Source organism: Seriola aureovittata, chromosome 14 (assembly GCF_021018895.1).
Source record: "Seriola aureovittata isolate HTS-2021-v1 ecotype China chromosome 14, ASM2101889v1, whole genome shotgun sequence".
NCBI lineage: Eukaryota > Metazoa > Chordata > Actinopteri > Carangiformes > Carangidae > Seriola > Seriola aureovittata.
In genome coordinates this window covers 3,877,847-3,999,784 of record NC_079377.1, presented here as the reverse complement: position 1 = coordinate 3,999,784, position 121,938 = coordinate 3,877,847, and the positions used below count along the sequence as shown (strand labels likewise).

Below are 121,938 nucleotides of genomic sequence, written 5' to 3'. Positions count from 1 at the left end.
TCCTCCCGGCTGTGCACCACTGGCCACCAAAATACCACACAGAAATGAAAGTGAGGTTCAAGGTCAGGAAACAAACTTTGCTGAAAATCTTTGTGCTGCCATGAAAATAAGGCCCAGAATGTTAATTTGGTGAGTTTTCCCACCCATACGCAAATGTAATATATGTAAATATACTGAATTTCTATATATGAAATATACATTTTTATTTAAATGTGCATATATGTAAAAAAAATTACATAGGAAACCTATTAGAAATTGGAACAATTTCATATATTGACATATATATCTAGCCTATACAAATATATACATTAATGTATGTTTGCTTATATGTTAGGCAGATGTTACATAAATATATATCCATCCCGCAGCCTGTCAGTATATGTTGATATTATATAGCCTCCAGTAGGGTCCAAAAGTCTGAGACCACTTTCCCAGAATGTGAAGATACATGTTAAGAAATTAATAAGAAAAACATATATAAATATATTGATCGAACATATATGTTGTTTTAATAAACTTGCATATATGTATGAAATATATAATGTTAACACATTATTTTTACATAGAACACATATGCTCGAGGATATGTGTTCATTGTAAAAATTCATCACATAGATAATTTTAATACACATTATAAACATATATCTTCATATATCCAGAAGATGAATATATGTGATAATAATATATCCCCTCATAGACGACATATATGGCAACATCACTCTTGATATAGCGACATATATATCATATATTACAATTCCATATGGGCGTGAATGATTGCTTTCAGGATGGAGGATGGCAGAGGTTGAAGGTGGAGGTCTGGGTTGCAGCTTTCTGCCAGAATGACAGTAGAGGCTGCTGCTGCAGCTGCAGCCAGCTTGAGGAGGCTTGAGGGGCTGGAAGTGGCTGTATGTGGCTGTATGTGGAGGTTCAACATGTGTCTGTTCACCAGAATCAGTGGTAGCAGTTGGAGGCCAGGGCTGCAGGCAGGAGCTGGAGGAGACTGTGGGAGGAAGTTTGGGCTATAGCTCTCTGCCAGAATATACAGGTGGTGGCAGCAGCAGTGCAGGTTGTTGGACAATGCTGTAGGCGGATGTTCAGGCCGCCTTGTGTGTCCCCCATGAGATTAATCTGGCCATGACTCGGCTCCTTAGAGTCACGTTATACTGCAGACTCACAGGTAGTACAGAATGACTCAGATTGTGGGCAGTAACTTCAGTTAGGTCCTGAATTTCTGAGAGGCTTGTTCACAGATATTCTGTTCTCTTAAATAAACCAATGTGGCTGGAACATGTACTACTGAAAAATACATACAATATAGACACTGGCACTGGTCGTTTCTGTTGGATCAATGCTCCCATTGATTCTTTGTCTACCAGAATATTAATAATTTATCCCTCAGGGGTTTGTGCAACACGAGGAGCAGAGGCTGTTCCTGAGAATCTGTGTAGGAATTTGAGATGCAGTTCCCTCTGACAGCCAGAAGAGGTCGATGCAAATCAAGGTTTATCTAATCTTCCTTGTATATCGCTGTAAACCAGTCCAAAGCAAATACTGTGCAGTCCTCTGGGAGGTGGTGGAGCTGAGAGATGGGAGAAGATGCAGGTGCAGGGCTGGAAGAAAACAGAGAGGCAGTTATGGCAGAGTCCTGCTTCCCCAAGTCAGCCTGCTCAGTTTCAGAGGTCAGAGGTCAGCAGACCTTCAGTAAGCTTCCTGTATATGCACATAACTGTGTGTTTGTGTGTTTGTGTGTGTGTGTGTGTGTGTGTGTGTGTGTGTGTGTGTGTGTGTGTGTGTGTGTGTGTGTGTGTGTGTGTGTGTGTGACTGGTAAGATGAGGAGCTGAGCAAAAAATCATAATCTATGAGCTTATGGACTCTATAGTGAGTCTATATTACATGTTTCTATCCACCTAACAAATACAGCAGTATAAGCCCCACAGTGACAGTGTCCATAGTGCTGAACTTTGAATTAGACAAAGTAGATTATGGTATTTTTTAGATACCAAGCATCTTAGGTAACTGGGTTGTAACTTACTCACTAACTGCCGGCTTGAAGCTTGGTGACGTAGTGACAACTCGCAGGGCCAGCTGGTAAACGGCTGTAGCTGGAGGGCTAATTGTTAACTTGCTAGGCAGCCTTGCTGGGCGTCGCTAGTCAGCACACATCATTTCATTCAATAAAAAGTTACTGAAGAGGGAAAACGTCGACTCGCTGGCTTAGATTAGCTCGGTCACTAAAGCAACAATAAGTTCACTCAAGATATTTGTACCATTGACTCCTGTCTCATAACTGTCTGCAAACTGTTCCTCTGTTGTGACACTGTTTTTACTGAAAAATAAAGGTAAGTACTGTCAAGACGGCTTTCTATTGAACTATATTTGAAACATTCACAAGGATTCATTTTGCTATCACAAGTGGATCACAGCAATTTCTAATGTTGCCATTAAATCCCGGTTGTGTCTAGTATTACCAGTGGTTGGTGTCATCGCCTACAGGAGAAGAAAATAATCACTGCTTCAGATGTAATATTTTGCCCCCTGCAGGACGTTAATTGTACTGCGTCAGTGTTTTCCCTCCTTTAGATGTTGGTTTCTTTGGTGAGAGTTTTTAAATTTTTTTACATTATACCACCTGTTAGCCAAAATAACCATTAAAACCATTAAAATAAAATATCACTGTGCCACTCTAGCATCCAGTGGATATTAATGTCAAAAAATAATTCATACAATTCTGGCTGTAAAACACAAATACTACTTTCAGACAGCAGCCGTGGGTCTAGGACTCATTCATATGAGACAGTTGTTACCCAGCTCCTAACTGTCAGCAAAGACTCCAGTCTGCAGTTTCAATGTAGTGTCTGACATGAGAGTTACACTCACATATACTGAATACTTTTCCAGGTCAAAGTTAAGTTTCAGTTTCACCTCTCTGTCTGTCAATCTGCACCCTCCCTCTCACTTGATTGCTCATGTGTGCCCTTTCTATTTCTCTCTCTCTCTCTCTCTCTCTTTTTCAGTACATCATTAAATGACATTTAAACATTGGTATCTTTCAATTCATTTCCAGTTCACCAAAGCCTGGGAGCGTCCAACCCTGGTCAAGAGGGGGGTCATGATGGAGGGTCGGCTGATGCGGGCTGACCCATTCAGATGTTACAGATGCCAATGTGTCATTTTGAATGGGGAGTAAATGTTGAATGTTAACTTTTGGAGATTGTTGAAAACATTTTCTAAGAATCTGCATTCTAGTCCTTAAGGTGGTGTGTGAAGTTTAACATTCATGGTGTCTGAGAAAACACATTCTAAACGCCTGTCACATGTAAGGAAGGCATTTCCTTCCTCAAAACAGATCATTTATTTATTTCTTCATTTGAAACCTGCATTGTTTACATCCATAGCTTGCAGTGTTCTTCTTCCCTGCCTCTGCAGCCCATTGCTATGTTTCTTTAACATGTCACCACCAACAGTGGACTAGTTTGAAATTTTGGCATGAACCTAGATGGTTCTACCCACATCCTCGTTTCCAAAAATACAAATGGTACATTAAAACATTTCTCCGCAGCCCTCCTAGTGGTCAAAAACTCTACAGGGTACAGGTAAAGGGGCTATTTGTAAGTTTTCTCTGCCGCTGAATGTGATTTCTTTCCAGGAACAGGCGGTGGTGATTGTCACGTGACAAGAGCTTCGGCCATCGTTGCATCTACAAAACAAGAGGTTATAATACGTCCTCTGAGCAGCGCTGCATGTTCAGGGCAGATTGGAGGCTTCAGTGAGTTGCTATCAGAAAGTGACGTTATGGGCCGGTTAGCATGCTAACTTCAGGAGAAGAAAAGCGATAGAGACAAGAGTTAACATTGGCGATGCTTTTCAACTCTGGAGACAGCTGTTGGTGAGTAAAGGAATAAAGTTTGCTGAACGCACAACGTTTCCTCTTTACTGGTAAGTAAACAGCTGTTAATGCTAATGTTGACTATGTAGCAATATTAAAACTTACAAATAACTCCTTTAACACTAATCACTGAGCTTTTTCATAGTTCATCAAACCAGAGAGCCATCACCAGCAACTGTTTCCTTTTGACCATTGAGGTAAGGGCCCTCGTGTTTCTTCCATTAGCCAGGAGGACAGAGGACAAACATTAAAGGGATAGTTCAGGTTTTTTGACGTGGGGTTGTGTGAGGTATTCATGCATAATCGATACATTACCTGCATTAGATCTTGAGCAGCACGCTCCGAGTTAGGAGATACGACCGGGAGCACCCTGCAGACTAGCAGAGCTATGTGTTGCTGTGCACGGGGCCACCGGAAGAAACGTGTTTTAGACACTGACACGCCCACCGAGACATTCCGATATCTGTGCTCCCAGTCGGATCTCCTGGTCAGATCTCCTGACTGGAAGCGCGCTGCCCAGGATCTAATGCAGGTAATGTAGGCTACAGACTATTCGTGACTACCTCACACAACCCCACGTCAAAAAACCTGAACTATCCCTTTAACAGGTGTGTGTGTGTCTGCAGTGTGAACTCTGAAGGAAATAAATGTTTGATTATATGTCATGTTAGGTGATTTAATGGTGATTGAAATAAAGAAGCAATTCACTGTTTCTTTGCCATGTTCATTATGAATCTGATCCCATTTATATTAATAAATATACATTCATATCTGTGTAACATATGAATATAACATGTGGCCTATAAGCTTACCCTCCCACCTGCCTTAAATGGTCAATGGGAATGATTTCCGCTGGAGTCCCTTTAAACCCGCACACACACAGAAACTGTGGAGGGTTGCGTGACTGCTCGCCACTGTGCCTGTTTCCGCACGGGGGCTATTGGCCGCCACCGCGGTGTGGGCGGGACACGACGTTCTGACTCAGCCCTGAGTCACCGCACGACATGTCTGTCACACATAGCCTGCTGCTGCGTTCACGGACCGTGCGAATTTATTAATTTCTTAAACTCGTGTCACATAAATATTCCAACGGGGAGGGAAATAAGTCAAGAGTAACCGACGTCTTACAGCTTGTAAAAATGTGTAGGGACTTACCAGTGGTGACCTATATGCTCATGTTTATATATTATAAGTCTAGGTATAGTTAATTTAACAGGTTTTGGATTGAATTGTTAAAATAAGTTATTAAATGGTAGGCCTACCTAAATTAGGCCTACTAGAGCTAGAACAAGCTCTAACTTTTAATCGTGTTTAACGTCTAAAATCCCTTTTGAGCTGAATTTGTATGTAAGTGTTGGCCGCCTACCTGCCGCCTACGGGCAGTGAAGTAGGTAGTTCATATTTACCATCTGCCTCATGACACGTGAATACAGCACCAGACAGGCTGATCTTACATGACTTCGCATTGGCCGCGATCTGTGACATTGGAGACGCTGGACTGAGCCTGGACCTGGTCCATCAGTTTTTTTGTAAAACAGAAATTTGACATCCCAGCAACAGCGGAGTGAGCTTTCTACCACAACAACATCCCGAAAGCCATTTCTTTCAAATCTATTTGCTACTTTAGCACCGTGCTGGACGGATCTGCCATAGAGGGTGAGTGTCTTAAACTGCGTCTTGAACTCTTGTACGGTGGACTGGTGTCTGGTGTTCTTGGTAGTGATGGTAAATGTTGTTTCTCTGCACCGCTCTCTGTCTGTATACGTGCGATTTAATGCGTCCGCGTGTTGCCTCCTCATTTAAAGCACCTCAAACATTTTCAAAAAGTAGCTCCTGGTGTGGTAAACACAGGATGTGTACGGTCTAATGAATGGACAAGTAGTCTCTCCCATCTACATTAGTCAACGCTTCCACCAGAGGAAAAGCAGAGCGTGGAATTCCCGTTACGCACCATTGCATCGCGCGTGACAACCGCCAAACTACATTGGAAAAAATGTTGTTTTGTGGCTCTTGCTTATTTTTTTAATGCTAATACACAACAGCACAAGACTTGCGATAATATTTTTAATAGGAGTTGAAGCTGTTCTTAAAATCGGCATAGACATGACACACGACATATGATACAATGACAAATTAAAATGTGGTATTGTAATGGTTCATCTTGTATGGAGCCTACATTTGTCTTCTGTTGTAACAGTCGGGCTGCTGTAACGAACACAGTGAGTCAATTCTAAAAGTTAAAATTAGATGAAAATATATTATGTTCGGCACATTTGTATGACTCTAAAGATGTATATCCATTTTATTTTATGTAAGGAATAACTATTTTCACGGAGTCCAGTTTGAAATGAGACCTGAACCTTCAGGAGCAGGGTGAACTGGCTATGGTGTTCTCTCTTGTCGCTCCGGGAAAAGCAGTGCGCATTTACCGCTGTTGTTGCTGTTGCGGCTGCCACCATTATATAACCAAGTTGTCTTAAAAGCTCACACACCATCACTGACTGACAGACATATCCTGATCTGCTGCTGCGCTGCTCCAGTGCAGCACAGCATTCCCTACTTGGGCCCGATCTGCGCGCGCGTGCGTGTGTGTGTGTGTGTGTGTGTGTGTGTGTGTCTGTGTGTGTCTGTGTGTGTGTGTGCGTGTGTGTGTGTGTGTGTATGTATGTGTGTGTGTATGTATGTATGTGTGTATGTGTGGTGTCATCAAGTTCAAACTGAAGGGATTGTAAGATAATTATTATTATTACATGGATAATTATTTAATGTATCTTTATTATTATCTCCTCCAAGGAGGTTATGTAGTTTTCACCTGTGTTTGTTTATTTGTCAGCAAGGTAAAGCAAAAGGTAATGAACCGGTTTGCACTGAACTTCATAGAGAGAAAGGTCATGGGTCAGGGATGAACACATTACATTTTGGGGCAGATCCAGATCATTTATGAATTAGATTTTTTTTCTCTGAAGTCTGGTGTATGTTGTTTGACATTGGCCTTGGTGGAAGTTCTCTGAGTGCCCTTCTTAGTATTGTTATTAGTAGTTGTAGGAGTATGCTCACGTGAAGTCTACACACTCATGTTTGCATGTGCATCTGTTGTAATGTTGCTACAATGTTTCTGTAGGGGTTGTTGTCATATTTTATAATGTATATATGTATATTTTTATATTTATATTTTTATCACTCAGCAATCATATAACATTCTTATAGAGGTTCACCCTGTGTTACTGCTGTGTACTCACACAGTGGTTGAAAGTAACTAAGTACTTTTACTCTATTACTGAATTTAAGTAGCTTTAGGTACTTTAACTGAATATTTCCTTTTAATGCTATTATGTGTCTATACTCCACTAAATTTTGGAGGGAAATTTGTGATGTTTATCTCCACTTCATGTGTTTGACAGCTACTTTATAATTACTAATTATCTTTCAGAAAAAACCTTTGAATTAAGTTTTTTTTTTCCACCGTACCAGCTATTTACAAAGTGTAGTTATAAAAGGCTGGACATTCCCCAGACCTCTGACCTAATGGAAAATTTATACACAGAATTTATATTAATGAGTTATTTTGTGATTGATTAACCCATCCATTTTTCAGCTTATCCGGTCTGTTTGTGTTTAATGATTAATTAATTACATTACTAGGAATCATTGTTATACAGGAGGAGCCATGGCTCTGGTTGTGGAGCAGGTTGTCAGCTGATCTCTGGCTTGGCTGTTTGATCTGCGCGGATGCACAAGCCGGTGCAGTTGTAGTGTCAGTCCCAAGCCTGGATAAATGGGAGAGTTGTGTTAAGAAGGGCATTGGTGAATACTGCAGAAACCTTATATCCAATATTCATCCAATAATCCATTCTTTGTTTCTTTCCCTACCAAACTGAAAATACCTAAACTATGAATTAGTCAGAATAAGCCCCACATACACCGGTAAGATGCATCAGTATTCATTAATAATGTCACATACAATAATATATCAGTGGCTTACAGGAGACATTTTCTGCATAACAACTACTTTTACTTTCGATACACTCAGTAACTACAGCTGATAATACGTCTGTACTTTTACTTTAGCATTTTGAATGCATTGCCTTGTAATGGAGTATTTTTACATCGTTATACTGACACTTTTACTCAAGTGTCTGAATCCTTCCTCCACCACTGCACTCCTGAAGACTTTATTGGTCACATTCTCTTTTCTGATTGTAGTACTAAGGGACTTTACTCTTCAGGTATATTTTCACAACACCAATCTAAAATACATGTGTACTCTCTGTATGGGTACTGCATCAGTCAGTCATTGTGACTGGCCTATGTAGGCCTGGCTTGGCCTGGCCTGAATGAATTGGCTGCCATCAAATAGCCATGGGTGCTGCCGGAACTTTGTCAACTAGATTACACAAGCAACCAGGCTTCTAATTTAGCAGCTAATCCAGATTAAGGTGCCGTGGTTCGTCTGTGTTCCCAGCCTGGGGCTCAGACGCTGCGGCCCGTCTGGCAGACGGAATCAGCAGCCGTCCAGCATCCACTGTCTCTGTCTGAACACCGAGATGATACATTCAGGACCCTAAAATAAGGCCAGGTCCCTACAATACATCTCTTTTTTGCTAGTAGAAATTTCCAAACCCATGCTGTGAGGAGAATAAAACTGGATAGAGGAAACTATCACCTGCCTGTCCTCCTCCAGAGAACGTTGTTCATAATGCTGCCTTGATGATTTTTTATGATTTACTGATAGAAATGTGTGATTTGTGGTTTGCCTTTGCTCTCACTTATGATGATACAAAGTCAAGGATCAAATCTGGACTCACTTTGGTCTGTAACTGGTGAACTGTTACACACCCACACTGAACTGATTCCCACAGAAAAGCCACAAGACGGAGCAGGTGGTGCTCCAAGGGAAGGACACGTGAGTTTGTTCTCACCTGAAACTGAATTTCAGACACTTCAGATCTCAAATAAACCAATCCACAACTGACTGCAGGTCCAAATCTGAATGAAACACCTTAATAAGCATATATATATATATATATATATATATATATATATGTATACACACTGTATTCTTATATATATATATATATATATATATACACACTGTATTCTTGATACAAATACAATTTTATGTTGTCCCCTGTGATGAAAATGTATGTATGATATAGAGAATATAAAAGTTTACCTACTTCACAATAGCGCTTTGTGTAAGGCAAGGGACAGGTGCTGTATTTCTCTCGGAGTTTGAAACCACTAACTGGTGGTTGGGGGTTCGTTTTTTCTGACCTTCTCCTTTTAATGCATTTGGCATTCAATATGGAGAATGTGACAGAGAGACTGAAAGAGAGAGAGAGTGAGAGGGAGCGCTCTGTGAACTATAAATAGACAGTGGGAGAGTGGTTGTGATGATAGCATCACCACACAATAATCCCTCAGCAGGACTGGCGTTACTCCACTGCACTACACCAGCCTTAACAGTGAACAGGTATCCCCTCTACTTTCCCCTATAATCAGGGTTATCTGGCGAACCTGAGCCTCTGACCCTGCTCAGTTTCTCTGTGTGTAGATGTTGCATTAAGCTTGTTAATGTGGACCTGTGGGCAGAGAGGCATGTTTCACTCTGGCCAAAATAGTCTAAGTTCAGAATAATCCTTTTAATTTTGCAGTGTGCAGGGGCTAACTAGTCAGTCAGACTGCAGGCGGAGGTGCCGATTATGCTCCTGCAATACTGTAGGCTTTGACTGCCATTTGTTGAATGTCATGCTGGACCCTCACTGTGGCTCCCGTCAGCTATCAGTCACCAACCAAATATCGGCTATCATCAGCTTCAGCCCCAGGTATTGCAACCAGGAAATTAGTTAGCATTTTACTACTTCTGAGACTACAGAGGTTGTCGGGGACGATAAACATCATCATGTTGAACATGAAAACACGAACTTCTCACCAGTCCACCTTTACAGCCTTGTTGTGATTATATTTTCAAACTATTACTAACTCTGTAAGAAGAAAAGCTTTTGTAGAAAAGGTCAGAGCTAAATCAAACTCAAGTTAAGGTTCAGTGGTGGTGACATTAAAGTCATGTGACCGTGGTATAGTTGGTTTATAGCCTAACATTAGGTTTTTCCTCTGGTGATTTTATTTAGGCTTCAAACATCATAAAGTGGTGTTCATTAGTGAAGATTATCCTGCTGAACTAAATGTGTCAGTTTTATAACTTTTGTTGGTCACAGAGTTTATTATCTGCAATAATCCAGAAACCAGTGTTAAAATCTCACTGGATTTTTGTTGAGGGAACCGGGGTGACTCTAATATCTGCGTTGGCCTACAAAAATACATAATCCCTGTAGCACTGTATTGCTTTTTGACTGTTCGCTAAGCCCGGCCTCCTTTAGTTACCGATGCTATGCCTGTGTAGCTGCCCATTTTCAGCTCTGCATATGCTGCTAACAATGATAACTGGCAAATACTGAGCGTTTTGGTGGCAGATGTACCATCTGAAATGCCTAGTAACTGTGGAAACAATTGGTCCTTGATAATAGATGGAGGTAGACTGTACCTGGAACTTTTGGTTCAGTCAGTTCCTGTGGCCCATTGTTGTCTGCGGTTCCACCTCGGCCTAAAGTCCCGGGAAGATTATACAAGATTGTTATTATACATTACATTATTCACAGCACTTTGAGGACATACCATGAACGAAAATGCGGGACAAATTGTGTCCTGTAGTCATTCAATACAGGATGCAGCTCTTTATTTTCAAATACGGGACGATCCCGTATTATACATGATGGGTGGCACCCCTAGCCACTCTGGTTGTTGTGATCATTTATTTTTTGTAGTCCTGTTTCCGTTTTTTGACCTTCTCCTGGACCTGTTTTGCGCTGTGGAAAATGTTGAGCTCGCTCTCTGTGGACTTTTAAACATTGCGTGTGAAATATAATGCAGCGAGTACTCGACCAGTCAGAAATGTTCAGCACTGCAGACCACACCCCCCAATGTTCCTGAACCTTTGGAAAGGACTACCAGAGACGGTAGAGAAATCGAGATGCTTCATTTCCGATTATTTCCTGTATCTGTGTCACGTGGGTTTCTCCACCTCCCTGCCACTTTAGGAGACCGGAAGCAGGTCTGAGCGTATTCATTCCAATGGGCGGAGTAAACGAGATCACAGATCATGACAGATTCTTTCGTTCCATAGTCACAGAAATACGTTTCATGCCAGTTGCCTTGGCCTGAGGGAGGGGTTGAGGGACAATGCCCACTTAGGAGACTGGAACTGTGTCCCATTTCATACCATTGCCTGTAATGCGGTATCTTCTGTATAGAGGATCTTTGGTACTACCCCCCAACCAGGGACTTTTTTGGGGGTTGATCAACCCCGGAACTAAATGTAGACCTTGGTTCCTGTGGTTGAAACGCGGCTTTTCATTTCTAACCAGTGAACATAGACTGTGAACAAACAGATTTTATAAAGCTGTAGCTAGCTAGCTAATGAAGGTAAAATTAGCTCCACGTATTAGTTAAAGACCCTGTCTCTGGCTAAGTTTTTATTGTTTTAGGCCAACTCATTTTAAAACAAGAATGTTGTAAAAGGGTCTAAAGAAACGCTTGATGGCTACATACATGATATCGTGCTAAAATCATGAGGCTAAAGCTAACAGGTCCTTAAAGCTAACAGGTCCATTGTTCTTACATTGCAGTGTAGCACCAGTTAGGGCTAATATTGTAAGTATAATGAGGACAATTTTAAGATCATGTGGTTGTTTAGTTTATTTGTTCATATTATATCACTTAATACAATCTTGTGTAACATGGCTGAGTACGACAGAGCTGCTAATGTTTGCTTGAACTCTGATGGCATCCCGGAAACTCCAGTGGGAACATACTACACAATGGATGTATAAGTTGTTAACTGAGCATTATTAAACATAGGCTGTAAGCTTATTACACAGAGTGGTTAATATTGCTATAGTTAATGATTACTGCTTGACCTTGGAAGTAACAACCAGTTGATATTGTAGGAAGTTAGCAAGTAAGTTTGACATGCTAACAGCTTACATACACACTGTTGAAACCGTTCCTTATATTTTTGCCCTTATGTTTTTGGCTTTGCACAAGGCTATAACTAAACTAAAATGAACTAAAATGAACTAAAATAAAAAGAAAAGACACTTTCAGGGTGGTATTTCTTAGTATATAGAAAAAGCTTGTAATTTTTAGTTGTTTAGTTGGAACATGAGAGGCAACTTGATCAAATTCCCAGTGTAGCAAGCCTTTATTTTGACGTGAGGGTTTATTATGACACTGAAATGTACATAAGGAGCATTTGCATCTTATCAGCAATGTTTAATGGGATTGGAAGTGCAAAGACAAGACATACAGATTTTGTATTTCCCATCAATCCAGCATCATAATAGTATTTGTATGTGTGAGTATGTGTGTGTGTGTGTGTGGCAGCTCTACATTCTCAGTGCCTTTACTTTAAGCAGAGTGTTCACCATCGCTCCACCCCTTCAGGCACTGACCTCTTTTTCATTATTCACACAAGCAGCACCTTTTCTTGCTTCTTTCCTTCTCTGTCTCTCTCACATTATGATTTTGTTTTTGTGTGACATTGTCACACTTCATGAAATGCTTCATGTGTGCATGGATGTACTCTGTACAATCTGTACAATATGACCATTAGGCTATGTCTTTGATAAATGCTTCACTACATGATTGCATGAATGCTATCTTTCCTATTTCTTGGGATCTTGTAACTGGCAGCAATTAATAATAATTACTGATAATGAATCATAATATTCTAATTTAATGTTAAACAAAATATGCTGTACTTTGGCACAATAGTTCAATCTAGGCATGGAAGTTCATACTTGACCTTGAAAGATAATCCTTTGACAAAGATATTCCAACTCAAGGTCCATTTACTAGTTTTTCCTACAGCTTTCAGGCACATGGAATTCATCAGATGATGTTCTCACAGTTGTGAGATGGATCTGTTGACATGCACATAAAAACCCAACACAGACTAGAAAGTGGACCTTGAGTTGTTTTATAGAATTGTTTTTATATATTTATTATTATTATTATTATTATTATTATTATTATTATTGTAAAACACTTGAAACAATGTTGATTATAGCTCATATGTCATATTGTCAGTTTTAATTGTTCATTTATATATTTTTTACTTTAAATAGGTGCTTTAGAGAAAATGCTGTTGAAATGCATCAGAAACAACATTTTAGCTCTTAGGACCGACCTCATGATATGAGCATGAATCATTACATACATTCATTATACATTCTGTTTTCTGCTGTACCTACAGTATTTTTTATGATGTGCGTCACAATGCACTTAGTATCTAATGACTGAGGAAGTATTGTGATGTGTTCAGAGATCCAGAGGAGACAAGACTAAACAAGTGGAGGCACATACATGGAGACACACACACACACACACACACACACACACACACGTACACATACAAAAGGCACAGGAGCACGTATGGAGAGGGGGATCGGATGTCAGAAAAGCAGCGTTTGCAAAGCAGGCCTCTTAACAGGAGCCAAAAGAACAAAGTATTAATAATGGATAAGGCTGCATTTAAAGAGAGGATAGATAGATAGATAGATAGATAGATAGATAGATAGATAGAGAGATAGATAGATAGATAGATAGATAGATTGAGTTTGCTGCCTTGTCATACTTCCTACTGACAACTGAGCTTTCTCCATGGCAACTGAGCAAACCTGTTGTGCTGAGGAAGATGATGAAATGCGGTTGAAAGTTCTGGAAAAAGCCAGTGGACCATGAGTTTTTGTCAAACTACTGTTTCTAACGTCAACGCTGAGCTCGACGACACAGTCAGAGTGAAATAGCAGTCGAGCCAAATTAATGATTATTCTGCCTTATTCAGGTTTTATGAATCTCCTTAAACTCTGAAAATGAGCGTCCATGTTTTTATTATCTTACATTTGAACACAGTCTAAATGAGCTGTTAAGGTGGGCAATTTTGCAACGCCTGTTGGGAAAATGACATCCTCTGAACACCGTACATAAACTAAACCACTGACACTTGTACTTCTGTCTTTGTGAGGACAGTCAGTCACATGATGCATTTCCTAACCTCAAAACCTTACAACTAAATGTCTAACCCTAACCTAAACCTAATTCTAAGCCTGACCGTGAAACCAAGTCTTAACCAAGTCCAAACTCGAAGTTCTGAGTGCTGGCCAAAACGTCCTCACAGCAATGGTTTCAAGCCAAAAGTTGTCCTCACAACCATGGCAACACACACACACACACACACACACACACACACACACACACACAGATGTTGAGTTGCTGAGATCTTATCGTGTTACCTCCCTCAGCTCCGTGACTCATTGCTCCACTACCTGTATAGTAGTCCATGTTACATCATGTACTCTGTTGGAATACCCCCTCCCACACACTTTTCCTCCCACTCCGTGACTGTGACTGTGACTGTGACAGTGAGACTCTGCTGCTTAGTGCCCAACATGCAGCCTTGCATATTGAGAGAGCAGCTCAACATTAAACATTTAAAAACATACACACAAATACCAGTGTGTTTCTTGCACCCAACAACATGTGTGAGTTCAGGAACTGGATTATTTTCATGTTTCATGTTCAGATCTGATGAACATTTGGAATGTTGCATGTTATTGAATTGGATAAAATTTGGCTCCCAGTTTAAAAGAAAAGCTCTTAGTTGTCAGATGTTATCTAGGAACACTGTGTTTGACAAGTGGCTCCTGAATTCTGATGTTAGCAAGTTTAGTCAAGCGTCCATAATGATATATTCATTATTATTATTATTATTATTCAAGTGCCGAGATTCAAAACTAGTCACTTTTGATCACATCTCTTGAATGCATGTCTCACTAATTCAAAGCACGTTGAGTGTGAAGAAATCAATAAGTAATTATCATAAACAGCAGTGTCAGGTTTATACCATCAATCTGATCAGTTTATCTTATTTCAAAGAACAAAAATGGAGCCGTTCAGTCCCACAGATCAAACTCACTGTAGCCTGTAGGGTCACCACATCTCGAATGCATTGTCATATCACTGCTGATCCAGGAGGTTGGCTGAAAGGAGTATGTCACTCATTAAGACTACAGGTCCACGGCTACAGTAGCAGCTCTGTGAGTGTGTATTTACTCAGTGGTTTGAGCTAAATGCTGATGTCAGCGTGCTAACATGCTTACAGTGACAATGTTACTGTTGATATGTTCAAATTAAACTTTTGACCTGATGATGGTGCTAAATAAAATGTGGAGATCACCCAAATTATATCTCCCTCACTTTCCAAAATCCCATTTGATGTGTCACTTTACTGTCAAGCTGCTTTTAATGATCCCCTTGACAGAATCTATGATAAAAATGTTGGTATATGCAGGTATAAATGATGGATGGATGGACATTCATCTTAGTCATCTGCAGTTTTTACCATACGGCTAAATAAGCAGTTCCCTGTGCCCTGTGGACTTTTTGACCTTGGATTTCACCTCTCAGGTTAAATTCAGGCTCCATATGCAGCCTGAGAGCAAGAGCCGCAGCAACAAATATTGTATATATGTAATAATACCGCTGCATGCTTAATTTGACTTTTGATTTACAGTAAATAGTCCCCTTAAAAGATGCTGAAATTGCACAAGATGGAGACAACATTATCCCCCAATGAACCAATTTAAGTTATTATTATTAGAAATACAGTAATTTGCATTATTTTTGTTGGACTACCAGTGTTTTGGGAAGCATGATAACCTAGATTGATATTAACATACAGGTATATGGATACAGGAAATAATATTTATGTAGTTTCTGTCTTTCTTTTCTTCCCACCCATTCTAAAATCTAGGCCCTCAGTAGCTGCACAGAACCAGGTGACAAAACAAAATCAACACAAAAAGTTTTTCATCTGTTCTTGAGTATTTGTATGAGTCAGTAACTGAACTTTTTAAACAACGTCATATCTTCTGAGTCAGGCTATAAGTTCATCTTGGTGTCTTCCCATCACCTCTTGCTCTGTGGTACAAAACTTTTCCCCCTTCAGAACATTCTGTTGTTCATTCAGTCCCTATTTGCACAAATTATTATGTGTGCACTGAAAGTGTTCAGTGAGGTATTGAAAGTGTGTTCCTTGCTTGAATAGCAGATGCTGAAAGTGTACATTAATATGGTGTATGTGCTGTATATAAACGGTGTGTTCAAAGTCTATGTTCAGGACACTCTGTACGACCACTAGCTTGTACAGCACTGAGTACAGTGCCGTGTGCTGTCACTCATACAGAATTGCATTTGGCACTGACACTGAAAAATCCAGCCATGGCAAATGCTGAATGAGTGAGGGACTGTTAACAGGCCAGCCCTGATATTGGGATATTTGGCTTGCAGTCACTGTATGATTATGACCTAATGATTATATACTTTGTTGTACAGTGCTGTGTCAGCTTGGCGGCCATTCAAGTGGCTGATATCTGTGTCAGTGGTGCAGAGTAGCATTTGAGGAGATTACTGTTTTGGTCTCCGACTGAACGATAATATGTGTAGCACCATAATTTGGGCTTGGTGTGGAAGTGTGTACCCGGCCATGCATGCACATATGGTACACAGCTGAAACAGGTGGATTTCTGCTCTGGCAGGAAAGTGGTTTGGTTCTGCTGTACTGCTCCCCCGTGAGGACAAAGACAGACTGTGCATTACACTAGTTCCCAACCTGGGGGTTGTCATCCCCACAGGAAAGAGAATTGACACAGAACTGTATTTTATCACATCTGTGTGTTTTCTGGTGAAATATTGGTGCATTCATCTCTTCAGGCCTCGAAATTCATTGATATTATATAAACTTAAAGGAGCTAATCACACTTTGTTTGAGGGGGGGTCAAACGTAAGTATTGCTTAGTTATGAAAGGTTATGAACCATAATACCACACAGTTAAGAACTGTAGTTCTGCACTTAAATTCTATGTGTCTAGTTGATCTGAATCCTTATTGATAAGTCCTGGAGGAGAAAAGTTTATACAATATATTAATCAGCATTTTCAGATTGGGCTTGGACGCTGCAAATAAATGAAACATTAACAATCCATATGATAAAATGTGTGCGTACATGTGTGTGTGTGTGTGTGTTGTGTGTGTGTGTGTGTGTGTGTCTAGATGGCTGAGGCCAGTGCTTATGACTCTTGGCCGGCTCGTGCTATGGCAGATTTTTCTGTTAAATAATTAACCACAATTACAGCCTCGTGGTTGTCTGCCTCCGCCAACCAGTCAAGTTGCAGTTTACATCCATGTCTGTCCAGACTAATATAATAGATTGTAGTGAAGAAGGAATTTAAGAGGTATTACGTGTATTTTGCCACGATTAGCAGCTGAATTCTTGGGTTATGGCCAAAAAATGTGTTTTGGGAGGTCACAGTGACCTTGACCTTTGACCTGTGAACATCAGAATCCAATTGCTTCAGTCCAAGTGAACATTTGTGCCAAATTAGAAGAAATTCCCTCAAGATGTTACTGAGATATCACGTTCATGAGAATGGGCCAGACGGACAGACGGACAACCTGAAACCATAATGCCTTTGGCCATGAGGCACACACCCCTCAGCTTTGAGACCGTGTGTGTGTGTGTGTGTGTGTGTGTGTGTGTGTGTGTGTGTGTGTGTGTGTGTGTGTGTGTGTGTGCGTGCGTGCGTGTGTGTGTGTGTGTGTAGTCAGGTGTTTGTGTTTATTCTGGGTTGGATTGTGTTTCTTACTGGGACTGGTGTTGGGCCAATTTGCAGGGCCAACCCGGCTGCCTCTGGGGGGTTTGGTTAAGACTGTAGACCCGACTGCTACGTGCTGGTTTGGATTGGTTACCACTGGTTTAGCTTTCAACTGAACCAAACTGGACCACTCTGGACTGGTTTGAGCTTCGGTGGACTGGGCTGGCTTTGACTGGTCTAGCCTGGACATAGACTGATGCTTGAGCAGTTTGTTTAGAGTGGATCGGACCCGATGAGTCTGGACTGGATTCAGTTCAGATCATTCATTCCCCAATTTTCCATCCTATTTGCTGTGATGTTCCCGCAGCCTGCAGAGGCGGCTCATATTCTCAGGTTTTCCACATTGTGTTGTTTCCAGAAAATCTCACTCCATTTCACTTTATATTTGTTTGTTCGAGTGGTTTGGGAAAGTTTGAAAAAGCTTGGAAGCAAAGCGTTTTTCTTACAGGTTTGGTTTGGCTCACAATCACCGTGCCGAAGGAGAAAGTTAAACTAAATATTTAGTAGTCCGGTTTGTTTTTTCCCCTGCAGTCATTGCCCTGCTTTCCCTCTGATTTTGTAAAGAGGAATTTTATTTTGTTGCACAATAGCTGCTCTATTTCACCCTTTATGCTAAAACTGTGTGGCAAAATCAGTCGCTGGTTCTCTGACATCACAGAAACAAACGAAAGTAGGATACAGAAACAATGAAGTACAGAATCAATAAGAATATAGCAATGTGTATTGATCCGTGTATAATAAAACTGTCTATGTGGTCTGTGCAGGACCTGCTTATTCACATGTGAGTATCACAGAAATTTATGGTACTTATGTTACATTTATTGACTGATGGTTGTTATCTTGTTGTTTGCAGTGAGAGAGATGATGATGATGATGATGATGAAGAAAAAGGTAATAAATGGACCTTTAGCTAACATATCTTCCATCAAACTACTGTTTATGCTAATTAAATATCCAGCTTTCTGAGCTTCATTCTTCCTTCAGTAGTCAAATTTGAATGTCCTTGATCTTTGTCCGGCCATCCACTGACTCCCCCTGTTTGGTGACCTTTGACCTCTTCCCTGCCGAGGCTGTGGCCGGTTTTGGTCTGGCGTTCACAGACAGCTGATGCTGCCTGTTTCCATTCATTCAGTCTCTTGTGCGGGGGTCCTTGCTGTTTCACAGATGTAGTGTTCCCCCACAGCTGTCACATCTGATGTCATACACCTCTCCAGTCTTCCTCTCAGGGGGTGTTGTGTCTTTCGGGGGAACCAGAAGAGATCTCACTGTATTGACTGGTTTGTGGGAGGTGCTGCCTACGACTGATATGACGACTTTAGCTGCATGTTCTGACAGTACAGCCACGTATAGTCCCACTGAGATACTCAGATATGGTTCCTGTTTAGTTAGCAGTGACCATCTTGGTCTTAAGTCGTCAACCACTCATTGTGATCGATCACCGTTGGGTCATGGTTACGTGCAGTACACTGCCTGAGAAATCAAGAATTAATTTCTATACAAATAACAAAAAATAACTTATACTTTCAAATTACAATGAGATGATGTGAATTATGAATCAGGAACATGTATGTTCTTATCCGCTGTGCTTAATATTTGGTTTAATGTGATTTTCCCACATAAAAAGTGAAAAAATCAAAAACTGGGTCTGAAGCTCTTCTACTCTTACTTCCTCATTGAGAAATCTGGATCAGGCCTTGTGCCCCGCCCACCACCTGCTTGCTCCAGGTGGACAGGTGAAAGAGCAGAGAGTATGAAGATGGTTAGAGGAGGAAACATCAGAGAGACTCAGCCTCATGTTTGAGCCTCAGTCAGACCCAGACTCAGAGGAGGAGTCTGAGACCAGAACCAGAGACTAGCAGACGGATCAGAACGGTTAGCGTAGTTAGCATCTTTTATTTGTTTATGTTGGTTGTTAGCTTGTAACTGGAAGTGGCTGACACGGTGTTAGTAGCTGTGCTAATGCTAACTCTCTCGCTCTCTGTACTGACAAGGTTTTAGGTTTATTTAGCCCCGCCCCCTGTCCCCACAAGTTCACGGGATTGCTTCCTTAGGTTTGTGACGTATGAAACCCTGGCTGTCTGAATCTGTTTTTATTAAACTGTCATTGGTTCGCTGCAGGTAAAGGTGGAAACACTCAGTCATGGTGTTGATGATTATTTCACTCATCATATGATTTGTATTATATAAAAACATCATATGGATGTTAACAACCTTGATTTGAAGTGTGCGACTGTAGAGATTTCTGTTTAAGGGGGAAATACTCCGGAAACTTCAGCAACACTTGTAGAGTGCATTTCAGCTTCTATAGGGTGATCCAAACTGGCCCATCCCCCAGATCCACGGGGGGGCTGAAGGCTCCAGATTCACTATGTAGCAATTAGTGTTTGATAAGTTAATTAACAGCACATTTGTTTGTTAATACTTCATGCATCACTAAAGCACATTATCAACTTAAATGAATGGGCCTTAAGGCAACATCTTGTAGAGTGGATCTGAATGAAAAACCTAGTTTTAAGGTTTATTATTTCAGCTTATATGGTGCTTAAATAGCACATGTCAGGAAATAGATCTGTGCTTAATACATACAGAATGCACACAGAGTCAATGGGGGCGCTACATCACCTTTTAGCCCCAGAGCCCCTGACTGTGTTAATCCAGCCCTGGTCATTTAGCAATTGAGCGAGTCTGTGATTTCTGGTTATTTTAACTGAGGTGCTTTTTGCAGAACAATTCAAAGCAGAAGAGGCAGATAGAGGGAAAGTAAACAGTTACAGTAGTCAGGGGATTAACTCCAGGAATGCACCGGCCATCACACACACTGATGATATATAAGAGGGGATCTCAGGGGGGAGCTCAGTTTTAAGTGCACATACGACCGTGCAGGTTTCCTGAGCTGTGATTTGCCACAGGCCACTTGAACTTCAGATAACAATTGAGCTCTGTTTTGCTGCTGTGTTGCATTTTTTGTGTATGTATGTGAATGAGTGTGCGTGAGCAGCACAAACACAAACGGTGTCTTTACTCTCCGCTTTGTGTCGACTTCTCTTTTTTGGACCAACACATGTTTTTCTGTTTTTCCTCCCAAATATGTTTTTGTGTGTGTGTGGAGAGCAGAGTGTGTGGACAAAGGACTGGGTGTCTGCAGAGGGTGCTGGGGAGGGGAGAAGGGATGATGGGTGATGGGTGGGGGACTGGAGGAAGGGATGATGGGTGGGAGTCTGCAGGGGACGGCTGGCTGGCTGTGTTTATGAATGTGAGGTTGGGGGGGCAAAAGGTGGGGGCACGGGTGTGTGTGTGCGTGTGTGCGTGTGTGGGCATTCATCTGCATATGTGTGTGCATGTGTATAAGAACATGCATGTACTCATCTGCTGGTGAACCTGACTGTGTGTGAGTGTGTTTGTGTGTGTGTGTGTGCGCATTGCCTGCCTGTTTGCAGGCTTGTGTGTGTGCGTGTGTGTGTGTGTGTGTGTGTGTGTGTGTGTGTGTGTGTGTGTGTGTGTGTTCTTTTGTTTTGCTCTGGGTTGCTGGGTGATGGGACCAGCTGGGAGGGCTGAAGCCATTCACTTCCCTTCTGCTACCCTGAAGGCAGCCAGCAGGGAGGGAGGAAGGGAGAGAGGGGGTCGAAGGAATGAAAAAAAAGAGGAGAAAAGCGAGGAGGGGTGTGTGGAGGGGGTGGTTTTATCTCTCATGGCAAAGAGATAGAGAGACGGAGCGATCGCAATCAGGCAAAACAGACAGAAACTGACAGTGAAAGCAGAGAGGTGAGGAAGTTTTGAACGCAGCTCAGAGTGAATGAAGGGATTCATGAAGGAAAGTGAAGGGGGGGCTGAGGGAGGGAAAGTGTGTCAGGCTGAATCGTGATAGAGCAGCGGAGCTGACTCAGCCAGTCTGGTCTGGCGTAGGAGGGCAGCAGCAGGGGACCAAGTAATAGATTACTGTGCATGCACTATAATCAGATTACTGTTCTCTATTTGCATATAAAAGGATTATAGCAGTAAATGGATAGAAACTGATAACTGTGCTCTTTAAAACATAAAACAGGATTAGAGTAATCTGATTGCAGTAAAGGATGGTGATGAAAATTATTAATATTATTATAATACAGTAATCTAATTACAACTCAAGTAGAAAACAGTTCTGTTTATGCTAATAGATGTAACCTGCTCACATCAGCAGCTGTGCAATTAAAGTGTAACTCTAGCTCCTCTTCCACAGTCTGTTCAGGGCGGATTGCTGCACCTTCAGCCCGCCTCGTCACTCTGTAGGAAAGGTACAAACATGGATTGTGGGGCTGTGTTGTTCCACCTTTATGCCGGCAGTCGAGGTCGGCACAGAGTCGGATCAGTGTCTGTGTAATAGCCGGCATGGTGGGACAGACGCTGATGCTGCTGGGCCACGCGTTGCACGTCTGATTCCTGAACGCCGGCATGCTGATGGCATGAACGAGGGGTCTTCTTAATGCCAATATAGTGGGATCTCTGTTTGAAACACATAGTAGCCTCAACTGACAATCAGTGAATAATGATAAATGCTAAAAGTATGTTTGGAAGAGTCACAAAGTAAAGCAGACAATTGTCATTATCTGTTAACATCAGCTAACATTAGCTTCTCAGGTTATAGCAACAACAACAAAAATGGTCTTTCACATAAAATCTTTAAGGAATATCCTGGTATTTTTCAATCTGAAGCTTATTCTCATAATTGGGTCATGTTAACTTTGCACTCACCACCTTTATTGTAGAGGTGTGTGACCTATGGTAAAAGACCATACATATCTTTACAAACTAACTTCAATTTTACTTAATACTGAGTTCAACTGGATCCACTGAGAAGAATGTGGTAGTCTGGCCTTGTGTGTATCAAAGAAGACAAAGAATGCATTTTCAAATGTGTCTTTAGTGAGGACATCCTAACACAGACATCTCAGATAAGAGATTGGTGTCTGGTGTGTTATGGTCCAATGTGGTTCAGTTTAATGGACGTGAACTGGTCTATTCTCTTTACTTTTGTCTCAAAGTTCTTCTTTTTCTACGTTGTTCTGACTGAATCCCTGATGAGAAACAGAACAAAGAGCATCAGCAGAGGGAAAAATATCTCTGTGTGGATGGTGTGGCTGAACGGGAGAGAGAGGTTTTAGTAAAATGAAGCTGCTAGGCTGGAAAAAAAAAATGAGAAAAGAAAGATGGATAACCAGCTAAACCATTGTTGCTGGCTGCTAGTCTCTAAAGCTGCTTCCTTGTGCCGTGACTTGTGAGTCGGCCCGGTTTCTCTGGAAGATTAATGACCTTCCTGTTTTCAGCTACAGTGTCTCTCTCCACAGAGTTTTCACTGCAGCTCAGTTCAAGTTGAAGTGCTCTTTAAGAAATGCTGCAGAATCTAGAATCTATTGTTGAAGGCAAAACAGTGCAGGTTTTGTAAAAAGCGATAATAGCGCTGAGGTTTTAAGTATTACTACGACTGTTATTACACTGTCTGCTGCTTTGACTGGCACCTTTACTGCTGAAAATACCACAGCCATCACATTACCTCCAGCATTACTTCCTCCACCTACAACCCTCACGCTCTCTGCCACCATTCAGACTTAATGTAACCTGTGCAAAATTGTAGGAAATGAATTCTCCGTCATCAGCGTGTTGACACCCAGGGGACAGAAGTATCTGTGTTCCCTCTACTGCTGGACTATTGGTGAGTTGTTCCACTGGAATGTGTCACACTCACCATTTTGCTATGGATGGGTACACACACACACACACACACACACACACACACACACACATTAAAGGGTTACAGTAAACCTTTTCACATAGCCCTGAGCCAATAGACATTAAAGCATACAACAGAGTACTGTACTGAGTATGTCTGAGATGGTTATTACAGTGTCTCATAATGTCTCAGCTGATTTACACAACATCACATACTCAGCTTTCAAACTTTTAATTTACTTCAAATCAAATTATTTGCCATCTGATATGATTTAGATGCTTGTTTTTGACAGTTTGTAGTCTGATCAACAACATGCCAGTGAAGTCAGTGAACAACAGACACAGAAGAACAATTCATTTCAGAAGTTATGACACAAGGAAAAAAGAGAAAAGGACACAAATGAAAGAGACACAGCAACAGAGAGAGAGAGAGAGAGAGAAAGAAAGAGAACAACAACTTCTTTCCTGTAAGTCACCTGACACTGGAGGCGTCACACAGCCATGAGTAAACACACCTCCCTCCCTCCCGCTCGCTCTCTCTCTGTGTTTCTGTCTGGGTCACTCGCCCATTTTCTTAGTCAAGGCCCTTTTCTTGCAAGATGAAAAATTTGGTTTGGAGCGCCATAACTATTTTCTATTTATAAACCTATCTTCTCAATTCTTCAGTCTATGCACAGAGGGGTTAAGGAAAATAAGCTTTTTTTTTATACAAATGTTTTTTTAAAAGATAGGGCAGGTGTTATTTTTCATATTATTTCATCAAAACCAAAAATGTGTTGGAGCGTCTCTAAATAGTTTTTGATTTCCCTACTCAGTTTGTGGCACAAGTCCACTGCTTATAATAAGAAATAATACAATAAAGCCAGATTTACCTTTGTAATTAGACCGAATTTGTCTTTGTTTATTCTGTTAAAATGTCCCTTTCCAGCTGCCATAGAGAGTCTGGAGCGAGTTGTGCATGGCACTGTAGAGAACCTGCCTAAAATCTGTTGTTCTGGAGTTGTTCTGCTGTGATCCACCACAGTTCACAGCAGAACATCATGTCCACAAATCTCAGTGTGACAGATCAAACTGCTGCTGATGCTGTTATGAGCAGGTGTCTACATTCACAGCCAGCAACTTCAGCAACTAGTCACGGATATATATATTAAGGAGAATATATCCTGTGTGTGTGTGTATGTGTGTGTGTGGAACTGAGGCAGGAGGCCGAGAAGGGGAATGATGGACGCTAATAAAGAGACGGGTAAAGAGACAAAGAGAGAGAAAAGGAGGAGGGAGAGACAAAGAGAGAGGGAGAGAGAATGGGAAAGAAAACAGATGGGTGTTTTTGGTGTGGAGCTCCCTTCCCCTCCCTCCCTCCCTCCCTCCCTCCATGTTGGGCTGGCGTGCCACACCCATGTCTAATAGTATTATTAATATTCTCTGGTCCTCTTCACACACCCTTCCCAAATCTGCCAGTTTTTCTCTTCTTTTTTAAGTCAAATTTGTTTGTTGTAGTTTTTATGACCACACTGCATAAAATCATTTTAAATTTAGATATTGAGCTGTATAATCAGAGGTGAAATCACACTGCCTGTGCACTTATCTAAGGACTTATAGTTTCCAAATGGGATGCAAGAAAGCTTTTTTTACACACACACTTCAAACTAATCTAGAAGCGGGTTGTCTGTCCACGTGTGGGGTACAATAGAGAAATAATGTGACATTACTTCAACGCCACAAACTATGGCCTCAAAATTGAGTTGAATCAACAGCTACATGACACAGTCTCAACAAAAACGGAATGTTTTCTAAGTTCTAAGTTAAGCGAAGTGAGGTCACACATTGCACAACAGTGATGCAGTAGTGACGATTCCAGGTACCAGGTCCAGTCCACAGCTTCTGTCAAACTGAGTTGAGCTGGTGCCATGAAGTGGAAAAGGGTGAATAGTCTCCAAACAGAAAATAATACTGGATCTTACAACTCCCACAGTGCATGTCAATATCATTTTTCCATGAGATCCTTCATACCTGATTACCTGTGTTTTAAACTCCGTGTCTCCAGTTTGCACCACGAGCTGAAATTTGTCGTCCTGAGGACAAGGTGACATGTTTCACTGTAAGGTGAAGGAATCTCAGCTTGTCACCTCTTAACACAAGTTACAAACATCCATGAGTTGCAAGCAGTTCAAGCAAAAACTAATGTTTCCTCCTCAAACTGTTTGCTATGGATAGCTGTTAGAGGCCTTTTTATCTAGTCTACATAGTATTTCACAATAAAGGCATCATCTTGAGACTTTATTATGAATCACCTGATCAGGAATCACTGCACCAAGAAAATTGTTAAATTTCCCATAAGGCACAAAACTTCTGTTTGTCTTGTCGCAACTGTTTAATATTCTACATATGGAGTTGGTCTTTTTAGAGAACTAGTTGAAGTGCTGGACATTGAGAGTTAAGGGTATTTATGCAAAGTAACAACATTTTGGCTGCTCCGCACTTCTTCCAGAGATCTGCAGGATGTTTTCAGGAAGAAGGTAACAACAAGGCAAAGGCGACATCCCCTCAAGTACATTTTCATTTTACAATGCCAGAAATAATCTCCATCCATACTAACACTCTTGATGGGATGGACCCAATCAGCGAGTGAACGTGGGTGTTTGTGTCATTTTTTCTAAGAGTCTATGTTTTTGCCCATGCAGACTAAAATGCAACCCTGGAGTTTTCAAACTAAAAGAAGTCCAGCAGTGTTTCCTGAAGTCTCCAGAGCAGGTGTAAATGTATTAGTCTACGTCCACACGACTATGTTTTCATTTGAAAACGTGGTTTTTAAATGATCTCTGTCCAGATGCGCATGTTAGCTCCATATCAGACATGATCTCCATCCAGACTATCACACCTGAAAACACATACATATTGAGCAATCACGTACACCAGCCATGTGCGAGTCGGTGTAAACAGGAAGCAGATTTTCTACTCTGCAGTTGATTAGTTGCAAAAAATACTATGAACGAGAGACAGCAAAGACAGCTGCAGTGTTAAAATGCAAATTTTAACTGACCAACAGCTGCTAGCAAAAACAAAAGGTCAGTAACACTGTAATTCATTATCATGTTGTATTCACCACTGGTAGTCGAGGCTGATGAGAGCCAATCAGGGAGCGACTGTGGTTGCCTGCGTCATCGTTTCCAAAGGTCTCTGTTTGCGGCTGTTCAGACTACAACACAACGCTGGAGTTTTCAGTGGTATGTCTGTCTGTTGATGAAGCTGCCACTTCAAACGCACTGGTGGTAACACCAGCCACAGTGTTAGCAACAGTCACAGACGTAGGTGCAACAGTGATGATCACAGCAGCAGCTGGTAATGTAAAAGTTGCAGCAGTAATGTTTGTAGTAGCAGTAGTAGAAGTGTTATAGTAGGTGCCTATAGTAACAGAAGTTATCGTGGTGTTTAGTACTGCATTAGCAGAAATAGTAGTATTAACTGTGATACCAATCAGTTACTACGCTATTTAATGCACAATGCAAACTAGTAGCTGTGTGTTAATAAATCCTTTATATAATCAATAACATGCGGTGACTAGTGTGTAAAGATTCCTTTATTACTGACACAGTGTAATAAAAGACATAATCAATACATTGCTCACGTAAACAAAACTGATGAGTAACACAGACACATGCATATGAATCACTTATTCCAGTTGTGTGTGTGCGTGTGTGTGTGTGCGTGCGTGCGTGTATGTGCGTGCGTGCGTGTGGGTGTGTGTGTGTGTGTCATCCTCACATTGTCATGCTCACGTGTGTGGTGAATTTATAGACCTCAATGATATAAAAATGCACCATGTGTTGTCACGGCTGATATAAACAGAACATGACGGTCAGCAAACTAATTCTGGTGACAGTTGTAAACCTGCGAGTTACCACCCAGAGGTGCAACACAGCGACGGATGGGAGCAACATGTAGCTTCATGTACAAGGCGATGAGTTAGACCAGTGAACTCACCATGAGTCAGGTTCACACTGATGGTGACACACACACACACACACACACACACAACCTGATACTCGCACATAAAGACGTAGACAAAGAGCAGAACATAACTACAATAGAATAAAGGATTTACTGGCTTTTGACTCACTTGTAGCATTACACGTTGTGTTTGTGTTATTGTAGATGCTGTTACATTTTAAAGAGCATGTTGGGGAAACAATCATTTCTCATGTCATTATGATCTGAATGCATAAACTGTTGACCTTTTGCATTGTGCTTTTGTAATTCTGTTTGAGCGAAGGCAATCAAGTCACTGAAATTAAATAAAAACAAATAAATGGACAGAAGCGGAAGAAAAAAGAGAGAAAAAGACAGGGAAGAGAGAGAAAAATAGAGGTAAAGCAAAGGCAAAGGGGGAAAGAAAGATGAGGAACAAGCAGATTTTTACAGAGAGAGCGAAATAAAAGAAGCGCGAGGGAGAAATAAATAAAGATAGATGGAGGGAGGGAGGGATGTTGTGGGTGCAGCTCTCCAGTTGGTGTTGCTATGGCCCTGCCCTCCCTGCTCACTGAGCCATTTCCTGTTTTTGACCTGAAATCTTTATTTAGAGCCATCCCTCCTCACTGCTCGGCATTCATGAGTCAACTCAGAGTCCAGAGAGATGAACACAGGACTATATCAGACCTCCATTCACCACAGAGCCTACACATGCATTCACGCATGCACCGAGCTAACGTGCCTGTTAGCCATCCTCCAGCTGAGCTTTCATTCAGGCCAAACCGTTTGCATGATACTGATGTATTGAGAATCCCTGTTCCTGTCTTTTATTGTTTGACCAGCAGTTTCCATATAAGCTCTACTGTCTCCACTGACTGAGCTTGGGCTGTAACATTGAGTCACACGTCATACTGTCCAGTGATGGGTGTTTTTGTGTCTTGTAACCCTCAGCCAGCTATGACTTAAGTCCTGGTTACACCAGTATTTTAAATGGCAAAATCAATGGAATCACTGCAAAATAAATGTTCTCTTTTCTTTTTCGTTTAATAAACCAGGCCTTTACATGGAGAGCTTCAGTGCACCATGAAGGCCTCATTGCACTTTTCCTCCCTGACAAGAGGAGAAACTGAACGATTCTGTGCTCTGCAAATACTAGACTCCAATAGAAGGAAATATTTGTGACAGCAGGTTGATCAAAGCCTGTCTGGACAAAGTAGGGAGACTTGCATTGTGTCTGTGAGTGTATCAGTGCACAACTGGGTGAGTGTGCAGCAGGGGGCATCGGGGGCACAAACGGTCCAAGATGCCCATTTTCTGCCCCGGGATGCTCCACCGGTGTTTTTGTCTGCACATCGCAGACTCCACTGGGTTTTGTTTGAGTTTACCGGACATCACCCTGCCATCTGTTGTTGGGTAGGACGGGCCGGGCATTACTAACCAGCCAAACGGCACCAGCCCACTGCTCATTCCTGTGACCACCCACTATTCTGATAAATGATTGAAATAAATGATTTCAAGTTTCCAGTGCAAGTCAAAAACAGCCAGCAGATAACTAGTCTTATGGTCCTGTTGAGGGAGAGAGCGAGAGAAAGAGCGATTCAATGTTACAGAACATGCCTGTGTGTGTGTGTGTGTGTGTGTGTGTGTGTGTGTGTGTGTGTGTGTGTGTGTGTGTGTGTGTGTGTGTGTGTGTGTGTGTGTGTGTGTGTGTGTGTGTGGGCGGAGCAAAGTTGACGACGCCACTTCTCAGGGCAGCTGCTCGGTTTCAGCTTCTCCTGCTACGTTCACGTGCTCCTCGTAAAATTACGAGCCACAACAAAATGGATCCTGTCACCACAGTAATTATGACGTTATTACACGAATAACGACCTCTGGAGTGTAATTGATATTTTGAACCAATCAGTTGTCAAAAACGTTTGTTTATCTATGAACTAATTGTAGGTTAAATGTTATTTGGAGGTTTTGTTTTTAAGTATTAGAGAGGAAAACTTTCTGCACAGATGACTGTACCATCTTAAAAGTTTATTAGAGGCTGAGATTTATAATAAAATCCAAAAATAAATAAAAGATTAATTCACCCACAGTAGCCTGCCGCATACATAAAGGTTATGTCAAACAAAAGTTTACTTTTTTTTTAAAAACAATATAAATTCTGCAGTGCATCTGACTCAGGGTTTCCCTGCGTGAATCTTGGTGTAACATACGTCATTATCACTAACTAATATCTAAAATTTAAAATGTTTAGTCAAATGACATGAAGCGCACGTGCAGTTTACCTCGGGAGTAGGTCGTGTCCGGCGGCTCGTGAAGGCAGCAGCGTTCCTGTGAGCGGAGGCAGTTTTCTCCTCCTATCAGCGCCATTGTGTTACAGAGTCTCCGAGAGCTCGGACGACTTGTGTTTCTGTGGCTGACAGGACCGTTTAAATACCCCCCATGTTTCTCTTTCAAACTCCGGCGGACCTGGATGTGGTAAGACCTTAATTTATATCTTTCGGAGAGGAAAGTAAAACACGCCGTGGGGATACGTTACGACGGGGCAGTGTAACCTATTTCTAATGAATAATAGACACGGTGGAGGCTGGTGTTTGAGCGGTGCTGCTGTCGGGTATAGCGGGGTCTGGTTGGAAAAGTTTTCGTATTTAGCGGATAATATCTGTCTATACTGGTCCCTGCTTTACTACCATTGAACATGTATCTGTGTCTGCCGAAAACTCACAGTTCACAGAGCCGAGGCAGTGGCCGCCACTTTCCAGTTTATCACTAGGGAGAAAAGTCTGTCTGTTAAACTTTTTTTAACCAAAATACACTGAGTGCTTTCTCAAAATACACTCAGCTACTGGTACATACCGCTATAATGAATAACTTTAGCTAAATTAATAATTAAGTTATTTCAAGTGTAAAAAGTAAATCCTAAATTACATAAAATGACATAAATTTATAGAAATTTACATTACAATACAATACAATATAATTTGTTGAGAATGTGTTTGAGGCCTTTCTAACGACGTGGTGAAGTTACACATTTGAAGATACGCTTCAACAACAGAACACAAATAATATTTACATGAATGACATTTGCAAGCACACAAACTCTTTATTTATTATTATTATTGTTTATATTATCATTATTATTATTATTATTATTATTGTCTACCTGTGTGAAGTACACCTATTACCTGCTGTGAAGTGGTGAAGTGTGTGTGCAGTGTGAAGTGATTTGGTCTCCAGTGTTTGGGACCGTCTCAGTCGTGTAGCCATTATGGTGAGTGGAGGGGCCTCTGTTTCGTAACATGCACCACAACACAGCAGTCTGCTCTCTCAGTGACCGTACCTCCTCCTCACCCTGTCGCCCCTTGGCTGTGACCCACAACCTGCATGTGGGTCACAGTCAGAGTTTCAGTCTGGACCAGCACCCACAATATAACATAGACCCAGAGCAGACCACAGAGCATAGACACATAGGCAGATGTGAAGCAGAGTTATACAACTGCCTATACTGTAGATGAGCAGATAACCACAGTGGGGAGGGGGAAGCCTGAGTGGGGAACCCCTCAGACTTGAGGTTGGGTCCAGAGTATGCTAAAAAAAAAAAAAAAAAAAAGAAAAAGTTGATTTTAAATTTCATAGATTAATTTACTGGAACGTTTCCAATAAGAGACATGTCAGTGGCTGAATTTTGAGCTTCCACTCTACACTTCACTGCCAAGACAACTTGGAAAAAATAATAGTGGGCAGTCCCTGATTTTGTTTTAGAACCCAGATTCCCCACATGTTCTCTTAGCTTGCAGCTGTTATGTTCAGACTCAATAAATCAACATTCAGCTGGAAGGAAATTTTGGGGGATTTGGAGACACTATAACAATATCATCTTTAACACATATCTGCTTAGGTGTTGATTTGAAAATGGACTGGACATCATGAGAGAGGTGACAGCTGCAGGCTTTCATTGTCAATCTCTAAGGTTTGAACTTACCATCATAGGTCGGTTCTGATGCATCGGCTCCCCAGTGAGGGATGGATGTAGCAGGCTACTATATACTGCATACCTTCAGAGGCTGCATACCTGTAAGTAGCATTAATAATGAAGCTCCCAGTGCAGCAGTATGGCCTCAAGTGCAGTAATAAGGCTTGTACTGCAATGATAAGGATTATACTTAAGTAATAAAGGTGCAGCCTGCAGTAAGAATGATGACACTTGCAGCACTGAAGCCGGTGCCGCTGTAACAAGATGGGCACTGTGGTAATAAGGCCGACACTGCCGTGGTACGATGCATGCTGCAGTAATAAGGCAGATACTGCAGGAATAAGGTGGATACGACTGTACACCCGTATTGACAGTGTGAATTTCTGTAGCTTCTGAGGCTTTGTCACTGGAAGCATCAAGCTGGGTTTTCTCTCCCTGAAGAGGTTCGGTGGAAAAGAGTGGAGCGCTCAGCTGCATGTGGACACGTCTGCTGACCTAAATCTGCTATCTTCTTCTGCCTTTTATTTATAGATTTAAGTGTGTGTGTGTGTGTGTGCGTGTGTGCGTGTATGTGTGTGAGAGAGAGAGAGAGAGAGGGAGTAAGGGCGTTTGTGTGTGACTACACTGATTACCAGAAATTTGAGAAGCACACACACACTTACTTTTTGTGTGTGTGTCATTGTGAGTTACTGCACAATTCTGTAAAAGTGAGACATGATGTTAACTTTTTGTAAAAACAGTTGATTTTCCGTTTTAAGTATCATAACACCTTTAATCTCAAAGAATAAGTCATTTAAGCACATACACCTGTCAGGTGTATCTGAGGTGATTGACTGACAATGTTTAATGAACTGGCTGTTTTGTCCATGGTTGAACACAGCCTCAGTTTCCATTTACATCTGACTAAATAACAGCCCTGTTATAAATCCTAACTTAATGATTATACAACTTATGGTCACTCTGGTTGCTGCAGTTTGAGGTGCTGAATCTCTTAACTCCAGACACTTTAACTTGCTCTTTAAATACTTCTATCAACTCCATTTATCCATTCAGTCACATTAACAAAATAAGGATTGCTGTTAAAAATTAATTGTAATTAATTTATCGTTCAACAAAACTGAGAGAGAAAGTCTTTCAGGCTTCAAGATGGCCTTCAGCAAACCAACCTTTTTGTTTTAAGTGGCTAAGTCCACCCTGGGCCTGGCTGCTCTGACCAATGTCTCTTTATTAATGGGGATATTACATGTTGCGCAGTAGGAACTGTGGGATTTTGTAATCAGGTCTGTCATTATGTAAGGGATCGTAGTGAATTCCCTGTCTGATACTCAACTGACCTTCGTCATGTGAGCGTTTATGATCACTACGAGGGAACACACACACACATACACACACACACACACACACACACACACACACACACACACACACACACACACACACACAGACATTGTTTCCAGCTGCATGATTGGCTTATTTTTTCTCTAGCAACTGTCCTCCCTCATTGTTGTTGTGTCATAAAAAACATTTATCAAACTTTTTTCAGAAATTTCAAAATAAAAGAGTTTTTAGGATAGATTCTACTGTTTGTTTTCAAGTATACTCAGTCCTAGAGTATTTGACAACTTGTGTAATTAACACTAACACCACACACTAACCACAAAAACCATGATATTGCTCATATTCATCATTTTATTATAATATTAAACGTTGAAGCAACTTGAAATCCCAAAACAAATTAATTTACATTTAAATATTGAATCGCCCTTTATTCACCATCACCAGATCTCCTATAAGCATTTACCTTTTAACCCACCCATGATTTGCTTAATTGAAAGCCTATGTCTTGAAGAGTTTAAAGGTGTCACATCCATGTTTCAGACTGTTGAGTCTCACAGATAGCTATTGGGAAAAGACATATATCCTGTATTTTCCCATTTGAAGATATTTGCCTGTTTTATTGCAATCACATGCAAAAGAGCAAGTTGGCCATTATTTGTGGAAACACTGCTGGTGAGGTGTTGAGGATGATTTTTGATGACCATGTCTGGTTGTGGCACTTTGAATACGTGTGTGTTCAACAATGTCGTAAAACCAGAATTAAATTATGAGTAGACAGAGCTGTAGCAGTAGTCACGGCAGTAGCAGCAGTGGTAGAAACAGTAGAAGCAGCTATCGTCATGCTGTAACTGTATCCTAAGTAGTGTGTGGAAGCGTAGCTGCTATTGAGCGTAGTGGATCTGGTCAGGCGAGCACTACAACTCATTTCTTCCTCTGGGTTTTGTCTGGAATGTGTTTACTAGTTCCTCGTTGTGTGTGTGTGTGAGAGAGAGAGAGAGAGACACACACACGAGTGAGTTTGACGGTGTCGTCCTCATGTGCAGGGCTGGATGCGTTACAGAGAGTAGGAACCGTGGAGGCACAGTCATGACTGCGAACTGCAAGTCAGCCACTGTTTGCGAACGCTGAGATTAATACGTGTGGAACGAGGAACACGACAAAGTGTTCCAGTCATCTACCTGCAGCAGTGCAGTGTGTAGCGTATGTCCATACTTTGTGCATCCAGAGAACCTGAAATAGCTCGATGTAGAGGTGAGGGGGAGGGGTGGATGTGCAGCTCAGGCATGGAAACCAGCGTATCCGGTTACAGGATCATAATATCACTGCAGAGTCCATCCTCTAGCACTGCACTATCACACAAGACACGCACACATAAGCACATGCTATACACACACACACACACACACACACAAACACACACACACACACACACACACACACTCACACTCACACACACTCACACTCACACACACTCATACTCACTACAGCCAGCTCCTGGAATAATATTCTCAGCCCACATGTCTGATGTGTGTTTGCAGGCACAGTTGGCACACTAGCACACACTCTCATGCTTGGACACACACCTGACCTCACCTCTAAACATGTGAAAGGTGCATGTTTTTATGTTTTACATAATCATTTTGAGATTTGATTAATACTCCTCAGTCATTCAGACATGATAAAACTCACTCTTTATGTTCTATTTCTCTTTGCCTCATATTATTATTTTATTGTAAGGCCCACCTCCCTGAAGCCATCATCAATTTTTCATGTAGTCTTATGTAAACACACCTTTAGCCACAAGTTGGCCTCGATTTCTGAGGTTAAATATCAGATTTTGACGCAGTTTGATTGTATTATGTCCTTAGCTTGTCCTTTAGCTCTCTCTTAGAGGGACAAGCTGTGTGGGCCTGGTTGTGAAGACATTTCAGAGTAAAATGAATGGAATTTTTTTCAAACTAGGCCAGTGTGCGGTTGTTCCTTGGTTCGTATCAGGACATTTGGTGATATTTTAGGCTGTAGGCAAAAACCAGAGAAGTGTTTATTTTGAGAAATGTTCCTACCTGACGTTCTTCTCTCAGATCAGATCGCTCTGCTGGAAACAACCATTTATCTATTGATTTTGCTTTTTGTTCGTTATCTGTTGCACATTTTTGAACCTGGTTTCTAGGATAAGAAAAAAATGATGAACCTCAGCAAAAGGAGCACATTTCACAAGATGTCTCATTGATTACATATATTGATAAAAGAACAGGTAGATATTGGACTGTCATTTAAGTAAAACCTTGCTCAGATGACATTATCAGTCTCTAATGGAAATCATGCGATTGATATAATTGATTACGCTCTTATTTTGAAATTGGTCACACTGCAGGACTGTTGGAGGTGATAACAGATCCTCTTACTAGTACTAGAAGTACTATTTTTTATTGCACACACTGAATACTCATCATGTTTTGCAACTTTCAGTAGTAGCACTGACCTTCAAACCTGCAGGTTGGTTCATTTCTAGTTATAGAGGTTGCTGCTTTGTCTTGAAGGTCTTAAGAGGTTTTTTCTACATGCACCTCATGGAAAACCTTTTGGAAAAGGTAGTTTTAATACTCTACTTTGCGAGACTATTAACAGTGGCATGTGAAGTCACAATGACCTTGAATGAAGACTGTAGCTCCATTTTGGAGTGCGGTGCTCCTCCGCCGCTGCGCTTTATCTGCTCAGCTATACGCTCATCTATTATTCTTGCTTTGACTTTTTCTTCTTCTGCTGGTGTGTTCATATCGAGATTGTGCTCACAGGGTGTAGGACGGCTCTGGGTCTGTGAACTTTGACAGCCAGTGGAAGGAGGGGGAGGTGTGACATAAAGACCAGAGGGAGGATGAAAAAGAAAGATGGAAAAGAGGTAAAAAAAAAGTGTGAGTGAAGAAGAGAGGAGGTGGAGGAGAAGGAAGGGGAAGAGGAGGATAATGAAGTGGAATGTAAGGGGTGGGGCACCTCTGGTATGTTAGCCCTGTGTGTGTGTGTCTGTGTGTGTGTGTGTATGTGTGTGTGTGTGTGTGTGTGTGAGTCTAAACACCCTGCCATGAGTCAGTGAGTCAGACATGCGCAGCTGCTTCAGCTCTCAATCACACACCCGCAAACTGCTTTGAAACTAACTCTGTTGCTCTCTCTTTGATTCTCTGTGTTTCTGTCTCTCTCTGATTCGCCATTTTCCTCGAAGCAGCTGCAGTGAAATGTAGAATCTCATTCATGATTTAAATTCATGGACACATACATGTTAAAATGTGTTTTTAATCACCATAATAAAAGTTAAGAACGTCTTCATTGCAGTTCTGTATGATTTGACGTTGTGTTCATCTTGTTGCTGACATTTGTTGTTGTGGTGTTTCTGCTCTGCACCTCCCAGAGATCACCTGTCAATCAAACAACGCGGCGAATCCTGACATCTTTTCTTTGGCTGATGAAAAAAAACTGATCGTTAATTCATGAAACTAATATCAGGATATGCTCATTAAGACATGCTTCCTCACACTTTTTTCTCATGTCATCTGGTAGATAGCAAAGACTAACATCACCTGTATTACCTGTATTAACTGCCAAGGGACTTAAACCAAAAGTCTTATTGAAGCGGAAGCATCCATAAACCGGTCGTATTAAAGTGATAATAAGTAGCTTTTCCACATTGAAATGACTAAAAAATTACTAGAACTATGTTATATATGTTATATACTAGAGCTATGTTAATGACATCATGTTGTGGTTGTCTGCCAGAAGCATCAAAATTGACTTTTTATCCATTGTTTTAACCACAGTTTTATGATACACTTTTTAGATCTTGGTCATTTTAACCTAATGAAGGATTTCAGCCATCAGATATCTGAATATTACGTTATGAGAGAAATAAGCTGAGCACATGTTAGCAGCAGCTCAGCTCGTAGCCCCTCCGAGAATTCTTGTGTCTGCCGAACAGTGTTAGAGATTCTTTATTGAGAGACCTCTAGTGGCAGAAAATGACATATTGTGTGTTTAAAGTTTCTGACAGCTTAGGTAATTTTGTGATTTGTTAAATCAAATTGGATTGACTTAACAGGGCAGTTTGCTGCGACTATATTGCTGAGAGGAGGAGGGTTCTGTACTATAACAGTTAATGTTAATTGTTAATATGAAAGTGTAAATGTGCAGCCACTGAACCAACAGACCTGCAGCACGTGCCAGTTTCAAAGTCTTCAGGTAAAAGAAGAGTTGGGTTTGAATCTGTTGCTCAAAAGCAGCTCAGCAGTAGTTGTAGTAGCGGGAGGAGAGAAGGCTGCTCATTGCCCTCCCACCTCTTCCAGACCAATCTCTCACCTACTTCCTCCTTTGACTTCTCCTCCTCCTCTTCATCTTCTTCCTCTTCCTTCCTGCCCCCCAGCAGACTCCCCTCCCTCATCCTCCTCCTCCTCCCTCCTACCCCATCCCATTCTTTGTCATCTCTTTGGGTGAATTCCCAGCTGACTCTGTTTGTCATGGCAACCAACCAGTCGTGGTGACTGGGCCTGCAGCTCACACTTCCTGTGTGTGTGGCTGCGTGTGTGTGTATGAGGAGACGCATGCGCAGTGTGTGTGTGTGTGTGTAGACAGCGACTGGCTGCATGAGCCTGTCAGCCTGGATTAGAGTCAAACACACTGCAGCGATGCCTCTTTTCTTTCTTTCTTTCTTTCTTTCTTTCTTTCCTTCTTTCTTTCTTTCTTTCTTTCTCTGCAGAAACAATAATAGCACCATCAGATATTTTAATTAAAAAGAGAGATCTCTTTAACTACTAGAACATGCATGTTTAGGGAATCTACTGTGGCTGTGTACTGTGGCTCTCTCTCTTTTCTCTCCTACTGTATGTCTCTCACCCCCCACCCTGCCCCACCCCCTCACTATGTAACTCAATGTGCTATTCTAATATGGCAGGAGAAGGGAGGGGTGGAAGGGGGTTGGGCTTTAAATCTGGCCTATGATCCTGTGGTACAGCAGGGAACGCTGCTATTACATAACTTCGTGTGTGTGTCTATGTCTCTGAGTGTGCGTGCATGTGTGTGCTGAGCTACAGTATGTAGTGGTGAGGCTCCCATTGCAGCTGCTCTTGGTTTCACTGTATGTTTTTTTTTTAAATCCCTTGTTGCAGTAAGCTTGTTGCATTTAAGCAGCTTCTTGAATCACCACGGTTAAGCTGTTGGGTTTCAGTCTGAAAACTTCACTGGTGAATGTACAGTGTATCTGAGTGTCAGTGAGGTGAGATCTGACACTGATAATCTCATGTTGAGATTTTATCAACATACAAAAAAACAAATAATCAGGTGTCAGGTATCAAAGACTCACATTTCACCAGTTTAGAAAATTGTATTTAAAACATGTTTAATTATTGAGGATGATTAATATATTAATGTTTAAGTTATCAGGCTCTGATTAAAATTTTCACAAAAAATTTCTCCACTGCCTTCTGGCATTTTTGATCCACCCAGAGGGGTTCCATTTAACACTGATGGCCTAAAGTGGACCGGCCCGAGTGGTTTGCTACCATGACAAACCTCGTGTAAAGTAGTAATTGTCACCAAGTGGGTCAAACGGGACTAAATGATTCATTCTGGATTAGACGGAGGTGATCAGAAGATTTTATACTGTGGATTACATTTAGAAATTAAATTTTAAAAGTTCAATCGCTGTTAACCATTGTAAACTGTTAAACAGCTAGCCTGCTAATTGCAGCGAGTGTGGTGTAGCGGCACATGAACCAGTTCTCCACCTGAGCAGAACAAGACCACCTGTCACCAGCTGCAGTCCAAAATGGTGGAGTTACAGTCTGCTCTCGAGAAAACTCAGAACTGAACTTTCACATCAAAACACTTACATATAGCACCTCGTAAATAAATAACAGCGCTGTCCAAACTCCATATGGTCTAAGCAAAAAGTGTGATTGGTTGTGACACCAAAGAAGACAGCGCTGTTTGAGAAGAATAGTGACGAGCAGACAAACATCTGAAAGAAGCATCAAAGCGGTGGAATAATACGAATCACAACTTCCAGAGCGGAAACAGAATGCAGATGTGACTCAGATTGTGGATTGCTATTCTACCCAAAAATATCATCATGTGATCGTTAGGCCAGATCACTTACCCCTGTTCTGGATGATGGTAGAGCTGAAATGATGAGATCATTAACGATCTATAGGAAATTAATTGGCCAAACGTTTGCAGGATTTGCTGCTTTTTTTTGTCTTATATGATAATCAACTGGAATTCTGGGGTTTTGGACTGTTGGTCGCACCAAACAAACTATTTATGTATGTGACTTTCCGCTCTGGGAAACTGGAAATCTAATCAGTTGACAGTTTTAGACAGAATAAACAGTTTCTTTATTCTCAGCCCGGTGACAAATTAACTCCCGTCTCTCTGGTTTTGTGTTTTCCAGATATATGTTCGGTAAAGGTGCGAAGCGGAAGCTGGACGAGGATGAAGAGGGGCTGGAAGGCAAAACGCTGGAGGCGTCGGTGGCGGGAGGGGGAGTAGGCCTCGGTCCCGAGGGCCTATCCAAGGTATCGTACACCCTGCAGCGCCAGACCATCTTCAACATCTCCCTGATGAAGTTGTACAGCCAGCGGCCACTTGGCGAGCCCAGCCTGGAGCGCCGCGTCCTCATCAACAACATGCTGCGACGCATCCAGGATGAACTCAAGCAGGAGGGTTCCCTGCGGCCGCTGCTCCTGCCACCGTCGCCACCACCCGACGACCCCATGGACGAGGGCTTCCGTGAGGCGCCACCCTCCTTTGGGGTTTTGTCAGCAACAGCGACAGCACAGTTGATGCCGGCGATCGCTCCGCCGCCTTCACCCCACCCAATGGTGCCTCCCAACTGCCAGGCATCCCAGGCCTGCCCCAGCCGTGTGGAGGCCTGCCTCGCCCCTCTGGAAGCCTGCCTCACCCCAGCCTCTTTACTGGAGGAGGACGGTGGAGATTCAACCTTTTGTGCTCCATCCCCACCCACCCCTCCTCTGTCGCCTCCCCCAGCTCAGTCTCCCACATTACCTTCGGCACTTCTGGGCCAGGCGTCCCCCAGGGTCCCTGTGCCTGCCTCGTCCACTGACGGTTTCCCCTCCACTCTGAGTGACATGGAGTTGGGTCCTCCCACAGCCATAACAAGGACAGCAGCAGCTAATACTATGACCGTGACTACCTCCCCAGCTCCCACGCCACTCACCCGGCCCTCCCACTTAGCACCCCTCCTCCCAACACCCTCCTGCCCACCCAGAGACTACAGGACCATGGGTGCTAAACCAGAGGCAGCTGGCGTCTTGCTGGCAGAATCTCGCTGTGCCGAGCTCCGGCCGATGGACACTCTGCCCACACTGCCCCCTGGCGGCTTAGTAGACATTTCCTCCTGTCCTTCCTCCCCTCCTTCCTCTGCCTCACCCTCGGGGTTTCTCTCAGACTTGGCGCTGGACGACGTCCTGTTCGCCGACATCGACACGTCCATGTATGACTTTGACCCCTGTACGACAGCAGGGGCCGTGGGCGTGACAGCGGGCGGTGGCCTCGCCAAATTGTCACCAGTGGTGACAACAGACGACCTCCTCAAATCGCTGGCGTCACCGTACAGTGGCTCCGCCCCCCAGGTTTCAGCCAATCAGCCTTTCAAAATCGATCTGACAGAACTGGACCACATCATGGAGGTGTTGGTGGGTTCGTGACTTGCGGACGCCACCGCCACAAACACACAAACAGTTTAATCCGCAGAACAGACTGGAATGAAAATTTGGGATCGCTTCGGGGGTTTTCTTGGTTGTTGTTTTTATGTTTTTTAAAAAAAACTTTCTTCAGAGGTCGGTAATTGTAAACATCGATGGTGATGTCAATTAGTACTACTATGACAACTACTACTACTACACAACACTGTGCATGCACTGTGCTCGCCTTTCCAAATATGGAATGAAGTAACTGGGAAACAAAGACACAATTAAGTTTGTATTTCTATACTTGTGAGGACCTCCATTGACTCCATTCATTCCCAAACCCTAATTTAAACCTAATCCTAGTTCTAATCTTTAACCTGAACCTAAGCCTTAACCCTGAGGAGTAACTGTACATAGAGAAACAGGAGGACCGGCAAATTGTCCTCATTCTTGAGGATTTTGCAATCATTATATCCTTGTGAGGACTTCTATTTCTCACAGGTAAAGAAATACGAATAAACACATATAAACATGACACACGCGGACACACATGCACACACACACACGCACAGACACACACACACACACACACACACACACACACACACACGCACAGACACAATTCATGGCTTTTAGCAGATGAGTGCCTTTCAAAATGACCACTTATTCAATTCCTGTTTTTTACAGTATTTGTTTTTTTTTCTAGTTCTTTTCACTTTAACAGCCTAGAGAGGTCACTCCTCAATGTTTTTTTAATTTATTGTATTAAAACTATAAGTAAGTAAGGTAATTTCTCATGATCAAATAATAATTATTTAATCTTTATCTTATTAGAGATGCTATGTTTTATTTGTTAAGCAAGCATAAAAAGGTTTTACGAGAAATACGTTATTTTACCAGTGTGCTACATCACATATTAGCTCGGCTATATAATTATGCTTTGGGAATAGCTCTAAAACACATCACCTGTTTGTTCGTTTGTTAAACTTTTTTGGTAGAAAGAGATTGCATCACATCATGTCTATGAATTCAGTTCAGGACTTATGTTTTTTTCCTTCCTCCTCCTCATTGGCCAGCACATATAACTGTGCTGGATGCTATTTTACATGAGCTTGGTCATATGGGCTAGTTATCATGCTTCAATTACAGCAGAATTCAAATGAGCTGCTCCCACAGGAAAGCTAGATGTGTTTACATTGGAAATGAAGCGGCAGCAGTGCCAGCAAGAACTCTTGCCTCCCAGTCAGATGTAGGTGATCTGAAAAGTCTAACCTAAAAAAATGATTTTAGGCTCTAAAGACGTAAAATTTGGACTCAAAACAGAACAGCTATCACAGATTATAGGGGAAGTCATTGTGGCATTAGCGTGACTCCGTAAGATTTGTAAAAATCACATGAAGAAAATGGAATATTTTAGTAGAAATGCCTTATTTCTGCTTGGGTTCATACAGAATTAGCAACATGAGTGACAGACAAATTACAGCACAGCATACAGTATTACACACACACTGTATTTGCAGAGTATGTTTACTTGTGTTTAGAATAGGAGCCCGACATGCCAAATCTCAGAGCTCTGCTCACTTCTGTACATTGTGCAGTACAATTTGAAATTAACCCTTAAAGCTCACAGATGGTAGCAGGAGGGCTAAAATCTGTCTTGCAAATAATTTGAATGTGTATTTCCACTCAAGTAGGAAACCCAAACGTCAGTGTTAACCTGATACTGCAACCATGAAACATCAAAAGACTACCGCCCTCCTGCACAGCCCACTATGCATGATTTTTGATATAAAAAGACTAAATACGATGGCTAAGTCCATCATCTAAGATAAGGGTCTGCATGTTTGTTATCCCAGCTGACCACACTTAAACAGTTAAATAGAATAGAAATTCTCAGTTCATCAGTCAAATGCTGTGTCTACAAGTTGAGCCTTTTTTATGCTATCTACATACAGTATGTCATCTGTTGAAGTTCTTCACACAAATTTCCCTTATCCACTTCACAAATTTGGCTATTAACTGTGATGCTCCACCTCAGAAGGAGTAAGCAAGCATGGAGAAGCCTGTGAAAACTGCTGTATCACAGTCACCTCATCAGACTGCTAATCTTCCTTTAGGATGAACTGATCTCCTGCCACACAACAAACTTTTGCAAGAAATTTTTTTTTGTGTGTCACATATGTAGCCATAATTTCCACAGAGCCCATTCTGAAATGGACCAACACATTGGCACCACGATAATTGTATTTTGATGGTCAGAAAAGGCCTGCAGTGGACACGGGCATTTTGCAATTTACAGACGTAGCATTGTTTCTTTTCAAAGTCAAACTAGCTGCAGAATCACAACATAGCACAGATTTAAGCTTCTTTAAAGTGCAAATACACGGCTTGTTTTTAAGAGTTGATACTGCAAAACGAAAAGTTGTAAAATGCCTTTTGTTGCTGTAAAATTTAGAAAGACAGAAGCAGTGAGTTAGCAAACGTCAGACTCATCACCATGCCTCTTTTAAGGTAGTTAGTTAGTGCAATCAGATTTTAACTAATAGGCTCAAATATTAAAAGACAGATCTACCCTGGGATACCTTTACTGTTGCTTCGCCTTGTCTTTTCCCTTTACGCTAGCTTCAGTGTTGTTGTTGTCTTGAAGTGAAATTGGATTCTTCAATTGTCGAATATCAGTTTCATCATGGTTTGATGTTTAAAGCTGCATTCATTGATTTTTTGCCACTAGGGGGCAATAGAATAAGCTCAAAACATAACATTTGGCATGTTATCACCCTATAAAGCTCTTAGCTAAAAATGCACACTAGTGTTAATTTGTTATTGTGTCTCTGGCCACCTGAGAAATTCAAGTCCCATATTACTTAATCACTTAATTCTCCTTTTTGCTCTGTTTTGGTCTCCAATAACTCCAGAGGGAAACACTCTTCAGCTGGTACAGTAATGTTCCACTCTGTTCACCAGCTTTTAATTCGTTGTTGAGCTGTGAGCCAGAAAACGAGAACGATGTGCTAAGAGAAACTAAAATGGAGAGGAGCTGAAAGTATGATGACAATTATCTGTTAGTTCATCAATACAAACAGCACCTTACACATTATGCATAAAAATGTGGGTCCAGTAATGAAAAATCAAATTTCGATGAGTGCAGCTTTAATGTTCACTTCAGCCTTGTATCTTATCATTATTCATATCATCTACATGTGTCTGGCTATTCACAGCAATATATGAAAAAAGACACCACAATGTGACAGAAATGCAAGGTACCTCACCAGTAGGTGTAGGAAATAATGTAGGGTGGACTTTTCCTTCAGCAGTAGTTAAGTAAAAAAATAACACAAGAAACCCTAAACACCTCTGTGTCTACCAACACAGCCTTTTCCATGGTGTAAAATGGCATGTTAATGATATTTCTAGCAGAGGAACCAGTCTCAGTCATTGTTAATGGAAGAGAATATGTCATCTGCATTATAGTCTTACTCATCTTACTGCGTTAGACAACAGCAGTGAGGCTAGAGTAACTTTAAAACCTGTTCCAATGGAAGACCATTAGTTTCCCAGAATGCATTTGACCTCAGCTAGTATGTAAACAAACTGCATCGTAACAGAATTCAAAAGCAGAGTGTGAGCCGAGCAGATAGCAGCACCAACTAATACTGTTTGTAGACGACTGTGTCTTGTTTCTTTCACTATGTTTGAAATTTGGAGTGCTTGTTTTTTTTTTTTTTTTTGTCAATGAAGTTATTTATTCATATTGTTTTTTCTTCTCTGTGTAAATATATTTATTTTGGATGTGAAATGAACATTTGGATTGTAAATGCGTGTACAGAATGTGTGGTAGGAATGTACTTCAGATAGGAATGTATCTGAGTGTGGAATAATGGGTGGAAGCCATTTTTTATATACATAGGTAGTTATATTATCTTATTTTTTTTTGTTTGTTGCTATGTTATTGATTTTTGTGGGTCAGCAGCCACAACGTTTTACATCTTTTGTACTCTTTTGTTCATCATTTTCCAGTTGAAGGCGAACAGTTCATGCAGCAATACTCAAAAACCCGTCTCCAACCTTCAGATGTCAAGACTCCAAAGCCTGTCATAGACGCTTCAATGCCAAAAGTAATGTACATAGTATGAACAACATTCGAGCTCCTGAGACTTTTTTGATCAGTGTTTGTTACCGAATCTGTTTTAGCGCTGTCTGAGCGAGCAGCAGTTCGCCAGGAGAGGCTGACTGACTGCAGTCGAGGCTGATTCCCTCTACGAAGGCTGTATTTTACACAGACCTAAGAGCTGTGCCTTTTTCTATGCAATAGAACACAGAGAGAGAAATTATCAGCTGATCACTGTATTGGGATCTAAATGTGGACTGTAGATAAAATATATTTATATATATGTATATATATATATATATATATATATATTATATATATATATGTATATGTATATATATATTTATATATATATGTATATGTATGTATATATATATATATATATTATATATATATATGTATATGTATGTATATATGTATATATATATATATATGTATATATATATATATATACACATGAGATAAATGGACAGCTGTCTATGAATTTGAAACAGTCTTACTTTTGTAGTTTTATATATATATATATAAATATATATATATACAATAAACTGTAAAAAGAGCAGATGTCTGTTGTGTCGTGTTTCTCACTTTCTACTACTACTTGGAAATTCAAACTTTAACTGATACTGTTTGTACATCGTGTTTTTGGAATTGCCCTAAATTCCTCCAACGTGACCATGATGCACTGTTAAAGCCAGATTGTGATAAAAGCAATAAGGTGAGGGGAGAACAGCCACTGAATTGGTATGATCACACAGTGAATGTGTTTAAAAGTGGTGGATAGTGAAGTTACATCTTGAGGTTGAAGGTTGACTCTCAACCCTGGAAACAGTCGGGTAAAACATTATTAACACAACATGCACTTTGTGTTTCTGAAGCTTTCAGTTGCATCTTGTGGCTGTACTTAGTGGTTGGTGTTTCTCGGGTTTCATTGAGATGGTTTCGTTTGTTATCATGTGACCTGCAGAAAGCATGGAATCACTGTCATGTAATAACAGGTGGTTGTCTACAGTATTTATAGTATGAGCTGAGGAAGACAACAAGATTTGGCTGAAAGCTTCAGTAACACCAAGAAAGTGAACCTTGTGTTGAGAATTATATCACAATGATATTAAAATAATAATATAATAATGACAATAAAATAATAACCATAAAGTCACACAATTGCATCAATAGGTACTATTAAGAATGCTGTTTTAAAAAGGTTATATAATCATAATATCATTTTTTCATCCAGATGTGAGTACAATCAAGGCATCATATTTGAAAATCCAATAGGTTTGCAAATATTTTTTCAAATGTTCACCACTTCTGATAATAAGCTATATTCCCTCCTCCCTCAAAAGATTTCAGAAATGCTTTTCAGCAAAGTGTTGTGCCATACCTCAGTTTTTTAAATCTTCAAGAGCACCTTAAGATTCCTTGGACTTAATTTGTGTGCATACATATATTTTATTTTTATATGTATGGGGTTGGTCATGAGATTGCCATGGCCCAGCACTTAAACAGTTAATGCAATAGTGGCACCTTACTGTACACGTTCAATTTTCAGCTTTAGTTATGTAACCAAGTACATCTTGTACATTTCTCAGTAACACAGTTATAGACCCAATAAAGCCTTTAGGGCCCTGAAATGAGTATTGGTTTAATTTGGCCACAAATTGCCTGATTTTGAGGGGCTGTATGATTTGGATGTAGACACACTGGCCCTATAAGTGATAGCACAATCACCACAAAACACACTCGCTACCCATCATCCTTCAGTGAGAAAACATCAATTTAGATGAGTGGCATGAATGTAATGGCTATAATTCTGAAATTCATGCCTATAATTCTGAAATCAAAAACAAAAACCTGTCACAGTTTATTCAAACCCGAACTGTGATAAAAACCTGTAGCTATTGGCAGACAGACACCATGTCCACCAAGGTATTTTGTTCATTTTGTCATTTTATTTTGACCTACAAACTGTAAAATCTAAATATACTGAGGCTAAAAATACTGGAATCAGCCTGCCTAAGTTAAATCCTAGGTATAAAAAACCCCTTAAACCCAGAGAAAACTAAAATATGACCTTATTGTCCTCAATGTTAGCTACAGCCCTGCATCCACACACACAGGCCGCACTTGTGTACATTAACCACCAAACATACATAAGATGACTCTCTTCCTGAATGTCTGATTGTTCTCAGAACAAACTGATTTGCATGGGAAACACATGAAATCATCCGATTCTATTCAAGGCTCTATGGTTATTTTAAGAAAGATAAGTGACTCTTTCAAAAGGGTGTTTTTGCAGTACACTACGTTCTTGTGGAGGAAAATGTCTCCAGGCTGAAGGATGCAACGGTATATTTATTCCATAACTGCCAAATTAATGACACTTTAATACTGTAGACTATGGAGCACCACAACTGACCAGATGCAGTTATCAGACAAGTTGAGAATATAAATGAATACATCATTACTCAAACATTAAAAAAATGTTTAAAGAAAAATAAATATTTGTATGTCGCTAATTTTCAGTCACTAAATAAAACTAGATTGGATATTTACTATTTTCTATTTATCTTTCACTAGCTAATTTTATTTTCAACAGTGCAGCAAAAGAGAGGACTGAGTTGGGTTAGCTTTTGCATGCTAGCTAACTTGAAACACATGCTGAGCTCCAGCCTTTTCAGCTAGCAACATAAATATCTTGCAGAGCATGTCTGTCTCATAATGTCAAACAAATTAAACTAACTTATAATAAGAATTAGCTGTCTGATTAAAGCTAATAGTTTGCTATCTCTTTAAATGAAAGGTAGAAAACTATTTGTTTTGACATTCAATTTTAATTTTTCCAAATGACAGTATTTGGTGCATTCAGTTGTATTTTAGACTCATTTTTTACTGCCCATTGTTGTCTGTTTTGAGGCTCCACAGTTTATATCCTTGAGTATTTTTTAAATCCTCACATGGAGAGGTAGGCCTACATGTATACAGGAGTAAAGTGCATACACAAGCGTCATCTGATCAAAATGTTTTAGTCAAATCAGTCCAAGTTCAATTGTTACTGTAATCACATCAGGATCACAGCACTGACCGGATCACATTTGATCTTTGATAAAATGTTGGTACCATCTTCTGGCTGTTCTCCATTATAGATTTCAGCCTCTGTCTTCAACTGTTTTTTTGTGTTTTTTTTCTTCTTCCAGTTGACAGCGGCACAGGGCCAACATTTGCCACTGTTAAACAGCCATGACTCCTGATCCGCAGGCCGGGGTTATTTCCAGCATTCAGGCCACACAGCTGTGAGGGGAAGGGGAACAGTCTGTCTCTATTGGTGGAGGGAGGGAAAGTTTAGCTCAACTTAGCAACAGCAGAGCTAAGGTCACTGAGGACAACACAGATGACAGTCAGTAACAGAGGCAATGAGACAGAGCGCTGCTTCTCTCTCTGTCTGTTGTCTAGGTATGTGCTTCACATTTTACTGTATTAATAAAGGCCTACCTTAAACTTTATATTTCAGTATGCTTTCTAATGGCTTTTTGTTCCCGCATTATAACATTATAATCTTACAAAGTGGGTGAAATGTATGGAACCCCCCCAAAGAAACAACAAAATTCAGTAAAGGGTTATTGGAAAGTAAGAAAAAGAACATATTACAATCAATAAATAATACTGTCAGCTGAATAATTAAAATGGAGTGCAAAAGAAATGTAGCTGTAATCCCCCCCTTTGAAAAGCACTCCAAAGATTGCATTCGTATAATAGTTTTTTTCAAGAGAACATAGAGATCATTAATTCAAAATCAATCTTTTTGTCAAAACCAAGAGCCTTCATTACCCACAATGCAACTCGACCACTGAAAACCTGTAAAACAGATATAAAAATGTCTGTGTGAAATCAGTGGATTTCTCCTTTAACATCCTGACACGTCTGTTCATCTTTTACTGCCATTTGTCACTTCTGGGATTCCATAAGAGACATATTTTATCTAACTCTACTACAACTACTAATATCACTGATGATAGTCTACTACTACTACCACTACTGCTGCTACTACTCCTATGATGATAATCTTTTATTTATACAGCACCTTTCATACACAAAAGAAGCAATGCGCTTAAATAACAAATAAAAAGACATGCAAGAGATGGGAACTTCAGAAACACTTTCCAGCAGAGCCAAGTTTATTTAGTATTGTCAGCTGTTTTTCTACTCTCATGTACTGCCACAGCTTACCTTTCTCTGCTGTGGAAATACTTATACAATAGCTTTATTATGGCGCCATCCCGTGGCCAAACACTAGTGGTGCAACGAGGATTGACATGGGTAAGTGTGGACAACTCTAATGGCCATGATGCGCAATGACAGTGTCCTTACCTCAGAGGAATTTGAACTTCCTGCTTTTACAAAACAACATTATTTCCATCAGACGTGTTTATCTGTTCTTCAGTGCCGTTAAAATGAACTGCCTCAAATAAGAGAGAAGGTGAAAGGGAGCGAGCAACAGCGCCTCACAGGTAGCACAGAGCGCTGGCCATGGTGCTGACAGCCCTCTGCTTCCATCCATCATCCTCGAGTCTGTCTGATAGGTCACTATGAGGTCCAAGTGTGAATGATGGATGTTAGTAGTTGATTAAAAGGGAAAGAAAAACAAGAGGAGGACAGATAAACAGTTCACTAAAAAGAAGTTCTATAATTGATAAAGGGTCATGTGTCTTGGAAAATAGTAGAAACCTCTCAGATTCCTCTTTCCAGCCAAAAATGACATGTAGCCCACCTTATGTAACTGATGCTCAAAGGGTAGAGGGGGAACAGTATGAGAGAGTCCTTCTTATACTTTTATAAAGAAGGTGGAGAGAAAAGTTGGGAAAACAAACATAATTATATTTGGGAATCCCTCTTCTTCCGGTATCGTAATCATCTGTTTTTTTATCCAGCAGAGGGAAATGTGCCCCATTTCCAGAGACCCTGGCAATCTCCCCTGCTCTTGCATCATTTGCTCTCAGTGGAAAGTGCTGGCATTTGTGCGCATGTTCCACAGAGCGTTTTGTGTCGTCGCCCATTCTCCATTGGCTCTCTCTCTACTCTGAGCTCAGCTTCACACCGGACCAGCCTTCACGCAGCAGAGTGCGCCCACGCTGCCTGTAACCGGACTGAGCTTCCCACGCTGCTCTGAAGAGGAAAAGGATGGAGAAAAAGAGCGAGATCAACGGACACGCCATGCCCAGCTCGGCCTCCACCGACAGGATCCTGGAGAAAGGCGCGAGGAAGAGTTTCTTGGAGAAGCTGATGGAGTTTCTGAGGAAGAACCTACTTGTGATCATGACGGTGTCCGGGGTGCTGGTGGGCGTCGGGCTCGGCATGATGGTCCGCAACATGAACCTGACCAAAGCGCAGATGACCTACTTCGCCTTCCCCGGAGAGATGCTGCTCCGGATGCTGAAGATGATCATCCTGCCCCTGGTCGTCTGCAGCCTCGTCTCCGGCGCCGCCAGCCTGGACACACGCTCCCTGGGCAAGCTGGGGGGCATCGCAGTCGCCTACTTTCTGGTGACCACGCTGATCGCCTCGGGGATCGGGGTGGCCCTGGCTTTCATCATTAAACCCGGCGTGGGCGCGGGAGCTCTGAACACCAACAATCTGGGGCTGGAGAGTGTCAGCAGCGACAAGGAGACGGCGGACTCCTTTCTGGATCTGGCCAGGTACTGAAGCAACACTCCACCCATCTGCAACAATCTGACACATTAAACACTGATATTTAGGTCACTGGTGAATGAGACGCAGGCTGATGTGACTTTGTAGTAGTTCTGAGGGGAATTGTGGCACATCATGCTCCAGGCGCAATGGTAACACTACACGCATGGAGCGATCCGAGGATTGCGCGCACACACGCTCAGAAAGACATTGGCGGGCGTAGTAAGCAGAGCACATGGTGGTACACTGTGGCATTATTAAAGAAAAACACCCAAGTTATCCTATATGACTATCATAGGATGGGCATTTCATTAATGAGCTACTTAACCCACTGTTGGTGATGTGTGTGAAAGTATAAGACCCCTTACAATAGAAGGTCTCCTCCCTGTTAGTTTGTAGAGAAGTACACAGATGTAAACGGTGATTCCTGCCCCCTAACTCCTCAAAAACGTTGACCATGAGAGTGTTGTGTAACTCCTAAAAGTGCCTTGATTTGCAATTCAATTGGAAGACTCCACAAACTGCACATGTTCTTCTTCTAAGTTGACACCATCAAAAAAAGTCCCATGCACACAGGCTTTAGCAGCTGGGTAGTTGAATCTTGTTACATGAGTGATCACCCCATCATTACAGACTCCTGTCCAGCATCCATCACCTGCACAAATCATTTTCCTTGAAAATTAACATGTAGAAAAAGCTACTCCCATCCTCAAACTGTTCCTCCAGATGCAGTTTAGCCAAGGTCGGAAAGTAACTAATTAACTAATATACTACACATAAGTACTTACAGTACAGTTTAGAAGTGCTTGCACTTTACTTGAGTATTTCCGTTTTGTGCTACTTAATACATTATTCTAATTTCAGAGGGAAACTCAAAGATCAAGGAAACTTTATTGTCCCATGCAGAAGGTACAACTATGGTGAAACTAACTGTGCTGATAAAAAATAATGTATTAATTATAAAAATAAAATAATATGAATCTAAAAGTAGAATGTAAAAGGTATTAAAATGATATAATTAATGTAAGTATAAGATTGTGCAAATACGCCAAAAATGCAGCAAAAGTAGACCTTCCCTCGTCAGGATGTGCAGCCAAACAACCATGCAGCAGGAGCTGACAGTGGGTAAAAGTTTATGGCCCGTATGGCTCTGGGGATAGAAGCTCCTTCTCAGCCTCTCACTTCTTGCTTTGTGGGAACAAATTAGCTCCAACTCAGCCGACTACAACAGTAAAATGTTGCTCATATGTCAATGCATCAGTCATACTAATCAAATGTTCTTTATAATAATAATATGAAACACTGGTCTATTTTTCAGTTTTTCTAGTAGTAATTCTGTTGTTGCAGAGTTACTATAGCAACAACACATCATCAGTAAATCTAGCCTCATGATGGTCTAAACTCAGCTCACGTTCCTTTCAGTGGGTGAACAATCAAGAGTAAGACTTTGAATTTAGCCCCTTCACTAGCAACAGAGTAGCTTTATCAATCTTTTCTTCTTTGTGCAGGAACGTGAACGGGGTGTTTCATGGTTGACTTCTGCAGAGGCACGTCAAGATCTCGTGAACTGTTTTTGAATTTGCTGAATGTGAAAATGTTTTGTGTAAAAGGTAAAAAGAACAGCTACTGGCAGCCTCAGCCTGTAGATATCTGAATGCTCAGTGGCCTTCAGTGACCCAGACAGGAGGAGTCCTAAGAATAAGTTCCCACAGTGTGGGGGGAAAGCTGACAGCTGTTGAAAGAGTGGAGTGTATTTTGAGGAAGGGATAAAGGAATAAACCCCGGCAGTACAGCGTAGTACAAACTGAGCACTGTCTGCTGCTGTTGGCTTTTCAGCCTTATCACGATAGCAGGTGGACAGTCTGCTTTCATTTCTCAGTCTTACACTTTACAGTCAGACTCTATTTTTGCACTGGGGCCAGCTGTTCAAAACATCAGAGGAAGGATTAGACCAGTACAAGATTGAAAGCCAATACTTTCTTTTCTTTTTATTCCTCTGTGGCTGAGGCTGCACAGTTTAGAGTGTGTTTAAATGGGATAATCATTCAGTGTTTCCCCAGAGATTTTTACCATTCAAAGCATCAAAGTGTTTAACTTTGGCAGACTTGGCGTGATGTTCAAGCGCAAATATTGTCATAATAAGTTGTTCTTTTGCTCTACGTGGAGGTTACTTCAACTCTCAATACCAGGAGTCCGAATCCCACTTTGATCTCTGGCGTGTCAAATTCAAAGGTTGATGTGACACAAAAAGAGGCATTTCAGTTTCCCTAAAACATGTAATGTTTGTTTTGACGTAGAACCAGTATCCACTTTGTACCTGTTCATTTTATGAACTCAAAGTGAGATTAGAGCGACACTGTCCATGTACTGTAATACTGTAACACTTTAGCTAAGTTGGTAACTTAAGGAATATGCTACTCATACTAACTGATTAGCAAAATACTCCTGTGCCTTCGTGTCCTTCACAGCATGAGTTGTAACAACTTTGGTGATCTCCTGTCTTTTCATGTTGCTCCTCCTTCAGGGCCTAGGTTGAATTTGCCCAATACTATGGTCAACAAATCCTCTGAATTAAACAACAATATCGGCAGCTTGCCCTCTACATTTTCTGATTTCATCAGCAGGAACGACATCATGTCTCTACAAATAATGCTGAAAATAAATCTGTCCTATGAAATGCTCAGGTTAAAGTTTGCTTAGGTTTAGGGAAAGATCATGGTTTTGGATAAAATATTAATTTGTTAAGGTTTGGGGAACTTAGTTGCCATGGTTACAATAATAAATACATGATTAAGGTCAAGGAATGATGATGTAGTTGACGTATCGCTCTTCTTTGGAGGACACTCCCACTTTGGTCCATGACTAAATTCCTCAGAAACTATTCCAAATCATCCTCAGCTAACGTGCTAATCTAAGATGAAAAACATTGTACCTGCTGATCGGCAACATGTTAGCATTGTCACTGTGAGCACAATAGCGTGCTGTTGTTGGCGGTGTTGCTCTGAGCACCGCTGCACCTCACTACAGCCACTCTTAGTCATGTTACATTTATTAGATGTGTCTCTATACGTGAATACCTAGTGCCCAAGAAGTGATGTGGTTTATATTTACACACAACAGCGAAGAAGACTGAAAGAGGCGCTCTAAACCTTATTATTATCATTAGTTGGGCCGGTGACGGCAACACCAAAGCAAGTTTTGACAGTTCTGTATGACCCAAGCTGTCATTAAAACAAAGAAAGTAAGAATATTGCAGATTCTGACTGACTTTAATGAGACCATGATTTAAACATTGTGAACAGAGTTGCTGGAGAGAATTACAGGTATTTACATATTTGACAGAAGCTTAACTCCATTCTCTTAAAACTCTTACCACTCTTTATGATTTGAGCTGAAAAAATGATTTATTCACACAGAACGCAAACACTTTCTGCACACAAATTTATATCATGTTCAAACTCCCAAATAAATTCACACAAAGCATACAGTATACAGTACAGTACAGTACAACTTTTTAATGATATTCAGTGATAGAGTTGACATTTTTTATACAAACTAAAAATTAAGTAAACTGAACAGGGCTGTGTTTCCAGATTCTGTTTAGGAGATAAAAATGTTTGATATTTCAACATTTTCTACACATTACTGTGTCATCATGCCGAGGTTTGCAGGCAGTTTTGCTTCTTTAAAACAAAATGTTTAATTAAGTACAAGGATAAAATTCAATAAAGAATAGCTGTTTTATTACATCTGCGTTGGGTGAACCACTCATAATTTGCTGTTGTGCAATAAAGTAGCTTCAAGTGTTTGACATAGGATGTAAAAAAAGCCAAAAGTCAACACAAAGACAGAACCACTCCAGACCACATTAGATGAATAAACCTGATTTCTTGAATTTGACGGATTGTATACGATGTTTGGCTTCATTTAATTAGGAAATCAAGCCGTTATGTAACAGAGCTTTAAAAATCAGCCCACAGAAAGGAGGCAGTGGGGCTCTGGCGAGCCTCTGTGGGAAAAGCATGCCAGTTCTCAGCTCTGGTTTCCCAGGGTTAATCCAGATTCTCACCTCGGTCATGTGATAGCAGGAAACCTGACCACCCTCACAGAGAGGAGAAGCGTTTAAGAAATCATGTGTGGCAGCAAGACTTTAACTGAATAATTACATTTCTCGGCGGCATTAGGAAAGAAAAGAAATGACAAAGTGAAGATAACATGGCTACCTGCCAGTGTGGCCAGTGGAGCTACCATATTTAACAGCTGAAGCAGCATTTGACCCCGGACTGAAGGCAGGGTTGATGGAGGTCAAGGGGTTATGCCTGAATTGCTTGGCTTTGGTCTGGCCATGGGAATAAATGTGAGCAAAGTCTGTATTTCTTTGCACAATACTGTGTGACCCTAGAGGATAAAGTTACAAGAAACACACACAGATACATGGAACAGGCCTTCAGGCTTGCAGTAATCCCTGTGTGCTTTACTTACAGAAGTGAAAATAAACTCAGCATGGTGCCTTCACAGACTGTCAAGAAAGAAGATTTTAAAATGGATTTATAGTGGTGACAAAAAGGACCAAACCAGACTGTCCATCTATAAAATGAATAATGAACTGCCTTCAAAGCTGAATATTATCATAGTGTGGCTCTCATGAATATAGCTCATGAACTGTCACATCACCACCTCATCTCTTACTTCAGTTTGATTTTGTTTCTTGCTTAAGAATTTAAGTTACTGCCAAAATGCAATTGCGGACAGTTTTTGGATTGTACAGCAGATATTAATAATGGGCATTTGTATTTGTCTGATATCCATATCTATGATGTTTAATGTGGAGCAATGTCTGCTGTTATAATAATAATAATAAAATGTATTTATATAGCACTTTTCAAGTTTCAAAGTGTTGAAACAGAAAGAAAAGGTGGAATTTAAAAACAGCAATCAAAAACAAAGGAAAAACAAACACATCCTAAAACAGAGGTAAGTTACATGAAAATATAAATTGTCCATATAGTGGGAAAATAAAACACAACAACATATTAAACACTCCTAAGAGCTTACCAATAAAGGGATGTTTGAAGAAGAGTTTTCAAAGACACTATGATGCTGCCTGTCTGATCTCAGTAGATAGACTGTTCTGCAGTTTATTATGTTACGGACAGATTTAATGTGTGAGCACAAAGAGCAGAAGTGATGGAAAAAGTCAAACAACACATTAGTGATAAAATGAGACAAATATTTTAACAACATTGAAACATGTTTGTAGCGTTCTGTCTGTTGGTCAGTTGGTCTGCCACTTTGGGCCTGACTGAAAACAAAAACGGTAACATGGTGACACTTAAACCTGCTAAACATCAGGATTATGTTAGCATTTAGCGTTAGCGTTTAGCTTATAGCCTCACTGAGCGCAGCTAGCATGACTGTAGAATAATGCTATTGCATAGCTTACTCTCTAACAACTGATTGCTTCACTAACGAACACACTGGTAAACCACGTTCATTTATTTTACAAATTGATTTTGTAATATTTTATGTGGAATAGTTGAGTTATATTGAGTTATTAGCCGCCTTAAAGCAATTCCCAGTTGGCCAGCAGTTGACTGGATGCTTTCCAGTTCAAATGCTGCAAACTGGTCTGAATGGATTTGATTCATTCTGTAGTGAGAGGAATCAGTTAATTTTGAAAATGCAACTTTAACAACATTTGCTGTATAACATATAACGTCTTTTAGTTTTATATAAAAGTGAATCTCCTGTAATATGGTGGCTTTGATGCACTCTCCACGGTTTCTGCAGAGTGTTGACTCTATCTGTGCTGTCAATGAGCCATAAACCAAACACTGTACACAACATGCATGGAAATGGCAGCCTGTGTCTGTGCATACCAGTAACACCCCAGCTATTACAGAACTGTCTGTTTATGGTCATAAATGTTCATATCACAACCCTAAACCTCAAGACGGTGACTTTAACCTTTAATCTAAAATTACAGTTCCCTGTGTGAGGTGAGGACGAGCTAAAATGCTCTTGGCTGTAAATGTGTAAATGTCAAACTTGTTTTCATAAGGAGATAAGTGCAAAGACAAATTAAGTTTATTATCTAGAGACAGAGCCATGAAGCTAAAGCATGCTGACTCATGTGTGACTGGTTGTGTGGCATCTACAAACAACAGAATTCAGAGGTAACCACATTTACACCAAATGTGTCTTATAACTTTAGACTTTTATGCCAAATGTGTAAATGAACACAGGGTAACCTCCAGGAATATGTAATCTTAGTAAAGACTTTGCTGATTTGTTTTAATAGAAGATGAACCAGACGGCAGATCAGGGCCAGAACAACTGCACTGTCAGGGAATTTAGGGAGCAGTGGACCCTGGGAAAAGAGCCAAAGTACAGAGTGTGTGATGACAAACAAATCCTGTGAACAATTTACTGTTCGGATGGGTTAACCACTTGGTTTTGAAAGACTTGTCAAGTCTAGTATTCAGTTTTTGTTTTGTCACAGTTTTTAAGTATTACCAGAATCCTTGGTTAATTACATGAAATCAAACCGAGGAAGAAGCGTATAGAATAACTCTAACTGTCTGTGGATCTAACTTGTTTTTCTCTCCCCTTTACAGGAATCTATTCCCAGCAAACCTGGTGGCTGCTGCTTTCCGTTCTGTGAGTGCCAGCTCCTCACTTCACCACACTGCAGACTCCATCACTGCTTTCTGTCTGTTTTTCTTTACCACCTGTGTCTAGTGCGTATTGTTCATCAGAATTTATTTCACCAACCACACGGATGCCGCTCCATGTTCATTTTCTGGCTGTAGCGCTGAGAGCCTCTTAATGAGGAGATGTTCAGAATAGAGACCGGCTGCTCTCCGCTGCTCGCCCCAATGCCTCTCTTCCTTGTCCCTAACCAGCCGTTACCATGGCGAGACCATTCCATTCCAGCCAGCCTAGCAACCCACCTCGCCTCGCTGCTTTTGAACATGGCCCACTCCACTTCCTAGAATTATGATCCTGTCTGTTAAGGCTAAAATAAGGAACCAGGAAAGTTCAATATTTGGGGATGTGGGGACACAAAATGGCTCTGCACACAAAAACACTATAGATATAGTATGCACTTACCACACACACACACTGGGACACACACACACTCACGTAATTGAACCGATTGCCTCAAACTTCCTGCAAACAAGTTGTTGACTTCTCACGGGGAGAGTAAATGGAGTTTCAAAGTGCAGTCAGGTCATGGAGTTCAATACTCACCCCCCCTCCCCATCAAGCCTATACAGTGGTAGAGCCCCTGTGGAAAGTGTCCAAGTGTGGATTAAACCAAGAAAGCAGAGGAGAGGGGAGACTTACACAAAATGACAAGCAGCTAGATGTTTAAACAGACATTTAACAAATGTGTACAGCCTGTTTTAAAGTCCACACAGGTCTGTATAGATGCTGGAAACCTTCATCCAATAGAGCTGTTTGACGAAAAGCAGAGAGGGGGGGACAGCGTTGTTGCAGGGCTGTTTGTCTCCTTTTAAAGCAGAGACGCCGTCTTAAAATCTGGCCCCCATCTCACGCATTTATTCTCTTTCTGTCAGTGAGCGATGCAGGTTGAGTACAGAGCTGGAGCTCTGAGGCAGAAGCTTAGCTTAGCATAAAACCTGGATACAGAGCTAGCCTAAGTTAAACAGATATATATACCAGCAACTCTAAAGTTGCTCAGTAATGTAATCCTTACATGGTGTAACTACTTCTTTATGAAAAACAGAAGCACTAGCCATCAAGAAAACACCATGTTACACCATGTTACACCACGTTAACTCCCTCTGAAAGCACAAATTCTCAGTTTTTACATTTCAGTTCAGCTGTTTCCTACAGAAGTGCATTGAATTCACCAGAGGAAACAAAAATTGGAGGAGTTATCTTATAATTTCCTGAAAAAAAGATCCTGATCTCAAATTCTATGACCTGATCATTTTATTGTGCTTAATTGATTTATTTTGATAGCTGTTACCAAATGTTACCATAGTATTTAGATATAGTGACAGTTTTTGAAAGACTTTTGAATGACTCTGTGTCCCTGAAACATGGTGTGCTGGTTTAGCTGCAGCTGAACAAACAGAGATCAGAGTTCTGTCTGAACGACCTGAAGGACGTTAGACGTCTGTGTGATGTTGACACACTTATTATTTCTCCTTATCTTATTGTCACTCTCAGTGTCTGACACATGAACTCTCAAGTGGTGAGATACTTCTGCTTTTCATTAACCTCACGTACACAATCATGACTTCATCATCTGATCTGATTGGCTATTTACACAGGCACAGGATTCCACACTAATAATAAAAATGATTCCATCGACGTTACTCAGTGACATTAATACGTCCCACTGCGTCAAACCAAGGAGGAAATAAAATAATTAAACCTGGTGCTGTCATGTGATGACTGCAACCACCTTAACCTGTCTCATTATTACGAGATCAGAATCTCATAAAATATTAAACACCATCTAATAATTGTGATAGTGTTTTCATATTTTCTGATTATGATCATTATGAGCTAAGGCCTCAGGTCTCTCACTTTCTTCTTTCATGAATGTAATGTGCTTCTGTAGATCCCCCAGCTTCCACTTTTTATCCTAAGCCAACAGCCTCCCTGCTCCAGCTCTGTACTGAGCACATTAACATAAACTTTTCATCTGACTCTGGGTCGAATTCATTGAAGCACCTTCATTTGTACACAAGTGCCACATTTTTGAGTTTCACCATGTTTTTGATCGTTTTTCATATAGTGCCTGGAGCATAGAATAACCTGGCTATTCATCTCCTTGTGTCCATAATTGTAACATTGTCCAGGTTTGCTTTATTGACTTCTCCATCTCATGACCAGTAAACAAACAGTAACGAGTGCCCAGACCGTCATCAGCATCATACAGTATCTTTTCTTTAACTGACTAGCAACTACTGTAGCGAGCTGATGTCAGATGTAGATGTCAGGTAGTGATCAGAGACCTGAAGTCCTGGAGTCCAGCTAGCATGGACTCTCATGGACTCTCAGAATGGATCCTACAGAGGACATGGTCTACACAGGTGTGGCCCTTTGTTGCCCAGGAAAAGAAGGCTGCCTTTGTCGGCCGCATTTGAAACAGCCTTCGAAATGGGACAGTCCAGTCACGCCACTGGGACACAATCGGTTTTCAAATGCAGCCTCCGAAGGATGCAGCCCCTGAATTGGGACACAGCTACTCACTTATGTAGCTTTCAAAATCCAGGATATTTTATTGACAGGCACTAACAGAGAACTAGGATAATGCATGTAAATACACTCATTTACTTCCAGTTTACATTAACAGGCACTTGAAATGAAACTTTATTGGCCTCTGTTATAAAGTGGATGCGTATCAGGATACAGAACAGAAATTTGCAGACATTCGCATGTTGACACAAAAGAATATGAACAAACAGCATCAAACAAGATGACCTAAAACAAGTTTTCTTCCCTTTATGTTTCAGTATGCCACCGACTACAAGATGGTTGCTGTGGGGAATGACACCAACGGGACCACCCTCTATCAGAAGGTACAAACAGGAAACATCCCCACATGTACAGTCACACATATAACACACAACTACACACACACACACACACACACACACACACACACACAAAATGTGCACCAAATAGCCTTGAGTAGATGTTTGGGTTACTTTTAGTATACTATATATGTTAATTTATATAATTATTTTGAATGATTATCATTTCATGAATTTCCCCTAGGGGATAAATAAAGTATCTATCTATCTATCTATCTATCTATCTATCTATCTATCTATCTATCTATCTATCTATCTATCTATCTATCTATCTATCTATCTATCTATCTATCTATCTATCTGTCTATTTCATGACAGTACACTCTGATCATGAGAAAAATTTTAAGAGCAGCATTGAAGCGCAGATGGAGAGAGAAACTGTACCATAAGAGTAAGTGCAAACATGCAAAGAGCAAATACCAGCAGCTGAGATGTAACCTGCAGGTTCATGTTAATCAAACACAGTTTTGTTTACATTCTGTTTTTATCACCAAGAGGCACTTTAGGTTTATTCAATACAGCTATCTAAACACAATATTCACGTCACACGTATGTTGAAATATCTCTCGTCTCCATACTTGCCAATCAAGTGATTCTGTCAGGATTAAGGTTCTAAGGATCTAAATGCAGACTCTTGGCCAGGGTTGCTTCAAGGATTTGTTCAGCAACAAAGGAAAAACACAGTCTTACTTAAAGGGGTGAGACAAGTCCAGTCAAGGGGAAGCAAGAAATCCAAAATCCAAAAACCAAGGCAAAAAACTCAGGAGCATAAAAGGATAACAGGAACACGAGGAATCACAAGGAGAACTGAACAGGAACACAAAGAGACTCCAGGGAAACTCAACAGGGACAAACCAGGAGCTTACAGTTTTTCTCACTCGCTTTGGTACATTTCTCGAATCATCCTCGACATTTGCAAAACAGTAAGTGAATTTCTCAAAACAATTCGTACAAATAGCAAAACACCATGGATTACCTGCAAAAGCCAGTCTCTTGCTCAAAATCCTTAGTTCATCTCTCGAAAGTAAATATCTGTGTCACTGAACATGTCACTGCCATCAGAATGACAAGTCCTTGAGGGCGTCGAGTAGCTCAGTTGGATGAGCATCCGCCCCATGTGTAGAGGCTACAGTCCTCGCTGCAGTTGGCCCCGGTTCGAGTCCTGCATGTCATTCCCCCTCTCTCTGCCTCCCCATTTCCTGTCTCTCTCTACTGCACTATCAATAAAGGCACAAAAAGCCCAAAAAAATGAATTAAAAAAAAAAAGAAAAAAGAATGACGTGTTGTACGGATAAGACAGTCAAAGTGCTTAGTCGTGTTGTCAATATAACTGTACTCTGGAGGGATGTTCTGATGTAAACTATGGCTAAAGTTTTGATGACAATTATTGTAAATTGTAAGTTACACCTTAGTGTATGTGGGAGATTGATTGCAAGAGACTGGACAAGATTCACATTTACGCTTTTACTGTTTGTACTGTAATTTGTTGACAGACCATGTCATTGTGATACAGAAAAGAAAAGACAGCACTGCATAGCACAAAGAAAAAAACAAAAAAACAAAAGTAGAAATGTGAACATAGGACAATCTGTACATGCAGTGCTGTAGGAATTACAGTGCAGTCTTCCTACACCTCCTGACGTTCCTTGTCTGTTGGGCCACAAATTCTCATCCACATCGCAACGAATATCTTCTCCTGCGATGCAGCGTGGAAAGAATCTTTTAGAGAGTCTTATCCAGCCTCTGCAGACGTCTGCTGTGATGTCATTACACGCTGTATCCATGGCAGCCAGAAGGGTCATCTGTGTATGTGGCTGGCGATCATATACTTTCCATCTCCATGCTGAGAAAAATTCTTCAATGGGGTTAAGAAATGGGGAGTAGGGTGAGAGGAACTCCATCAGCATCCTGTTGTGGGTCGCAAACCATTGCCTGATGATGTTGGCAAGTCATCTCCAATCTGACCCCTCTCTTGTTCAGGGATGAGATCCCTGTAGAGAGTGTCTAAGTCGGTGACAAGACGCTCTGTATTGTATGGCCCAATAATGGGAATATGCGTTAGCACACCATTCTCAGAAAGAGCAGCACCCATGGTTATGTTCCCGCCCCGTTGGCACATCAACTGTAGCTCTGTGGCCGATGATATTTCAACCACGCCTTCTGCGTTTCGTTATGTTCAAGCCAGCCTCATCCATGTAGATGAAGTTGTGCGGTGGTTCACTTGCTTCCAGTTCCATTATACGCTATATCCAGAAGACACAAAATGAGTTTTATGAATTACATGCATTTTCATTTTGGACAAGATACAGGTGCTGTATAAAATATACTTACTGTATATTGTAAAATGCAAGTGGAATACTGTAATATTGTATGAAGCATTACAGAAAGTCTACAGTATTACAGTACAGTTCCTATTGTTAGATTACATACCTGTTCTCTCGACGAGAAGTCTGAATGATTGATGACACAGTTGTTCTCCCGACATCTGGCTGCACCCTTCGACCATCCTCGGCCATTGTAAGCTCATGATTGAGAACGTGGTCTACAAGTGTGGCTCTTATCTCATCAGGGACACGCATATGTCCTCGGCCTCTTCTGCCTCTTCCTCTGTTTTGCCTCCCAACTCCTCCGCCACGCAGCCTCACTCCTCTTCCTCTTCTTCTTCTCTCTGGCTGTTGACCCCGTCCAATTCCTTGTCCTTCCATTGTCAGACATTGTAACATTGTGTTGTGCTCCGGCTATATATATATATATATATATATATATATATATATATATTACAGTTGATGGTTCATGAGATGCACCTTTGAGCTATTTCAGAAAACTGGTTGATCATTTGTTCATCTGATGCTTCACACATTTCCCTTTGTTAGAGAAAGTCAAGATTCACCTGGGAGCAATTTACCAATTGAGGACAGATTTAGAAAAAAAAGTCTAATGGAAATGTTTAGAGATCTGTTTGACATATTATGACAACTTGTTCAACCATTTTGCATGTAAAGACTTATGCGATGAACTAATGCCTAAATATTGTGGGGGGTGAGACTATTCAACAGAGACCCATTATAATACATTTTGATCAACATGACATAAGCAATTGATAATGTAGGAAACAGCAGAGAATTGTACATAATCATTTGCATGGATGAACCAAAGCATTTGCAACTTGTTCAAAGAAATGAGAAACTACTTTTTTGATTTGCACAAGTGACACAATGATGTGAAGATTGAACAAGTAGTTTTGAGAATTTCAATTCTGATCTGAGAAATGTACCAAAGCGACAGAGAAAAACTGTAACAGACAAACTGACGAATACAGCTCCGAGCAGGAAGTAAAACAAAAGCGGACACACAAGGAAAAGCTACTTCAAAATAAAACTGGAAATTTTCAAAAATCCAAACATAAAGTCCATTCAAAGTCCAAAGAAAGACCCCTTCAGGGCAGACCATGACCGATCCCTTCACAGTGTGACTGTGAGAAATGGGAGACAAAAGCCACAGTCCTCCCACTTTATGAAGCCAACAATTCCTAACACAGCTTACTCCCTCAACTTACTCTTACTCAGTCGCTTTCATGTGAATAACTGAGTGCAACATCATGAATGCTTTCAGTGAAAACACTGTGTCGAACAACTGTTTTTATGATGGTAGACTTTCGTATACACATCGTCCCTCAGACGTGTTTTCAGGCAGCACTTCACATGATATATAGTTATTAATATAATTAATTTGAAGATACTGAAGCCTTTTGTCTGAAGGTACGTCAGAAATCATGGATGAGTCAAGCTTTCCCTGGACAATCATTTTATGAAAACTGTTTCTTTGTCCTAAATTTTTAAGTAGTCATTTTTTTCACCAGTAACTTTAACGTCAAATTATCTGCAGAAATAGAGTCAGTGAGTTATTGTTTGGCATTTATTTTAACAGGGATGGACACTGGTCTATAGTTCACCGACAAGTTTATTTTTACATTCAGATATTGCACTTTAAAACAAGCACATAAAGTCTGTCAAAATCACGTCTGTTTTTCTTGTATCATGAGCTTTCAGTCAGTCACAAACTGTTGGCCATTGGACAGGTCATGTTTACTGAGCAGCGACCATTGGGCCTGTGAGGACGATGATGTGTCGGTCTGAATAGGGAACAAACACAGGCTGGCACAGGGCCTGTTGCAGATTGCCAGTGTCCTCATTACAGAGTGTGACGAGTTTGTTAGTTTGTCAGGAGGAGAGAACAGATGGATCAAGATATTCGCTGTTGAACAAAAGACTTTTAGACTTAAGGCTTTTTAGCAGCAGTCTGTTTTAAAGCTTCTATGCAGCACTGTACTCAAATCATACTCATGTCCTAAAGAACCTCTTAAGAATAGATACAGTGCTCCATAACATCAGTCACAGATTTTTAAATCGGTCAGAGGTTTCTATATAGGATGATCTAATTTGGTAAATTTTGAACAAACAATAATAATCTTCTAAATCCTCGTACTTTTCCCCAGTGGCCTTGGCTTGGCCACATCGACCCAGTATAGGGGAACAGTTGGGGGATCTGATCCTGGCATCGGTCCGTGGTATTTATCTGTCATGGGTCATGGTGGACAGTCCCCCGGAGTGCCAGGGGATGAAGCTGGTGGAGCTGTGGGAGAGCTCAGGACAATGGCAGAGGATTGAGCTCAGGATTTGTCCTTGTCCTTATTCATTAACCATCATCCAGCTCACTGAATCCTTCAACTGCTCCCAGACCTGTGCACCCACACATGCACACTCTGTAGCAAGAGGTGTCGTATAAACTACTACAGATTATATCAGCACTAGTCTTTGACAAGCTTACATCTCCATAATGAGAGGATGGGGTCCAGGTCCAAACTGTTGACCTAAGAAAACCAGTTTATCAACAGACATTTTAAGCCATGATGGTGGTGTAGCTCATGTGTTAGCACATCAGTCCACCGCTAGAGTGATGATTAGTTATTTCACAACTAATAGCAGGATTTCCATTTAACTCTGTGCAGACATTAACAATCTGTGGAGGATTACGTTTGATGTGTTGACAACTATTGGATGGACTGGCACAGACGTTCACTGATCTTAGATCATGTTTGTGGTGATCCTGTGACTTCTCCTCTAGCATCACCATGAGGTTGACATTTCTGGTTCATAAAGACACACCTCAGTGACTGTCATGGTCGACGGTCATGTTGCGTACAGGAGAGATTCCAGTGACTGAATCTTATTATTTTACACTTTTCTTGTGTTTTATTTGAAGTGTTGATCCATAAGAAGATATATTTGTGGTTTTAAGAACCAAAAACCATCTCAATGTAGTTTTACATCTCCTCTCTCAGGCTTCTCTCTGGAGCTCTAAGAACACCAGGTCATGAGCCAATCAGAAGAGAGGAGGCTCTGAGCCTCTCTTCTGATTGCCTGACTGTTTTCTAAGTGATCTAATAAAAATATGTTTGTGGTGTGGCTGAGAGCAGTGGCTTTGTTGTGACATCACAAAGTCACACAAAGTCCTGACGACTGGTTTTAAGGTTCGGTTTCTGAATACAGGCTGTGTGCATTTCTCTGTGGACTGAGGCTTTGATACTTTCACAGTATTAATGTAAAACCTAGACCTGCTTTATAATCAAACAACACATGGACAGCCCCCTTTATAGTATATGGGACCTTTAATTTGAAAATACCTACATCACAAATGACAATCCAATCACCTTCAGCTGTACTTTGTGTGTAGTGCTAATAAGCAAATCTTAACATAGCAACACTCCTTACATGATGGTAAACCTGCTGCTAAACATCAGCATGCTCACATTGTCATCCTTCCTACAGTCTTTTCCCTTGCGTCTGTGTGAGTCTTGCCTCTGCTGTGTGTTTTTAGGTTCCTGTTGGTACAGAAACAGATGGCATGAACATCCTGGGTTTGGTTTTGTTTGCCATGGTGTTCGGTGTGGCGCTGAGAAAGCTTGGAGACGAGGGGGAGGAACTCATTCGCTTCTTCAATGCATTCAATGAGGCTACCATGGTGCTGGTGTCCTGGATCATGTGGTGCGTAGAGTGGTATTAATAGTGGTATATTTGGACTGCATCATATTTTGTAAATATTCATATAGAAACCTTTTCCTTTCTGTATTTTGTCGTGTCTCTCAGGTATATCCCTTTTGGCATCATGTTCCTGGTGGGCAGTAAGATTGTGGAGATGGAGGATGTGGTTCTTCTGGTCACCAGTCTGGGAAAATACATCTTTGCTTCGATCCTGGGACACATTATCCACGGGGGCATCGTCCTGCCTCTCATCTACTTCGGCTTCACACGCAAGAACCCCTTCAGTTTCCTGTCAGGCCTCATCACGCCCTTCACCACTGCCTTCGCCACCTGCTCCAGGTAAACTGTCACAGCACAGGGTTCCTGATGAACAGTACAGAAAAGGAAAAAGGAAGTTGTCAGAGGGGTGTAGCTCCCTAAAATTAAGTGTAGTAGCACTGCACAGTAGTAGTAAGACACACATTATAAAATTAGTAAAAAAGTAAAGCTTTGTAGCTTTAACTTTGACTTACTCTTGACACCCTGAGCTTCTCTCCTTCCTCTTGCACACAAGGAAGAACCAAATCTGGTTGTTTTGCCATGACATTTACGGAGCATATTCATGCTTTGAAGAGGGCAAACATTACTTTTGTGCCACATGTCTGAGCACATGTTATGTCATAATAAATTGAACACATTCAGATTCTGGGGTACAATTGAGTTAATGACCCCTGTGACCTTTGTTGTAGCAGCATTATTAAGACAAACTGAACATTTTTACCACCAGTGTGATGATCCAAGTCTTGATGCACTGAACAATGGAGCTTCTCTGGGCCTCTAGTGCAGCTTTAAACATTTAGTTTTGTTTTTACCCTAAGATTTTAAGACTCTGCTGTACATGATGAATTTTTTTTTTTAAGTTGATCATTTTACAGTGGAAGATAATATCATCTTAATGGGCCATAGACCAACTTTTGCAAGTAAGCAGCACATACAAAGCAAAGTAAGACCACAATCGCGATCATACTTTCTGTTTCTGTTCATTAATTTTATTTTGTTTGATCATATTTTAGTCAGATGAAGTGGCACATAAAAAACTGTAAAACATGATTATTTACTGTACACATGTTCTCACATATTTGCATCAAATAACATGAATCATGTTTTGCATTTATAAAGCCTGCACCTGTTATTTAAATATCAAAACTCTTAATTAGGCTGAGGCGATATCCAAGCGTTGGTATCTTAATACAGTCATGTCTAAATATTGTGATATACAATATTATTGCAGGGTCTCCCTTTCATAGTATAATATATTACAATGTAATATATTTATATTGTTGTATTTTATGTTTGGTATAAGCAATGCTGCCACTAAACAGCAGTTTTATTTGTCATGTACAGTAAACAAAGCAGTGAAATGAGGGTTGGACTTGACAGACTGCAAAACTGCAAAAAAAAAAAAAAAATCGATATTATAAAAAATATAACATATTGTCAAGGTTTGGGGTAAGTACGGTTGGACCCAAAATGCAGCCAACACTTGGGAGACGGTGCAGACAGGTTTATTAAACAAAAGAACTTAAAAAAACAAGCACAGGGAACCACAAGGAACAGCAGGAGCAGAAGCACAGGGGATGACAACAGGCAACATGAACAGACTAAGGACGAACCAGACATGAACAGGCAACGCGACCAGATGATGACAAACCCAGAGATAAACAGACGAACTGACAGACAAAGGGGAGCATAAACACTATATAGACACAAGGGAGGCAAGGGTGATTGAACACAGGTGAAACACATTAGGGCGGGGCAGACAATCACCACACAGAAAACAGGACCAAGACAGGAAGCAAAACACTGAGACACACAAGGACAGAGACACACGGGGAAACAGAGCACAAGACAGGGAAGACTAATCTAGACACTAGAAATACCCAAACCAGAAAATACTCAAAAACCAGAACAGAAACCCAAAACACAGAAAACTAAATCATCAAGAAAGTCCAAAAAAGTCCAAAAAACCAAAACCCTGGAGCCTCTAGTCTGAGACCATGACACATATGGTGGTAAATATCATGAAATGTGATATTATCGAATAATGGCCCAAGCTTGATCTTAATCCAGCTATATTATATGGTTTGCAGTGATTTGGGGGTTAAGAAGCTTGAATGTAAAAAATGTTAAATGGTATTGATTTCACATGAATGACTGACAAATAATCTCACTCTATGCACTGTATGTCTCTCTATGACTCACTAGTTCAGCCACTCTTCCCTCTATGATAAAGTGTGTTGAGGAGAATAACGGTGTGGATAAACGCATCAGCCGCTTCATCCTTCCCATTGGAGCCACAGTTAACATGGATGGGGCGGCCATTTTCCAGTGCATCGCTGCCGTCTTCATCGCTCAGCTCAACAATGCTGAACTGAACGCCGGACAGATCTTCACCATCCTGTGAGTCCTGATGATAAAACGTTTCCTCCCTTTTTCTGTTGCTTCTTACGTTATTTGGTATAAGTGGTATTTTTTTGTTAATGGAATTATTTACTAACATCTCTAGGGTGACAGCCACAGCCTCCAGTGTCGGTGCGGCAGGCATCCCAGCCGGCGGCATCATCACCATCGCCATCATCCTGGAGGCCATCGGCCTGCCAACCAATGACCTGTCCCTCATGCTGGCTGTTGACTGGATTGTGTGAGTAAAGCTTGTGAACCCAGTGACTCTCGTATTAGAAAATACACAAAGCTATAACTGATCACATACACATTGCCAACATCACAGTAAGAAAAGCTAGATCAGGGTTTCCCAAGAGGAAGGTCGACAGACGGGAAGTATAAAATCTGTTAAAAATCACTCTGTTGTAATTTCCCCAGTAAGTCTGTTGTAATTTCCCCAAGCCCCACTGTTTTGTATTGACAAAGCAGACATACATAATCATAATATATATAAAGTGAAACATGAACTTGCTGAAATACATTAATGTTTTCCATTTGAAAGACCATTCCTGCTTCACAGCACAGGTCACAGGTGGTACAAAAGTCTGGCTTCCAAGGGCCTCTACACACTCTCATGTTTCTGGAACAAAAACATCTGAGTTTTGAAGATAAGACACTCGAGTTCTATCAGTGTTGTTGTCATTTCCATGTATTCGCTGGAAGGGGCTGACAAGGAGGACTATGTCCCTTCTTTTAATTTTCTTAATGAGGAAACTGTGCATATTTAACTTTAGAGGTTATCATTGTATAATTTTTACTATACCTGGTATATTTGGGTTATTATGGAAACCGCCCAGTTTTATTCTTATGTTTATATCTGATTTTATTAGAAGAACTGTTGTCTTGTACCACAATTTATTATCATACCTTGTTTTATTACTGTAATCACTGTTTTATAACGAAGTGTCAACCTCTGGGGTTAAAAAGTGAAGCCAACACTGAAGTACTGTACGGTGGTCGAAATTTTATATAACTCACCTACATTTCATTGAGGCTTAAAGTTATGATTGATTGAGGGCGTGGGCACTTTTAGAGACAGGTGGGTTAGCTATTTTCTTGGCTCTGAACAGGTCCCACCTCTTTGTCCGTTTTTGATTAGCTGGGAGTCAGATACTGCCAAGATGGCGATGGCAGAGCAGCTCAATTCGAGCTTCAAAACCACTCTTTGTTACATCCATCTTTATATACAGTCTATGTCTATGACTGTCTCGCATTCAACATGTTTATTGTGATTTGTCTTATGTGATGTAGCGGCTTGGAGATGAAGACAAGTTTCCTCTTGCCTTACCTAACCTTTCCTTTCCTTACCTTATCTTACCTCACTTTACCTATTTACGCTAATGATTATAACAGGTGAAAGATGATTACCCTTAAGATCAGCACCAATTTTAGCAGTGTAATTTAATTTGACATATTTGCTAAAAGAAGACTGACTTTTTCTGTCTGACCGTCCACGTTGTGTACAGGGATCGTACGACCACTGTGGTGAACGTGGAGGGTGATGCTCTGGGCGCTGGAATCCTCCACCACATCAACCAGCAGGAGATGAAGAAAGAGCAGGAACAGCAGCAGGACAGGGAGCTGGCAGAGGTTCGGGTGGAAGCAGTAGCCAATGTCCAGGCAGAGGAGGAGACCTCGCCACTAGTCATGCACCAAACCAAAGCCTTAGCGGCAACGCCGGAAGCTATTGAGTCTGTCCTGTGAACTCAGCAAGACTTTTTTTCTTGCCCTGTGACCTTTCGACATTGCTGCTGATGGGACACAATTCTCACTCAGTGTCCATTCAAAAAAAAAAAAAAACGAAGGTCACTAATGGTTTCCCTTGTGAGGAAAATAAGTGCCATAGTAACAGTCTGTCTAGAGCATTGATGGTCCACAGTGCACTTACTGCTGCTGTTTTGAAATTTGGTCACTTGGGCTCATGTCCCCATACTCGGGTTTCCATCCAAGTATTTTAATGCAGATTAGGATATAATGGATTTAAAAATTCTGAAATTTTGAAAACAGTTCCTCAACACTGCGAAACATTAAATTTTAACTCAAGGCAGATTTTTATTTCTTTTTTTTTTTTTTTTTACATTTTGCGATAAGCAGTGATGGAAACACACTGTGTGAAAAATATCCCCAAAACATTCCCATAAATGTCATATCTCTGTTTGTCTCATTAACCGTATGAGATGCTCATGGCCACAAGTTTGTATGTTAGAACATTATCAAGTGCATTTCTTTGTTTTTATCCTCAGACAGCAAATACAACGACCAACATTAACTATAGAAAACTAACTATTTGCCAAAATCCGATAATTGAGAGCAAGTGCTTGCGAGTGTCTGTCATATAATCACATGTTCAGGAAGTCTGTTCAGTCACTTCAACTCAGCTGATGGAAACAAAATCCTGTCTTTCTCTTAATCAGATTGAAATAGGAACTTTTGCTCCCAGGTTTAATAGTTGTCACAATCTGAAGAGATGTTTACATGATGTGCCCCGGCTTGTGTTTGCTGACCATCAGCTGACAATGTCAAACATTAACCCTTCGAATGAACGACCAAGAATTTGGCCTATTTGTTGGACAAGCCTAATGCAATGTGTTGACCCAGTCTACCGACTCCCTAGTGACCCAGATGGCCCAGTATGGTAAAGAATCTTTAACGCTCGACCATTTGGAATAGTAAGGTTAACATGTATGCTTTGCCATCATGGTCTAATCCTGTTTATCCCTAAGTAAACAGAGTGTGGGGTTATTTAAATGGTTCACTGAGTCTCTCTCATGGAAAACGACCTCATAAATAACCAAATGCAAACAGGATAAGGTAAAAATGTCACCTGCCTTTATTTCTCAGCTAATATCAGCATTTTACAAGCAAGCTTTATAAATGTGCTTCTGCGGTCTGTGTACGAATAATGGCCATCCAAGCTAGCTCTCAAAAGTTGCATTTATGCACCAAGGAGTCTGAAAAGCAGCTAGTTTGTTTTGAGTTTTGTTTTGCTAATTAGTGTTAATAATGTAATGTTAACATGCAGCTATCAGCTAATTCTCTTATTTCTTAGCTAGCGTTTGTTTAGCTAATGTTCAGGTGTTTTTAAGCTAAACAACAACAAACTAAACTAAAAAGATACTAGATTTATTTATGGTGAAAAACCCAGCTCCCAGTCAAAACCAGAAGAGAAATTAAGCTAATCCAATCAGTCCTGTTGAGACAGCGGAGAAAGTCAATGTGCTATTCTTTTCCAAAAATTGAAGCTCTTTAACATGACTGCCAGTTAGTGCGTTATTTGAAGGCATTCATGAGCTTATAAGATACTGTTAAAGACATAGTCATGGCCAGAATTACAATTGACAGAACATTAGTTTGCAAGTTCTGTAAACACCACTTGTTTGACATCATGAAAACACTCCAGTCTCCCACGTATTAAAGACCACTATTTGATTTATAAATGTCAGTAGTTCCAGATGGTTTTGTTTAAGGAATCTTAGCAAATCCATAAGGAGTTCACTCAAAACTCAAAGCTTCATCAAATGTTTACATTCAGAATGTGGACCCAACCGAATGCTGACTGAACTGAATACTATACGCCATTAGTCTGTGAATCCATCCTTTGATTTCAGAGGGATTTTTTTTCTCAGTGGTGTCTCAAAGACTTGCACCATATTAACCTTCAGTGGAAGTAATATGAATATATTGTATTGAGTGAATCCTATGCTATGTAACAATCCATGAATCATACCACGAAAACCCCCCAACACTTTCTCTCTTACTGGCTAAATTTCAGGGAAGGAATTAGCACAGTGGCTGATGACACATCTTTATTCAGTCAGTGGGATAAATTATTAGCTGTGGTCGCTAGATCACTTTAAAGGGAACATTGGTTACTGCCATTATCATAGTGTAGATACTGCTCCAAATAAGTGACTGGTGCTTTTCCTTAATGTAGGGACACAAACCCTGCCATAGTTGATGTCCATACAATATGGAATATGGTTTGACATGAAGGAAGCTGTGCCAAATTTCTAATGGTTTAGCAGAAAGTCTACCTTTAGGATACAGGACTTGAGTGACAGGATGAGTCTGTGCTGTCCTCTAGTGGTGATGGGTATTAATGTGAAAGTTCAGAGGTAAAAAAGTTAGGGTGATTGCAACTCAGAGCTCTTGTGTCCATCTGAAACTCTCATTAGTTTTCAGCTGACATTGCTGAATGAAATTTCCTATTTATTTGATCTATTATTTAACATTCATAGGGAATGACTGGTGATGCGACCGCTCCTTTACTCAGTCTCATGATGTAATACTGTATTTTAAAGTGAAGACCACTAAGAGGTATCGGACCTTTACGTATGTGAAATGAATTTCATTCATGTTGCTGTCACTTCATGCCTGAGATGCTCGTCCTGACGTAGTGGAGCTGCTTTAGTTTTGGATCCTAGTGTGTATGTTGAAACTGTCTGCTTTAAAGATGAAATATGAACTAGTATGTCTGAAAATTTCTTACTCAACATTATCATTTGAGATTTCACAGATGACTTTTCTAAGCTACCAACTGCTCTGTTAACCTATGGCTGACTTTTATGATTAGGTTTTGTTGAGTTTATCTGGTACAATCACATGTAATTACATGCAATGTGGTACACACCATATATATATAAATATAAATATATTTGATATTAATTTATTGTAATTGTTTTAACTTTTGTATTATTTGTACTTTCTCCTTTTAACACTTTCTCTCTGTGTCAAATTTTTATTGTTATGATAAACTTTTTAAATGAATTTTACTGAACAGTGTTCCTGATAACATCTTTAATTTTTGTCATGTTGTTTTTGTTTAGGAGTACCTGCTACTTTGCCTGTGCCGTGTCAATGTCTAACACGTTACAGCTGTTTCTTTGCTGTTGGTCCTGCTGTCTGTCCACATTAAAGGTGATACAGTAAAATTTTTCATGCAACCAAAATCTATCTATTTTTAACCGTTTATTATTAGATCATAATGTTATTCAGGACATTACAGAGGAGATGTCAACCTAAGCTCTTTGTCTGACTGCATGCAGCTGAATGAAGAAGGGACATCTTTGTCCTTGAGAAGTTGATTATCCTGTAGACTGTACTGCCCTTTAAAGGATTTTTTAGCACCAGGCCCATTTCACATGAGTAACTGATGGTATTTTAAGTGGTATTTTAAGGGGTAAGGGGTTTTCTGAACACCCCTCACATCAGTGTGGTGGTTGATAAGGTTGCCAGTACCGACTGACATTTCTGCTTGTGTCAATTTCTACCCGTGCTTTGTTACACTTAACTTCACCTGGCAACTCACTCATACCAATGGAAAATCTTGTTGCTATTATTATTAATAATATAAGTTTATTTATATAGCAATTATCAAAATCAGAGATAACAAAGAGCTTCACAAGGATAAATAACACAACAAACAAGAAACATGAAGACAAATTACTCAAATTTAAAATATTGTGGGTTTACAAAACATGAAAACATCTTCAGCCAGCAGTGGGCAGTTCAGTGCCGCTGTGGCAGCAAAAATACTACAAATATAGTGATGACTTGAACAGCAGGTATCAGGACAAGGGAGCAGCAGCATGGATGTAGCTCTCTGGTGAGGAACCTCCATCACATCTGGCTGTGTGTGAGGTGCCTCCATCACTGCTGTCTGCACTGGTGTCAGAGCTTGTTGGAAGCAACCCCACAGTTGTTGAGTGACTCCTTCAGATTGAGATGCAGCAGATGGAAACAAACAAAAACAGTCAGTCCAATTAGACTTTCAAAACAAGATGCTGCTCCTGCATAATATTTAGACACACTAATATTGGATAAAATCAGAATTTACAATTTGCAATTACTGATAATTACTACAACCATTACCAGTGTCCCCATCTCCTCTCTGTCTACTGGAATTATTTCCGTTTTATGCTGATTCTGATTCAAGCGCGATTGTAAAATTCCGACATTCTTGAAGGCAGCAGGGATGATGCTGCCCTGGATCCATATTACCTTGCTAGCAGGTTGCAAGCTAACTGAATACAGGCGGTACTGTGCGGCTACATGGGGATGTCCCACCCTTTCTAAGACAAGTTGAGGACTCCGTGGTTTTTATCGGCTCTAAACAAGCAGGACTAACTTCCAAACTTTGGCGAAATGACGACACGATCAGAGAGAGAAAAAGCCCAGAAACTGAATGAGCAGCATCAGGCCATTCTGTCTAAACTGCTGAGAGAAGAAGACAACAAGTACTGTGCTGACTGTGAGGCAAAAGGTAACCCTGACAGTCTTTGCTGTAAACCTCTGTCAGAAATGTGAGGGCGAAAAGATGAAATGATGTGGGAACTTGGTAGCTAACGGCTTGCTAAAACTAGCAACATATTGCAACGTTATTGAGATGGGAGTCACTTATGTTTAGCTAGGCTCACATCGTCTCAGCCTTGTTGCTGAATAACAAATTGCGTAATACGGATTAAAATTATTTTTTTCATTGCGTATATTTGTATTGTACAATGCAAACATTCTGGGTTATTGTTTGTCCAGTCAGAATTAAGACAAAATGAATAATATTTAGCGATATTTGTTCAAGTTGCAACAAAATACGTATAACTTCCGTTTGGCACTTTCAAAGTAAAATCCTCATTGGGTGCTTGCATTACTTTTTTTTAACAATAAAAAAAAATGAGGTGGGAAATGTCACAAGTAATGTGCCATGTTGGCAGATAATTATATTATTAGTATTTTAAGTATATTTTAAGTATATTAGTGAAGTATTTTAATGATATTGTTATACATGTATTGTAAATTCAGGCGAGCTATGAGCTATGAATTAACACTTGGACTAGCCTTATTATTATGATTATTTATGTAAAACGGGGTTTATAGTTGAAATTACACTGAATACTAGCAACAGAGTATATGATAAGGAATGCTGTGATTTGAATTGATCACTAATGCATGTTTTTTTTGTGGCTCTTAAAATGTGCTTTTATTTTGATCAGACGGCCGCTTATTCCGGTTTTATATTGTTTAACTATTGCTGATTTGACACAGGTTTGCCCGACAGTATCGGTGTCATGTCCTTGACTGGATTATTTATGAGCGGAAAACATGCGTGTCCTGTGTAGGCAACATTAAATTAGAGATGTACATCGTTCGTTGAATGTCAGAAAAACACATCAGCATCATATACTGTAGGTTTTTTGCAGCTGCAGCCAACACCTCACATCTCACTGGCGATGCCCTCGTGCAGAGCAACCGCCACCCAAACTCCATTCAAAAATTTAAAACTTTAATATTTAATTGCACAGAGTCTAAATTACATTTTGATAGAATATGTTTCAGAACACGTTAGGAACCAGTCTTCAATTCGGCATACATGAAATTCATTCAACAATACTGTATTACAACAAGATGTAAACTTTATGCCTTTTAATGAATGCCAGAAATACCCGAATAGACCTGTATCAATTTAAAGATGACACATTAATGTAATAATGTTTTAAACAATTGATCTAGCAAATGTTCGTGACCGTTGGCTAAACGTCTAAACCTAGGTCTACGTGTGGGAGCATGAAATTCCCAGACTTTTGAGTGGATTTTGAACAGCTCATATCGGGGCTACCTATGACTGAGATTAAATTCCTTTTGCGTCAACACCATGCCTATGCTGCCATCTGACAAGTGTAATCTGTAGTACCACACCTCCCTCAGTCAGCGAATCTGTTTCGATCTTGATTTGCCACAAATTGCTGCTGATGCTGCTTTTTTTTCTCTGTTTAAGTGAAATTTTAGTTGTATCCGTGATGTTAATCTGAATAGAAAATAGCATTTCATGATCCTAGCCTGGTGTTGTGTCTGAAGGTGTAAACCTAAACCTAGATTACACACAGTTCTGTTTGCAGAAGCAATACAAACACATTATATTTAAATTAAGTAAAGTCTGAGTTTGCTCAGTTTTCATAGAGAAATGGTCAGTGTAGCTTTAAAGTCCAACTGAAATCAAATAGTTATTTTCTGCTACAGAATAACATGACTATATTGTGTAAATCACTTGTCCTGTGTTCTCCTTTTAGAAAACAATCCACAAGGGAGAAATGTATTTATGTTTATTTTTTGGCCTTATGGTGGCACCCCTTATTTTCCTGCTTAAAAACAATCAAGGATTTGTGTGCAGCATTGGGGAGAAAAACGCACTTCTACAATGGCAGATTATTTTATAACCACATGCCACCTTTAATAGACAGCTTACATGACCTATTCCAGTGAGATACAGCAGCTATAGAAGCAGTTGTAATGATGAATGAGGCTATACACAAAGTTAGCTCCATAGGTATAGACAAATAATATGTGTGCGTTCAAAACACACACTTATGCAGAAACTCATGTCAGTGGTGACGGCAGTGTAAACAGGCCGAGCTTCATGATTATGAACAACGTGATACATTTTCCATCCACAGTCATAAGTCTGTTCTCTATCAGCCGTCACAGATTCCCAAATTGAAACTTTAAAGGCATGTCAAACACAGAGCCTTAACAATGTTCATTAAACAGCCATAAACACACAGTAACAGTGTGAGCTGTCTCACCTTACAACGGGTGTTTATCCCTGCTGTTTCAGTGAAAAACCACCAACAGCCTTCATGAAATCCATGACTCTTATCAAATCATTGGAGCTAACAGCTAATTCTGCTCTCTGAGCTAACAGGCAGCTGTCCTTTTTGAGACAGTGAACATTTTCTACTTAATATTTTTGTGATTGGTGCAGTTTTAGGAAAAAAAACATGTTGAGCTCCTCGTAAGCTTTTTGAGTCATTTTCTGCCTATGTGTGCATCTCACTGATGATGTTACTGGGAAACCCAGGAAGGGTCTGGCTGCGGCCTCCAGACCAAAGTGTGAGCTTTAATGGTTAATTGGAGGACCGTGACATCGCTATTAGATCTAGGTCAAAGTTCATTAGAAAAGAAAATGGCAGTGGAGCAGAGGTGCAGCTGAAGCAGCAGGTAGATAATCACAGCTCAATGCAGATAAAGTTGAACGTATGATTTTATTGGACAAATAAATAAAATGAAAAACATTTAAAAAAGAACAGTCATTTATTGCAGCTGTTGAACCTTTGCTGGGTTAGATGCAGTTTCAGTGTTAATCTTGAGACACTAGTAAGCTAGTGTTAACTTAGCCGCCAGCAAGCTGTGTGTGTGAGAAAGAGAGAGGTACTACATATGATGATTTTGTACAAATAGTAAATGGTATTTAGTGCAGGACTTTTTGTTTAGGAGTAATGTTACTAGCTACAGCAACTAACGTGTGTGTGTGTGTGTGTGTGTGTGTGTGTGTGTGTGTGTGTGTGTGTGTGTGTGTGTGTGTGTGTGTGTGTGAGACCAGACATCATTTTGTGATAAAATCTTGGCCAAACATGTTTGTCAATGATAGACATGTTTAATTTCATCCCTTGGCCACTTTATTGGTTCAAATTATTTAAGCAATGACAAAGTCACATTATCTACTTCTCAGCAATGTATAGCAAACAGGGCCAGCTGACTGGGCGAGAGAATAAAAACTAATTGAATACATCTGCTTTATACAAATGCTTCCATTTCAGTTTTCTTCCATTAAGATTTGTCTCTACATTCTAGGTGTGACTCCAAACTTAGTTGTGGCTGCTCAGTTCATTTAATGAGACTGATGGCTTTAAATCTTTTAAGTTGCAGTAACACAATACAAACAACCATGTCTGAAACAACTTTAACAGTTTATTTAGTTTAATGCGGAGTGCTCATAATTGATCGCATATCATTTAACTGTTCAAACATTTCCATGTTCACAACACTATTCTCCACTTATTGATATTTCTCTCCAGTGTTCATGAAAACAAATACAAATAAGTTCTCTCAAGATGTTTATCTGACTGAATCACATACATGTCAACAGACTGTTTGCAGAATGGCTGCAACCACTGTTACAGTATCAAAATAAAATCCAGTATCAACTCTAATAGAAACCATTCAGCTCATTTTATAGTTTATCTGTATCTGGTTTGCTGCTATAAATATGTAACACAACAAAAAAAATAGTTCGTGTGACTTAAAGGTTGGCACTAAAGCCTTGTTTATACGTTGAATTGACACCATAGATATGGCGTAGCTGTGTACCCTGCGCTGTACCCTATGCTGTAGCCTCACGTGCACCTCCATAGAAATGTAATTACATGTCGCGGTGACAAGTGTGATTGTTCTGCTTGGTAGCTTTTCTTGTCCATGTCTCTAAGTGACTGGACAAGCACTGAAAATTCGGTCAGTTCAGTGGTCGTACACACCATCTCCTCAGATGTCTTTTCTTCTTTGCTGTAATCAAAGTTAAAGTAACTGTTTATTAGCTCCAGCTCCAGCTCCAGCTTGATTCGCTCAGTTTCAGTCAGCATTTTTTTGAAGTACACACACAGTGAAATGGAAACCCCAGCGCCAACTATCGTTTTGGTGTTGTTAATACAGAGTGATGCAGACACACCGGCGCACAAGTATAAATACCCACAATAGCGTTGGCTCTGCATTGATCCTACGCAGAAGTATGAACCAGACATAAGGCTTACCACCTTAAAACAATGCCTGAACCCGAGTCAGAATTAGGCAATTTTTTTCTGTTCTTCCCGTTCTGCTGACACTGTGTGAATGCATCAGTCTTACACTAATAACATGGTGTCTGCCATGACTTGTAGGTCTGTAGTTTATTTGCTTTGTCTCTAGTTCCCCTGCTGGTGTTTGGTTCTGGTACAGCCCCAGTTGGCTGAAGAGAAGGTAGATTTCTTGAGCTATAGTTAATATTTGCTCAGGATTTTAATCTTCTCTCACTCCCCTATTTATTTGTGTATTTTGTTTATTATTTTTTATATGTCAAATCAACTGGTCAGATTTATCTGTAAATGGAGTATTTGAATTGGCTGTGGTTCAACACACACAACATCATTCTTCTGCAAACCGAGGCTTTCCTTTGTGATTAGACTGACAGGACACACAATTAAAGGTTTTTGTCAATATGATTTTCATAATGGAAATAATCGTTTGATAATGAAAGCCTTGTAAACAAACCTTCACTGATGCCTGCAGGGTGCAGAGTGGCTGTATTTGCTGTTGTGCTTTGTTAAAGTGGTTAATGTGGAGAATGTGTCTCTTTCTCATGTCAGCTGATTTACCGTATTTATGGGGCATTGTTCCTGTAAACCTTAAGTACTGTGTGTGTGTGTGTATGTGTGTGTGTGTGCGTGTGTGTGAGTGTGTGTGCGTGTGCGTGTGTGTTTGTGCTCATTGCTAAATGTAGTTAATCACCTAAACTAATGGGAATTACTTATTCAGTAGGTGTTCTATGACTTGTCTTCTCTGTTATCCACATTTCCCATGTCCTTCTCCACTTTAACCACCTTTGACACAACAAAACATCCTGCGAAATGTTTACTGCATATACAGTAAATACAGGTGTTTGCTCTTGTTTTTTCTCTGAAAGCCTATGCAAGTTAAGATTTAACATAGAACACAGCCACAGTAAAACATGAAGGTTTTTACTCCAATTTACCATAATTTGGATATACATACCAGCTAGGACAGGGATCGGCACAGTGGTTAGCACTGTCGCCTCACAGCAAGAAGGTTCTTGGTTCAAACCTGTGGAGTTTGCAAGTTCTCCTGGGTGGGTTTCCTCCAGGTCCTCCAGCTTCCTCCCAATATCCAAAGACATGCAGGTTAATTGGTGACACTAAATTGTCAGTCCTGTGACACCTGTGGCAATCTGTCCAACGTGTACCTCGCCCTTGCCCAATGTCAGCGGGGATTGCCCCCCCCCCCGCAGTCTTTTAAAGATAAGCACTATGGGTAACAAATGAATCAATATATATATTAAGTTATATATGAACCAAATTTGCACTTTTATTACAAAATGAACAGGTTAGCTGCTAAAGAGCAAGTATATCAAACATGAAGCGTCAACATGAAAAGAATGAATAGAACCACCTGTCCTTAAAAGCCTCCAAATTGTTAATCAGTTCTAATTAAGTTCATAACATAATAACAATTAAGTAATATGGGTTGCGCGAATTAATGAATGAATAAATGAACTGATTCACATCTGCCAGTTGTGTGTCTCTGTTGCAATGGATGGGTTTTATTCATGTATTCATTGTAGAATTAATGGGAACTATTGTTTATTGTAAACAACGTGACAAGGAAATTATTGTAATGTTTTAATTTTGATCAGATTTCCATAAGCATAAGTATTACATGGCACATGAAGTGGCTTATGATCTAGCAGGTGATTCAGAGACTTTCACTCCCTGAGGAAAACATAGCTGAGAGGGGCTGACTATCAGATCAGATAAACCAACAAATAATCTCAGCTGACGTGTCTTGTAACCCTGTCAACAAGCAAATGTCAAGTTTGCTTTTCAATAAAGACACTTGAAAGTAAAAATCAAACATAGGCTTAAGCTCTGTTTGCAGCTTATGCGTCCGACATAAAAGCCACAACAGTTAAAAGGCTCCTACTGTTCATAAGTCATTGTGTAATGAGTCCAAGTCAAGTCTGAAGCTGATTTATTTCCAACTCAAGTGTGACGCAGCTGCACTGGCCGTTGCTCCAACACAGGCTCATACAGTATTTTCACAGATAGATAAACGTTTCATTCTGTATCTGTCCCGTTACTGCTGATTCTTACTCTATGATCAGAGCAGTTGATCAAGTAATTAACCATTTTTTTCTTTTAGCTCATTAAAATCTGATCCACTGCCTTGTGTTTCCTCCATCAGTCAGTGACACAGCACCCTGCAGCCTATAGCATGTTTGCTTATGTGAGTCATAAAGCAGCAGCACCCAGCCGTGCCCTATGAGTCACGTTGACTATGTCACAGCTATTTTTATACAGGAGAGACATGATTCTGTGAAAAGCCTGAAACATGAAATCAATTATGTGATTTTATTTGTGTTGAGTAAATGTGTAATACCTACAGTAAGACCACAGCAACGTATTGTTAGATTGGTTAGTGAAGAAATCACATCATGGCCACTTTCAAATTCTTACTGTACCTTCATATTGTTAGTGACACTGTGTCAGTTTCAAGTGTAAATGATAAAGAACTTGAACACAGGTTGTTCTCACCAAATCTCATTTGACAGACTACAAAAGAAAAAAGCCCAGGGAACAGATGCTTGTATCACTGAGGTTTATGCATATTCAGTTTATCATCATTAATAATTTATAATTAGGTAAACTCGAATAGTGATGTAAACAGCAACACCAAAGTTGTAGAAACTACCTAAGTGTAGATCGTCAGTTTATTGACACATCAATCAAGATAGTCACAGTAAAAATCCAATTAATATTTATGTTGAAATTGCAGTTTCAATTAATCATTTTCATATCAAAATTGTGATTTGAATTCTGATAGCCACAATTTAAACTACAACTTACACAATAATGATAAAAATATATATATATAAAATTAAATAAATAAATGAATAATAATATTAATAATAATAATAATGATGATATGTGTTTTATAGGCTTTGCACAGCCACTGGGATGTTTTTGATTTCTCTGGCTGATTAGAGCTGTAGTGAGGTTGAACCAACTCCACCCTGCTGTATTGGTTGAGTTTGAATTAATTCCAATGGATTAAGTGTCAGTTTGAGTTTGTTGGAACTTGACTTTTTGAATCAGTGACAGCCCCAGCACCACACACTGTACTGAGAAGAGGTCTGATCAGCCAACACCAGTGAAAACACCTGTGCGGGTGGACGAGCTGCAGGAGATGGAAGGTTTATAAAGTGGCTGTTGATCATTGTGTCGACTGTATTGACATTTGTCGCTGGTTCATTTAATCACCTGTAGATGATTAATGTGAAGTCTGTGAGGAAGCTCAACAACAACAACAGAAAAAGTCTTGAATGTTGTTGTTTAAATGATCTGTAGCCGGTGTGTGTTTCTCCATTCTGCGCAACTTTGACAAATAGGTGACTGATTCAGTTTCAGGCAGGTAGGCAGTGGGAAGGTTGGAAGTTGTTAATTGTGAGTAACAGACACCTGATTTGTCTGACTCTACAGTTAAACTTCCAGACATCATCATTTTAAGATCCTTTTACATCACTTTAAAACTCTGACCTGCAGGATTCAGCCTGTCTGTCCTGTCAATCTCTAAAGTTTATGCAACTTTATCTTAATATAACTGTTGTTAACATCCATGAGATTGCTGAACTACACAGGTAAACTCTTGGCTGTTGTCTTGGTGAAGTCTCTGCATGTCAGTGCTTGTACTTCTTACACTTGCCAACCAGTCCTCCAACCTGAACGACCATATAGGTGTTTTTTTTCAACCCTCTGATACCACCCATAGGAGTAACTCCTGAAATAGTGCCCATACCAGACCATGGTTGTCATGGTTACAATAACATAGGTACAAAAACTACTTGGTTAGGTGTAGGAGAAGATAGTGTCTTGTGTTAAAACAAGTACATCCGTAACATTTGACGATCTTTGTTACCATGGTAACAATAATAACATGGTTAACTTTGTTGAACAGTCATGGATAATTGAAACAATATAAATTGCTACTTTCACATGGGAATTGAACACCGCTCTCCTGTGTAATAATAATCTATCCACCACAACCTCCTCCTGACATGTACTCTGTTTTTTTTTTTTACTTTTCCCTTTGCTCATGTCATAATTATAACGGCCACTAGATGTCGCCTAGCAACAAAACATGACTATGGGTCGTAATAACTTGCGCCACAGATGACCTACGGACTTGTTTTTTACAGCACAGTCTCCAAGGTGCTCTCCTTGATAAACAATTATTTTTGTATTTGAAAATTAAGGAGGAAACTGTTCTTTTCGACCTCTTGAGAGTGACCTAAAACTCTATACTGTCCCTGAACGCCTCCTGTGTAGATAAACACGGAGCACTGGAGCTGCTGCTGCTAACGTGCTGCTCATGCTTCACCTTCTGTGTAGATACAGTGTAAGACACAGTAGTGTGTCTCTGTTGGATAAACTATTGCATCACACCATTTTCAGACGGATATACAGTAGTTAGCAGTTAGCAAGGCAGCTGTTGAGTGATGTTGACAACTCATATGTATTGAATAGTGGTCAGAATCTCCTGGCTGAACCTTTGGAGCATTAGCCTACAAGATGTGAATTGATCTGAATGGTTCAGGACTGTGATACAGTCTGTGATGCAGCTGCAGTGTAGAGCTGTCAGTTTCATGACCTACCAGCAGGTTAACATTTTTACCATGGCAACATGGACACATAGGCACAAGTATCATTTGTTTCTTAAGTTTTTTGAACTAAAACATTAAGAATTTTTTTGTCATTATCCCTGAAAACATTTGCCATTGTTTCACCGCACCTTAAAATACACATTGGCTTTTCACCACTGAAACTCTGTAAGTGGACCTGGAGTTGTTCTTGTCAACTTCATGTTCTCTCCTTGAGTTTGAACATGGATGTCTCTGCAGGATGCAGTGCTCTGCAAACACAACAGAGGCAGTGTATTAGCTGTTATTGATTTTTTTTTTTTTAAACAAGCATTCACTCCACGGCTGATTGACCACTCTGAGTATAGGGCGGTGGTTTGATTGATCAGTTTGTTTTAGGGCTTGGCATGACCAAACATCGTCTACCCTCCATACTGCCTGCTGCAGTCAGTGTGCCTGGGTGTGGCTGCCCTGCTATGACCACTGCAGTGTGGTGACTCACCTTAGTCTCTCAGCTGGAATTTCACCCTCACTCCTGTCTACTGTCTACAAACTCTGCCCTACATTTGGTGTGTGTGTGTGTGTAGATGTGTGTGAAATGGAGTCCTTATTGATTGCAATTCCATTTTCCTGTCCTCCCTGGCATCTCAGTCCATCCACTACTTAGAGTCCAGACTATAATTTTCGCCTTTGGTTTTAACACAGTCCTTTCACCAATGTGACGCAAATGCTACACACACACTCACACACACACGCATGCACACGCACTCACACACACACACACACACACACACACACACACACACACACACACACAGAGGCTGGCAGTGTGTCAGTGTTATGATTTGTGGCAGGGGGTGCTCTGAGCTGGCACACGCTCTCCTCTGTGCTGGCACAGCAGATCTTGGCAAACGCCTGCAGGGCACTCAGCACTTTGACAACCTGTCCTTGGTACCTCTCTGCTGTCACACACATAAAATACTGGCACAGGCCCCCCCCACACACACTCACACTCATTTGGAACCAAATGCTTTTGGAAACCACAGCCTCCAATTGTACACATTTTAAAGGTGAGAAGGACAGGATAGTTTGCAGAGGAGGAGAGAGGTATCAGAAGCTGCAGTCTGCATACAGATGTTCACTGTCACATAAGCTATTTCCTTTATATGAACCTGTGTCATTTACCTTTTAAAACAAAGTCTGCATTTTCTTCAGAAGTGAATCTATATAGGGCTGCAACTATTAATTATTTTACTCATGGATAAATGTGACATTTTTACTACAAGCCCATATATTACTGCTGTAAATGTGTCACACATATTGTATACAGTTAAGTAGATTTTGCAGAGGACTATTTTCAGCTGTGGATTAATACACATTTGGTGCTGTTTTGAGTTTAATAGCAGCAGGATGGTGTACAGTATGTGGGATTGAGTCAAAATAAACTACAATGTGTATGTTGATGGTATTTAAAGGAGCCCATCACAGCGCTGTGGCTCACTGATGTGTTTTTAATAGATCTATGAATATGCTATAACGGGCTTTACACAGACAATGCTGTGAGCAGGATCAGATCATCATTGGTCCGGGTATTGTGGTGGAATTTGAATACAATGAGAAAAAATATTTTATCTTTTATATACAGTATGTTTAATTCTGGCTGAATCCACTACACCTCCCTCTTCCACCAGCAGATGGAGTCCTTTCTTCACTTTTCTGGTGGTAGTTGTGTGACTTTAAAATTCAGTTCAAAAGAGTCTAAATCTTGTGGCCTGGAGGTTTTCTGAAGCTCTTGAATCATTTAGAAATCATAAGATACTACATGTGGATAATTGTTTTTCCCCCTTGTTTATATCCCTCTGTCTATTTCAGCCTTTATTACCTCTAATAACGCTTTTTATATCGTTTTTATCTGTCATGATTTATGCACTGTCTGAACCATAATGTTCCAGTATTTGTTTAAGAGCAGACAATAAGACGAGATGATGAGTTTTTATTAGGTTTTCGTCTTGTTATAATAAAGAAGGAACACTGCGTAGAGAGGGAAACATCTCTCTGTGTAGAGGCAGTCTATCCACTCCTCCTCATTACTGCTGACACTGAGTCACTCTAATGGACCAGCAGGGAGCAACACAGCGCTTCTTTATTTTCCCCTCAGCATCCTTCCCGTCACTCTCGTTCTTCACTCTCGCGCCTGTGCTGAAGAGTTTGGCAGCCTTCGGATGATTTAGTGAGAGGACATTTTATTAATTAGGAAATTGAGGTTGTTAACCCTTTTTTTTTAAAGGGCGGATCCTGCTGAATTTTAGCATGGGTATGGTTTATTTTCTTTGCCTGCCCCTCATGCAGTAACATTACCTGTAGTTTCTTATTCCTGGGTGTAAAATGGAGAAAAATTAAATTGGTTTCATGCAGCCAAACATAATTTAAAGAACTTATAAATATTACAGAGCTGAGCTTTCAAGGTGTTTTACAAGAGGACATTAAGACAAAGTAGAACTGTCGGAAAGAAAGGTATAAATCTAAAGAGCAATTACACTCAAAATGAAAAGATGATACAAATAAAAAAAGTAGAACAGTGGCTATGACAGGAGCCCAGATGGATTTCTGGGTGCTGTGGTTCAGAACAAATAAAGGCTGCAGTGTTATTAGTCCCAGAGGATTTGTATGAGTCAAGTCCACAAAGTCTGCCTCATTCAGCCTTAAAGCTTCAGACTCTGTGTCTTCACTCTGTCCCTGAAGAAAGAACCTGCTCCGGTTTCTCGCCACTGACTTTTGTTCCCTGTAATAAATATTGATTGAGTAAGCTCACAAGGGATCACATCAGTAAATTCAGATGTTCCTTATTTATTTTTCTCACTTATTTGTTGCTTCGGAGCGTTTCAACACAAAGTCCAAACAGCCGTCGGCATGTGTTCTGATGATTAAACACCAGATCACAAATTGATCTCTATGACAGAGTGAGACACCTCAGCTGACGTCTATGGTCACATAGCCTACCTGCCTCGATGCAACCATCACGCACTTTAACAGAGACACACACACACACATCCGTCCTCATCCCGACTGTCCTCAGGTTGACAGTTGGGGCTTTAATTTCATGCTCGGCTAGCTGCCCCCCCCCCCCCCCCAGTTAGAAAATTCCACTGTCACTCATCAAGGCTCCAGGGTGTGTGTCTGTGTGTGTGTGTGTCTCAGCTGAGATAACTCTGTTTGTTTGAGTTTTGTTTGCATACATGTGAATATGTATGCATATTTATTATTAAACTGTGTGTGTGTATGTCATCTTCATGGGTATTTATTTGTGTGCAAGTGGGTGTGTCTGCATGTGTCAGTGTGTTAATGTATTGGAATGTGGGTATCTTTTGTGCAGGCATGCTCGTGCGTGTGCCCTGTTTTATAGCACTCTGCAGGATGTGCTCACACTTACCTGCATGAAAGTGCTTGAAATTGTGTGTGTGTGCGTGTGCGTGTGTGTGTGTGTGAGAGAGAGAGAAGAGCTCATTTGTTCTAATCAGGTCAGCAGTCTACAAATTAGCACTGGTGTGTTTGTATTCTGTGTGTGTGTGTGTGTGTGTGTGTGTGTGTGTGTGTGTGTGTGTGTGTGTGTGTGTGTGTGTGTGTGTGTGTGTGTAGAGACTGCGGGGCTCATGTCTGCTGAGAGAACTCAATTCAGCTGTCTATTTTTGTCCTAACTTCAACACAGAGCAAGTATAAAGATGAATAACATAATAAAGCAGCCACTGAATCTGAATTATCTGCCTGAGACACAGATGAACACATACTCATGTTTATGCTTATCCACATATTATTCACTTTATAGTCATCAGATGTATCAGTGGAATTTATTCATTCATCTGAAAGCTTTTTTTTTCTTTAGGGGAAAGATTGTTTTTACATCTGAAAAAAGTAATCGTTGTTCTAGGATAGTCAACTGAAACCCTTGATTCAGAACAGGACAGTATATAAACAGGCCATGCGTCAAATAGTAGATTATTGGCTGGACTGCAACATTGGGGCTAACCCTGTAATCACAAATGTCTGTGTATGATTTAGTAAATGAATAAAAATAACAATCATAGTTCCACCATTGGTCAGCTGTATGACCTGTGACTGAGTTGGAGTTCACCATTGGCCGTTGCTCTTTCAAAATGAATTGGCACAAGCAGTGTCTATTAGAGGGGAGTTTACAGCCTGCAGCTGGTGAACTTAGTGCATCTGTCGCTAGATTTAGAAACTTTTTTCAAAAAAGTGCCTAGACCCAAATCTAAAGGCTGCGTGCTGTGTGAGATACAAAATAAGAAAAATGTTCTGTCGCTTCTGAATTTCTCTCTGAGTGATCATTTTACAAGTAAATATATCTGAAATCACAGTTTGTCATGTTTGTCTTTAATTCATGTGTTTGGTGATATTGTCAGACTTTTAGCAGCAGCTTTGAAATGGCTTGGAAGTTAACATGCAGTCTTAATGGGCTGCGTTTCAGTCAGTATTTCAGTCTTGTTCCGTTGTCATGACAACAGAAACAGAAATGTAAATGACAACAGCTGTATTAAAATACTGAATATGTGAGCACAGTGCGTGGACATAAACAGATAAAGAGCTGAAACACTAGGCTGAATGCAAATATGACACAATGACTTCAATTGTTTACAGTGGTTCCACAACAGTTTTCAACTACGTCCTCAATTTGGCACATTGACCACATGTAGTCCAGATATATACTAGGTTTTGACTCAGTCTTGTTAGATGCAGACCAGTGCAATAGGTCAGAACTCATAAATCATAGTGTTCTTTACTCTGCTCCAACAACTGCTATTACACTGCACCTGTCACAAAAGTTTAACATTACACAAAAGTGTGTGTAACAACCTGTGTTGCACATGCATGTAGAAGTATTAAGAGTTTAAAGTGAATTGACTTAAGAGGTTTAACCTGTTTAATTTAATGCTTTAACCACAGGTGAATAAAATAATAAATAAATAATGATGATGGTGGAACAGTGACTCTATTTACATACACACAACAGGCCGTAGAAATCGGGATAAAACAGTGAAACTGATAATGTGTACAAATATGCAAAATCTCAGTTTACATAAAGTTGGTCAGTAAGTTAATTCTGCATTTTGTAGTTTTTTTTTGTGGTCAGAAGATTGGAGGAGTGATGGCACAGTAAGAGGACAGGGTCTGTAGGATGCTGGTGTGCATATTTGTATTCCAGTCGAGGAAACAGGCTTGGTGGTTATTGTATATTTTTAAGTGGGACTTTGGATGGCTATTGTCTAGATACACAAGACTTTCAAAAACTCATTTAAGGGTTTTCATGTCAAAGTTCTCAGGATTTGGTTTTCTCTTGAATCTGAGGTCAAAGAGACCTGAATGCTTAATTTAAATGATTTTTCTGAAATCTGGCTGCTGCCAAAACAGTTGATTAATGAGGTTACATGAAGTGACCCAGAGGGGCTGCTGGTCATCCTCCACTGACTCTGGGACTCACCTGTATCAGTGCAGGCTGTTCATCATTGCAGAGAAAAATGTGACTGGCTAGTTGAAACAGCACAGCATAGTTTAGCATGCGGCGCACAGACAATGTCCAAAGGCTTACCTCTGTCTATAATAGACTCTTGTATATTATGAGTATAATTTGTATGAGCCATTCACTTCTCTAAATACAATCAGACCCTGCTGAACTGCTCAGCTGATTTTATTAATAGAAATACTTAGTAGACAGAAGAGAATGAGATTCCTTCGTGGAAACCTACTGTTCAGAAAGTTTCTGTATGTTGGATGCTCTACAGTCTACAGTCTATGTGGATGAGGACTTTGCTGAGAAGAATATATGCATTTGTTTTGGAGAACCTTTTGAAAGAGGTTATCTTAGAACAAACCAAAGTGAGGTCCAGTCCATACTGATAGATATCCAGCAGATAGAGTCCAGCTTATAATGGCTGAGCTGCTTGATTTAGGCTTAACACTCAGTCATCCCTGCCTTAATGCTCCTTTAGGCCGTCTAGCGCATTAGTGCCACCGCATTAACACACTGATGCTCTTACCCGAGACCGACAAGCCCACTGGACTGCATGCATTCCTGCTGCCATCCAACTGGCCTGGCCTCACCACTATTATGTAGCCCGGATCAATAAAGGTTGATCCTTTGCATGTTCCGTGTTCAAAGTCGCTTTCAGTCATCAAATTGACTGATAGTAAGCTTCATGGTCTGGGTAGAGCCAAAGATGGCACTGAGGGACTGTAGCCACGAGCACATTAAAATGATTTGACTGTCATTTCTGTGCCATTTCCTATTTATCCCATGGAGCTTTGGCAGAGCTGGGGTTGTTTTGTACTACATTATGTATGATGGATGACGCATTTGGATGATAGATTTCTGTGGGAATCTAAACCTGAACTCAGATATTTTCAAGAGATTGCACGAGGGTGTTAATGTTCTGGCTTTCTCTGAGTTTAACGGCCTTCGTATGCTTCAGACAAAGCACTTGTCAGCTTGTCTCACAGCCTCTGAAAACCCTCTTTTCCATAGTGGAGTTGGGCGGAGCTGTATCTGACACTCTTTGTCATTTTCCAACAGAAAAGCTGACAATCATGCCTACGTTATGCAGTGATTGGCTTGGTTTAAGGAGGTGTGAAAGTAAAGCGTCTGACCTTCTCTCAGACGCTCTCAGTTTTTCATTTTTCACAAAACTACTTCTTTCGTTGTTACTGTTGTTATGTCTGTTAAGCCATTGTATGGTATTTATGTACATATAATGATAATGATGCTGAATTTACCATGTGTAATCCTTAGTCACTTTTGAAACATTGACTTCACACAGTTACAGAAAAGCTACTTCTCATTTTTAGCCTATCACTGATTTGATTTTGGCAGCTGAAATTAAACCTGCCAGATTTTATCAACTGTAGCTAGCTAGCCAATTAAAGGTCCCATACAGTCTAAAGGCAGATGTCCATGTGTTGTTTGATTATAAAGCAGGTCTAGCTTTTATATTAATACTGTGAAAGTATCAAAGCCTGAGTCAATCAAAGTGTTGACTGTGTATGCCCGGAGGTTTTTCACTTCTTGTGGATCTGTCCAGCCTGATCACGGGCCTGTGTCTTCTTTTCCTCCTCTATGTCACCACTACTAGTAGTAGTGGAAGGCAAAGATGCTAAATCCAACTTCTTCAAAATGAAGTTGGTTTCACCTCTGTGCTCTGAAACTTGTTAAGATCATATAATGGATAATGTGGACATTTTCTTGTTTTCTGTTTTTTCAGGTTTATGTTTATGGGTAAAAAAAACCTGTTGCCCTTGAGCTTTTGAAACCAGGTTATTGGATTCAAAGCTGCTTTCAATGAGCTAAAAGGGCCATTTTTATTATATTACCTTTTATATTTGGAAATAGGTTTTTAATCATAGTCACATTGGATTAAAACTATTAATCACTAAATGAAAGTAATTGAGATTACATTCAATAAAAACATTGATCATTTTATAATTCCTCTGCCTTTAAAGACTGAATTTGTAACTGAAATTGGAATCTTAAAAAGTTAAGGGCCCCACTTTAAAAGTCCAAAGGTCATGATCTAAAGCACACGTAGAAAGTGCATTTTGGGTGTGTCCAATTTTGCTAGTTTAATGGCAGAAAAAATGGTCGCTGCACCAAGCACTTCATTCAGAAGGGTTGTACTTAGTCTCTTAATTAATCATGGGAATGTTTTGAGCGTGTTTCAGAGTGCCATCTCCCATTCCCTTTAAAAGCCAGGTGCAACTGGGCAGATTGCTATAATGGCGTATTTGCCAGGTAATAAGAAAAAACGCCTCCTGCAGAGTATCTGGATCTGCTTGTACACACAGTGAAAGTGCATGAAAAGACCGTCTATAGCAGGATTTCACAACAGATCAAGAGTGCAAAATATTAAATTATGGGTGCAATGCACCCTCAGTGTAATATTTTGCACCCTCATTTTGTACCCTCAGTTGAAATTTTGATATTAAATGCCAAGTGCAATGTGCAATGTGCAAAGTGCATGTCTTAGGTGCATAGACTGTGGGGGTGTCTCCATGTGGTTATTTCAAGTTATAACCGACCAGTCTGAAGTATGTAGAGGTGTGTGTGGTTATTGTGCAGTCTAGTGTTGTTTTCAGGCAATTTAATAAAGGTAAACACAGTGAACAGTCATATGTAATTGCACTGCAGTGTGCTTTGACAATGCCAATCCTAATACCAAAAGCTGTACAATTTTTCAGGATGCAGCCTTAAAATAACAGTGAAAAACTGCACCATTGACTTCACACCAGGTTTTTGTTGGTCAATCACGCAATCCATTTCCGCTGCCTCAAGACAGCAATGCTCCAACAATGCACCTGACCACACCTTGTTTTAGGTACAACACCCCCATGGGCGCACAGATGGGCACAAGTGCATTTTAAACAATGTCGTAGCTGGATGGGAAAGTGATAACTGTGTCGGTCTGAAAGTAGCAAAGACACTTGTGTTGTGCTTCCTGCAGCTTTGCGCCGGGTGTAAGACAGGGCATTTAATCACATGACTTGTACATCTAATATAAAAATAAAGACCCAGACAAAAATGAGTGGAGAAACAGGGCACAAAGGGTCACTGAACAGTTTGATGAGTATGAAAATGATGTGAATCATATGTTATGGCCTTCACAGTCACCACATCTCAACCCAGTTGAACACCTATGGCAGATTTTTGACTGACGTGTTAGACAGCGCTCTCCACCACCATCATCAAAACACAGAATGAGAGAATGTCTTTAGGAAGAATGTGTTCATCCTCCAGTAGAGTTCAGAGACTTTTAGAGTCAATATCAAGGAGCACTGAAGCTATTCTGGTGGTACATGGTGGTCCAACACCTCACTAAGAGGTTTTTCCTTAAATTTGTATGTGTGCACATTTTCTTATAAAATTGCAGATACCTCTGATAATGCACGCTGGTGATTTTATAGAGAAAGATATTTTTTAAACTGCAGCAACTATAATCAAGTGATGACGATGCAAACAACGGTCTGCTCCTTTGTAAAATCCCATTAAGATGTACTGAAGGAATTTGAGATATTACTTCCTGAGCAATTTTGATAAGAACGTCTTCAGGATAACCTAAGGTGTGTACGTCCTCAAATGCTAAACTTAAGTTTTTCAACTGAGACAATTTCACTGAAGTGAAGTGTTTTGAATGTTTGTGCAGTGTGGATTTTTATCTTTTTATATTAACTTCTTGAGTTTCAATTCAGGTCTGATAGTGCACTGTACCTGCAATTTCCAGAAATCCCTTGTCAGTCAAACAGTTTGTGATTTCTGAGCTGGAGTTTCTGTGGATGGGAACTTTTTATTTATCTGTGCAGCTGTGGTGGATATCACAGCTGGGTTCTTCCTGTTTGTTTCTGAGACTCACTAGAACTTAGAAACAAACTTAGTATTTGAAACCTGTACTTGGTGATGACAGTGCTGGGGTGGAGGGGTTCACAGGGAATATTGGTCGGTTGCTTGCCTGTTCATTTCTTGGCTGAGTTTTAATTTGCTACTTCCGGCTGCTCGACCACATCCAGATTTTATTTATTTATTTATTTTTTTTCTTTCAGTTTATTTATTGAATTTTCAAAGATGCAGAGCAGTCTACAGGGGAAGACACAGAGGTGAAAAATAAAATAAAATGAAAAATTAACATGTTAAAGTAATCCCTTAAGGCCAATCACCCCACCCCACCACTACACAGGAGCCATTACCAAGGTACAGAAACGTAGGTACCAGAGGAGTGAAAAGATATATGCATAGATAGATAAACAGAATAAAAAAAATTAAGTAGATAAAAATGTACTGAGGTTGGCATGAATCCAATATATATTGATACAAAAATTCAACATATACATACATATACTGATGCCCATATGCCTCAAGTCAATATTGTGGTCAGCCCACAGCAGATTGTGAGATTTTACCCATGTAGCTACTAAAGTCAGCCCAACATTTACCATAGAGATGTGGCTTTCTTTTGAGGTTAAACATAATGTTTTCTGATGCCATGTATGAGGAAATGTCTTTAAACCGCATGGCAACAGGTGGAGACACTTTTACATGACAATGCAATGCATTTGTTACCAGCAATCGTGGCTGGTTTTATAAACCGCACCTTGCTTCTTTTGGTGAAAGGGATCAGATTTTAGTATTTGAAAGAGAGTTGGAAGACAGAATCTATATTGACTCAATTGGTCAGGACAGGTTATTCTTCACAAGATCACTCTCACTGAGTCAGTCAAAGTGATAATAGCAGGATGTTTACATTCAATTTTTAACCACAGCAGCTTTAATGCAGAAATCTTTCTCTTTCTCTTTCTCTTTCTCTTTCTCTTTCTCTTTCTCTTTCTCTTTCTCTTTCTCTTTCTCTTTCTCTTTCTCTTTCTCTATAGGACCTCGATGGGCATCATGGAACCTCGGGGTGTTCATGTGTATCCGCTGTGCCGGCATACACCGCAACCTGGGTGTCCACATCTCCAGGGTCAAATCTGTCAACCTGGACCAGTGGACACCTGAGCAGATCCAGGTAGACGTACACAATCACACCTTTAACACACAGAACAATTCACACCAGCATGGAAATACTGAAGTGATAACATGAGTATTAAAGAAAAAGTCCATAATGACAATCCATAGGTTAGGTTTCATTCATTCATCATTTCATGGTCAAATGAAACACACAGATGTCAGACATATTCCTGCTGGAATCAACCTCTTTCTAGTGACAACAGGGGCTCAGGACATAGGCGTCCACTAATCGGAAGGTTGGTGGTTCGATTCCTGGCTCCTCCAGTCTGCATTTCCAGGTGTCCTTGGGCAAGATAGAGAACTCTAAATTGCCCCTGATGTGTCATTGTTGTGTGAATGTGTATATATGGTAGGAAAGTGTGAGTATGAATGTGTGAGTGAATGGGTGAGTGTGGCTTCCATTGTAAAGCATTATGTGTGGACAATGAGACTAGCGCTATGTAAGTGTAGTCGATTTTACCTTTTTTTCAAATAGTATATTCATTGTTCACAACTACAGTCACTTACAAGTCATATATGTCCCTCATAACTTATTTTGTGCTATAATTATCAAATTAAGATGTTTTTTATATAATATCAAATGTAACCCAGGTTCTTACAGTCCATACAACCAGGGTTAGGGTTAGAACATGAGCTGCTGGAAGCTACTTAACATTGAACAGATCATCATTTACATCATCTAAAGCATGATGGGAACCTTAGTGTAAATATATTCATCCCAAATCGAAATAAGAAATCAATAGGAGTGACAAAATTAATAAAAACTGTTATAGGCATTAACATCCCATCAATGTGGTCCTTGTATCTCCAGCACACTAACATATTGAAAACCTTACAAGCAATAAAAACACACATCTGGTTACATCTTGTGGCATAAAAGTGTAAGTAACGTGAGTGAAAACCGATCAACAACAGTTGAATTTCTAAGGGTTAAATGAACCATCAGCAGCAGCATGTCTATGTAAGGTGGCACACACACACACACACACACACACACACACACACACACACACTGTCACAGAAATGCAGCATTTAGTATGCGTTCCACTGTCCCTTCACATTCACAGTGGATTTATGACATGCATGTACTCAGCAACACGTGTACCCACACACACAGGGACTATAGACAACTGTAATAAGTCTGTGTATAGGTGTGTTATGGATAATTAACATGACACATTGATTGAATTACACACAATACATCTGGAAGAGGTGTGTGTGTGTGTGTGTGTGTGTGTGTGTGTGTGTGTGTGTGTGTGTGTGTGTGTGTGTGTGTGTGTGTGTGTGTGTGTGTGTGTGTGTGTGTGTGTGTGTGTGTGTGTGTGTGTGTGTGTGTGTGTGTGTGTGTGTGAGAAACTCACCTGAGCATGCCAGTAATTCATTTGATCACCCAGTTGTTAGACTATCCACTTGTTTGGTGTGTGTGTGTGTATTATGATAAAGGCGTGTGTGTGTGTTTCTTGAAGGCAGTGCCTATCCATCAGCTGAGTGTGAGTAGAAAGGGTCTCACTCTGAATGTTAATCACTGTTTTCAATGACTAATTAATTCTGGATGGCTGATTATTCCGACTCCGTCTCCTCTACTTCTCCTATCATCACCCCATTTATCACCCTCCTCTTAATTTAGCCTTGACACATGCGGCCAGTGTGTCTTTCACTCTGTGTGTTTGTGTGTGTGCGTGCGTGCGTGGAAAGGAGTCGGCGGGGTTGAACTGAGTTGAATGCCAATGTGATGTATGAAAGAACTCGCTGTGTGTGACATGTTCTTAAAGGCCTTTTACCAATTACCTTGCTAGTATTAACAGCACATTCCCCCTTTTCTTTCTTTCCTGCTCTACTTCTCTCCTCACAGAGTATGGTGGACATGGGCAACACCCGGGCCAGACAGCTGTATGAAGCCCACCTACCAGAGAGCTTCAGACGGCCGCAAACAGACCAGTATCCTCCTCCTGTGGTTTCGCATTAATTCAACCCCACTTTGACTTTCATAAAAACCCACTTTGTCACATTACATGTCAGCACACATTTGCATAAAAACTCCCTGTCATCCAGCACTTGCATATAAACTGCTGTTATCACACTACACGTGCATAAAAACTGCCTGTCACCATACATTTGTATGAAACCCTCTGGAACCGTACATGTTAGCGCAGTTTTGCATAAAGGGTCCCTTTATCACCGTATATGTCACCCTATATTTACGTACAAATCTAAAAGCTCCCTATGGCCTCCTAATGTCACCATATATTTGCATGAAATTTTCTTATGTCACCGCAGTTCTGTCACATACAGATTGGTGTCAAATGAGAAGAAAAAAAACGACAAAGTTTTTCCTTTCATCTCTTTCCTTTCATCTGTCACCCACATTAGTGAGGTGTTTTGATTCACTGTGAGCCTCCGAAGCAGTTTCAGCGTAACTTCGACTGGAGGGATAAACAGCACTCTCCTAAAAGATTTCCCCTCATTTTATAGAGATGTCCTGAGCCTTGGTATCTGCTAAAACAATCCTGATCTAATTACAATCATTTATTTATTGTACTCTGCTGTGTGGTCTGCCTCAGCCTGCTAGTGTTACAGCACTGTTCTTCTTTATTCCTCTGCTGCATCTTCGAGTGAAAATTAGAGATTTGGCAATGTGAGAAATCATTTGGGTGCAGCAGTGAGTGACTGATTCCTGCCATCAGTGTTGGAAAAATACACACATTCACTAAACTCTGATGCTCACAAATTTGGTATCGCTCCCCTCTTACTTATCAGCAAAGAACAAAAACCTCCAGGTAGCAGCATCTCATTGTTAGCCAGAACTAACCTTCACTTTCACCATGCGGCAGCTCATAACAGTCCTTAAGGTGATAGTTTTTATTGATGGATATTTGAAGTGGGATTGTGTGAGGTGCTGTAATCTGTAGTCAGTGTGTTACGTGCAGTAGATTCCGACTCATCACTCAGAGTTTAGAGAAGCAGCAGGAGCAGGAGCTGCTGTGGACGTGTTTTAGCCACCACAGAAGAAAGCTAGTATCAGTTGAAGTGTGCACTTTATTTTGAATACTTTCACTGGTTTATCTTACTGTCAAACAGCCCTTTCCTTCAGAACGACATTTTTTTCAACCATTGAACTACCGTATTACAAAGCACAAGCACAACTACGCTTAGCTCTGCCTCACTCAAACAGCTGATCTGCGGAGTAATACAGAGCACGCCGTAGAAGCGCTTGTGCTAGAGGACTGTTTGATCTTGAAATCTCAGCTGGCACTGAGGTGCAGTAACAGTGGAGTCATCAGATGTGAAAGTTAAAAGTTAGAAAACTTCAGTATTTTTTTTCATAAATCTGAATTTTTATCGTCTTGTTGAAACAATTAGTGAACAACAGGTTATTAGTGAGCTGTGATAAGTGAGTTAGCTCTACAGCATCACACTGATATGCAATACTATGTGTGTCCAGTATATCAGTCTAGTCTAATCCTACCATCACTCCTGTGATGGGCCTTTTCCTGAGAAGTTACAGCACCAAATCGAACTCGCTCATCGTCAAACTTCAGCTTCTTTCTGCACAACCGAGAACTTCCTGTACCAAATAAGAAGTGACAGGCTCGCTTTGTTAGTGTCACTCTGCACATTTAACCAGGACACCTCCAGCAGTGTCTGTGTATACAGTGTTGTAACAGCGAATTCCAGTTTGCCCTTTTCCAAGATACAAGACAAGACAGCTGTGTGGTTAACACAGCAGCATATGTTCATATTTCCACCAGCAGACTGAAATAAATAATCTCCCAGTTTGAAATGCTGCTCTAATACCCTATCTTGTATCTGGCAGGCCCATTTGTGCGGGTGGTCATCATTCTTCACTCTTTTGAAGTCCATTAGTCGTTCTGACAGCAGCGCCGCTGGCTGAAAACAGCAGATAACAGACTCAGGATTAGAAGAGCTACCGCCTCAATATGTGTGTGAGAGTTTTCGGTGTGTGCTTCTGTGGCTAGATCATGATTTTGGCCCCACTATTTACTGTGCTCATGTATGTAAATGACAAAATGGGGTTTGATTCCCCAGCCATATTTGCGATTTTGTTTTCATCTTCTGTGTCAGAGCGCGTGTGTGTGTGTGTGTGTGTGTGTGTGTGTGTGTGTATTTATGAATGTTTTTATGTTCATGAACCCACACACACACACACACGCATATTTTACACCAGTGTTCATGTTGTTTTGGTTATTGAGGTTTTTACTGACATTATTGTAGATTAGAATTTGACTAATATAGATTTTCAAGATGAAGGCTATTTTAATTAATCTTTAATACTTAAAAATACTAATATTATTATAGTATTTTATAAAATCAGCCATATTGTAACCTACATCGTAACAAACTGCACGCCACTTCAAACTGTCTCTGATGCAGTGGTTCTCAACCTTTTCCAATCTTTAAAATGTTGGTGGCCCACATCTGACCTCGTAACAATATGGAGGCCAAATAATGCCTTCTCAAAGCCTCCTTTTTTTCTTCGAATGATCAAACATGCGTGACTAAACTGGAATCACTAAAATTGTACTGTTTCGCAAACGATTTGCTGGCCCACCTACAATACCTTCGCAGCCCACCTGTGGACCACTTCTCATTGTCTAAACCGTGAGTCTGAACCTCAGAAAACGGACTTTTATGACATATAATTAGTTAGAATCCAGTCTTCCCGAGTCTGAACCTAACCTTATGAATGAAGACACAGCGATGATCATCCAACCTGTTCATATCACTCACAGTAGTGAGTGTGATAGCTATGTTGTGTAATGAATCAAATGGCACCACTTTGACAGCGTCCAGTGGAGTTAAGGTAGCGGCAGCAGCATGAGCAGACAGGATATCTCCATAACCCAATATGGACACTGTTGGATAAAATTACCACTTCAAACCCCTTTAAACTCTGCATACAGTGTTGTTACCGTAATTGAGATGTATTCATCAATCTTTCCCTGCAAGAATGATATGAATTTTTATTCTGGGTTTGATACTCCCTCTATTTCTTGCTTTTTTCAGATTGTTTGTTTAACATAGCTTCAATATGCCAACAGGACCAAGACTAACATATTCTCTGCTCACCAGCATTGCAGCTGTAAACAGGACCTCAATAGCAATAATAAAGCATGATAGCACATGCTTGCTCTGATATGTTTTTTACAGTTCCAGGATAACCAGGATAATATTATCATTCATGAGTAAAATAAACACGTAGGACAGATCTCATCAGAGCTGGAGCCGTGGGCCCACATATCAGTCTGTGTGGTCTGTTGGGCCAGTTTTGTAGGCACATTGGTGTCATTGTGCTCACATTTATCCACTACAGCCCTGGCCGCCATGCTGAGTATCTTAGTGTAGCATCCAATGTGTTCTGGTGTTTCTCGTCAACAGTAATAAATAAGTGCTGCGTTTGAGATGCAGCTCCAGCAGGCTAAACCCCCGCCCCCCCTCCTCCTCTCCTGGCCTATCTCGTAGCCCGACTTGTGCGGGTGGTCATCATTTTTCAATCTTCTGAAGTCTATTACTCGATCTGACAGAAGCGTCGCTGCTGAAATAGGGAGATAAGAGAGTTGGGATTAGTGCTGATGCAGTGCCTGGGTGTGAGTTTGTGTGTGTGTGCGTGTGCGTGTGCGTGTGTGAGTTCATGGGTGTGGGGTTGTGCGTCTTGTATGCCTGTCGTGGTATTTTGATAACAGCAGGAATCTTCATTTTAACACCCAAACTGTGCAAAACAACTATTGTTAAAAACAAGTTCTGAATTCGCTGCCAAAACTTCACTGATCCGTCACTGTGACAGAACATTAGTAAAGTCATTGGTACAGTAAGGCAGAGAGAAACAATCAATATCTAGACCTCATGTCTTTTTATCAGGATTCACTCTAACAATGACATTTTGAGAGTGCACAAGGAAAATCAGACCATTTTAAAACTGAAAACACAAAACACTAAAACAACATTTTTAGAAGATTATTTTTTTTTCGGCTTAAGCATCATGTTACGAAGATTCCCCAAAATGTAATTGACTGCAACACCAATGAATTTCAAAGTAAATCAAGCTCTTTATGTCGAGCATTTGTAGAACACTGTGTGTAAATGTATTTCATGTTTGATGAATGATTGGTTTTGCTTTAAAAGCCACTTATAGAAAGATTGTGTTTGGCAGTAGTTGTGAAGGGAGGTTTTAGTTTCTTCGAAAATAAAAGACAAAATGACCCACACAAGCATTGCGATCACTAGTTGATGATTTTATGTTGTGCATTATGGACACTTGATTTCTGTGCAGTATTTCAGTACTTAACTCTCATCTTCAGAGCAGTGGAGGTCTTCATCCGGGACAAATACGAGAGGAAAAAGTACTTCGACAAGGAAGCTCAGGGTGCAGCTGATGTGAGTATCACCAACTCTTCTTTCTGTGTCTGGTCATTGTTATAATTGTCTCCAGAGTGGCTATGGCTGCATGTCTTTTCATGAAACTGTGCATCAGCGGCTGCTTGTTGAAGAGGTGAGATGCAAAGCTCTTTGATAGTCGCTGAAGACAGAAACCAGCTTCATATTAACGATCAAATATGAATGATGTCCTGTCACTCTGTCTTTTGGCGAGACACAAACACTGCTTGACTTTTCCATGTCAGCGCATGGTTCGGCTTCCATTATCCGTGTCTTTCACCCATCATGCCTGCAAGGTTTGTATTTTTACAGCTGTTGACCTTTTCTGCACTTTATCACACTGGTGACAGTTGCTTAGCTCAGATGTGTGGAAAGGCAGTGAAATCCCTCTCAGTCCTGATGTCAGCTCAAACAACAGAATCCTGTTGGATCTGATACAAAGTGTTGTCGCACACAGTTGGAGAATAACCTTTTAAAACACTGTTATCTGGTGATGCAGGTCTTTATCAGTAAGTATAGATGTCTTTATGTGTTTGTGTGTCCCTGTCAGGACTGAACCTTCGTTTGCGTGAAGAGAAAGGAAGCGATCGTGTAGGTGTGTGTGTGAGTGGGCGAGTGCATGTTTCCTTTTCTTGTTTCCAGAGAGATTATCTCTGTGAGGTGTGTGTCTTTGAGTGTTTCTCTGAGTGGGTTGCTTCTATACTATGTGTTATTTAGGGCGGTGTGAATGCTCAGCAAAATGTGTGTGATGCAGTGTTTGTGTGTGTGTACACGTATAACCTGCTGTGCTCCCCGCAAATATTGACCATTACAACCACAGCAATTTGACTCAGTGATCATAAGTTTGATCACAAGTTCGAGTGTAAAGTCATTGTAACTAGTTATGTCGACCACACGCCAGACTTTGAAAAGACTTTTAAAAGACTAAAGTCTGACGCCCTCTCACATCTAAAGAGAATGTGTCTGTAAAGACTGGATATCTCTCAGGGTCACTATTTGCAAGACTAGATTCCTTTGAGATTATTTCCCATCATGCTACTGGTGGAAATTTACAACACTGTTTTTAACATACTTGTTTGCTCTTTGTAGTCCTGCATCATCATTAATATTATTATTATGTGGCTCAGGAGGTAGAGCATGTCGTCCACTAAGCAGAGCGTCAGTGGTTTGATCCCCGCCTCCTCCAGTCCACATGTCGAAGTGTCCTTGGGCAAGAAAATTGCCCCTGATGTGTCATCGGTGTGTGAATGTGTGTGTATGGTAGAAAAAAGTGCTATATGTGTAGGGAAAAGCGCTGTATGAATGTGTGTGTGAAAAGGGGAATGTGCCAAGTAGTGTAAAGCGCTTTGAGTGGTCATTAAGACTAGAAAAGTGCTATATAAACACAGTCCATTCACCATTTAACGTTAGCGACTCAAATTATCATGATTTGCCCCTAAAATGACAATAAATGACAAAGTTATAATCACTACGCACAAACAATGATTGAGCTCATTGTGGAGCCAGGATGTAAGATATCAGAGATTTACAAACAACACACACACTCAGAGGAAATACTGTAAAATAATAATAACAGTGCAAAAGTCCAGTCAACTGACAGATCTGTCCTTACAGCCTCTCACTCCAAGGCTACAAACTGTAAGGAAGGAGCACACAAAGTGAAGACTGTTAAAAAAGTTTCAGGAAAATGAAAACACACTCAAACACAACACTGCACTACATTACGTTAACACAAAATGCCTTGTTCACAGCAGTCCTCCTCTGGTTCATCTTCATTTCATCTCCCTGTCTCTTCCTCTCACTGTCTCTCCTTTAGTGTCTCTCCTTCTCTTTTCAGTTTCTCATTTTGTCTTTTTCTTGTTCCCTGTTGCCTCCTGCCTCTCCCTCTGTTTTCTCTGGCTTTCTCTGAAGCGCTGCCAGCAGTCAGACTGTGATCTAGGATCTGTTTCTGCCACCCACACAGACGGCTTGGCTTTTATATGCAAATTAATTATTAAAAACAACTCATTATCAGTTTAAGCAGTTTCGTGCAGATGGAGAAAGAAGAGGAGGGGTGGGCTAAAGTAACCCTGAGGTAGTTTGTATATATATATATGTGTGTGTGTGTGTGTGTGTGTGTGTGTGTGTGTGTGTGTGTGTGTGTGTGTGTGTGTGTGTGTGTGCTGGAATGAGAGATATGAATTTGTTGGTCTGGCTTATCTGTTGAGCACTTATAGAAACGGAGCAACGGATGCCTTTTTCACTGTACATCTGTTACATCATCACACTGTACTCCCTCTGTTTCCCAGTGTGTTTGGATAATACTGACAGTTGGTTGGTGTTAATACTGTAACATGATGGATACAGTATGATGCAGTTGGATTACATACATAGAGTATCCCTGGTTGTCCAAGAAAATCATATTGAACCTCAAGTAATGCTAATGAGACATTTGAGTTCCACATGTTTCACAGTGATTGTTGCCATTGTGCGTTCTAGTGTTGGGCTGGGTGAGCCACAACGCTTTCTGATTACAAATTTAATTGTGAACTACATAGAGTGCTGCAGGGATGATGATTTTTTGTAGGCTAACCCCCCTGAAGTTAGCGTCACCCTGGTTCCCTCGACAAAAAGCGAATGGGATTTTTACATGGGCTTTTGGATTACTGCAGAAAATAAGTGACAAACAAAAGTTTATGACACGTTTTGTTCAGCACAATAATCGTCACTTTTATGAAGTCTAAATACAATCACCAGAAGTGAAAAGCTAATGTGTGTCCTTCGGCAAGATACTGAACTGAACAGAACAAATTGTCCCTGATGGCTGTTCCATCAGTGTATGAGTGTGTTGTATGAACGTTTGAGTGAATGGGTGAATGTGGTAAGTATTGTTAAGTGCTTTGAATTGTGGATAAGACTAGAAAAGTGCTATATAAGTGCAGTGCCTTTAATGTCCCCGACAATCTCTTTAGTCTCATTTAGCCATTGATGAGCAACTGGCCTTTTTTAAGAGACATAAAAGTTTAAAAAAAATCATGACTGAAGTATTTATTGACATATTTTTAAATGTCCAAGAATGATATAGAATGTTTTACTGCTGTGATAAAACCAATGAAATGTTTATCTGTTATTTGCTAAAAAAAAAATCAGCAAACAGATTGTGTCATGTATGCAACAATATCAAAAAGTTGCCAATGTTAGCTAATGTTAGCCACCACAAGCTACCAATTAAAGCTGTAAGGCTGTAACAGCAAAACCCTGAGTGTATTGACATAAGTCAGGGTTTGTTTAACTCCTTGTCAATTTAATTTGTATCTCTTCTTAAATTAATTAATCAAAGTTTGTACTCATCAGTTACAATTTGAAAAAAGGTACAGCTTTGTTATCAGTACTTAAACTGAAGTGGTGCTGATATAGAAACATTTCAAATTTTACCCGGTCCTCTTCCCACGATGACCCTGATATTGTTTGGACATTTTAACATTTCAGAGACCATATAAGGGTTTGTATTTTTATTTTGTTTTATTTGTATTCATGTGCGAGACCAATGGAGAGCAAGCTAGAGAGAGAGAGCAGTGTCTTGTAATGGACAGCTTGCAGTGCTTCGCTCACAGTGGAGTACGTGAGTGCATCCACTCCATTTCCATTGCCCATGCAGCATGATCTCATTGTTCTGCCATCAGTGAATTAGTAGGGGGGTGTGTGTGTGTGTGTGTGTGTGTGTGTGTGTGTGTGTGTTGTGTGTGTGTGTGTGTGTGAGTACATGGACCACAGATTATTTCAATGTTACAGGAATCAACAAGACATCAGAGTGTATCTGGCAAACACTCTGTGATGAGCCCAGTGATTGGCCTAAAAATGTCACAAGAGAGCAGCGCAGTCGCTCCGGAGGAAGGCTGCTGATTTTAAGCCTTATTTTCCTGTGTTAGTCATATGGATGTCCTGTCCGCTGTGTCCACAGCACTTGCCAATGTCCTGTGTGTTCCTGCAGCCAGCTGTGGCAGCCTACCTAACTTCTGCCATCCACTGACATATTGTATTCTGACGTCAGTGGATGGCGGAGGAGCTAGAGGGAGCGTTCTCCCAAGGTTACCTTTTTTTTGTTGAACAGAAGAGAACACAGATTTAGTTCTCTGTCAATTTTAACGACACTGGGGAATTAATAATTAAATAAGAGTATATGAGCAGCATAGACCTTTATTTTATTTAATTTAATTTTAATTATTGGTGTCATTCTTCATGGATCTTTTTTCATGGATTGACGGTCTTTGACGGTCAGCTTACAGACGTCGTGGGCACATAGCACATAACATTATAGAACATTGTAAACATTATATCAGCTTTACATCAACATGTGAGCATTGTTATTATGAGAATGTTAGCATGCTCCTGTTAGCATTTAGTGCAAAGCACTGCCTACATCCTACTCCTAGTCTTGTTTGTAATGCTTGTCATTGGTTGAACTGAGTCAAATTCAGCAGGTTAAGTCAGTCTCCATTATACTGGATGATATGATCATTGTACCTTCTTATTCTATATTCTGAACTCCAATAAAGACTTCAAGCTTTTCTTCATTTCAGATAACTTAGCAGTAAATTGTTGGTTATTATATCATTTTAAGATTTGCAAGTGTATATCTTTTCTTTCTTACCAAGTGAACTCAGTTTAGTGTCGGGTATCATCTGTATTTTCATATAGTCATATAGGCGTTACCAGTGATCGCAGATAGACAGCCTGATCTCACAGCTGGGCTGTCTATAGCACAGCTTTTTGCTTAGTGATAATGGTTAATGCTCTAAATATTTGTCATTGTTGTTGGCTGCTCCTGTTCGAGGTCATCACAGTGAAATAGTTGATCTGTCATAGGCTTTTACTCTGGATGCCGTTCCTGACGCAACCCAGGGATCAGAGACCAACCTGCCTATGGCGGTGAAGATAGTGGGGCGGTGAGAAGGAGATCAGGTGTGACCTGGTGACACACCTGATCTAGCATCAGGTGTATGGAGAATGGAGCACACGTTTCAGGATTGGCAGATGGAAAAGGCATCACAAACGGGTTGCAGACAATTGATCTAACAAACAGTGATTGTTCATTTATATCAGCAGGGAAAAAAAACAATTGGCGTCTATCTGGCGTGTTTAGTTGTCGATCAATAATCTGATCGCTTATTGGCACAAGCTTGATTCAGTCCTAGAGAAGGTCTTCCATATTTAGAGATAGCGAGGGGATTTGTGACCCCAACTGTGCCACAAAACATAGCTGAAGGTCATTGAGTTGATCGTGACTCAATACTCTGTGAGAACACTGTGGGATTATATTACAGCCTAACCATCTAACACCATCCCTCAGCCGCCATAACTCTTGTTTTATTGGCCTCTGTATGACTATTCCACTTTAGTTCAGTGAGTGTCCTCTGTAAGAGTACAAATGAAGCTGTTAAAGGTCTACCCAGCGGACAAATTTCAGTGAAGATGTTAACCATCCTTCTCTCTCACTATCTGTGCTCGCCATGGCAGACAGCTAGACACTGCTATCTCCAAGTCCTAATATCTATTCAACCTCTGTTCATCCTCTTTTACCCGGCTCGTGCTACTCCTCTTGTTATCTATCCTCTCTTTATCATTCTGCCCCCCCCCACTCCCCCCCAACCAAACCCTCTCTGTGTTCCTTTCACTCCTCCTTCTTACCCTCCAGCCTCTTTTCTCTTTATCTTCATGATCAGCCCATCTGTCCCTGTTTAGTGCTGTGTCGACATCTCTGGCAGCATCAAAGTCGGAAGAGAAGGAAGTTTTCAGTGTGGAAGAAAACCTTCAAGACATCAACAGAATAAGTAGGGGGAGAGAAAAAGCTCTGAATTCACATCTCGGCTGCACTCCTTCTCACCACCACAGGCAACAAGAGCGTGCACTCGTTTGATGCCTTAACAGTTGAGGAGGGAGGGAAAAGGATGGAAACGCAGAAAGATGAAAAATGGAGAAAACATTCTTCTGTTCTGCCTTCAGAAAGACACAGTCAGTGTTAGTTTCCACCCTGAGGTGGTTTAGAGAGCAAAAGAGGAGGAGAGGGAGGTGGGCTGATGTTAGTGATGTCATCTCTTTCAGTGAATGCATTTCTCTCTGGCTGGCTTTAACAGTTTGATGCTAAGGGGGGCTTAGTGTCTTCAGTCTTCCTCACCACAGCACACTGTGTGCATCTTTGAAGTCCTGCAAATGTTTTGAATGGATTTCCTTCATCGACTTCTCGAAGTCTTTATAATCTGCATTGTTTACGTGTTAGCAGTCGTCTCCTTCTCTGCCTGTGCCGGCGCATTGCTCTATGTGTCGCTGTGTCACTGCTGTGACCTGTTGGTCAGCAGACTGTGTATCATGTCACCCCTGCATACACACATGCTCCATAGAGGGCTGTAGGGATGATGTATTTTTGTAGGCCAACCAGGAAGTTGGCATGAACCTGGATCCCTCAACAAAAAGCCAATGGGTTTTGTTTAGCACAATAATCTTCACAGATGAACACCACTTTTATAATTTCTGAAGCCTAAAGAAAATCAGTAGAAGCTAATTTTACGTTAGGTAACGTTTCCCATCAATTACCTATTTGTCCAGCCACCGTTTCATAATGAACACTTCTCATGATAGAGTGCTGCAGCAGTTATGTATTTTTGTAGGCCAACCTGGAAGTTAGCATCACCCTGGCACCCTGGTTTTGTTCAGCAGGAACATCTTCACTAATGAACACCGCTTTATGATGTTTGAAGCCTAAAAACAATCAGCAGAAGTAAAAACCTAATGTTAGTCTGTAAACCAACATGACTTCAGCATCACCACCACTAAACTTCAGCTTGTAGTTTGATTCAGCTCCGACCTCTTCTACAGAAGCCTTTCCTCTTTCACAGCCAGTAACGAGGCTGTAAAGGTGGACTGGTGAGTAGATCAGTTTTCATGTCCAACGTGACAACGATTAATGTCCCCGACGACCTCTGTGGTTTCATTTAGACACTTTTTTATTTATACGTTTTTGTTTTGTTTAATACAACTTTATTTCTGTTTATTGATGGTCAAAGTAAAAAAGTAACACAGGCACTAAAAGTTTTTACTGTGATCCCTGGTGGAGAAAGTACACTTGTGGGAGAGGCGCACAGTACTGGGAGGTGGAAAGTGTTTGGTTTGGTTTTGTGTTGTTAACATGCAGATATACAGGGCTGGCTGTTTTTTCTTTTACATGTTTTCTTCTCATTTGACCAATTGTTAGAAACTAACCGTTTTTAAGAGACGTAAAAGTGTAAAGAAATCACAACTGGAGTATTAACTGATGTATTTTATGTCGTAGAATGACACGTGAAAATGTCTTGAGCTTGTGTTAACAATGCACCAACCTTGTTTGAGCCATCTTACCAAAAACCCATTAAAACCCATTAAAACCCGTAGACTTTAGTACGAGGGAACTGGAAGTGCTAAAATGCCAACTCAGTTCCAGCTTTCAGGCCCCATTCCTGCAGCTCTATAGTGCAACTAGAGGTCTGAACTCCACAGAGGAGCTTTAAGCTTCTGACAGAAACACATGCAGCAGAGTGTGCACACTTATAATGGTGTAACACACTACTGCTGGACCTCTGTAGCCCACATCAGATTAGTGTCAGTGACAGAGATTGTACCAATGAATAATAATGCAAAAAAAAAAACAAAGTAGCTGTTACCTTTTTATTAGAAATTCAGTCATTTGGAAGTAGGAGAAAAAATCAAATATTTAACCTGTAACATTCTGACCAAATTCAAAATTCACAGTGTGTAAGTGCAGCAGGTTGTGCTTTATACTGCACCGGGGGACGTTCATAAAATGAACTGTCAGCTTGATCTATAGTGTGACCCACTGCCCTGTCTGAAAACTAGGCAATTGTTGTTCTCTTTGTTGTGGCACAAATGGGAAGCGAGTGAGTATGTGGAAGCATTTTGGATTTGACCCCATAGTTATGAATAAAGGAATGGATGTTTGCTGCCTTACAGTAATGTAATAATACACAAGAGCATAATGTTCTTCTCCACAGATATTTACTAATAGCAGGTAAACACTAAACTTCCTGTTCACTTTGACTCTTTTTTCTTTGTGGAGCATCCAGGCAATTTAGCCTCATTTGCACAAAATTATATATATAATAATAAAATTTGTGTTTGTCATTTTATTTTTTTTTTGCAGCAGTGCTGGTCTGTCCTGTGTTGCCTCCAGAATACCTAGTGAAATGAATTGTTCTCATCTTGTAGAAAAGAAATGGGGCACACTTTGAGACATGCCGTGTTTGATGGGTCTTCACTGTTTGTTGCCTAATTGAGGCAGTGGAGGCGCCACGAATGAACAGAACAACAGCACTTCAGTTTGCACAAATTATTTGTCTCCTTCATTTAAACTTTTTGAAAAAACAATTGAAACACTGGGGTGTTGGAACAATGTGGTGAAGCACACACATACAGTACCTTATGTCTCCATGAAAGATCGGATCAATACTTAAGATGTTTGGACATTAGCTATTATAATTGGATGAATAGACATTACGTTAAGTACGCTTGGGTGAAGTTAATGTCTCGATACAGTCCAGTCCAAATATGGCAATATACAATATTGTTTTATGATACATACTGTTGTATTTTATGTTTAAGTTGTTTTTGTTTGTATCTGTACCTGTACATTGTACCTTGGCTGTGACAAGGTACAATGTACAATAAGCAAAGAGCAGACTGTGCAAAACAAATATCGTATATGGTGGGAAATATCATGATATATAATAGTATCGAATATTGCCCCAAGCATAATGTGAAGTGAGAACAGTGATCAGAGATATTCTGCAGCAGGTGGTGGCCAGATAGACAACAGTTAATAACAGGAAATGGATTCAGCAGCAAAAATGTTGTTCATCTACTGGAATCATAAAGTTTTTTTCCTGCATGTTGTTTTGAAACGGATTTGTCCCTACACTCTGTACAGACCTCAGTTTAAATGATACTTACCGCTACAGGTTTCATAACGTTCTGTGAGGCACCATTTCACCATTTGCTCACATCTGCCGACTTCCAAGTGCAGCCCATAATGAAGGACTGTGTAGACTGAACACAGAAAATTGTGAAACATGTTACCTAGGCACCAAATGTAATCTAATATAAATGAGAATATTGGAGAAATTACATTTTTGACTCACTGGATGGTATAGTTAATAATTTACCTGGGGTACCACTAGTGTTGGATTTTTTCATAATCAGCACCATAAACAGTTCAACTAAAACCCATTTTTCACCAGTTTTCTGACCAAAATCTCATCAATGCTTCACTGTAGCTTCACTTTTCTGTTATGTACTGTGTCCTTTTGTTTTTTTACTCCCAAAATCTCCTACAAGGAAACATATTTTTTTTTAGTGACTTGATTACTTTAACTATTTTTGGAATGTGTTAAACTGCTTTGTGGAGAGGCAGTAAGTGAAGACAGGGCACAACTCTTGTGAGAGGCAGCTGAAGAAAAGCAGCGAACAGCCAGATGGCAAAGAATAAACAAGGAAGAGATAAAGACAAGGCCAAGGTGGTGTCAGGACTGTTTAGTTAAATCTGTTAACTGACAAGTCTAATTACAGGCGGGAAAGATTTAAGAAGTTCTGTGGCGAAGCAGCTGATGGGAGTTATGTCAGAGTGGATTGGTGCGAATGTTGAAGACAGATTGAAAATGGCAGTAATTAATGTAAAAAGTGTGCTTATTATTTGCTGTCTGCTGTCATGATAGATTTTGTGTGCACCAAGCTGTAGAAAACACCAACCAGGCTTTTTGCCATGAAAAGAATACTTGGTTTGAATTCTCTCGAGTCTCTTGAACATGAATGTACTAATATGCCGTACATGCAAATGTGTTGTTGGGAATATGTTTTTTAACTTTCTCCATTCTGTATCTCCCTCCTGTCTCCATCCATCCCTCTCCACCTCTTTGTTTCTCACTCCATCTGGCACTGTGATAATCTCTGTCTGTGGAGAAACGCATATTGAGCTTGGCTGCTTTACATCTGAAACGAGAGAAACATGGCTACCTGTGCACTTTAATGCACATGCTTTTAAAGCTGCAATGATCAATATTTTTTATATTAATTGCTAAAACAAATTGTGTAATGTGAAATGGATCTCTCATAGTGATGAACCTACAGAAATGTAGTGCTGAACTCAGCAGTTCTCGCAGCGTGGTCACAGTGATCAGCTGGTGATCATAGTGGAGTGTGTAGCAGGTAAAGAGCCAGATATTTTTCGCAGAAGCTGGTGGAGACCAAAATAAGCGAGGTCAGGTCGGTGAGGGTTGATTATTGTGATTGGCCAGTGAGCCAGCTCCCGGCACACTGCCTGCCAAGGGCGGTAAAACCTTTTTGAAGGTCCTCTGGGCCACGGATATGGAGGGATTTCTCACAGTGCTCCTGATGACCAGATGGTTCATGGTCAATGTGTTTGTGGGGAGAGAGAGAGAGAGAGAGAGAGAGAGACAGAGAGAGAGACAGAGACAGAGAGAGAGAGCAACCAATTTTGAATGGATTTTTGGTTGGATGGATGAAATAAGGTCTGTGGTGAACACAAGCTCAAGACATTTTCACATTTTATTCTATGACATAAACTTAGTTACTTAGTAAATATATCAGTACTGATTTCTTTAAGCTTTCACTTCTCCTATAAAGGCTGGTTGCTAACAAGTGTCTAGATGAGACTACAGAGGTTGTTGAGGACGTTAAATTCATCACACTGAACATGAAAACCAACCTACTCACCAGTCCACCTTTACAGCACCTTTACAGTGTTTTCCTTGCGCTCTTACTTTGTAAGAGGAAAGGCTTTTGTAGAAGAGGTCAGAGCTAAATCAAGTTTGTTGAAGTTTAGTGGTGGTGACGTTGAAGTCGTGTGATCATGTTGTAGTTTGTTTATAGCCAAACATTAGGTTTTTATTTCTGCTGATTGTATTATTGTAAACATAGCGAATCACCTCTTGTACATAGATGTAGTGGTACGAATCTTCTCATCTCACCATTGCCATACATAATAAGTGTATTTCAAAATGTCAAACTACTCCTTTAAATCTGTTGCGTGGCCAGAAAAACAAAATGCTAATGTTGCTCTTTGTCTGGATGTGTAAACGCACAACTTTTTGTGTTTGCTAACACGTTCCTCATTATAACTTTGCAAAGTGGATGGAGGTCAATGCCTCCAATGACTAAACAAAACAAAACAAAACATAGAAAACAATGACATTTTGAAGTGTGATTTTAAATCTTAAAGTGGCTGTAATCAGCACTTTAAATAATAAAAATGCATCAAAACAGTGTGAAAGTGGCTGTTTGTAGTAATGAACCTACCCTGAGTAATCACCTGAATATTTATGGAGCTTTATAGTGAGTTTCAGTTCATTTAGCAGTCTGGCTTATGACTTTATGGTATCGCTTCATTTCCACCATTTACAACAGCAGCTGAAAAGCTGTAAAGCCACTGAACACTACCTGCTCAACAGCCGACTAGCTGATAAACATAGTGGAGCATTTAGCAGTTAAACTCCCTAAGGAGTTGGTGGAGACCAAACACAGAGTTAAATGAAAAGGAATACTGGACTTTCCTTTACCAGATGGACAGAATCACATCTCCAAATGAATAATGATGTTGCTCATTAAATATTTGTTCAAATTCACTCAAAATGAAAGTTTGGAAAGAAACATTTGTAGCTGTCACTCAGCTTATCTGCTCTATTGAGACTACAGGTGTGGTTTGATCAACAGTGGCCTGAAAACATTAGCAAAAATCCCACAACTGTCATCACATTTTGATCAATCCTGGATTGATGCACAGAAATACGTGACACCATGACCCTCTTATCCATCAGAGAAGCCCGTGAAGCAGAGCTAACTTATACTGAACTTAGGACGCTAACCAACTGCACGCATGACTTTCTAATAGTGACCCACTGTAGCCTCCAATCTGCCCTGAAGACGCAGCGCTGCTCAGAGGAAGTATTATAACCTCTTGTCTTATAAACGCAACAATGGCCGAAGCTCTTGTCAAGTGACAATCACCACCACCTGCTCATGGCAAGAAAACACGTTCAGAGGCAGAGAAATATTACAAATGGCCTCTTATATAACACTGTCTTCATGTGTTCACCCCATCTCTCACGGTCAGATGCTTAAAAGAAAATTAAAACTGAGAAAATAGATTTCACAGATAGGGCTAAGGATGTGGACTATTGTACATTCATACAGAGCACGTTATTAGTGTCCAGTTTAGTTTGTAGTGGGCTTGTAATACAGACCCACTCCACGTGTGCACAGGGGTCCACCAGGATCCAGATAAAGAAATTTACTTCACGCCGTCCCTCACAGAAACCACAAATTGGCTTCGTCCTCCAGCTGCGCTGCTCTCTCTGGGACCGCAGGGAGTTGTTAGGAGGATAACAGAAATACCCTACATTAATCTTTTCATTACCTTTTCCACATTTGTCAACTTGTTCCGTGGCCGCTGCTGCCCTGTTTGATCCCTGTTTCCTTCTCTACAGACCACATTGATGAGCACAAAAATATAAAAAAGGACTGTGAAAACAGCCTCTGCTGCTGGTAGACTGCAGAGTTCAGTTCAAGCCTTCGCTCAGTCTGCCTCACAGGTCAATGACAGGTTAATAGAGGTCATCCCTGCACTCCATAACTGCGCGTGTTTGTGGGCCTGCGAGTCCCTATTTTGACACCATTCATTCAGTGCAGCTGTGAGGCTGAATATAACCTTGGCTCGCAGCATCTATCGAAGCGAAGTGTACTCTGCTATAGTGGAGAAAATTCTCCTTCATTCCCTCTAATTAACTCTGCTCTCTCTCTGCTCCGCTTCACTCTTCTTCCTTCTGCATTGCTCTCTCTCTCTCTCTCTCCGCAGTCTGTTCTCCTTGTTCTTCCTGTCTGCCGTCACCCCCCCCCCCCCCCCGTCCTCTTCCTCTGTTGTCTGCGTCTAACCCTCTGTCTGAAATTCTCTGTCTTCCAGCAGAAGTCATCTGAAGCTGCTCCTCCCTCCACCTCACCATCCTCCCAGGCTGACAGGAACAGACAGGAGGTACAGGTCTCCTCTGTAGTCTGCTGTCGTGTTGTGGTGGTGGTGTTCTGCTGCATTGTTGTCCTGTAGAGTTGTTGTGGTGTTGTCATGTCCTGTGTCACTGTTTTGTTGGCCCTAGTGAAGGCCATAACAGTCAGCTTTATTCAGCCAGTGGTAGACTATTTGATCGGCTCATAGCATATTTTTCTATAGACTCATTTTATCAATTGGTCGATTAATCTAAACAATTAATTCCCCTCCAGAAGATCTGCTTTACACACACTCAGATTCTGGTCTAAACATTTGCTCAAACGCTTATTCAGTGTAAACTCTCAGGCAACAGCGGACGACATTATTGCTTTATGAGAGAATTTAGCAGCTACAAGGACAAAAGATATTAAAAAGCTCCATCTACTAATGAACAGACAACAATTACATGAAGTCATCCTTCACATGTTTGTGACTAATCTCACTGTGCGCCAAAAAAAATAATTATCACAAAATAACTCTGGTTAAACAAGACTTAGAGTGAAGGAATTTAAACTCATGCTTCCGAAGTCAGACACTAACCAGCTGTAGGGATGGGTATTGTTAGGATTTTATCTTTACCTTATCCATACACTTATTGATCCAGGTCACACTACTACTGATTCCTTGAGCCGCAGCCTCTGCTCTGCTGTTCACGCTGTGTGTGTGTGTGTGTGTGTGTGTGTGTGTGTGTGTGTGTGTGTGTGTGTGTGTGTGTGTGTGTGTGTGTGTGTGTGTGTGTGTGTTGTGTGTGTGTGTGTGTGGTGTGTGTGTGTGTGTGTGTGTGTGTGTGTGTGTGTGTGTGTGTGTGTGTGTGTGTGAGTGCAGCCCCACCTCTCCCAGGGAGCAGAGGACAGAGAAACAGTGCAAACATTGAAAATAAATATATGAATAAATCACTGAATGGGAAACGATGCGTTGACTTAAAATATTGATGTTGACGCATTTTCAGTGTCAACATCTACCTGTGGCGACTAATCGCGGCAGCCCCTAGCACTGTAACTAATGTTGGCTAATTTCTTTCATTTTAACCTCATAAAGTATTTAACCACATAAAAGATGTCATTTTATTTTACAGTATAGGAGATCCCTTTCTCTTGAGCTCTGGTTTGAAGTCTTTATTCAAACATCATGTAAAACAGGTCACTCACACGTGAACTTTGCTAAACTCAAACGCTGTCCGAGGAAGCCAGAGATCACAAAATTGACACTTGTTTTTGTCCTTTTTTCCTAATTACTTTTTACATCTTGCAGCAGTTCAACAACATTTTATCAAATCTGATTCCAGCTTTGCATCGCTGTATTAAATCCTTGTTAAAAGCCTTCTTTATTGAATGTAATTAGGTTTGGCTTTTAAAAAGTTAGAGATGACTCAAACTCAAAGATCTTTCATCAGCTTGTGTTGGATGAGAGGACAGAGACGCCACAGTTTTAAGTAGCAGTCTGATTAATGTTCACAACCAGCTCCAGCATGAAGACGAGATGAAATGAGCAGAGTAATTGATCAAATGTATCTTCACACATTGAAGAGTTTTTCTCATTTTTCATTAGCTAAATACTGGAGGTCCTCATGCAGAACTGTTTAAGTTGATAAGCTTAGAGTATTGATTCATTCAGTGACTGGAACAATCAACAGCATCGTTTCTCTAGAAGGGATGTAAGTTTCACAATGGAACGAAAAAGAGGTGTCCGTGGCATCTACACTACTTTCTGCTAACAATCAAACAATGCAATATCTTACATTTCATAAACATGACTGTTGCGCAGCGCTGCGTGTCAGTGATGATGCAAAATGAGTCTGTGTCTCCTTTCATAGCCACTTTTCCTTGACCTCGGCTGGAACACGTCATGAGGTGTGGAAAGATATGATGGAGAATGCCAACTGCCATAACTGTGGTTGGCTGAAAGAGGGAGGGGTGGAGGAGGGCCTGTGATTATTGCCCCTCGTGTTAACTCTTTAAATATGTGAGAAACAAAAGCCCCGTGATATGTGGAGGGAGATCTCGGCTGTAATTTGCTGTGTTGTATTAGTATGATCAGATGGGAGTGTAATAGCCTGGGTTCACATGGGAGTATAATGCTGCTGGAGAAAATTGCCCAATGCTAGCCTCATTAGCTCATAGAGTCACAGAGGTGGTGCCTGAGCCAGAGCCCCAGAGATAATACACTCACACTCACTGATGGATATGTCAACAAAGAAAATGTAGACAGGCAAGAATATGAAGTTATCAGTAATTTAAGGTCATTTACTAAAGACCAGACCAGAGTGGAAACCAATATCTGGCCTCTATTCTGCTGAAATGCTTCTGACTTCATCGCTTTAATTTCTTTGTCTTGAAAAATCTTCAGAAATTAAAATTCAAGCAAAAATAAACATATCTTTCTCCCTGGGTGAAGCCATCATGACATCTGTTTTTTTCTATATATATATATATAAATATTCAAAAAACAGTGACTGCGGAATAATTTTAGACGCTCTCAGTGTTAAATCTGATTTGCATGTCTCTAAATATTGATGTTATTCACTCCTGTTTATTATGTTCTCAAGACAAAAAAATAAAAATCTCAGCATAAATAACTATAAAAACACGAACATCCAATGAAGTAAACAGACTGTTATTGTTACAATAATGGCTCGACTGGAGGCTTCACTCGCTACGCTAAAGCTCTTCTCTTTGGTTTCCTGACAGTCATTAACTAAAGCATGTCGGTGGCTGGCATCAGCACTGGCTCATTTGCATATAACAAAGCAAGACAGAAGCATTAACCTGAAAACACTACATCAACTCTCCGAACGCTAATAATGTCTGCACATTAAATCTGCATTGTGAGTGCATTAAAATCACATTAAGGAAGGAGAGATCTAATTGTTTTCAACCTGCTATGAGGTATAGCAAATCTTTACCATTAGGCTTCATGTGTCCTCCTATAGAATATTATAATGGATGTCAAATGGTGATTTAATGAAGAGAAGTGCTTTCTTTCAGTATGCCTAATTAGTATTATATTGCTAATTATAGCATGGCAGGGCAGGGACATGTCAGTTATTGATGTGATATGCTTTTTGCCGCAGAATCTTTTTATGCATCTATACCTGCAGCTATACTGAACATCATTCATTAATACATATTATATACAGATTCAGTCGAAGTGTGTATGAATATTAATTATTATTGTTAATGTCACACTCGTCTCGAATGATTAAAAAGACGTCTTGTAAGCTCTTTACTCTGCCAATAGAGTATTGAGGTTGCTCATTGAATACATGTGTTTGAACATGTACAGGTCATGTAGCGCCACATTGACCTTACATGGTATGATATGAATACTACATGCTGTATAAACCGTAGCAAACCTGCCACTGTCTGACACTGGCTCTTTATTTTTCTCCTCAGAAGGAGCGTGAAAAGAAGAAGGAGGAGAAGAAGAAAGAGAGGGATGTTGATAAAGGAGAGAGACTCAACAACACAAAGGTACTGGATGGATTACACGTAACGTTGCAAACAAGTAACTGATGAGCCAAAACATAATGAGCAGTCGCAGATGATGGTCATGTCAAGGTGTGGTGTATATCAGACAGAAATGTCCGATCCTTGTGTCCCCCCTAAAGCCCTGAACCCTCACATGATTAACTGCCATCAGCTGATAAATGATTGAGTGTGAGAGGCTGCAGCGGCTCAGAATGCTATAAAGAGGAAATGGAAAGGGACATCACTTTGTGACATCAAATTAACATTGCGTACAGTTTCCGGGTTTGAGACTTTTGACATTTTTTATTTCCTCCCTTTGCTTCCTGTTTGTAAACAAGAGCAATGTTGGATCAGATCTGATGAAAAGCAGATTTATCATTGTCAATAGACAACAAATGACTACACACAGTTCTGGCTCTGAATCACTGCTGAGCTCTGTGTTCATACTTACAGCTAAACTTATTTTTTCTTGTAAACGTAAATGTTTTTTAACCGTTCCTCTTCTACCTTCTTTTTTTATTTTTTCTGTTTTATGGTGGTTGTATGCCATTTTTTTGTGCTTCCGGGTATCCCCTGGTAACCACGGCAACCCCATGTTTAATGTCACAACGCTATGAACTATAGGCAATTCTCTCAGGCAACGTGTGCAGAAATGCAGACTTACAGAAACTGTGCATAAAGGGCCCAAAATATCTGCCAGAGAGTCGTCGTGCACTTATCGTAACACGCCTCAAAGTCTAAGTGCATGAGGGTTGGCACATTGGGATTAGGCCTAGGAGAACAGTTGGTTCACTTAAGAATGGTGTAAAAAAGTATTTTCCATGAGCTTCAATCTCTTTTGTTGTAATAATCATGTCTTTGGTGCCAGAATTTTAAAGCATTGAGTTTAGATTTTCAGATTTATTTGTTGAGATTGAGATGCAGTAGATCTTTGTAACAATTTAACACAAGGATAGTGTGTCTGTCAGTCTCAGTCACATACAAACTAATGTGCACATCACTATTCATTTCAAAATTCATGAAGGTTCTTGTCTTTCAGCAGTAGCTCATGTTTTTATCTTAAAGAATCACTGAATTCAGTTATGTGCCCTACAAGTTCACCTTCAGTAACAAGGAGGGAAATAAAGGAGGAAAAAAAAACGGGAGTGCAGTCCAGTGACATTGATGGCGCTTTATGTACACTGGTGTATAGGTACTGAAGGCCCAAAGGAGAAGTGCTGCCTTGTTTGTGTGTGTGTCAGCGCTGCGTTATGAATGCATGATGTGCGACAACAGAGAGGGCGAGTCGCTCCACCTCTGTGGTGCAGGAGCTGAATCCTCAAGGGAATCTTCTCATAAACATTCATGTTGCTCACAGATGCTTATTTTTGCTCTGTGCATCAGGACGGGGAATTTCTCACTCATGCACAGACGCGTGAACGCGACAACTACTAATCTTAAAAACTATGACATCATCCATAAGAGTGAGAATGTAACTTTAACCTCGGCTGCATTAAACAGGTTTTTAACATATCTGTAATAATTTTTGTCGAGTACTCTTCTTCTTCTTCTTCCTCTTCTGTCAAAAAAACAAAAAACATTACATCACTCAGTGTAGTAAGTGAAGCTCTTGCTGCTGGCAGATAAAGCCAAATTTAGCTTTTTTTAAATGCTCACTGCTCCAGAAAAAGATGTCCTAACATCATGAAAAAGACAACTTGCATAACATTCACATTTAGAATGGATAGATACATGAAATTACTGCTCTTAGCTGAGATACATTTTTAGAAGCGAATGACTTAATTCAGGTTTGACTGGATTGAGCAGTTACCGACGTCCCGTGGTTGTGGGTATGTGATGGAGTGTATTGCGTGCATGTCAGGGCTGTGCTATATTCATGCATATCCATGCTGTGTGTGTGTGTGTGTGTGTGTGTGTGTGTGTGTGTGTGTGTGTGTGGTGTGTGTGTGTGTGTGTGTGTGTGTGTGTGTTTTTAGAGAGAAAGTGGGAGTACAGGAGTAATTGTGTGTGTTTCTGGGTCATGGTTAGTACATTCAGAGTATTTCCATGGCCTGTGAAGCAGTGAGGGAATACTGTGGCTCGCAGTGGTGTGGATACTGATGTGTGTGTGTGTGGTGTGTGTGTGTGTGTGTGTGTGTGTGTGTGTGTGTGTGTTCAGATACTCTACAGGGAGCAGAAATGTAGGCTATGGACAGCACTCTCCACTGAGAGCTGGGAGTAAAATGTAACCACACACAGGTTTATACTCCAGCATTAACATCTATGTATATTTTGTAACAATTATTTTCAGTATGGATTAATCTGCTGGTTGTTTTCTGAAGGTGATGAAATATTTATTTTATTTTGTCTTAGACAAAGTGTGGCCAATCAACCAATCGTTTCAGCTCTAATATATTACAGTAAGTAAGTAAAATTTTTAAGGTGCCACGGCTTTAAAAAGCATTGTTGCCTCGGGTCTTATAGCAAGTTTGAGGGATGGCCAGTAATTTTTGCTCAGTAGACCTGAGAGCCCGATTTGCTGTATAAGGGAGGAGGAAGTCAACAATGTATTGGGGTGTGTGGCTATGCAAGGCTCTAAAGGTGAGCACCATTTTAAAATGGATAAGGGATTTGATTGGGAGCCAGTGGATGGAGGATAAAATTGGTGAGTTGTGTGATCTCTTGTTGTTTCTTTTATTTATATTATAGCATCACAAAATTACATCTATCAAAGGATTTCTAGTTCACCTAACCTGCATGTGTTTGGAGGAAACCAACACACTCCCACGCAAGCACAGGGAGGCCATGTAAACTCCACACTGAAAGGATGGTGGGTTTTGAAGGTCCCATATAGTATAAAGGGAGCTGTCCATGTGTTATTTGATTATAAAGCAGGTCTAGGTTCTATATTAATACTGTGAAAGTATCAAAGCCTCAGTCCACAGAGAAATGCACACAGCCTGTATTCAGAAACTGAGCCTTAAAACCAGCCATCAGGACTTCTGTAACTTTATGATGTCACAACAAAGCAGTCACCACTCTCAGCCATGCCCCAAGACCAACCCATCCCATCCATCATCTAACCTTGCAGGATTTGGTTTCTCTAACTGTTTACCTGAAATCTGCTATATTTTTATTGGATCAATCAGAAAACAGTGAGCCAATCAGAAGAGAGGCTCAGAGCCTCCTATGTTCTGATTGGCTCACTGACCTGTTGTTACTAGAGCTCCGGTTAGAAGCCTGAGAGAGGAGATGTAAAACTGCATTGAGATTGTTTTTGGTTCTTAAAACCACAAAAATATATATATGTATGTAGAGATATATATATATATATATATATATATATATATATATATATATATATTTGTATATATATACAATATAGGCATTCATAAAAAGATATATATATATGTATGTAGAGATATATATATATATATCTTTTTATGAATCAACACTTCAAATACAAGGCAGGAGAAGAGGAAAATATGGACCTTTAAAACACAACCTTTCTGCTGTGAGGTGACTGCTGATAGACTAGTATATATTCAGATTACCCTTTTTTATCTGAGTTTATGAGTGAATTAATCTTAATACACCCCCTGCAGTCACAAAATGCACATTGAATCTGGCACCAGCGTCTCAAGTCAGTAATGTTATGACGTTACTGTACATCACTTTCTTCCTGTTGTTTGAGTTTATGACATCATCACTGAAACAGGAATCACAATCATTAATCATAATCAAAATCATATACTGTCTCTGTACAACTGTGTGTGTGTGTGTGTGTGTGTGTGTGTGTGTGTGTGTGTGTGCTGTTAATCTCTCCTTTTGTGGTCAGTCAGACAGGAAGTCATTTGTCTCAGGTTGCTGAGTGTTAATGTGTCCAGTCTGAGCTGAGGAACAGTGTTGTGCTGTAATAAGTTTGCTCCAGTGTTAGGAAAAAATCAATGTTGAAAAGAAATATTGCGTTTTTATTGTGAAGGCATCAAACGCAATCAGCTTATGATTATTCACAATCGATGAAAATCTTATTACCTCCAGACTCGTGCACTGCTACACTGTCTTCACTGTTTGATCCACAATCACTTCAGAGCCAGAACCAGCTGCGATGTCTCATGTGCTGCAGCACCTAATGTAAAGATGAACTGATTCAGCCTCAGCCTTGACTGACGTCACAAGAAATCAATAAAGCAAAATCTAATGTGTCCATTCAACAGACTTTTTGATTGTTTGAAGTTAAATCAAATGAATACAAAGACAAGGTATGTAAATACCCAAAATAAATCAAAATACAAATGAGTTGATGTGCACAATTCAGCTATTTAATTTAATGGAAATGTTTTTGTCACACAGAAATATTATTTGTAATAGTAATACAATTTATCTTTTTAATACTTTAAAAATATTTTTCATATTCTTCACATTCTTTAAAAAAACAATATTTTGAAATTATTTGAATTGACAAATTGGACCAGGGTGTTTCCAAAATATAGGTAGAAAATATAATATATATAAGTAGTAAATATAATTATGTGTCTCCTGCAATGTTTCAAAATTAGGTAAAACTTCTTTTCATAGTTTCTCATTTTAGTAATTGAAAAAAAATAATTTAAACAAATTACCCTCTGCTTCTTCTTCTATTTACATTTGCCATATGTTGTCAAAAATCCAAAATGGCAGTTGCATAAGAAGATTAATTTGAAACTACCTGCAGTTTCACTTCAGTCTGCACCACCTGTCAGCAGTAGTTCAGACTCACACACACACACACACACACACACACACACACACACACGTACAGTTAGGTATAGTTAGTACAGACCCTACACCTTTACTGTCCTGGTCATGTGACCGGCAGGTGTGAGCAAAACTGAGAGATGTACCATCACTGCTGCTGAGCTAGATAACTGCTCCTACATCAAAGCTCCTACTCTGATCTAAAATGCAATTTACTGTATTATGATTAGGTAACATAATTTCTGAATCAAACTGTAGCAGGCAGAGTTGAACTAATTAAAGC

At 40.4% G+C, this 121,938-nt stretch overlaps 3 protein-coding genes across 12 annotated transcripts in view; all 3 read left to right on the top strand.

Annotated features, from left to right (window-relative positions):
* The first annotated feature begins 5,358 nt into the window (after positions 1 to 5,358).
* On the top strand, positions 5,359 to 44,735 carry sertad2b (SERTA domain containing 2b). 3 transcript variants are annotated; one of them, XM_056395761.1, is made up of 2 exons: positions 5,359 to 5,543; positions 39,064 to 44,735. In XM_056395761.1, the coding sequence occupies exon 2, from the start codon at positions 39,068 to 39,070 to the stop codon at positions 40,337 to 40,339; it is 1,272 nt and encodes a 423-aa protein (XP_056251736.1). In that variant the 5' UTR covers positions 5,359 to 5,543; positions 39,064 to 39,067; the 3' UTR covers positions 40,340 to 44,735. The 3 variants fall into 3 exon arrangements, with proteins under 3 accessions (XP_056251736.1, XP_056251737.1, XP_056251734.1); XM_056395762.1 differs by lacking the exon at positions 5,359 to 5,543 and adding an exon at positions 29,498 to 29,797; XM_056395759.1 differs by lacking the exon at positions 5,359 to 5,543 and adding an exon at positions 34,577 to 35,529.
* A 3,877-nt stretch (positions 44,736 to 48,612) lies between these two features.
* On the top strand, positions 48,613 to 73,150 carry slc1a4 (solute carrier family 1 member 4). Its single transcript, XM_056395352.1, has 8 exons — positions 48,613 to 50,122; positions 56,732 to 56,774; positions 59,612 to 59,677; positions 65,570 to 65,736; positions 65,839 to 66,072; positions 67,978 to 68,172; positions 68,279 to 68,413; positions 69,681 to 73,150. The coding sequence occupies exons 1-8, from the start codon at positions 49,608 to 49,610 to the stop codon at positions 69,916 to 69,918; spliced, it is 1,593 nt and encodes a 530-aa protein (XP_056251327.1). The 5' UTR covers positions 48,613 to 49,607; the 3' UTR covers positions 69,919 to 73,150.
* Positions 73,151 to 74,174: 1,024 nt separating this feature from the next.
* The window catches only part of smap1 (small ArfGAP 1), a 113,627-nt gene continuing 65,863 nt past the window's right edge, over positions 74,175 to 121,938 (top strand). For 2 of the 8 annotated variants that reach the window (XM_056395338.1, XM_056395336.1), the window contains exons 1-6: positions 74,175 to 74,476; positions 93,869 to 94,002; positions 95,857 to 95,942; positions 100,322 to 100,397; positions 113,395 to 113,463; positions 116,865 to 116,942. In XM_056395338.1, the coding sequence (XP_056251313.1) occupies positions 74,359 to 74,476; positions 93,869 to 94,002; positions 95,857 to 95,942; positions 100,322 to 100,397; positions 113,395 to 113,463; positions 116,865 to 116,942 (561 nt within the window). In that variant the 5' untranslated portion in view covers positions 74,175 to 74,358. The remainder of the gene's footprint in view (positions 74,477 to 93,868; positions 94,003 to 95,856; positions 95,943 to 100,321; positions 100,398 to 113,394; positions 113,464 to 116,864; positions 116,943 to 121,938) is intronic. The other 6 variants (XM_056395340.1, XM_056395337.1, XM_056395339.1 and 3 more) reach the window with 6 other exon arrangements.

Excerpts from the sequence above, each read along its gene's own strand:
- slc1a4 (XM_056395352.1), top strand. The coding sequence starts at position 49,608 with ATGGAGAAAAAGAGCGAGATCAACGGACACGCCATGCCCAGCTCGGCC. Across the intron at positions 56,775-59,611 it reads TGGCTGCTGCTTTCCGTTCT|TATGCCACCGACTACAAGAT; the intron begins GTGAGTGCCAGC and ends TTTATGTTTCAG. Across the intron at positions 66,073-67,977 it reads GCCTTCGCCACCTGCTCCAG|TTCAGCCACTCTTCCCTCTA; the intron begins GTAAACTGTCAC and ends ATGACTCACTAG.